The sequence below is a fragment of the Apteryx mantelli genome, chromosome 30 (assembly GCF_036417845.1).
Source record: "Apteryx mantelli isolate bAptMan1 chromosome 30, bAptMan1.hap1, whole genome shotgun sequence".
Classification (NCBI taxonomy): Eukaryota; Metazoa; Chordata; class Aves; order Apterygiformes; family Apterygidae; genus Apteryx; species Apteryx mantelli.
Genome location: NC_090007.1, coordinates 6,300,074 through 6,419,476, shown reverse-complemented (window position 1 = coordinate 6,419,476; position 119,403 = coordinate 6,300,074). Strand labels below are relative to the sequence as shown.

The 119,403-nt window shown below is 48.2% G+C and overlaps 4 protein-coding genes and 1 long non-coding RNA gene across 8 annotated transcripts; 2 read left to right on the top strand and 3 right to left on the bottom strand.

The window, feature by feature from the left end:
- Nucleotides 1-28,849: 28,849 nt before the first annotated feature.
- On the bottom strand, nt 28,850-33,281 carry LOC106500053 (uncharacterized). Of its 2 annotated transcripts, none has more exons than XR_001295311.2 (4): nt 33,052-33,281; nt 31,814-31,920; nt 30,961-31,032; nt 28,850-28,991 (listed from the first exon to the last, which is right to left on the bottom strand). It is a non-coding gene; the product is annotated as an uncharacterized lncRNA (long non-coding RNA). The 2 variants fall into 2 exon arrangements; XR_010886603.1 differs by lacking the exon at nt 33,052-33,281 and adding an exon at nt 32,926-33,004.
- A 351-nt stretch (nt 33,282-33,632) lies between these two features.
- DUS3L (dihydrouridine synthase 3 like) lies at nt 33,633-42,219 on the top strand. The gene is made up of 13 exons (XM_067312875.1): nt 33,633-33,676; nt 34,582-34,888; nt 35,561-36,145; nt 36,849-36,890; nt 37,020-37,172; nt 37,267-37,383; nt 37,720-37,785; nt 37,874-37,984; nt 38,629-38,725; nt 39,597-39,672; nt 39,983-40,171; nt 40,268-40,396; nt 42,030-42,219. The coding sequence occupies exons 1-13, from the start codon at nt 33,633-33,635 to the stop codon at nt 42,100-42,102; spliced, it is 1,989 nt and encodes a 662-aa protein (XP_067168976.1). The 3' UTR covers nt 42,103-42,219.
- Nucleotides 42,220-44,814: 2,595 nt separating this feature from the next.
- Nucleotides 44,815-46,238, top strand: PRR22 (proline rich 22). Its single transcript, XM_067313094.1, has 2 exons — nt 44,815-44,884; nt 45,226-46,238. Exon 2 carries the CDS (start codon nt 45,234-45,236, stop codon nt 46,236-46,238), a length of 1,005 nt encoding a protein of 334 aa, XP_067169195.1. The 5' UTR covers nt 44,815-44,884; nt 45,226-45,233.
- A 1,649-nt stretch (nt 46,239-47,887) lies between these two features.
- On the bottom strand, nt 47,888-50,471 carry LOC106491135 (la-related protein 6-like). The gene is made up of 3 exons (XM_067312942.1): nt 50,157-50,471; nt 49,639-49,849; nt 47,888-49,032 (listed from the first exon to the last, which is right to left on the bottom strand). Exons 1-3 carry the CDS (start codon nt 50,321-50,323, stop codon nt 47,977-47,979), a joined length of 1,434 nt encoding a protein of 477 aa, XP_067169043.1. The 5' UTR covers nt 50,324-50,471; the 3' UTR covers nt 47,888-47,976.
- A 1,961-nt stretch (nt 50,472-52,432) lies between these two features.
- Nucleotides 52,433-118,213, bottom strand: RFX2 (regulatory factor X2). Of its 3 annotated transcripts, XM_067312850.1 has the most exons (19): nt 118,188-118,213; nt 86,088-86,197; nt 83,200-83,289; nt 82,131-82,210; nt 79,970-80,234; nt 75,156-75,230; nt 67,820-68,001; nt 64,557-64,676; nt 63,129-63,244; nt 62,108-62,226; nt 61,664-61,776; nt 59,404-59,555; nt 58,389-58,486; nt 57,540-57,689; nt 56,903-57,111; nt 56,232-56,385; nt 54,759-54,801; nt 54,441-54,598; nt 52,433-54,075 (listed from the first exon to the last, which is right to left on the bottom strand). In XM_067312850.1, the coding sequence occupies exons 2-18, from the start codon at nt 86,190-86,192 to the stop codon at nt 54,489-54,491; spliced, it is 2,181 nt and encodes a 726-aa protein (XP_067168951.1). In that variant the 5' UTR covers nt 86,193-86,197; nt 118,188-118,213; the 3' UTR covers nt 52,433-54,075; nt 54,441-54,488. The 3 variants fall into 3 exon arrangements, with proteins under 3 accessions (XP_067168951.1, XP_067168949.1, XP_067168950.1); XM_067312848.1 differs by lacking the exons at nt 86,088-86,197; nt 118,188-118,213 and adding an exon at nt 84,796-84,909; XM_067312849.1 differs by lacking the exons at nt 86,088-86,197; nt 118,188-118,213 and adding an exon at nt 84,796-84,909 and having other exon boundaries at nt 52,433-52,701.
- Nucleotides 118,214-119,403: the final 1,190 nt, after the last annotated feature.

Below are 119,403 nucleotides of genomic sequence, written 5' to 3'. Positions count from 1 at the left end.
GGGCTGCACGGCGCCACGGGACGAGCCGCCTCCTCCCCTGGTGACAGGCAAAAAAGGGTGCGTTCGGGTAAACTGAAACTTTGGCTTTTATGGAGCGTCTCAGTCACATTGGTCAAAGCTAAAAATTCCAGAAGTGCATCACATTCCCCCCCAAGATTTTTATTAAATGCCAGTTTAAGAGAAAAACAAATGCTTTTCATGTGCAAAGTGTTTTATTTTGAAGCCGTGTCATCCTATCTATTCCCAAAGGGTTATTTTCTTTTGCAACGTCTCAATTCGCAGAAAAGCAGGGAACAGTTTGGAGCAGCCCAAAGCTGAGGGGGCTTTTCAGCATCTGCACCCAAACACCCCTGTCGCTCGCCCTGGTTGTGCGAGGCTCAAAGGCTGGGGGACGGGGAAGGACCAAGGTGACGGACGTCCCAGCTACATCTTGCCCCCCAGACCCGGCTGCGGCGATGCTCTAACATGGCAAAGACGCGCTGTCGGGAGAAGTTATTTCTAATAATAAATAAATCCAGGTCAATTATGTAAAGACCGATGTTAAGGAATGTAAATCCTACAAGAGACAACTTGTAATTCCCTCTGGTTTACAAAAAGAAGTAGGAAGCATCGCTGCTTCTCCTTCTTCTGGGCTTGGTTAGAAATGAGACAATTATTGCTGCTGTTTTTGCCCTGACATCATTACTCTTCAGAGTTAACAGCCAGCTGGTAAGTACAGACAGCACCCACTTCTCTGGGCTTTCATTGCAGCCCCTCTACAAACTCAGGCCGATGCTGCAGCACCAGATTTAGAGCTGGGTGAAGCTTTCCAGTGGGATTTCCAGCGGGAAGCCGGCAATATCCAAAAGGAGACCGCCAAAAAGTTGCTCGGCTCAGTGCTTTTTTCCATCGTACAAAAACGTTTCGCTTCAATATTCCCCTTCTCCACCCCCCGACTTGAAAACTCGGGAAGGGAAATCACCTTGGTGCAGCTGTTTAGGGAAAAGCCCGAGGGACAAAAACGAAGAGCAAAGCTAATTCGTCCACACGCGGCGCGAGGCTCTTGCTGCGAGCCCAAGCGGGTCTTGGGCACCGGTGCGGGACCGGCCATGGGTCCGACTGTCGCGTGCGGCTGGCTGGGGGGCTCAACAGCTGGAGCAGTGCCCAGATGTGTCCGCTTTCATCCAGCTGTGTGGCTCCAGGACCCCTCTGGCAGGACTGGGGCTTGAAGGTGGTTGCGTTCCTCCTTGATGTACCATCTCCCACGCCGATTTGCAAGAATGAGCGCTTCCCAGGAACGGTCCGGGGAGCCCACGGGTGCCACCGGCCGTGGGGACGGGTGAAAGCGTGACCGCTGGCGCGACAAAACCGGCGGGCCGCCCCTCCGGCCCCTGCGGCGCCGCAGCCAGCACAAGGCACCAGCTGCACAAGCACTTTCACACCAGGGAGCCCGCGGGAGCGATGCCAGGAGGTTGTCGCATGTGACCCAGCCCACAGCGCCGCCGGGGCCGAGACACCGAGGAGCAACGCGCGGGAGCAGTCGCCGGAGACCTTGGGAGCTCCCTGCCCGTCTCCGTGTTTTGCAGCCACCAGGATGCCAGGCGGCAGGGCTGAGCCAGCGCTGCGGGCAGGGCGCCGAGCCCTGTGCCCGTCCCGGCAGGGTTACGCAGAGCGTTAAATCCTGCCCTGGGTGGGCAGTGATGGCCGGGAGCAAAAAATCGAAAATGGCCAAAAAAATACCTGCTCCATAATGTCGCCCTCGAAACCTGCTACGAACCAGCGTCCGTAAACGCTGAGGGGGAGAAATGGGAGCGATTAAATCATTTTGAAACATCCACTAGCCCCCAGACCCTGCATTTGGGCGTGAGCAAAACCACAGACGTGAAAAATTCCTGAAAACTAGCGACAGGATGATGATTAATATCTCCCTGTTCCAGGGCAATCGCATTATATACACACAAAGGAGTCATAAAAATTCCAGGATGACGGAACCAAATCCTCACGGAGCGCCACGGATAAAATGCAACCGTCCCCGAAGGAGCAGGAGCGGGAGCAGGCCGGGCCAGGAGTGCGCCTCGGGCCGGCTCCAACGGACCCAGGGGATGCAGGATCACATCCGGCATGGCCCCCCCGTGCCAGAGGCGTCGAGGCCGTGCGAGGGGACGCAGGGCGGCGTCCCGGCTCACGGGGCCCCGTTGCTGCCCCTTGAAGCTCCCGGGATGCCAGAGCCGAGCGCTTGGGAATGTACAAAAATGACGGGATCGAATCAAATCCTTTCAATCCAAGAGGGGGGCTCTCGCTTCCTTTAAGAAAAAGGATATTCCAAAGCCAAACCGCAGGGAAAATATCATTAAAAGAGGCCGCGGCTCGGGCTGGTGGCTGCTCGCTGCCTTTTTGCGGGATGCTTTTCATCAAGAGCAGCTGTGGCGTCTGCAGGACGGATTAAGGAGGGTGCGGAGTGGTGCCGGGGTGCCGGAGCTGCCCGGCCACTGAGGACATCCTTCCCAGATCCTCACGGGCCATGAAGCTTCGGATGCCCAGAAAAAAAAGCCGGGGCTTGTGGCAAAAATGGGGGGAATGTCGGCAGAGAGGGGCGGAAGAGGCGCCTGGGGACGCCTGTGCCCCGGCGGGTCCCCGGGAGCAGCCGTGTCCCTGCATCCCCCGGGTGCTCCCCGCTTTCCGGGCTGGGTGAGAGCCATGGCAAGCCCTACACAAAGCTCCAACAAAATTAGCAAAATAACGACTTTCTCCTCAAATCCCCCGGGGAGGGAAAAAGGCTTGGGGCCAGATCTGCCTGCTGCGAACCAGGCTGAAAGTTTTCCGCGGGTGCCGGGCGAGGGAGAGCCCTGGCGGGGAGGCATGGGGCCGCCCTGTGCTCCCAGCCCTCCTTTTTCTTTAAAAAAAAAAGGAAAAATTCAGCTAAATGCATTTTTCCAAAAGGGGGTGTGACTCCCCCAGCCCTGCTCCTTCCCCACCTTCCCGGCAAGTGAGGGCCTTTTTTTTGGCAGGATGCTTCAGATTATTACCGGCTGATAAACTCCCGTGGGTGTAAACCAAGTGCCCAAAAGCTGCCGTGAGCCAAATTTCTCCCTCCTGGCGCCCGGCTGAGCTGCAGCATGTGGCCCCCAGTGACACCTGGGGGGGAAATAGTGCCATGGAGTGATAATTAGCCCCGGAAAAGCATCCCACGTGCTGCCGACCGCCGGTTTTGCACCTCCTGCGGCGCGACGGCCGCAGCCCAGATGTTGCCTGTCAGCCGTCCTGTCCTCTGATGTCTTGCGCCGAATTTAAGCCCAGAGGCATCTTCCAAAGGGGTCACAGGCAGCCGGAGCTGCGTGGATTGGGAAACAGGCACAGAGAGGCTGGGATGCTGAACCAGAGGCTGTCAGGTACCGCGAGCAAACTCATTTCACCCCCAACCCTGGCAGCGCAGGGACAGTCGTGGGGTGCCGAACTGCGGCGGCAGGGAGCTGGGAAGCACCGGCTTCTTCCGTGGAGGCTCCAAATTGCCCTGGCTGCACTCGGACTCCAGCAGCGAAAGCTCCTATTTGCTCTGTCTTCACGCTAGATGGAAAGGAGGGATTTCAGACCAGGCCTTCCTTGGCCCCCAAGCTGGCACAAGGAGCCGGGCCGCTCTCGTCGCCTCCCTCTCCGCAGCCTGCAAACCCCCCTCCTGCATTAAACACCGCACGTCTCCGTTAATTCAACAGGAACGACATCCGCGGCCCCCTCAGCAATTAGAGAAGTGGCCAAGCAATTAGATGGGATGTTAATTTAATTTCCAGGAGGGGGGAAAAAGGGGGGGAAATCAAAAGGAGGTGAAGGAGGAGGAGGAGGAGCAAACGGGATTACATTTGACAAGAGGGGAATTAAAAGCCGCTTAATCACAGAGCAATTAACGTTTCCCAAACTGGGTAGCTAGAAACCCCCCCAGAAGGCCAGGACCACCAGCAGGTCTTGCAGATGATGAGCCGGGCTCAGCCTCCCGTGGCCTCCTGCTGATAAAAGCGGGCGCTGTTGCGTTTAATTAGAGCTGGCACGGCCGAGGGCTGACGGGCGGATTAATTACTCCGCTTGCTGCCGGCACGCGGAGACGGCGCCTCGGCGCTGCCCAGTGAAACAGGGCTAACGCAGCCCCGGGCAGAGCGAATCTCTTGCAAAAGCCAAGACTTGAGCTATGGAGCTGAAAGGCTGAAACGTTCCACCGCAAAACTGCTCAGGGCGACCGTAGTGGGGAAAACAGGGAGTTTGCACCCAAGCAGACCTTTGGGAAGGAGATTCTTTGCTCACGCTAAAAGTCCGATTCTTATTACCAAAGCAGAGCGGAAACCCGTGCAAACTGCCTGGGCACGGCCAGTGAGGAGCCCGCCAGGCTGCAGACGCCAGGGCAAATCCGAGGACCTACAGCTCACTAGCTTTTAATTACGTTGTGGCACCTTCACAGCAATCCAAGAGGGGGCAAAAATCTATATATTTTCCGCCAGCCAAGCAGCCGCATCTGAAACGTTACTCTCAGGCTGGAAGCAACAACAGCGGGCAGCGAAGGGAGGTTTAGCAGAGGCTGGGAGCACTCCTGGTCCCGCCGGCGTGTCCTGGGCAGAGGATCCCTGCTCTTATGCGACACCATGGGGACAGCTGATTTCCGCGTCCGGCCGCTGGCAGGGAGGGTGGGCAGCACGGTGGGTACGGGCTTGCTTGGCAGGGAGGACAGGAGGAGGGTTGGGGTTTAGCCCACGTGGAGGCTCTTGGCCATGAGCTATGGTCATTGTGCTGCAAAAAAAAAGAGCTGAAACTGGGACGGATGAAGAGGGACTAGGAAGCAAAGGGATGGGAGAGCCCACCTCGCACACAAGGACCCCAAGAGGTGGCTTTTTTAGCTCGTGAGACAGGAGAGAGGAGGTAGGAGGGTGGGCTGCAAGCATCTTTGCAGGTAGGGGAGACTCCAGGGATAGAGGGGAGCTAATTAGACTAAAAACTAACATTTGCACCAGCACAAATGGGCACATACAGGCTGTGTATACATCTCATTTCAGACACAGGGCCTTCGTCGGGGCGGGTGCGAGGCCGGCACTGAGGCTTGGCCGGGCGCCAGGCTGGGCCATTCCTGCGCTGGGCTGCGTGCTGGGGTCGCATCCCTCGGCGCTGCGGGAAGGAGGAACCTGTGGTTTAATCAACTAAATGTGGTTAAAACAACTAAAAAGAAAGCCCAGTGGTTAATTATTAGCTCTTCTCCTTCCTCTTCCTCTTCTCCTTCCTCTCTTCTTCTTCTCCTTCCTCTTCTTCTCCTTCTTCTCCTTCCTCCTCTTCTCCTTCTTCTCTTTCCTCTTCTTCTTCTTCTTCTTCCTCTTCTTCTTCTTCTTCTTCTTCTTCCTCTTCTTCTTCTTCCAAAGTTGCCTTTTTGACCACTTGCAGCATCTCAAGGCCATCAGCTAACAACAGGTTAAAACAAGCCCAGAGGCACAAGCTCATCCTGGGTTTTCTCCCATCCCTGCGGTGGGCTGACTTGGCTTTCAGAGGCTGAGAAATTAAAGAAAAGCCCATAGACATTGGGCTGATCTTCCCATACGAGCTTTTAAATGAGGCCAGGGGTTTCAAGCAGCGAGCTGAGTGCGCGGGCTGCCGAAGGTACCTGCGAGGGAAACCAGTTCCCACACAAAGTGCAGGGAAAAGTTTGCATTTTCTTCCTGTGCTTTTGCAAAAAAAAAAAAAAAAAAAAAAAAGTGCATTTCCATTTGGGGAAGCAGCTTCTTTGCACTGCTCGAGAAAAAAAGCTATAAATCACCCGGAGGCAGGCGGCGCGCGGTCCAGGCAGCCCCAGCGGGCAGACGAGGTGCCTGCGGACAAGGCGTGGAAAGCAACTGCCTCGCTGGAGGAGCGACGCCAACGTTTAGGTTTCACCGATGACATTTCGGGCTCAAGGAAAGGGGCGTTTGGGAAACACGGTGCCCAGCTCGGCGCTCCGGCGAGCCCCAGCTACCAAACGTGGTCAACGGCGGTGGCGGCGGCGGCAACGCAGCTGGTTTAGGGAAGGGAGAGAGGAAGGCAAGGCTAGAAAGCGAGGACGCCTGCCTCCAAAGCCCGGATCCACCGCCGCCGTTCTTTCCTCCCTCCCTCGCTCCTTTGGGCTCGGAGCCAGGCTCAAAGCTCGTCTCCGGAGGATACAGTTTTTGACAGTTTACAGAATCTGGCTTCCTGCTTTTAAACATCTTGGGTTTCTTTTGTTTCCCGGCACCTGAAAAGCAGGTGTGAGAAAAGCCTGTGTCCCCAAGTGACGCCGCGTGTGACCTTGCCATGTCCTTGAGGCAGGAGACGGGCTGTCGCCAGGGTCTGGGAAGGAGCCAGGAGCAAAGAGTCCCGAAGGCACGTCCGGGTGCCGAGCAAGTCGCGTGGGAGCCACCAGCACCACGAGTCCGGGGCCCAGCCCCTGCCACAAGGAGAGCAGCAAGAGCTGCTCTTTGGGGACACGAAGACGTGACCCCCCAAGTGGCCTTGGCTCCGTCTCCCAGAAGATGACGTCCCCTCCGCTGGTCTCCTCAGCTCTGCCTTCCCCAGCTCCTGAGACGCAAACCCTTCCCTGCATGGTCCATACACACATCTCACCTCTCCATCCCCATGTTTTTCCCGTTTTTTTTCTGCCTTCCCTCCTTTTGGGCGACCTCCTGGCTCCGCAGGAGACCTCAGGGAACCCAGATGGTGCAGGAGGGCCAGCGCGACAGACCCCAGCATATTGCTGCCGCCTTGCCGCTCGCCAGGCAAGCCCGGGCCGGGCGCGACACAAAGCGTGCTCTGTCTAGCACATCCTCTTGGCGCCGGGCACGCGCTGGCACAGCACCCGCCACCGGGGGCTCTCGGCCGGGGGATTTCGCCAGAGCCAAGCTTCCCTTCACGGCTGCCGGCTTGGAGAAGCGTTTGGAGATGCCACCGTCCCTGGAGCACCTTATTCATTCCTTTCTCCTGACCTGCGGCGAATGGTTTTCCTGCAGGCAATTTCACATCAAATGGAGTTTGCTGGAGCAGACAAAAACACATGTTTGGGGTTTTTTGTGTTTTTTTTTTAACATAGAAACTGTGCAAGGCTCTGGAAAGCTGTGTGCGTTCTCCCAGTAGACCCAACTCTGAGCTTGGAAAGCCACCGCAGGCCAGCGAACAGTCCCATGGCTGGTGACAGCTGCCCTGGGGACGTTCCTCCCCGCGGTGGGGCGGTGGGGATTTCTAGGAGCAACTTGAGCAAGGAGGAGAAGGCACCTGAGGCCACGCTGGAGCAGCAATCGGGGCAGATGCTTTTTTATTTATTATTTTTTTCTTTGTAGACACCCAAGTAAGACGTCGCACTTCAACCGCGAGCTCCACGGCAGCTCCCACGCCGGAAAGGACGAAGCGAGGAACAACCCCAAGGGTGACGCTCTCGCGCTCGGGGAGCGATGGCGTTCAGGAGTTCGGCTCGAGGGCCGTGGCGGCCGCATCCTGACTTTTTGCTCCGGCGAGGGAGCAGACGGGTGGGTGCCAACCGCGAGAGCTCGTGCCGGTGCCTGCTTCCTGCCTTGGCACGCAACGGGGCCCGGCGCCTCTGGCCAACTCTCGCTCACATAAACAACCCAAGTAATGAAGATGAACGAGCGGGGCGGCGCGGCCGAGGAGGGCGGCAGGGCGGCTGGCCCTGCAGCATCCCCCCTCGGCGCTTCGCCAAGCGCCTTGCATCGGCTCCCCCAAATCACTGAGCACAGGCAGCGCGTTTAATGCAGCTAACAAGACCGGCAAAAAACCCAGAGAAACACATCACTGCATAAAATGACTCCACCGCAGCTGAGAAGAAAAAGAAAAAAGCGTCACCCAGGTTGCTGGCATTTCTCAGGCGGTTCACGGGGCCAAATCCAGGCGCGCGGGCTCGTGGCTGCGGTGGGATTTCCTGCAGCTCAGGCAGGAGATGATTGGAAACCTGTTTTCATCAGGCAGCAGGCTCCTGTTACCCACTGGGCGCTCGCAGCGCGGGGCTGAGGCCCGGGTGGCTCGGTCCATGTCCGAGTGCTGCTGTCACCTCCGCAGCACTCAGCCAGGATGGCCGCAACCGTGGGCAGGGGATCGTGGAGTGAGCTGACCCCCCTGGCGATGCCCAAGCTTCCCACAGGTGGGTTTGCTGCCCTGGTTCCGGGGTTTGTGCCCGAGCTGTGCTTTCCAAAGGGATTCAAGAGGTTAATATAAAAATAAAAACCGCCTCAAGTCTCACTAGTGCCGCAGCAGAGCGGAGCACCCCTGCCAAGAAGCTTATCTGAGGCTCTTTTGTGAACAAAGTGAACCCTGGAAGGTGGCGAGGCTCAGTGACAGGCAGCGGGGACACAAGCCAAGACCGCTGCTTCTGGCCGCAGGAGAAGTTTCCATCTTAGAGAGGAGCCACCCCGTTTTGATAACCCCTGCCGCTCCCTCCGGCTCTCCTCGCCCCTGCCACGGTGAGAGGCAAGCCGTGCAGGGCTGCACGGGAGCCGGGGGTCCTTTGCCCCGGGAGCTGGCAGCGCAACCCAGCTGCTTCCCCGCAGCATCTCCTGGCTATCACAGCACGGATGGGTTCTAGCTCCCAGAGGCGGTGTCCACCCGCTGCCTGGAGGCAGAGGGCAGGATGGAGTGCAGGAATCCAATCATTCTCACTTAAACTTTGCTCTAGGGCAGGGCCAGGAATTGGGCACCTCGATACAACGCATCCCTAAGAGGCAGCGTCTTGCAAACCCAGCACAGGGCAAGCGCCCTGCCTCGCACTGCAATGAGGTCCCTCCATTTAGCTCAACGACAGCGTATCTAGACCTCGGCTGAACTTCTGCTGTTTTCTCTGGTTTGGGATGGAAAATGGGAGGGTGGCAGAGCCCCCTCGCCCAGCAATAAGCCCTGCAGTAGCACAGTGGTTAGCGTTCATCTGCTTCACATGCAGCACATCGTAGGTTCGAGGCTCCTGCAGAAACTGGATATTGCAGCAGATGGACACAATGAGCCTTTGAGCCCTTAAAACCTCTGGAAATAAACTTGAATGCACTGTATGCCTAATGAACGGGTGGGAAAATCTCTGAGCAGCCAGAATTCCACAGAGGCCCTGACTCGAACTTTCAGCTTCCCAAATCCTCCCGAGGCAGCATGGATTGGGAATGGAAAGAGAGTGACTTCAGCCGAATGCTCTTTCCCTCCCGACACCCAGCCGGGGTCGATAAAAATCAGCTGTGACCGAGCAGAGCCCGCCTATAATTGTGTGTTTATTTTTAATCGGGTGAATTGGTGGCTCAAAACTGAGTTGGGCCCCGCCAATTCCTGGAAACTTAATCCACAGATCACTTCTCTGGAGCTACCGTGCAGCAGCTAAGTGACTGTGGACTCGGAGCCTTCTCCATGCAGCTGGAGGCAGCCTCGCTCGGGCTGTGATTTACTGCGCTTTGCAATTCAAAAACCCAGTGCAGCCTCAGTCAAACTCTGCAGGCAAAACATAAGGGAAGCCCTCTGCTCTTGTAGCTGGGGAATTGCAGGGAAAACCACCTGGGGTAGAAACGCAGCTGCTCTGCCCCAGCAGAGAGACCACCACGATGAGCTGAAGATGTGAAGGTCACTGTATCCTGCTCCTTTGCATGCAGCCAACTGAGTTTTCTCAAGCCCTCGGAAAGATGCAAATGGTGTGATGGCCCTTCCATGACCTCCACGTGGACACTGAGCTGCTCCCAAAGTCGTCTTCTTTACAGGTGACTGCAACTCACTGTCCCAGTTTTTCTTTCCATTCTTAAATCAGCGCAAGAGACTCGTAAAATGTTTATTCCTCCCCAGAGCGCCGGAGGAAGAACAGGTCTGTCCACTCTTGAGAGATGCCAACAGATAGGAGCTAGTGTGGAAAGATCCTGATTAGACTTGGCAGGCAGCATGAACGAAACTTCCTCTTATCCTCATGTGCCCCGCTGCCAGCAGAGCTCTCCAACTGATCCGCTGGAGTGGCAGCAGGGTTTAATCTCCATGGAGATGGGCCTAATACAAGTCCATGATCCAGCCCAGGCAGTGAATTGGCTATTTACAGTGTCTGATGAGCCAGAGTACCTTTTTACTTCTGTTCTCCATCTCTTCCGGCAGCCACCTTGGAGCGTGGCAGTCCGGATGCCTGGATGAGCTGGATGTAGCAGGGCTTGGGGAGCACATCCACTTTCGGAGCTGCTGCGGTCTGTGCAGACAGCGAGGGCAGAAGCGAAGCCCCTGGTGCAGCTGGAGGAAGCCCGCAGAGCGGATAGGACCTGGCTGCTTGCACATCTGCAGCGGCCAGTATTTGGCCAGCTCAGAGACGCCATGTGTGGGCAGGATGTGGTAAGGCGCAGGGTGCTCCAGAGCTGGCCACTGAGAGCCGTACAGACACTGCCAGCATCTCACTGCCAGTGCAGCTCCTGGAGTGCTGTTTGGCTTTCTCAAAGGATTCACCATTAGTAGTAGATTTATCTTGCTTTTTACTTTCCTTCCTTTGCAAAAACAGTCTTTGGATGATGAACAGCAACATCCTTGCTCAGTGCAGATGGGGATTAAAGTGAGCAGACGCTTGTTTGCTTGCGCTAGCTGAAGAATTGGACCTAAAACATTCAACAGAGTAAGTTTGTCTTTTCCCAGCTGGAGACTTCCCTCTGCATGTTTTGAAGCTGGATTCGGTGTTATCTGTAGCTCAGCAGGCCTCTGTCACACCCTCCAGAGCTCCCCAATGTGTGGTCCATCGAGTATCGGTGGCCCGCGTGACTGCAGAAAGGCATCTGTGCATGGGACAGGGCCCTTATACAAGGAGACGTGATGAGGCTGCGTTCCACCCAGCTGCAGCTGGCACATCACCCTACAAGCAAAAGGCATCCTCTGGCATGTGATAAACCTTGCTGGAGGGAGCAACGCAGCACAGAATATAAATTTTGGAACTGCTGATGGATAGGGAAGTGACAGCACACCAGGGGTTAGGAGGTTCGGGTCTGAACCATTTTGATGCCTGCAAGATAAGCTGCTCTTCCCATTAGCTGCAGTTGTTTCTTTGCCAAAGCGAGCTGTTATATACGGACTCAGGGCAGAGGGGCTGGTCTTGGCATGCTCAAAATCAGTTGCACTGGCAAAAAACTCTCAAGAACCCAATCTTACCATGCTGTTTGCTGGCTGGCACCCACACGTTGCTGCTTTCTGAAGCCAGCAAAGGGCGGAGAAGGGAGCCAGCAGGCAGGAGGGCCTTCTGCTGGTGACGTTTCCCTCTCTTTCATTCCTGTGGAGCCAACAGGAGAGACCAGGATTGCTGAAGACATTTGCTAAAGGAAAAAAACATAAATAAATAATGAGGAGGTGCTCTAAAGGATGGACTCTAATTTAGATTCTCAGAGAGGCCCCTTGTTTCTGGGATTATTCCCTCTCCTCTGAGAATCAAGGGAGCTGAACATCTCAGCACTGCTTCTCAAGGTGATGTTGGATTATCTGGCTTTTTTGCTCATTACAAGATCTCACTCCAAGGATTGACCGAGCTGTTGCTCTCTCGGACCTGTACCAGAAGACATGGCTTTCCAGAATGCCTGGGCACAAGGACACAGAAACCAGTCCCTTTCCTGGGGTCTCTAAAGCAGGACTTCTGCGTTGAGCTGAGTGCTGCAATGCAGGATCTCCAGAACTGCCTCATTCAGCCAAAGATTTTGAATGTGCTTAGCTGTAGATCCTGCTCACACCTACTATGTTGCCGGAGCAGTGTAAATACACCGTGGCATACCTGGGAATCAAGCACGAGAGAGGAATATTAATGCCACAACAGTGGGAATAACGACATCCAGCACCAAGAAAAACCCAGCAGGCTGCAGATGGTACGCCAGCTGCGGGAGGTCCGGGATCCCCTTCACCCCACACCTCGCAGGTACCAATGCGCCAAATCAGCTCGACCAGAATCGGTGCCGTTGGGAAGCTGGCTGCTGTCCCTCGTGGCCAAACATGAATCACGGCAGACAAATGGGACCTGGGGATGGCCCTGTGCGGGACAGACCTCTCCCATCCCACTCACAGCAGGGAGAGGCCAAGGCTCAGCCTTCATCCTCCACAACACATCCGTGTCTCAAAACAAGCAGCCACATCTTCTTTTGCCTCCTGCGGAGCTCAGATGAGAAAGAGATTTTGCTTTCCTGCCCCCAGCCCTGCCACACCTGGCTCCAGGACAGTGCACAGGGGTACGTGGCCTTTGCAGCCCTTACGGCGCAGCACGGCGGCTTGGCAAAGCCCCGCTGGTTGTGCCTAACCTGCCGCCGTCCAAGCTTTCTCTGGCTGAATCCCACTTGCAGGAAGCACTGACGGGATAATGGTCGTGTCTGAACATATTAACCAAATTACTTGCTGCGCTGTTTTCCTAGCGCCCCGGCCAGACCCCAAGACTATTTATCTTGGCTTTGAACCCTCTGCCCCTCGCTGCACAGCATGAACACATAACCGCAGAGATTTGTTAATAGAAACCAAAGCAGAAATCACTGCCGAGGCTTGCAGGCAAGGGGTCTGTCCTGTTACGACAGCTCAGAGCCCTGCTAATCTGTGTCACAAACTGCATCTGCTGGGGTTTCCGGACCTGCTTTCGCCTTGGGCTGCTGCTCAGAAGAAGCAGATGGGGGCTGCAGGGTCAGTCACGCAACCCGGTGTCAGTGCATTGCCACATTCAGCCCCTGGGCTCTTTCCCCAGTCCCGCCTCGCGGCCCTGAGGCGATGGGCTTGTGGCCAGCACTACATCCTGGAGACCTCTTTGTCCATGTCCAGCCTGGCAGGGTGGGCTGCCCCAGTCCTGTCCTGTCCTGCCCTGCATGGATCACTGATTCCTGTAGTCTCCAAACAGCAGCCCCTACCCCTCTCTTTTGGGCTGATTTACTGTCATTTTCCACAGAAGCAAGGACAAGTCCTACCCAGGGACTCTCTCGCACTCTGCTTCGTGACAAATTTTACACTGCTTTTCCCCAACCAGCTGGATTTCAACACAGCTAAGACTATCTGGTGCTGATGGCTGTGCAGACTCCTGTTTTGGTTGAAACAAAATCTGAGGTTTTCTCAGCCTCAGCCATAGAGATTGTACCAGTTTAAATAATTCACCAAGATTAGTGTTAGATTCCATGGTGAGCTCCAAGTATTTATCCAAGGCAGCCTCTGCAGGGCCCGTGTTAGTCGTGAACCCCTGGGGACACAGAGCAGGCTTCAGGGTGGTTTCCTCTGTTGAGGGTTGGACCTTCATTAACCCGCCAAAATCAGAGGCTACTTGCGCAAGGGGAGCATAAACCGCTCCTTAGCCCTGGGTCCCCTCACCAGTCCTTTGTCCTCTCCCCTCATCCAGAAGCTATTATGAATGCAACATGTCAACATCTCGGCTGGTTTCTGGAGCACATGGCAATCTGGCCAAGGGGCAGAGCTGTTATCTGAACGGTGCAAGAGCAGCCAGGTGACACAGGGCCAGGGTCTCTGTGAAGGTTTGTGCAGCCAGGGCTTACTTCCTAGCAGGAAGGTAATGATCTAGTGTTCATTCCCCAAGAGTGAATAAAATCTGCCTTGAATTTAAATACAATAGTCTCAGCCCAAACCTACGAACCACAATTGAAATTTTGCAGCAAGAGCCAGAGTGTTTTGAATAATACATTGCTCAAGATTTGCCAGTTCATAACACTCCTGAGCCAGTGCAAAATGCTCAGAGGTCCGTGAGAGAGAAATGCTGGGTAAGCTGGAAGTGCTGCTGGGCCTGTTTCTTATTTAAAGCCAGGCAGCAGTCACTGCAGAGCAGGGCTGGAAGGGCTGGATCATTTTTATCATCTCCCAGGACAACAGCACAGATCCTCAGCAGGTGTAAATCACCAGAGCTCAGTTAGTTTTGGTGGAGATGCTCTGATTTATCCTACACTGGGGATCCAGTTTCATTGCTAGGACAGAAATTTCCACCTTAGACCTATCTGTCCAGCTGCAACTGTCCATTCTCAACAGCACAGTGCTGTTACATCCAGGTTATTACTGCAGGACTAATCCCATGTCAAGGGAGGTCCTTTTTGGTTCCAGTCACTCATACCTGTTCCTAAACCAGGGCCACAGGGCTGTCGTCCTAGATCGATGTTTTTGCCCATTTATGCACCGTGTGAGAGATGACTGTCAGCGGCACTGTGACCACAATGTACCGCTCAGTCAATTTCTGGTGACAGCGGGGAGATCTGGGAGCGGAAAGCTTTCTCCTCCTGCCAATCAGAAGGGATAAATCTTTCCTCAAATATTCTTGCAACCCAAGAACTTGTGCCTGGACAGAAACGAATGAAGCGTGTTATATCTCAGGCAGTGGGCAATGAGAATACATGAAGGGAAGCAGACGGCTCTGCGAAGAGCCAAAGGCCTGGGAAGCATTGCACAGCCCGCGCCATAGCCAGACTCAGCCCAGCACCTGGGCAAAAGCATCTGAACAAGCTGAGAACGCAGCTCTCTTCCTCTTTTGGCTTCATTATAGTTCATCAGCCACGAGAAAAGTCCTACTGCTGTGCTGGGGCTTGCCCCATCAACCAAACCACCAGAACAAGGGTGGGAGAGGAAAACTGGTTCAGTCAAAGCATCTCAGCAGGCTGGAGGAGGATGCAAATCCCCGTGTTGGTTTGTACCTGGTGCCTGGTCCAGGGCATCCCTCTGATTCCTGCTGAAAAGCAACATCCAGGAGCTTTGAAGCAACTTCTCCCTGGTTAAACACACCAAAGCTTCCTCTCCTTCAGGAATGCTGAGCTCCTCTGCAAATTCCTTGCAATCCAACCAGGATGGAAACTGGTTTCCTTCACCCTGCGGCTCTCACAAATGAAGTCATTTTATTTCCTCAGCAAGATAGTGGCCAAAGCCCCCCAGCAGCTCACAAACACCAATTTAATTAAAAATTTTATTCCAAATATAATTCACAGCTAATGTCTGGCAAGAAATACTCACCAAAGTGAATTTCCAGATCCCAGCCCTGAGCAACAGAATAGGGGTTGATTTCCTTTTAGTCTATACACACATACTTATAAAATATATAACTATATATATGTTTACACATATATTTATATACGCACAGAGCAAGAGAGAGCTTATGTAAACCTGTTTGGACTCCCTAGATGTACAAAAATCACAAAGCAGCAGGCACTCATTGTAAAATTTCACTTGAGTAATTCTCAGAACCATGAAGCCCTCAAAGAAAAAAGGAAGACGCTAATATTTGCCGGCACTGCTGGAGAGGATGGGATTGCACATCAATCTCCCTTCTCATTAGCCCTGGAAAGAATGTCTAACTGCATTTATGGTGTGGAGCAGCATCTTGCAAGTTACGGATTGTTTGCTTGATAATAAATCCAACATCACGACCGAACGTACCTTGGATGTTTTGCTTTCCTGGGCCGTGTTTAACAGATATTTTGGTAAGGCCAAATTTGGTTAATCCAAACAGATGCGTCTCCGCTGATTTTTCACTTGCTGCAGACAGGGCTGACATCTGTGTTGAATCCAGATCCAATGCAAGATTTGGGGAGCCAGCTTTCAACATCCTAAATTGGGGTAAGAAAGGAGCAAATCAAAACCACAGGGTGGCAAACAGTGTAAATGAGAGGAGAGTTCGCTCTAGAGATAGGGAGGCAGGCATGCGGAGCAAGAGCAGTAAGTCACTAACAGGCTGGAGCCTCCTTCGCTTCGGTGAATTACTCTTGATGGGTAGCAGAGTGACAATGCTGGAGCTGGGACCTGGCGACAGAGGTGACCGTGTAGCCTCATGTGGATACAGGAGTGTTGGATCACAGCACTCTACTGGGTACTTGCTCCAAAAATCCTCTCCCACGCCAGAACAGGGCTGCTTCACACATTACTGGGAGCTGTGCTGGGGCTGGGGCAGCTTTGCTTCCAGCCCTGGGGATAGCTGTTAGCACATTATGCCCCTCAGCTCATTAAGCATATGAAATTTCTGGCTGAAAAAAAAAATTAATAATAATAATCAGGCCTGTTTCTAACCTTGGGTGGCTTTGCTTTCTGCTTTTGCCATTCTCTTCTTAACGACTCCCAGAGCTGAGATGCCAAGAGAAGGATTGATATTCAGACTAGCTCGTTCAGGGGTGTTGCACTGAATTTTTTATTGGAGCCAGGAGTAAAGATTTCTATTTTTCCAAGACCAGGGAAAGCATGTTCAGCCTGATAAATATCTGTCAGCAAAAACCATTAGCTGATTAAGTGAACTACAAGGGGAAAATAAAAGACAAAAAAGCCCTGTCATTCCCAGGGGAACCATTCAATGGCCTTTTCCTTTCTTCCTTGCAGGATTTCTAATACATTTCTTAGAGTGTTTTCTGCAGGTCCACATGTCTTAGTCAATTAATTAAGGGAACAGTTCATCAGAACTTGTCTAAAATGAAAAGCTTCATTCTCAGAAATCATGATTAAGTAGCTGCCCAGCATTACCTTCTCCATTTGGTGCTTCCTAGCACCGAGTATTGGCCCACCTTTGCTACGACCAGCATCCCCACCAGTACGGGTACTGGTCAGGGCAGTGGGACCTCACGGGCCAAGGAACGTCACTCTTCTGTGTCTCAGTTTCCCCTTCGGTAAAATAAAAATAATGGCAATTCTGTCCAAAGTAATCACTCAAGTTCCCTGATGAAAGACCTCCTTTAGCTAATGTCTACTGGTGATAGAAGCCCTTACAAACGTGCTGTAGGTCTCATGATTTTTAGTACATATCTCAAAGCCTCAGTTCCTCGTGATCACACACATCTATAAGTGAAGTTTTTAAACTCTTGTGGTTGTAGAGAAAACCTCAAAAACACCACCCCAAAAGTCCTAGAACTAAGAGGCAATGAAAAAGGACACCTATTATTTTTCCTCTAAGCTGCTCGGTTTTTAACACAATCCAGTAGTTTATGATAGATCAGGGAGAGGTGGTGATTTATCACTTGGAAATAATTGGGGTCAGCAATACCGTAGTCCATGGGAACTGTTGGTCTACACTGCCTCCCCTCTCTGCATAGTCTGAAGCCATGAAAAACATGATTTACTGCAGCAGCAAAGGTTTATATTTAATCCTCTCTGTAATCTCTTACTCTAGGAAGCTTCAGGATACTGCGGGTGGGAAGCAGGCTCAACCTTAATCTCAGGACTTGTCTGAGAGCAACAGGTCACAGCAGGATTGGGCACTGCAGGTCTGATCCTCCACTGCCTCAGGGCTTGGGTGAGATTATTATGCCTGGACCTGGACTCTGTATGGGCACAAGGCACAGAGCAGTGATGAACATCAGGAAGGGAGAAAGAAGGGAGCAAAGCTCTGCACAGCACCTCCTGCCTTCCCTCCCTGCTTCCCAGGATGGGGCTGGAGAACCAGCACTGCTCCAGCATGCCACGTTCAATGAGAAAGGACAGGCATGTAATAAAACAGAAAACTAATTGCCCCCAGATGTCTCATTAAGGCCACAAGAAAATCCTACCCGGTCAGGAAAGTACTTGTGGAAAGTACCGTGAGGACATGCTGCCAAACTTTCCCTTGAGCTAGAAACAAGCCCATGGCTTGGTGATGTCTGAGCACAGAAACAGGTTCCAGTTTCTACGGCACATGCTGGAAGGGCCCAGAAAGCAGGGCCACTCTTCCCAACAACAAAGAAGTAGACCTGCCTGGTTCCTAGCAGGAGTACACTTATTTTGACAGGGAAGATAGGTCACAGACCTTAGGGTGGCTTGGGCTGTCACCCTATGCATTGCTGAAAGTGGCTCAGATATTACAGCATGAGACGTACAAGACCGTCCCCCCCCAAAAAAAAACCAGATTACTGTCCCCATCCCAGCTGCCTGCATTTTTTTAACAGTTTACCAAGGCCATACACCAACGCTCTGCTAAAGCTCCTGTCTCCAAAGCCAGGCTTCTTGCTCCCCACTTCTACTGCTGGGCCAGTTTCACTTCCACCCAATTAGGCCTCCTGCTAAATGAGAGGCCCCCTGGGATAATGGCCTCAAATTGCTGCCAGACAACAGGAAGCTTTGGGTTGACTGAAGTAATGCTGCTTGTCGAGGCTGCTCCATCTGCGATTCATCCTGCGTAAGAAGAGCAGCAGGGAGATAAGGAGTCTCGAAGGTCTTGTGGAAAACTCTGACAAGGAGTCTATTTTGAGCTGGCCTGGCTCGTCTCCCTGCCTGCTGCTGTCCTCGCTTCCCGTGAACAGGACTGGGACAAACGGGACCTTGTGCCTCTTGAGCTCTGCCTCCTGCCAGCCCCAGGTCAGCAGCATATGTTCTCAGGATAAGAAAGCAAAGAGAGATGTCTTGGGCGATGGGAGGAGAGCGCAGGCAGCAGCAGTGGGATTTGATGTCTGTGAGAACCTTTCTACCAAGAAAAAGCAGCCAAGGTTGATCAGAAACGGTGCACTGCTGACTCTGCAGCCTTCACCCATGGGTGCGGTCTTCACTTGTACTGCAGGGTGCTTTGGCAGCCCCAGGTTCATAGCCGAGTGACACTGCTTGACCCAACTGGAAGGACTTCTGACACGGCATCCTCGCCTCTGCACAGCTGGCTGGAGTCGTAGGCCGGGGTCACTCTGCCCACGCTCCCAGCTGGGGGAGAGAGGCTCTAATCTAGATGCCATATAGCTGCCCAGAGCAAGCACAGAGCTGCACTCGCCTTCACAGACCTGCTTGGGTTCCACTGCAGTGCCCTAACCAAGGAGGGCTTCGCTGGGGTGGGCCACCTCTGTGGCTTCTCCCCCTGGCCCCTGCCTTGTTGTTTATAAGCTCAATGCTCCCTGCCCTTTGGCTGGCCTCACTCTTGCTCCACAGTGTAGACTTGGCACATGTTGCATCTCTGGCTTCTTACAGCTCCAGCCATGCTCTGGTTTTGCTCCATCAGGTTAACGGATCAACTTTACTGGCTCCTCCTCTCTGCAAGCCCTGACTTGAGGATGTGGGCCTGTCTCTCTGACACCAGGCTCCATCATTTGCTCCCACTCCATTTCAGACCAAAGCACAGGACTCAGCTGCCCACATCCTGATCCCACTTGTCTCTTCTGCTCACCATACGCATGTTCTCCAAATGCTTCAGTCCCCACCGGCAGACAAACATCAGCTCCTTTGCTTCACTTGTTTGGACAGAGAACGCAACTTGAGGATTTTGTTCACGAATAAACTCCCCCATTCCAGGAGCTCTCTGAGGGAAATGAAGAGCTGGGATGCGGCCAGCACTTGTTCCTCACCACATTCTTGCAAAGATGGGAACCAGGGCATTTGTGCTCTAGAGCAGACCAGCCTATTTCGGGGAGAGACATGGAGAAACCATAACAAAAGCTGATATGGAAAGCTGGATACAAGGCAAGCTGATGACATTTAACATGGTGGCAGGAAGATGAGCCCAGGCCCAGCATGTGCAGCCAGCACCAAGTCAGGCAACAGCTTCCAAAGCTCTCGAGATGCTCCGAGCACCAGACTTGGCTGGGGGAATGCCCACACTGTTTACCCAACCCAAATTGGATATTTCCCGGGCACTGCACAGAAGAGACGGATCTTGTTCAAGGCTTGCTCCAAGCTTGCGAGGCTCAAGGGAGGCTTGCAGAGCTTCACCCTCAACAGCAACCCCTTTAGCCAAGTGAGTGCCACTTATGGGTGAAATGATGATTCTCTGTAACAGTAAAGACCTCTCCAGGCCTCTCTCCTTTCCCAGAGAGCACCCCTGAATCTCCCAGGAACTCCTGGCCCCAATTCCATCTGCAAAGGCCCAATGAAACTTTCAACCAAGCAAAGACCCCAGTGGAAATCAAGAACTATGGGCATCCAGCCCTTCCTCCTGTGGGCTGTGGGAGGCGTGAGGAACGCAAGGAGTAGAAAAAGGCAGCAGCTAAAAAGAGAGACAAAGATGTCTGCTGCTGACTCCAGAGAGAGCAGCTTTTAAGGGATGAGAAAGAGAAGGACCTTCTGACTGAACTTCTTCAGTGTCTGGGAAACGGGTTGCTGGGAACTATGTAGCAGACAGCTGGGGACAGGGACTGTGATTCATCCTGGATACTTTGGAAGCAGAGAAAGGGCACAGGGAGCCAAAGCAGTTAAGTAGGGATATAAGGAGGAGAATAAGCAATGGCCCCAAGGCTTTATAAACTATAAACACTGTGATGGAGGAGCTTTGTATTCAAAACAAGCATAGGCAAATTAAATGAGGGAACAAGGGGAAGGGAAAGACAACAGGGAGGAGAAGAGGTAGCAGAGATCTGCAACCAGCATCAGGTGAAGAGAAAGCCCTTCTCTGGTTTTTGCTGGAGGTGCACAGGAACCAAAATCCTGAGAAAGTATGTAGGGAAATGAGTGAAGGGCAGCAGAGCTGGTGTTGAAAAGAGGGGCCCTCAGGGGAGTCTGGGATGCTTTTTAGAGCTCCCAAGCTGAAGTGAAAGAACTGGTTTGCGGGAAGACAGGCACAATGTCTCTGCTCCAGGAGCCAATTTGAGAAGCTGCTTCTCGACTCGTGGCTGGGTTCGTGTCAAAGCTTGGCTGAAACATGGCACCATCAAGTGAAATTACTCAGTGCCCATGTCCACCACAAAGTCTTTGCCACATTGATCCCAGCAGGCAGGGAATAAGGGCAGAACTGCCCCCTGCCCACCCTCCTACAGGTTAGGAGCCTCACTAATTCCAGGCAAAGCAACAGAGAGAAGCCCTGCAGGGAAAGGACCCTGCAGCCCTCTCCTGGTCATAGAGGACGAGCCACTCTTTGCAGCAGCAGACTTGCTATAACCAACTTATTGAAGCAAAATTCACAAAGGTAGAACACATGCTGATGCGTGGCCCTGTGCTGAACAGGGAGATTTGGTGCTTGCCTCTGTATGAACAGGAAGAAGACAAGGCTGCCTATACCTGACCCCATCATAAGCATATACTCCCCTTCAATCTATGAGAATAAAGAAATGAAAGGATGCAGGAGGAGGCACCAGCTTGCTGAGCCTTCAGGATAAAGGTCATGTTCATGGTCTTGCTCCAGATGCAGAGAAACCTGCTCTCACAAGTCCCATTTTTCATTCCCTTGGCAATCTCAGATGTGTTAGATGGCTTGCAGAAGTTTCCAAATTCTGCATCCTTATCCCCATACCAAACAGCAGTGTAGTCCATTGCCTCTCCTTCCTCCAGACCCTAGCTCCATCCACAGCTCCTCCACAGGCAGTGATTGATATGTTTCAAAAATCAGTCCATCTCTGGGGGGAGAACAGCACAAATAACATAACTGGCTTCTTTACATGCCTATTCTGGAGGCACCAGCAACTCTTTACGGTGCTGTGAAACCTGGGAAAGTTTCACCCAGCCAAGATGCTAATCAGTGCTACAGCAAATCGTTGAGTCAGGAAAAAAGAAGCGCAGGACTGATTTGCAGGAAGCAAAATGCTGGATGCCTGCACATGTGCTCCCGTTTTGTCCAGCCCAAAAGGTTTCATGACTGCTGTGACACATTGCGCTGGCATCCCTGATTTCCTGTGCCAGCCCATGGCAGCCTTGTTCCCTGGGGCTGCAGTCCATTCAATTAGCAAGCCCTGCAAGCTCTCCGCAATTCTTGATGAGGGACCTGTATTGATCTGCCCCGGCTCTTCGGTTTCTATCTCCATTTATCAGGCCTTCACGTCCTTTTAATCCCATCTCAGTCCTCCCCAAAGTAATAAGATAAGAGGCAGTCTGGGAAGGCTGATAAAAGGGAACTGAACAAATCCATTAATGCTGTTTCTGTGCCAGGAATTACAAACCCCAGCCCTTGTTAATCATGCTTGCCAGCCAGAGTCCCAAGACACCAGAGCCAAAGAGGAAAGTCAAGCTTGCTAATAACTTATCCTGAGAAAATGCAACACCTGGAGGATCAGGACTCCTTAGTTCTTATTCCATTTGCGGTACTGATCTGCTTGGTGAGTTTGGGCACAGAGGTAGGTCAAAGCAGGGTGCTTTAACTGGAGCAGCTACAATGTCAGCTCCATGTAAGCCCAAAACAGTGCAACTGTTGGCTGCTGCAGCCCTGCCCTCTTGGCTGCACATTCACCCTGGCCCACGCACTCATCACACCCTGCGCTAAATGACTGCAGCAAGCTAAACTGGCAGAAAACAATTCACTTCAGCTGGGTTAAAAAGAACTTTATTCCAACATGTGCATATTCTGCAGAGCCCACATGGACCTGCTCAATGACAACATAACATGGGCTTTAGGATATGAACCTGGGTCAGAGGGTGATGGTGATGAACTAGAGCCAAAAGATGCAATATCTGAAGCACATGTGGAGAATATGCAAAGGGGCCACCAGCACACAAGCTACCATGTGTCCAGTCAAGAATGGACATAATTCTCACCCTGCAAGATGCTTTTGAGATCTCAAAAAAGGTCCCAAACAAACCCACCAAACCCCAAATCAGCAGAAAAGTCTAAATCAGAACATTATGTCAAAGTACTAAATCAGAGGGTGGAGGACAACATACTAGGTCAACTAGAACATGCTTTAATTGCAGATTAATTGGGGAAAAAATGTCCTTGTATAAATGGGAGATTAATGAACATTTCAAAAGGCAAAGTTGCTTTAGTCTAACCCCTCTCCTCCCCATTTTCCTTGGTACAAGTCCTAATGGACATGTCAACAATGTCAGCACCAACAAAAACTAATAAAATAAATCAAGACACTCATCCAGCCAACGCCCTCTCTGGAACAGCTTCAGATTCTATTTTAATTGATATCTTCTAAAAAACAAATCCTTTCTCGGGAAAAAATAAATCACAGCCACTTCAGAGAAAATGTTATAAAATTTGCCCAGGATCACCCAGTTTAGGGGAGGCAGAGGCAGGAATCCCCATCACTGGTCTGGACCACCACACCGAGCACACTAGCTCAGAAGAGCACAAAGCATAAGTGAAACCCTCATTCCATCCCGATCCAAAAAGCTTTTATCATCTGGGGCTTTTCTCATTTTCAGGTATGCATTTGTGTATCTGATGTTTGTTGTTCCAGCAATCGGGATTCTGCATCCACCCCAGAGACAGTTCCACTACCAAACAGCAGTGTCGTGAAAGAGGTTTTTGGTTCCCCTCTTTCCTGGAAGCAATGCCAGTTGACAAGGCTTTCTGTCTCCCTCTCAGCTCCCACTTGAGCAGTTCTGAGGGCTTGTTAGAAAATAGAGCCAGTTATGTTTGATGGATTGGGTTTGAGGACTATCATTCATCTCCGTGAAGCAGACAGAGCATAAAGTGTACTTCACAGAAGAGTTAAACTGCAACTGCTGTCATTGCACAGCATGTAACGGACCCAGAACCTCCACTGCTCCCAAGGTTTCACATCCTGAGTAAAGGGCCACAAGTGGGGAAGGCAAACTCCCACGGCTTTAGATTATATTAAATGAGTGTCCTGACATCCAAAATGAGATTGGGGCCCTGCTGTGCCAGAACCTGTAGGGCCATACAGTAAAACATGCTTGAAGGCAATCTAGGCTCTGGAGCACTAACAAATTAAATAACCACAAGAGGCAAAAGGCTGCTGCATAGAGGAGGGAAAAACAGAGCTCTGAATAAAACCGAGGACTCCCAATTCCAGTTCCACCAGGAATACCTAGAGAGCCTCCATGGACTCTTCATGCTTGTGATTGTGTTTTGGGGTTTCTAGCTCTTGATGTGTTGCTGGAAGAATGGGCAATGTCCTAACGTTCTTTTCACACTCGAAGGGCAGTCTGATAACTCTTCGCTGGGGTACAACTTTATGTACTTCCCACACTCCCACGGCTACCTGGTGACCAAGGTTGGGGCACTATCAGGGCTAAAAAACCTGTTCCTGTCTAGGGGCAGGTTTCTTTTTCATCTGAACCAGTTCCAGCTCACCATGTAACCTCCAAGCAGTTACTGCCACGCTGGTATGGGCAGTGGCCCGGGGGCAGGAATAGGAAGTTTAAACAAGAACTGCCACAGAAAGAAAGTTCATGGGGCAGGCTGGTTTTTGATCCCATTTGAAGCACTCCCTGGAGACTAGCCCTTGCTTTGAGGTGGTTTTTTGGATGAAAAATCCTTAGGGTCACAATAGCACATAGAGTTTTAGATCAAAGGAAATCACAAAACTGAGTCCAAAATTTTAAATGCAAGAAAGTTAAGTATTTTTCCCCCAAGAAAAGAATAGGGTTTCCTAATTAGTGTCCTTTACTACATTCTCCATCCCACATTCTCTGGTTTTCCCAGGCTGGTATTTGAAAGTCCAAGCCCTTGCTCAAGCAGTAATCTTTGAACATGGGCACGAAGGCTGCAAAACAGTGGAGGAAAGCAACAAAGATTTTAATACAACCTAGGACTCTCAATTCCCATTTTGTATTTGAGCTGAAACAAAACAACTTCTCTAGGCTCTTTCATACATATACCCACCTCAAGAGCAGGGAGATCACCTAGCAGGAGAAATTAGGGCTTTTTACATTATTGCAGAAAAGGAGATACAGCAGGATATTCTAGTATTGTTCAGCAACCACAGTGTTGCAGTTCCACTGGCTGCAGGCAGATTAGCTCAGATCCCAGAATGCCAAATGCTCAAAAAGCACCTGCTAAGTAAATGTTCCTGCCCCAGGAAAAAAAAAAGTTAGGATCAGCCTGATCAGCTCCCCAAACTGGTTCTCTACAATCACACCAACAGTTGCACCATTGCAAAGCAGGGAACAATAGGAGGGCATTGGAGTCACCTCATGGGACAATATGTTTAAGGAAAGTGATGCTTAACCAGACTAAAGAAGGAAGGAAGGCAAACAAAGTATTCCTTATCCTGACTGGACTCAGGGGAATGAGCTGTTTTAACTCTCCACATGCACACACGGTCATCTGGGAGCAAAGCAAGAAAGATCAGACTCCTGCCTGCTGAATGAGCTTCTGTCTCACCACTTGCCTTGCCGCAGGTGCCATAACTCCTGCTAAACACCAGCCCACTTAACCATCCATCTGCACTTATCCGGCCTTGTCATGCATTAATCCACTGTCATCCCGTCCTTCACAGGGAAAATGGGATGAAGCCCCAGCAAGGTCTGCTGAGTAAGATAAAGGCGCCTTCTGCAACTCATCCCCCCGGCTAGGCTGCAAGCCAGGGTGGCCCCAGCCCTGCTAGCCTGGAGCACAAAACGAAGCTTTTCGGGGTAGGTGGACGGTGCTGCTGCGCCCAGCCTACCACTGCTAGGACCTGCCAATGCACCCTGTCCAGAGCTGCAGTACCCTCAGCACCCACTCCTCCTGGGCTCCAGCAGGCTCATAACCCCCTCTCGTGGCAAATACACAGCCCGCTGCTCCCTGACCCCACACAGGGAAGACTTTTCCAGCCCTGGATCCAGCTCCGGATTTCCAGAGCCCTTCGGAGGCTCTGCCGACAAAGCACATGAATATTGATGATTTGCAGAGATGCAGCAGAAAAGGCAGCTGCATGGAGACAGACACTCCGGAGCCAAGTTCAGCAAATGCTGGCTGGTGCAGAACATATCCTGGGGCAGGAGAGAGGGGTGAACCCAGCCCTTCGGAGGGTTGAGCTTTTCAACAGTGCTTAGGGGACCACGTTCCCACCTATAAACAGGAACGGACACCTCAATCCCATAAACTCAAGCTCTGGAAAAAAAATCTTCACCTGTTCTTAAAATTAAATGACTCTATAGCATAGCAGTTTTACAGTTGGACAGCTTCTAAGCCTGACTTGCACTGTTTGAGTGCTTGCACCAGCAATCCTGCCTTGTAGGTTAAAACCTGAGTGAACAGGCTTTGTCTATCCATTTCTGACTCACTTTGGGGTGGCTTTTAGGGATTTATTTTATTTCAAGCAAGGTTATATTCTTAGTGTTTTCATAGAGCTGTTTGCACACTTCAACAGGCAGCCCACCCTCTACTGCTTTGCTGAGCAGCGGCTGTTTTGGGAGTGAGAGAAGCCCTTATACAGCCCCTATCTCTCCTCACACCTCAATAACCTCAGCTCCTTCCCATATGACGGGCTTACAGCCCCTGCACTGCAGTAATGCTAGATCTCCCACACATGCAAACACCTTTCCAACATCTATACTCCCCCCATCTATCCCCTACTCTTCCGCACAGTGCCCCATATCCCCCTGTATCTACTCTCCCTTTCACTACCCTGGAATTGGCATGTGCTGACCAGCCACTAAGTTCACACTCACTGCCTGGCCAGCTGGCAACCGCCTGAGACCTTTAGTGGGGACACAAATTAGGGCACTTTAGCAAACCACCCATTTCTGTGAAACTTTCAGGAATTTAGTACATTTGAGACATCTCCTCTCTGCCAGACGCAGCCGGGATTAGCCAAGGGATTCAAATGTTATTAGCCGGGGAAGGCTGCAGGGGGAGGGAGCGCACATGCTGATACACCGGGATCCAATGTCATGTCATTATTAAGCCAGCCTAGAAAGCAAGTGTATTAATCCCTGCTGAGAAGGAATATGGAGGGGGGGGAAGAGAGAGAAACAAATGGGCAGGAAGTTTTCCAGTTCAGGAAGGGGAGTGTCAAGGCTCATTACAAACATTGCAATCTCCTTACTTCCCCACCAGTACAGTGAGTTCTGGTAGCTCAGCTCACGTTCAGGCTCTAAGACCCCAGCCAAAGCCCATTTGCTTTCTTATGGACTTTTTGCATCCTGGAGCTTGCCAAGGTCTACTCGGAAAAAGCTAATGGCTGCTATTCCTTCACCCTCCAAAAGCACGAGCAGATGTGCCAGCAGCTGTTTGAGTGGAGCAAAAAGCCAGAAGGGATGTCTTGTCCGATATAAGCACCCTAAAGCTAACATATGATATTTATTAGGGCTTCTCAACCAAAGCCGGTTGACTCTCCCCCGTGCTGCAGGAAGGAGGAGTCAAACGACATCCTTCCATCTCAAAAGGAAGATTTTTTTTCTGGAGAAGATACTGCTTGTACACTTGTCTTTTTTCACTCTTTTGCATGGGACTGTCCACAGTACACGGATGCTGTCCCTTTTTCGCAAGAGGGCTGTGCTAGCCTGTAAGCTGCCCTGATCCCCACTAAGCACATCCTCTGCAGCTGAGCTGAATGCAAGCGATCATCTCAGGACCACTGCAGTCACTGCGCTAGCGTGGATCGCTCCGAGGCACCTCTGAGCAGCCTCAAGTGGCACAGCTATGCAGGGCATAGGAATGAAACTGCCTTGCTACAAATCACTTATGACAAAGGGGACTCCCATAAAGCAGGACAAGGTCCTCAATACACAGAGAAGCACCTCTCACTCATGGCAAGGGCTGTGCTGACACATGGGAATTACGAATTCACCATAATAGCCTCCAATACTGATTTTTCAGGGCATGTGGTGAGTCTTCCAGAACAACGGCAGGATGAGAAACCGGCACATCATTATAGTGGGAGATAAGGGGCAAAACTGGGGATGGTTCCGATCTTGCAAAACCTCATCAGTCGCTGCAGCATGATGCTGACTGCAGCACAGGCTGTTCTGAGTTTAGATGACTTTGCAACTGTGGCCCTCTACCTTCTAGTCTGGAAGAGGAAGAAAAAAATACATCTACCTGAGTTTACAAAAAAAATCAGAGGCTAGAAAGGGCTTGGGATTAGCCATACCACTAAGATTTTATTTTTCTGAAACTAAATTAAATTGCATTTTTTTTCTTGTAAATCCTTATTTCCAGGAGGATGCTAAGAGGAGTGAGTGAAGGAAATGGTGCGAGTAACCCAGCCTGCTTAGCTTGGGCGGTACATGCTTGTCCTGTTCTAGGCTCAACTGAATCATACATAGAAGGGAAGGGATCAGGAGAGAGGGATCATGCAGGCAATTCAAAGCCCCCACTTCGTATCAGGAGCCCTTAGGAAAAAAGAAGAACAAAAGGATACATAAGAATGCTAAGGAACAACTCCAAAATTTGATGCAAGGGAGCTCTGAAAACCACTGTGTTTTTAGACACTGCTTCAGAGCCCTCCACCTGAGGCTGAGCAGTGCACAAGCGCAAGAAGAAGGACAAGACCTTGCTACCTCTTCACTATCCCTGAAGTAATACCCATCCCTGAGCAGGACAGTTCCCAGGGCCACCACAAGGACTGAACTGTGATCAAAGCTAGGTAATGTCCAAAATTGATGGATGAACAGAAGAACATGTTTCAGCCTTCTGTATCGTATCCTGGGTAGCCATCTCTGGAAACAACCATGTTTCAGTTGCAGGCCATTCTACCATGATTAACAAGCTAAACAAAACCATGTGTGACCCTAAGAATCAACAGATGTCATTCCTCTGACTCACACAGGCAGAGCAAGCATGAGGACAAACAGGCAGTAGTGAAGACCCCAGCTTATTTGCCTTTCCTCAGTTTGCAAGTTCCCCAGCTCATTTCCAGGACTGCTGCTGAGCAGCAAAGGCAACATGCTCATAACAGCCAGGTTTGGGAGAGAAAAATTGCTCACCTGGAGCAAACGTTGTTGACTGGAAGGGATTAGCACGGATCTGCCACAGGGCGCAACTGCTAGGAGAGCCAGACCGTCCTTCTGAAAAAGGTCCTGCCATCAGCACTGTAGGGCACTGAGGCTTCAGTCACATGTAAGAGACATACATATAAGCAAGAGTCTTAAGACTTTAGAAGCACGTGAGAGCACAATGCACACATCTGTATGTGTGCTTCCACAGCGCTGGGGGTATCAGGGTGTTAAAGAAGGTCCCAGCAGCAAACCTGAAAGAACACATAGGGGTGAATGGGAACACACACTCAGCTGGCAAGCAGGGTAGAGATCAAACTTATTCAATCAATGACGGGAAGAGTCACTAAAATAGAAGTTTTGGAAGGTTCGAAAACTATTTGTGAAGTGGGGCCAAATTTGCCTAATAGCTCCAGCCAGAAGGGGGGAAATAATTAGAAAAACATTGAAACGCATCATTTTGAGTTCTTTTTAATTTTTTTTATTTTTTCCAAGTGAAGCATTTCACTTCAGAAATGACGAAACATTTCAATCGCAGCAGGATTTTGGAGCCTCTGTCCCAGTGAAACAGGCATGTTTATTCGGTTTGTCACTTACTGCCTGAGTTAAATGTCAGGAGGAAATCTGTGTTGCTTTTTCATGTAAAAAAAGAAAAAAGTACAAAAGATTTTATCCAGTGGTACAGGGCATTAGAAGAGGCCAGCTAAAGGGCCTAAAAGGCTGAAGAGAAGTGCCTTTACTGCCTGGATCCTCCGAACTACCCTGAAACCACAACTGAGCCATTTAGGATTAGCCAACTTGCACCGAGAAATGCCAGAGCAGCCACAGGAGACATGAGAGGTCCGAAGACAACGTTCACTCTGCAGAACCTCTCCTGCAACCAAGCCAAGGAGCTGCCCCAGATCAGCCCTGAGAATAGCAGGCTTGAGGGAGGTGATGGCTGGGGAGGGACTGACTAGCCAGCAGAGGGAAGATCAAAACTCGGTGTGAGAAACCCCTCTGGGAGTTCCCAAAATGAGGGAAAAACTGGGTGCCTTCCCCCAGCCCCATGCCCACAAGTGCAGGGGAAAGCCACATCCTGCCTCTTCCATCGCACAGACCAGTCTCTGCCAAGAAATCAGCCTCTCCCATGACTGATCCCCTTGGCTTCTTGTTATTTTAGGGTCTGATAAAAAGGCTTGCAGCCTTCTCCAAGCTTTACTAACAACAGGCTGAGCGCCACAGCCAAGTGACTTGGGATCCCACACTGTTCCCTCCCTTCCACCAGTGAGCTCAGATTTCCTGCAGATTTCCTTCCCTTCTCCTTTAGCAATTTCTGCCTAGACACCTGATAGATTTTGTAAATCCAGGACTCTTCACTATGGCTCATTATTGTAGCTTCCCTCAGGAACTATCACGCTGCTTACCCTTATCATAGGCGGTACCATATCTACAACAGACCCCGAGTGCCAAACCACTTCGAGTGAATTGACTGCCTGGCCTAAAACCACACGGGCCTTGCCCAAATAATGACCTTTAACAATTCTATTCACAGGCCAAAGGCTAGGCCAGTGTTCTAAGTTACTCTCAAACCAGCCAGGAGGGAACTACAGCATGAGATATTTTTCTAAGCTCCATTACACCATTGCCTGCTCAAAGGCTAAGGCCTTGGCTAAGGCATTTAGAACCATTTGACAAGCTCATCCCAAGCCCAAAGCGTCCCACACAGGTCTTCTTGGAGGTGACATGCAACAGTGCCTATAGGGGCCTTGGTGTGGGGTACGGAGCCCCACTGTGCATCCTCCTAAACCGCCAGGCTCTGGGAAGAGACTGCAATCTGGCGATTATGGCAGGAAGGGAATTGGGAGCTGGGGGATGAAACTAGAGAGCGGAAACATTTAAGCTTTAATCTTGGAAACAACTTCCTGATAGTGAGATTTATGAGCGATGGGAACAGTCTCCTTTGCGGAAGGCTGGAAGCTTGGAAGCTCTGTTGCACAGGGCTTTAAAAACAAGACTGGATAAAAGAGTAGACAATATACATGAGGAATGAATCTTGCTTTGACCAAAAGATGGATAGGACCCAACGGCTCATTTCCAGCTCTAACTCCCTGCTTATACACAAGTGGCAAATCTCACACCTGCCTTCTGTGACATTTGCCCATCGAGATGATTAACCGGCACAGGCTGTCAGAACTGTACTGCACTGCTGTGAACAACATCCAAACAAAAGTGACCAATCCAAATTTCTATCCCCATTCTCACCCTACTGCAGCTGGAGAGGTGACTTCTTAGGGCTGCTACAAAATCTCATTTTTCAGCTAACGCCTGGGTGTAGTAGCCAGAACCAGGGGCTTGACACATCCGACTTTTGTGTGGGAGCCTGTGGAAGGTGTATTTTTAATACATGTGTCTTGTTTAACTTGGACATTAAACTAGCTTAACTTTTTCTGACTTGGTTCTCCCTGTATATATATCACACCTTTCTGTAATCAACCTTTCCCTTTTTCCTGACTTGGCCTTTCCCAGCAAGCTAATGGATATCGGCTTTCTTCAGAGCTGCTTTCGCGCTGCTGAATGATGTTGATGTGATAGCTCTGGAGATCTAAGCATTATATTTACCCATGAAAGCAGTTCAGCTCAGGCAGTCATAATGCAGGCTTCACAGCTATCTGCTTCCAGCCTCAGCAGGACCTGGTTAGAGCAAGGGGTGAAACAAAAAGTTAAAGCATCCAGCAAGAGGAGCACATCTCTGTACCAGGCGGAGATCCCTCTGGATTACTTTGCATATGTCCTCTACCCACTCTAGGTGGGCATCAAGCTGCTTGGCTAAGTGTGGCTAAGCCTCTTCTCCGTATCAGCCCCAATCCCACGACGCAGAAATAACCATGCTGCTGCACAACACGCACACAATGCACACAAGCACAGCTGGCTCCAATGTGGGTGCCCAAGGGGCTCCAGCAGAACTGGCAATCCTGGGGGCTTCATATCCCCCTCTCAGACCCTCAGCCAGGGTCTGTCAGGAAATTCACTTGAGGCTTAGCCTCATAAAACCATCAAGCCAGTGCCCCGAGAAGGGATTAAATGTGAAAGTCTGTGACCTCAGCTAAGTACAGCAAGTCAAAAGCATTCTGACTTTGGGCTTACTGCCCCACAAAAACATCAGTGAAATCATTTCATTAATCCCCAAGGCCTCGTTTCCTTCCTTCCTTCTCTCAGCCAAGCTGAAGCTTAAAATAGTATTCTGCATTCTTCATATTTCTCTCCAAAACTAATTAATATCCAATCAGCCAAAAGGTCTTCTCCCAGCAGCCTGACTTGATCATGCAAGCTGCCCACCCTCAGCAAAGGCAAAGGCACCTACCAGCCTCAGATCCTCCCCAAACATATTTCTGATGGAGCATTTGCAGAGAATTGTGTTACAGCCCCAGAAAACAGGAAAACACCAAAGTTTGAGCTCCACATGCAAACTTACCTCTGTCCCACGGGCATACATAGTTCTTGTGTCTGTAAATGAACACACACTACAGCAGTTCTCCAATGCCATGAGAGCAGCTGCTCTCCACCAGCTTCTAGCAGCACCTAAAGGCAAGAAGCACGTGTTACCTTCTCCCTCTCCACATTGGTACCTATATTGAACTGCAAGGATGAAACCCCACATCAGGGCTTGATTTCCAGGGCTCATGGAAATCTAGATGCAACCTTTGACATCGGTAAGGCCCTTGGATTCAGTGCTGAGAGGGGGACAGGGAAGAAGGTGGAGCACAGGTCTTTTCTCCTTCAGACTTCACAGCTACCTCTCTCCTTCTCAGTAGTCCAGGGTACGCATGAGTCAAATGACAAGGATGAGCAGGATGACCAAATATTGCATGTAAAGGAAGGAACCTGAGTGTAACTTGAAGCTGGAGAGGGAATCTCAGCTAGGAAAGCTCTGAACACATCATCCCATTAGACACCAAGTCCCTAGGAAACCTTTCTTGTTGTATGTCTCCACATACCAGGCACAAGCTCAGAGGACCACGGACGAGGCTCTCCCTATCTCTGGTGTGCAGGTATTGCGGAGCAGGAAAGAGGCTGCAACAAATGCAGCAAATGCATGGGAAAAATGTGGCAGCTATGGAGCAGAAGTCACATACATGCAGTCTCAAACTGAATAGCTGACTCCTGACAAGCCTGAACTTATGCCCACAGACCAAACTCAATGACAGAATTTGCGTTTCGGCCGGTCTTACGAGCACTATCCCTCCCTCCATTGCTCAGCAGCACTCACACAAGCATCTCAGGAATGCCTTGCAGCACCTCAGGGCCACGATCAACTTTGCAATGACTCAAGCCCATGTCAGAGACCATCCCCATCCCCAGGGACCAAGGCGTTATCCTCTTAGGGCCTCTCCATTTCTTATGTAACCCAACTCCACCAGAGCCCTTCCCATGAGGGAGACGCTCCGGCTCGCTGCAGGGAGCATGCCAAGCACACCTGACTTCTTCCCACTGGCCACCAGAGAAGGAAACAAGAAGCCTCCCCACTCCTTAGTGGGGCGAGGCTGGAAAACATTTCAAAAACAGTAATACAGAAAATTGCATTGCCTGAGCAGCAGGCAAGGAGATTCCGCCCATGGGAACACTCCAAGGCAGACCGCGTATCCTGTGCAGCTCGAGACAGCTTGGACCTGCAGTTCAAATCAAATGCTTAGCAACTAGTATCACACTTACTATTTCAAATAATATATATATAAAGCGCCCTGCATTTCCACAGGTCTCCATCTCCTCCCAGCTGCAAACACACAAAGAAGAGCCAGACCCGTGCCCCAAAAAACAAGGAACCATCTTAAAGTCATAAGATGATGGACCATCAGTGGGTTTTTTTCTGCCTTTCCAGCCATTAATAGCCACACTTCCTCTCAAAAGCAACACCTCGAGTAGCAGCTTGCTTTTAAGCAGCGGCTCCCATGCTCACAGGGCCAGGCTCCCTCACAGGACACAGCCCAGAAGCCAAAAGGCAGAAAACGACGACACGGGACAGCTGCCTCGCAGCATCCCCACGAGGCTTAGGGCCCTCCGCAGCCCCAGAGAAAGTGGACTCGCCCCTCACGGAGCACGACCAAGCCCCTCGCCCGGGCTCCAGCAGCCATACCCCATTCTACCCCCCCGCTCCACCCGCCGCTGTGAGGCCGCCTTGCCTCAGCCCGTCTTTTTATACCCGCCCCGCCCGCCCCGCGCGGGCCCGCCCGCGGCCACCGTCACGTGGGCCCCGCGCACGCCCCGCGCTCTGCGTCATCGCCGCGTGCGACAGCATGGCGGCGGCGGCGGCGGCGGGGGTGGCGCCGGTCCGCGCCCGGTGAGTGCGGGCCGCCCCCGCCCCGCCCCGCCCGCTGCCTGCCCGGTATCTCCCGCCCCCCCCGGTGGGTGCCCGATCCCTCCTGCCCCCCCCCGGTGGGTGCCCGGATTCTCCTGTCACTCGTGGTGGGTGCCAGGACCCTCCTGCCCTTCCCCCCCGCGGTGGGTGCCTGAACCCTCCTATCCCCCCCGCGGTGGGTGCCCGATCCCTCCCGTTTCCCCCCCGGTGGGTGCCCGGTCCCTCCTGTCCCCCCTCCCCGTGGGAACCCTCCCGTCTCCCCCGGTGGGTGCCCGGTCCCTCCTGTCCCCCCCCACCCCGTGGGTGCCCAGTCCCTCCTGTCCCCCCTCCCTGTGGGAACCCTCCCGTCTCCCCCGGTGGGTGCCAGGACCCTCCTGCCCCCCCCACCCCCTGGTGGGTGCCCGGACCCTCCTGTCACTCGTGGTGGGTGCCAGGACCCTCTTGCCCTTCCTCCCCCCGTGGGTGCTAGATCCATCCTGTGCCCCCCGCGATGGGTGCCCGATCCCTCCTGTCTCCCCCCGGTGGGTGCCAGGACCCTCCTGTCACTTGTGGTGGGTGCCAGGACCCTCCTGCCCTTCCCCCCCGTGGTGCCTGAACCCTCCTGTCCCGCCCGTGATGGGTGCCCGATCTCTCCCATCTCCCCCCGGTGGGTGCCAGGGCCCTCTAGCCCCCCCACCCCGTGGGTGCCCAGTCCCTTGAGCCTCCCCGACATGCCTGACGCTCCCAGGGATGCTGCAGCCCCGACTCCCTGCATTTATGGCCCTTTGCCTCCCTGCCACCTTTTCTTCTTCCGTTACCTGCTGAAAGAGGAGGGGGAGGGTGCTGAGACTTCTGTAGCGCCTGTCTCACCTGCGCTGATATTGAACGCGACCTCTCCCGCTCTGTAGGTATCTCACGTCGAAGGACCGGTTCCACGCGTACCTGAAAGCGCAGGGGGCATCTGGGAATGAGAAAGCCAGTCAGGAGGATGAGGAAGAGGATTCAGTCAGCAATGACCAGACTGAGCCTCCAGCAAAGCGAGTGAGGTTAGATGACCCCGTTAAGGAAGGAGAAAGCCAAGAGGATGCTGAAGAAGCTGGAAGAGAGGAGAAGGAGCCTGTTGAACGGAAAAGAGCCCGAGGGCAGAATAAGAGCAGGCCGTGTATGAAACCAAATCACTATGAGAAGAGCAGGCTGTGCCCATCGGTAACGCAGGTACAGCAGCCCTGCTCAGCTGGGCTCTGGCTTGGAGGAATTCAGGGTTCCCCTGGGCCTTCCCTGCTTGATGGGTTTATGTATTTTTAAGTCTAGAAAACACATCCTGGGATAATTAAAGATGGAGCTGCGCCATTGTAAACTCCTAGCAGAATGGCACTGAGTGGATAGAGCACGGGGCTCATGCTGGCAGAACTTGCTCTGTTGATTTCCTGGGGAAAGGTGTATCAGCGTGAAGCTCAGCAGGACAAATAAAGCATCAGCTTCCCTGAGGCTGTAGAGCTAAAACATCCCCCCAAGTGAATAAGCAACTGCCCCTCTACAGCACGTTCCAGTGATCTGCTTCCTAGTAGCATTTCACGGCAGCATTTTCTCAGCATTGCCACCACCATGGCAGCAATGGCTTCTGGCTCCCCTCTCCCGGTGCGTGTGTGAGAGCCGCTCTCTCTCCCTTCTTGCCAGTCCCAGCAGCTTCTGGCTGCATGCCAGCTGTGGGAGGGGAAGGCCAGCAGCATCCAGGGAGCGATGGGTGCTCAGAACGGTTGTTCTGTCCCCTTTCTGGGGCAGGATGGCTCCAGGCTCACCGCTTGGGTTGCACTAGAAAGTGCAGGCATGGCGAACTGAGTGAGTGGAGGGCAGAGGTTTTAACCTCTTCTCCTTCATTGTTTTAAGGGGTGCGCAGAGAAGTGCTACTTCGGCTCACGGTGCCGCTTCCTTCATGACATCGACGAATACATGGCTGTGAAACCAGCTGATCTGGGGCAAAACTGCGTGCTCTTCGAAACCTTCGGCAAGTGCATTTATGGTGTGACCTGCCGCTTTGCCCAGGCCCACCTTGGGGATGGCTACCAGAACGTCATCAACATGGACCTGGCCAAGCAATGGGAAGGGAAGTCGCTGGTGAGGAACAACCTCTCCAAGGATCTCCAGCACCAGCTGCGCAAGAAGAAGTTCAGCTTTGAGAAGGCTGATGAGTACCTCCGTCGTCTGGCCAAGCCTCATGGCAATGGTGGGAAGGGAAACAAAGCCTCAGGGAACCCCACAGAAGGGCAAGAGGTGCCCAACTGCACAGCACCTGAGGAGGACCCTGGGGATGCCCCAGAACATCCTGTGCTACCGGAGGAGGGAAAAGATCCCAAACCAGCTGCCTTGGAGAGTTCCTGCCTCATGGATGCCTTGGAGGGTTCCCCCATCAAAACAATGGGCCCTGTGACAGATGAAGACATTATAAAGCTGCGGCCATGCGAGAAGAAAAAGGTGAGTGGTGAGAGTTTCTGCCGAGGGCTGCCATCTCTCGGGTACCCATCAAGTGGTTGAGATTGCGCTTTGGAAGATAGAAGAGACATTTTAGCTGGGTGAGAGGTAGGCAGAGGACAGGGCTGCCTTGGGACAACATTACTGTCATGAGAAGGGAAGGATGCAGGAATGTGAGCCTTGGAACTGTGGTGTTAACTTTGGAGGGGAGAAGCTGGCAATCCCTTGCATGTGAAGGAGAGCAGAGGCTGCGCCGTCAGTGAGGATGGAAATGATCTGCTAGGAGAACTGAAGTTGGGCCTGGTTGGTTTATGTGTACTGCATGGTGCTATCCTGAAGTGGGAGACAGTGTTGCCTCCTTCCCCTGCTCCTCATCACCTCTGTTGTTGCATCCATCAGCTAGTCTTGCATCCCTCTATTTCTGTAACTGCTTTGAATTTTCTCCAAGCTGAACAGTGAAAACAGATTGAGCAGTTTAAGTTTCTCATTCTTTTACGCAAGCAATCCCTTGTCAGGGAATATTTGAGCTTCTTAAACAAAACCACTGCTTTCCTAGGACCACAGGAAACAGTGCAAGATCGGTTTCCCACTGAGTTTCATCCAAGGCAGGTGATGAAAATTGCTAACTGGAATCTCCTCCTCCTGTTTGGCCACTGCTTGTTCAGCTCTGCTAACATGTTTTCCCCCATCCCTGGTTGTTTTCCAGTTGGAAATCCAAGGCAAGCTCTATTTGGCTCCACTGACCACAGTAGGTAGATCATTCAGTCCTCCTTTTCTCAAAATTTTTCCTCAGCATGTTTGGAATGGAGCAAATCTCCTGACAAACTGTGCAGATCACAAGCTGCACACGCAGTCAGATGTCTCTTGTCTCTTTCAGTGTGGTAACCTCCCTTTTCGAAGGATATGCAAGCGCTTTGGGGCAGACGTCACCTGCGGAGAAATGGCTGTGTGCACAAACCTGCTTCAGGGCCAGTCCTCTGAGTGGGCTCTCCTCAAACGGCATCACACTGAAGATATTTTTGGGGTGCAGGTGAGTGCAGGTGGTAACCAGCCAAATGATAGCTCACTTCTCCTGAGGAGAAACATTGCCTCTTGAACTCATGCAAACCGTCTCCCTTTTGCAGCTGGAGGGAGCATTTCCAGACACAATGACCAAATGTGCAGAGCTTCTGAACAAGACAATTGAAGTGGACTTTGTGGACATCAATGTTGGGTGTCCAATTGACCTGATCTACAAGAAGGTAAAAAGATGTTCTGCAGCATCTTTCACTTCCTTGAATAGATGATGTCCTTTGCATCATCCCCCACTGCCTGATTGCTCCTGCCAGTCTGATCCAGAGCTCCCAGTTTATTTATGGATGCTAGACTTCAGTGAGGAGGCCCATACCCTGTTCACAGAGCAGAAGTTGGGAGGGACAAGGTGCTGTTTTGAAGAGTCCCCTTTCTTGGCTCAGGATGCTCTGAGTCTTACCTGCACCCCATAAGTAGAGGGCTGCTGTCTGAGCAGCTTTCAGGAGGCTCTTTGCTATGCAAAGAGGCAGAAGAAGGTCTTGACTGTGTCACCTTTCGTCCCACAGGGAGGGGGCTGTGCTCTGATGACTCGGTCCAACAAGTTTGAACAGATCGTCAGAGGGATGAACTTGGTGAGTCAGAGGATCCTGCCAGCAGCAGGAGATGGGCTGGTGGAGCAGGCTCCTGCCTGAGCCCAGCCTCACTCTGCCCTCTCTGCAGGTGCTGGATGTTCCGCTGACTGTGAAGATACGGACTGGGGTGCAAGAAAAGATTAACGTAGCTCATAAAATAATCCCCAAGATCCGGGAGTGGGGAGCATCCATGGTCACGGTACAAGGATACTTGCTGTGACAGCAGATTGTTGGCTGGTATCTGGGAAGCTTTGCTTGCATGTCAGCTTAGAGCGCAATGTGGGGCTGACCTTCCCCTTCCCCACAGCTGAGTAGCTCTTTCAAACACCTTTGACCAGCTGCATGGCGCCTTTTAGTGATTTCTGCTAATAAGAGAAGAAACGCAGATGCTTTTGTATTTAAGGCATTGTCCAAGGTACTCCCAAGTCTAATATCCGTTACAAAAGGGGGTGATTCCTGCAGTGCTTTGAAATAGAGGCTTTAAGCCAAATAAACCTTATTCCAGGGTTGGGGAAAAAAGGTGGAACCATCTCATTTGCAGCAGGGTGGCTAGTCCCTGTCCACAGTGAATATTCCCTTTTACTGTGAATCGTCACTTCTTGCTCTGGATTGTAAATAGCTGAAACATAACGCAGAAAGCATCCAGCACTTTTTTAGCTCTGCTAAGCGCTTTTGCAGCCCTGTCTGTTAGCAGCTAGCTGGGCTGTACATCCAGGAAGATCCTTCTCCTCCAAAGTGATGGTGTTGCCTGTGCTCAAAGCGCATTCCTTTAGTGTTCCCATTCCACTCTGCTTTCTTCAGAGCATTTTTGGTGAGGGTCTCACTGCCACTTTCTTCTCCTAGCTTCACGGCCGATCTAGGGAACAACGATACACAAAGGTTGCCGACTGGGACTACATAGCAGAATGTGCTAAAATAGCAAGCCCCATGCCTCTTTTTGGTAGGTGTTTCTGTTATTTTATCGTGACTGAAATCACATCTCAGTAGACTGAAAGCGCTGCATGTTTGGTTTAAATTGTTTAAGAAGAAAAGTCAGGCCCCTAAGTGCATTCAGTCTGTGGGAAAGGCTGGAGCATCAGTACTGCTGGTGATGACGCCATGGAGCGTTGTCTGAGCATGGAGATGGCCCAGCTGTCCCAGCAGCGACTGCTTGCTTGGCTTTAAGTGCAGCTCTGCTCTGAGAGAAAGGAAGAGCAGATAGATAGACGCCATCGCGAACAGCAGAGCCGCTTCGGAATCAGGTCATTTGTGGCAGGACTTCATTTGGGCAAAAGAACAGTGAGGAGGAATCTGCCTCCCATGTGCACCACACGTGCTGGGTCTGGGCCACCAGCTTTTTTGCGCAAAGCCCCTCTGGGCTCTTCCCAGTCCCTGTGAGCTGGGCACCGTGTGCAACCAGCAGCTCTCATGCAGCCCCATTCTGTCCATGTGCTTGGACCTCCATGGCCAGGTATAACAAACACTGAGCAGGACTAGGAGGAGAAGGGCCAGGTAGGCTATGTAATGCACCTCATTTATAGTGGTTTTTTTCCTCCTTTGGGCATCATAGCACAGACAGTCCCAGCTAAACCTTGAGGGTAGTAGTTGGGATTGTGGTGAGGAGAAGGGAGAGTTCTCCTTTTCCTTGTAAGGGGAATATTAATCAGAAATAGCCCAGGAGTCTCTAAACATGAGTCCCAGAGCCTGTTTGGATGATCTGGCTCTAAGGTCCTACAGCCATTCTAAATTTTATCCCATGCCTGGATTCACTCATTTTGACTTGCCCTGGTGCATCACTTTGACCTCTGGCTTCTCCTTCCCTTCTGGCACAGGAAACGGTGATATTTTATCTTATGAAGATGCTAATCGTGCTGTGCAGATGGGTGTTTCAGGAATTATGATTGCAAGGCAAGTGACTGTATTTCCCCATTCACTTCTATTTCTCTGGGCTCTATTGATGCAGGAGTAAATAAATAAATTTAAACAAGCCTAAACAAACTCAAAACACAGGAAGAGTTTCCTCTTGGAGAAACTACTCTTTGGAACTGGGTGAGGTCAGTTTGTATCTGTGGGAACTTACAGCAGCTTCTTATTGAAACTGAAAGCTTTTAAAGTCACACTGACTGGCAAATAAGAGCTGGAAAGTCTCTTAAATTAGTTGGCATCATCAGAAGCCTACAGTCATGTGAATAACAGTGCCCATTTTGTCTGACTACAGAGGGGCACTCATCAAACCGTGGATTTTCACTGAAATTAAGGAACAGAGACACTGGGATATCTCCTCCAGTGAGAGATTTGATATCCTCAAAGACTTTACCAACTATGGTCTTGAACACTGGGGGTCCGATACTCAGGGAGTTGAGAAAACCAGGAAGTTCCTGCTGGAATGGCTCTCCTTTCTGTGCAGGTAATTCTCCTCAACTGGTAGGATCATTTCCACAGAAGGCCTGTACAGTTTGAGCAATAGCACACAGAGTCATTAGCATTTATATTTGCATTGTAGGTATATTCCAGTTGGCTTATTAGAACACCTACCTCAGAAAATCAATGAGCGACCACCTTACTACATGGGGAGAGACTATGTGGAGACACTAATGGCAAGCCAAAATGTGGACGACTGGATTAAAATAAGGTAACAAATTCTTTTAGGTTGCCAGTAGGGGACATTGCAGGGCCTCACAAAGTTACTGTGCCTGCATGTACCCTCCAAAGTGGGGTGATCTCTGCTTCCCACAAGTTTAAGAGGTTTTAAGAAACCAGAAAGGGTTAACTTGACTTCAGCAAGGTTTTTAACTGAGCTTGGGATCTCTCTCATTCCCGGTATCTGCTTCAGCAGGTCATCAAGTACCCAGCACAAATCTAAACTAGCTGACCTCTCTCATGACACTGTTCAGCCAGGGACAGTCGTAGGAATCAGCGGAGGAGAGCACAGTGATGAGATGTCTGGGACTTTTACAGCATTGGAGCCATTCGTGCTCTGCACAGACCTTGCTCCGCTGGGCCCATACAGATGCTGAGCAGGAAGGCAGTCCCCATCCCCAAGAGCTTTCAGTCGACTTGTGGAATTAGTAAGGAGAACTAGGCATTCTCTCCTTTTTTCATAATCTGATTTCTGAGCTGATGTGACAGAGTACAGGAAACTGCTTTTCCCCCACATCTACGAGTCCTCAGACACTGGCTGGGAAATGGCTCTGCAAGCTCAGAGCCAGCTGAAATGAGAGTTGGAGCGGTGTAGCCAGCTGCTATTTCCCATCTCATGGAAACGGAGATTAGCAAAAATAGAGCATGGCTACAACCTTCTCTGGTTTTGCTAATCCTCATCCATTTTGTTAGTAATGGGAACAGCTGCCTAAAACCGAGTTACAAGTACACAGAGTTTTGATCAGGATTTTTAAAATGCCATTTTTCAAGCAGAACCTGCTGGCTTTTGGGTCCACCAAGCTTTGTAACCTGTGCTCTTTGCAATGCCTTGTAACAGACATTACAAGAACAGTTTTTTAAGTCAGTTTAGGTTTATTCATGAAAGCTCATTTTAAAGGGACACTAACCAGAAGCAGGATTCTCTAAGCACACACTGTTCTGCTTTTGTGTCATAGATTTACAAACTTTTGTTATGCAATTGTATGCCCTGCTGGGATTGTCTCTGCTGACATGTCTTATGGAAAGTTTTAGTGATGCTATATTGAACCAGCATCCAGGAAACATGTTAAGCCTCCTTGACTATAAAGAAAATTAATCTGCACTGAAAACGCAGTGTGGGTTCCAAAGTGTGAAATAGTTGAAGTCTTAAGCTAGGATAAATCTGATCGCAATAGAACTGGCTTACATCATTTTAGGATCTGCTCTTAATATTTTTGGCACCAGCAGGGTTTTGGCTCTGCACAAGCACAGCGAGAGGTGGGGAGGAGCTTTTCAAAGGCTCGTGATGATTTTAGGCACATCATTTCCAGCAGTGAGACTGGTATTCAGGTCGCTAAACTTAGGAACCCACCTTGGCATTGATTCTAGGTGACGCCCTATAGACTGAGGGCAGGGCAGTGCCCATCTCTGGAGGCTACGTCCCTCCAGCAGGGTTAAAGCTTGGAACCTTTGGAGGGGGTTGTGTGCAGCAACCCTTCTCCCAGATTTTCGGGGGGGGCAAAAGCTTCGTCTGATACTTCTGACTACACTTACCATTGCTGCAGAGCCCAGGGGCTGTGTGACAGCTGGGTATTGGTGGCCCTGCTGCTTGTGGTGAACTGAACAAATCTCTTCTTTTGTTGCAGTGAGCTGCTTCTGGGACCCGTACCTACCAGCTTCACCTTCCTGCCCAAGCACAAGGCAAACTCCTACAGATAGGACCGATGGGGCCTTTCTTACAGCATCGAGTCGAGAGGAAGCTTTGGGATGGTGTGTGTTGAGGAGCGGGTTGCTCAGCTGCCCTTGGGAATTAAATAAATTTCCATGTTTTTAGAAGTGTGGTTGCCTTCAGGCCCCCAAGTGTCAGTCCCTGCCACAAGTTAAGCAGCAGATGGCCTGACTGCAAGATTGTGCAAGCGCAAGAGGTGCCTCATTAAGAGAGCAATCTGTTTAATTAACAGGATACAGGCCAGGAGAGATCTTTGGCCTCCAGTTCACAGCTGGAATTGTCCTGACTACCCACACCACGTCATTCACGTAGCTGGAGCGAGAGGCCTCTGTTCCTACCAGGACATCCTTGGTAGTGCCAAATCCTCCAAGTACGAGGGGGGAAAACGTACTAATCCAATCCCTGCGGTCCTGTAGAGCACAAACAGCTGCGGCGTCCCAGAGTTTGATATTCTGCAGAATCCAGTCCCTTTTTGGGAGTGCGCAGGGCAGGTACCCTTTCCTCCTGGATGTCACGCACCCGGGGGAAGCTAGGCCCCTCATAGGGGCTTAGCTTTTTCCCCCACCAAGAACCTAAAACAGTTCACAGCTCCGCTCAAACAAGGACTGGATGAAAGCAGGCCCTTGAGTGACCCTATGTGACCTTTCCTTCCTCCCTTGGGGTCTTTTTCCTTTCTATGTCTGTATCATTTAAATAAATGCAGCATGAGAGAGCTGCCAAACACAGGCCATAGTCACAGATGCAGTTGCTACGTGGCACTAGGACTGAGTGCGTGTCCACGGCTCAGCTCAGCCAAATCGACTTGTTTGGCAGCTCCGTAGGCAACACCTTCCTCCCCAACCCCCCCCAAAAGTTCCACTTGGAGCAAAAGGCATTTGTAGCCACAGCAACTCATGCAAGGTACAGATGTGCACCACAGCAACAGGTGTTTTTTCATGCTCAGAGTGCAGTAGCTTGAATGAACTTGCTGGGCGAGCAGCGCAGAGTGGTTTTCTTGGTGGAAAGGAGCAGTGTTCGTGTGCTGCCGGGCATTTCTTCACCGCCAGGTCGGATGGCAGGTTTGTGGTTCGCAGGATGCAGGAGGGCGCGCAGGGAGGAATATGCGGGTGCCAGACACGTCCCAGGGCTGCAGAGCAGCATCAGTGCTTCAGCTTGTCCCAGCTGCTCTTCTGTACACGTATGGCCTTGGCTGGAGAGGAGGAAAGAGCAAAACCACGATTCCTAACTAGATGCTTTGGTTGGGAAGATGGGATTTCCATCTTCCTCCTTTTAAAGTAGCGTCCCTTGGTTTTAATAGAGCCAGTTTTTCTTCTACTTCAAAAGCAGGAACTTTAAAACAAGAAAAATACCCTGAAAAAGCAAACAGCATCTTCCATCACAACTGTTCTGTCCTCTCCACCAAGGAAAAAGCCAGTTCTCTGGCAGCGAACACTGAAACACCTACAATGGAGGACAGATCGGTTCAAATGCGTCGGGCGGCCCCACAGCAGTCCGCAGCCTCCCCTCCCAGGACCGGCTCCAAACTGCCCGCGGACCTGGGGGAGGTCAGTGCCAATCCCTCCCGGGCAGCGGAGCCCAGCCCCAAAGGAGCAACCTGGGCTGAGACCGGGAGGAGTCATGACAGCAGTGACCATCTCTAAGCAGGTTTCAGTGCGGCAGACAAAACCCCGCCACGCCAGCCGAAGAGCATCTCGGCAAGCCCCAGCACATGGCACCCCCCCCCCCCCCCCCGCGGTGCTTTCACTGTTGCGGCACCCAGGGGACCCTCCCGGGGCCGGGAGCACCCTTGGGACACCCCGGAGTTGCACAGGGAAGCAGCAAAAAAAAAAAAAAAAAAAAGCAAAAGCAGGGGAGTGGAAAAAGGCCTGTTTCTTCACAGCCCAAAAGACTCATCACTGCTCATTCACATCCTGTCTACTAGTAGCAGCTACCGCGAGCCAACATTACAGATTTTTTTCTTTTTTTTAAGCATTTTCCTCTCCCACCTTCCAGGCACGCCGATGGATTTAAGCACACGGAGTCACAGCTCTGCCCTTGCTATCCAAAATAAATAAGCAAGTGAAGCAAGGGGTCACTTAACCCGAGCACTTGGCTCCCGGGAGGGATTCGGCTGCCGCTGGCAGGGCGAATGCACCATCTCCCGGCGCTTGTGCCGCATTGCACGTCCCTGCGTCCCCTCAGGGGCGAGGATGTGGCCAGCGGCGCCCCTGCTTTGCCCGGGCATCCAGCACCATCCTGCCAGAGCAACCCAGCCTGCAACCTTGCACACAGCCAAAACCACCACTGGGCGACTTCCCTGGTGGCCCGGCCTGGGCACCCATCTGCTGTCATGGCCGGGTGGAAAAGCTCAGTGCAAAGCCAAGGGAAGGCCGAAACACCCGCCAGAAGCTGCCGGGGCAGCCGCCGGGGCAACAGGATGGCGCTGGAACTCCGGCCACCCCCGCATTCCTTCCCCAAACAGAACGGGCCGGGCACGGCAACGCCACAGCCGGCTCCGGCGTCTGTCTGTCCTGGCGCCCTGAGCCCCCGGCCATGGCGCAGCCCCTGCTGTGTGCTGCTCCCAGCCCCCACGTGCCTCCCCGGCCCTTCGGCCTGCCCGAAATCCTCTCCGCCGGAGGTGGGAGCCGGCCGCCTGGCACGGGGAGGGGGGTGCGGCCCCCAACGGACCTTTTTCCCCATGGGAATTTTCCCCTCTCTGGCTTTTCACAGGTTCGCTCAACCTCTACCAACCGCCCGGCCACGAGACAGAGACGTTGGCGGCACCACCAGCAGGTAGGAGCAGGGCAGGCAGCGCGGCCGGGCGGCTGGGGCTGGGGCACCCCACGCCTGGGCCGGGCTCAGCCGGCGCCTGCCATTCCCATTTAATTTGCTTATCATTTGGAGCTCGCTCGCGTGGTTCCCATCTTCCTTACTCCCAAACTCCCCTTTTCCACAGTGTTTCACCCTGTCCCGCCATGCACCGGCATTAACCCCGCCGCGGGCAAGCCGAGCGCTTTTGCAAGCTCCTCACTTGCTTTGCGCCGCGCCGGGCGGCCCTGGGGGAGCCCCGCGGGTGCTGGGGACATCCTTCGGCACCGGGGCCCCCGAGGCTGAGCGGGGCTTTCGCTCCCCAGGTCTGCAGATGGCTCCCTGCGGGTGTTTCTTCGACCCCCGGATCTACCACATCGAATGGGCCGCCACCAATTTCCCACAGTCGCCCGTCTATAAGCTCGGCGGCGGCGGCGGCGGCGCCGCGGCAACTCCACCTGGTGCCCTCCTCCTGGATGCCCAGCGATACATCCACGCTGCCGGCCAGCCAGACCCATTCGCCCCTTACCAGCAGCTCCCTGGCGGCCCCCAGTATGTGGCCCCCTATGTGCCAACGGAGGACGGGGTGGGCATGGCAGCGGCAGCGTTCCCGGGGGCGCCCGCGCTCAGCGGGGATGGCCACGCTGCCCCGCTGCTGCTGGCACTGCCGGCGCTGGGCCTCAGCGAGCTGCCGCTCTGTGGCTACAGCCACATCGAAGGGCAGCTCAAGCCTGTGGCCAACTCGGCAGCAGCCCCGGCGCCCGCCGACATCACCGGCCACCATGCCACCGCCACCGGTCAGCCCCTGCAGCCCCTGGCGTGGAGCGGCGGCGCAAGCCCAGGGCTGGCAGGTTGCAGCCCAGTGGGTCAGCAGCCTGCCGACCTCCCTGAGAAGGTGCTGCTGGAGGACGCCATGAAGCTCTTTGACTGCTCGCTGGCTGCTGAGCTGGGCCGGGAGGAGCCGAGCGGCCGCCCGAGGCTCGGGGAGCGCCCGGGCACCGACAGCTTCTTCCTCCGCGAGGAGGCGGCCGGCGACACCGGCTCGCTCTGGCTGCCCGAGGAGCTGCTCTCCTCCGACTACAGCGTGCCGGAGATCCTCAATGCCATCCTCAGCATGGATTATTTCTACGCCGTCAAGGCGGCCCCCGAGGAGCCAGGCTGGGATGCGGGGCCGGAGCCGCAGCTGCCCCCGGACGGCGCGGCCCAGCCTGACAGCGGGCAAGAGAGGTGGCAGGGAATGGAGGGAAATGACTCGTTGCCGAAAGCAGACAGCCAGCTCGGCAGCGGGTACGTAGCCACATCCACCCTGTGTGGCGGCGGGCTGGGAGAGCAGGATTAGCCCCAGTGCAGAGACAAGGCAGGAGCCGGAGGAGCTGTGGCAGTTCCTGAGGGAGAATGGTGTTTCCATCCCTTTTTCTATTAAAAGCAATTTGTGCAGAAACAGCCTCTGTGCCTGCATCCAAGGGGGGCTGGGAGCGTGGCTCCGGGGCACCGAGCCTGAAAGCAGGGCTGTTGTGTCCCACTGGGCAGCAAGGGGCCCCCCGTCCCCTGGAAACAAGGCATGGGACCCTTTGCAGTGGGATCTCACAGAAAAAAAAACAGTGGGAAATTCCCTTGTTTCATCTTGCTGAAAAACATCCTGGGGCAAAGCAGCCCTTTCCCTGGTATTATTTGGGGCTTTCCTCCAGCTGCCCCCTCACGGCATCACCAGCCCCCGGTACCCGCCAGGCCCCGAAACGCAGCCCTGACTTAAAGCACCGGCCGAGAGCGTGGGCTGCCAGCGCCGGTCCTGGACAGGGATGGGAGGGAGGGAGCAGAGCAGTGGCAGCCCCGGGAGCATCCTCAGATGCAGAGGCCAGAGAGGGAGAGCTGAGCTGGAAAAAAAAATAAAATAAGGGAAGAGACGATGGGATTTGGGAAAGGGGTGGTGGTGGTGCTTTCCAAGAAGCTCTCCGTGGAGCCAGCATCTGCTCCCAGAGAGCTTTCATCAAACACCGAAGCATTTAAGAGGGGAAGGAGCCCGGCACCCTCCAGGCCGCACACCGTGCCCGGAGCAGCCTCACCCTTCAGCAGAGGAGACAGTGCCAGATTCGCAGGAACCAGAGTCACCTGTCAGGCACGGACCCCCTCCCCCCCCCCACCCGGGACAAGGGCTGCAGCACCTCCGCATTGAGCATTAGGGACTTCACCTCCGACGTGGGCACAGACAGAGGTGCAAAGCCCTGCTTGAAAGCCTCTGGGAAATAAATCCCTTATTTGCCACCAGGCACTGTTCCGTAGCCCCATCACCCATCCTTTTCCTCACTTCTCCAGCAAAATAAGCCTCATACCCCCAGGGACAGAGCCACTCGGAAGGAAGAGATCTTCCACCCAGCCTGCTTGGCTGGGGCTCTCAGTGTCCTCAAAACTGGGGAGGGAAAAAAGAAGCAATAGAACAAAAAAATCACTGCAATGGGCCAGAAAGTGCCTGGAATACTTCATCTCTCTTTATTGACTACTTTGCCTTGGAGCTCCACAGCTCTGCGCCAACGCGGCCGAGGCACCTCGCGGCAGCCCACGCCGCGCTCCCCTGCCGCAGCCCACGCGCCCGTGGCACCGGCGGCGCACCAGCCCCTGGGCGATGGATGGCCTGAGCTTGGAGGCCACGGCATGGGCCAGGAAGAGGAAGAGCCATTCGGGTCTTGCTCGCAGCAGGTGCAGGTTGAGCTATGCACATTGTTATCAGGAACCTGTCGCTCAGGGAGTTATAAGGGAATCGGCCCCTTCGTTAGGGTAGTCCCAGCTAGTGAGCTCGGATGGCTTGGCGACAGTCCGGATCTAGGCAGAAGCGGTCGCAGCGGGGCAAGCGCAGCACATCATGGCTCTTCCGCTTCCTCAGCATCTCACCTTGCAAGCCGACCCGCCTCGAGCACCCTCCTCACCCCCAAGCTCTCCCGAGCCCCGACCGGCTGGGCTTGTGCCCTTCGCAGATAGCCGAGGGGCCACAAAGAGAATTACACTGCTTGAGAGAGGAAGGAAAACAAAACAAAAAACAAAACCAAAAAAAAATCCCCCCAAAAACTCAACGTAAAGGAGCCCTAGTGCCCAAGGACAAGTTTCCCTCTCCCGATGCTGTTGTAGAAGCCCTTGGTGCCATCCGGCCCGTGCGGCAGGCGGATCACCCCAGCTCGGAGGCCAAAGGAGTCGGGCACCTTTTTCCCCGCTGGAGAATCGCAGGGCAGAGGTTTGGGGTCCAGAGAAGGGCTGGAGGTCAGGCCACATCGCCAAGGGGCCCACGCGCTGCCCGGAGCCATTCCACTCTCCCAGCCGTAGTCAGCAAACCTCTGCGTCTCCGGGCTGGAGCTCAGGCCATAGGAGCATCCGTTTCCCAGCTCGGCAGTGAGGGAAGGGAAGATTTTACTGGACAGGAGGGAGCCGGAGTAGGGGCTCGAGTAGGAGCAGGGTTTGAAGCTGGAGCTACTGGGCCAGCCCGGAGTGGAGAGGAGCTTGTGCATGAGCAGTGGTGGGGACGCTGGCGTGCTGTCTGACTCCGAAGAGCTGTAGAGGAGGGACTCGCTGAGGCTGTACGGAAACTTCTCAGGTACCGCAGCCACCTGCTGCTTCCAGCCCAGCTTGTCTGCCAGCTCCATGTCCTCCGTTGCCTCCCTCTCAGCCCCGCTTTTCTTCTTGGAGCCCTTACCGGAAAGACGGACCACCTTGATGCTCTCCCTCCCCGGGGAGCCCTGGGTCTGGTGGTTCAGATCTTCAAAGGCTTTCCTGGCGCTCTCCAGGCTTTCGTACTCCACCAGGGCACAGCACTTGGTCAGGAGCTCTGGGTAGCGGGATGTGTACTTCCTCACATCCGAGGGCAGCTTCCTCCCGGGCCGCAGGATGCGGATGGAGGCGATGGCACCAAATGGGCTGAACATCCTCGTGATGGTCTCGATGAAGTTCTTCTGGAGCGGCGGCAACACACTCTGCTCCTGGGGCAAGAGGTCCCAAGCCAAGAGCAGCTTGCTGGGCGGGATGCTCAGAAGCGATTCGGGGATAGGGATTCTCCGTCTCACCTTGGTCCCTTCCTCATTCACCTCCAGCAGCTCCGAGAACTGCAGGGCGTAGAGCGTAAGCCGCCAGTCTCGTGTAAGGTATTTCACCTGCAAGAGAGTGGTGGCCTTTACATCCCTTTGAGACTTCTCAGACAAGGACCACCCCAAAGCTACAGTCTAGGCAGGCTGCAACACCCTCAAGCTTCAGTCACAGCAGGACAACACCCCCCCCCTTCACCCAAGCATCCTTAGCATGCCTGCATGAGAAGTTCCCCAGGCCTCCACAGGCTGTGGCTTCTTCTGGCAACAAGCCACAACTTCCATTTGCTTCACACAGCCAGGATTTTCCTGCGGCTTTTTCATTCCAAGGCTGGGTGCATAAGGGAAATTCTCAGAGATCAGCCTGGAAGGGGCATTAGCAGAGGGTTGGATTCAGCACTGGTGGGGTTTGAAGACCGAGTCTTCACTGCTTCCCTTGGTCACCCTCCTTGGCTGCCCAGGCTTGCTTAGACCTGGAGAAATGTTGCAGCACATCTAAGCCAGAGATCAGCCCCCGGCACTGCATCTCCAGCCCTAGAGATGTTCCTTCACCTGGACAACAGCCCAAGTGGGTCCAGACCTCCCAGCAGGTCGCACCAGAGAGAGCCAGAGCATAGCTGAACAACCAGAAAGCCTCCATGCACAGCCCACATCTAGCTCCCACACACTGCCTACCTTCTTGAAGGATGTCAGCAACTTGATGCTGACAAAGCCCATTTTGTTCTTCTGGACGTGTTTCAAAAGGAAGGCATCCTTGGCCAGGTTTTCATCTGAGAGATAAAACTCCACCTGGGACACGATTCTCCTGACCAGCTGTGGGTCAGGGGTGGAGTAGCCGCAGTCAAACAGATCAGCCCCCAAAGCATCGTTCACATCACAGAAGCTCCTGAGAGGAGAGCAGCAGAGACATGGGCATGAGCTAGCAGCCTTCAGGGTGTCCAGCACTGCCAGGTCCCAGCCACAACAGTGCAGTCAGCAGTGATGCTAGGGGCACCACAGGCCACAGAGAAGCGATATCAGCCCATATCTTGCAAGGTGCTGGGATTCCCAGCTCTAGACCATGAACCCAAACCCACCCTAGCTAAGAGGCAGGTGTTAAGTGCTTTCATTTGGGGACACATGCAAAGCAAGTCGGGAGGAGCTCAGGTCCCCTCCCCATGCATCTCAGCACTGCCATGGCATCAACCACCTACCCATCAAAGCTCTCGAAGAAGTCCTCCTGGCCAAGCAGGGCAAGCGAGCGGCTCCGGGGTGGGAGGAGGTGCAGCTCAGGGAGGGAACTCCTTTGCACTGGCAGAGGGGTGCCACAGCTGGGCTGGGAGCCAAGCCCCAGGGCCACCACAGAGCTACGCGATGACATGGTCCTTCATCTGGGATGCCACACAGGAGAAGGACAGAGCTGGGACACCTCCTGGCTTCAGTAGCAGCCCCCAAACCCCAGCCCAGGGACAGGAGAGCTGAGCTGGTTGCTGCCCCTTTACCTGCTGGGCAGGGCTGAGGACACAGCAGAAGCTCCTACCACTACATCCTAGAGACCTGCAGGCAGCAGGCACCAACCCTCCCACCTCCAGGCTAAAGCTCCTAAAAGACAGAGGGAAAAAAAAGAAAGAAAAAGCCCCTGGGACTGTCAGGCTGCTGGTTTATAAGAGCAGCCCAAACCCCACAGAAAGGGCCCCCACAGGAGTTTAGAGAACTGCCCCAGAGGAGCTCCCCGGCAGCCAGGTGAAATGTGTCTGCAGGTTAAGCAGTCACAGGTGAGCCTCATGAGCCATGGGGCTGGCAGGGCCGGCATGGAGGCAATGGGGCCCAGCCAGGCAGTGAGCCACTGCTCTGAGTCGTCTCGGTCTGTGCCTCAGTTTCCCTGGCTTGGGCAAGGACAGTAGCATCACCCAGAGGTGGAGGGAGGGTTTGGTCCCAGGCAGAGCTGCCATCCGGAGGACTTGATCCCAGCAGCCCATCCACCCATGCAGGTTTAGTTGAGCTTTCCTTGTGCCTCGAGACCGTGGGCTCTTTGCACCTCTGCCCTGAGCTCTTGAAACCGCATTTCCAACCTGGGTCGGCCACAGTCTGTGCTGAAACGCCTTGGCCCTGAGACGTGGGGCTGCTCCGTATAGAGCCCGGGCTGTGCAGCCTGAGGAGGGGAGCCTGGCAGAGGGCTCCCGGCCCTCCAGCGTGACACCAGCAGTGTCACACTGCTTCTGGGACCTCGCGCTTGCACCTTGTTTTCTTGGGTGTCATCCCCCCGCTGGTTTTGAACCGCCCGATGATGATATGGTGGGTGGAGGAGAAAGTCCTAGGAGCAGAGAAGCGGCCAAGGGCCTGACAGAGGAGCTGGGAGCAGCCACCCAGCATCCTTGGTCACAGAGGTGGCACTTGGTGGTAGGCCAGACCAAGGACCCACCTCAGCTGAGTTTGCAGTGGGATGCTACAAAATGCTACAGGGCTTAATCCAAAACACTCTATGGAGGAATCCAGCCCCTCTGCCCACGTTGCTCCGTGACAGCCTACCCTGAGCCACGTGCACGTCTTCCCCCAGCTGTGACCCTGCACCACCATAACCACAGCTCGCCCAAATGGTCTCCCAGCCAGCCTGGGCTCCCCCATCCAGCACAGGGTCCTGTTGCCCTCACCCAGCACCTCCCCAGCCCTGTCCCAGCCCGCAGAGGCTTTGCACCAAAATCCCTCCAGGGATTTGACCACCAACAAGGAGGGGCGATGGAGCCAGCGGCAAGCCAAAGCTGGGCTCCGTGCACGTTTTGACCAGGAGCATTCGGAGCTGCGCTTTGCTTTCCCCTTGCAGCCAGCTGTGCTCAGGGGCAGCGGATGCTGCCCAACGTTGACAGCACTGGGATCGCACAGCCCTAGGGAGCGAGGGGGACACAACCCTGGACAGACTGGTCTGTTCTAGCCTCCTGAGGCTCAGCATCGGGAAGGAAGGGGCACAGGCTGATCCAGTCCTCCTCCTTACAAAGTTGGGCTTTAAAAAGGCTTTGCAAGACTTGGCATAAACCAGAGGGAGAGGGAAGTGAGCAAGAAGGATGCACGGGGAGAGTGGCTAAACTGTGCCCTTCTCAGAGGGATTTGAGGAGAGATCTGGCACTGGTGGCATCCAGGCCTCGCTCTCCCTTTCCTCCACAGCGAGGCCGGCAGCTGTGGTTAGAAAATGCCTCCTACGGTCCTGCGCTCAGCCACGGCCTGACCTTTCAGCCTGTTCTCTTCGCTGTGAAACCCAGCATAATGGGCATGTCACCCCTGCAAACCAGTCACTGTTTCATGGTGAAGCTGCCTCTCTGGCTGTCTGCTTGCAGTTCAGCAGGTCCTGCAGACACCAGACCCATGGCCAAAATTGCTTTAATGAGATGGCACTGGAGCAGCAGTTGCTGCCATCGCCTTGGAGTGATTGAAGCAGAAACGGGACCACGACAATTAGTTATAGTACAGGCCTGAGCATTTGATATATGTTTATTGCTATTCAGGTTTAGCTGGGGGGGGCTGTGCATACGGGGCTGAGGTGGGTATCCAGACTCCTTGCACTGTGCTGCACAGCTCCAGAGCACCTCGTTTGCACGTCCATGGCAAGCAGGAGGTGGTTGGGTTCGGTCGGTCGCGGCTGCAAAGAAGAGCCAATGCACCAGCTGAAGTTAATGTCACACTGCAGGAGCGGGGGGAGTTTATGACTTGGTTGCTCAGTTGGTTTTAGACCATCTTATCTCATCAGCAGGATCTGAAGTGCGAATTCTGGACCAGGGAGTATTCACTGTTATTATTTACAAAATAAACCCAGCTTTCTCATTTCTCTCCTGCTACTTTGATAGGAGACATTTACAGACAAACATCACCCTGACAGACAACAGCACAGGACAGTAAGAGGGAAAGATGTGCCACTATACACACTTTCTTTTTACTTTCCATTAGCAATTTTTTTTTTGTTTTTTTGTTTTTTTAAGTGTCACAGCTACCTTAGTACCATTTTGAATGAGTAAATATTATATTTGGATAGAATATACTCTGATATGCAAATGTACACGAGGCCCCTGGAAAAGCTCACATCAAATACTGGTATAAAACATCATTAGAAATAATAATAATAAAAGCTATTTATGACACGGCATTTATTCACAGAAAGATTTGCACTGGGGTTTTGCGTTTGCTGTTGCGGTTTGGCTTGGTGATGGATTTCCACTCTCCTTCTGCCCTGTTGTCCATGATACTGGGCAAACCCACAGGGCATGGAAAGGGTGAATAAACCACAGCCGAGGCCCCCCCAGCTCAGAGACCCCCGCGGGGAGCTGCCACCACAACGACAAGGCAGGAGAAGGCAAAGCGATACAGCAAAGGGAAACGCCGCTGTAGTGTGGAGCGTACCGCCAGCCACCGGGCCCCGTGGAGAGTCCCTCCCTGCTACATGGGACACGGCTGCTGTGTTTTGACCTCGGTCTGAGCAACACACCGCTGCGCGGGCTCACCCACAGCGGCGGGGAAAGCAGGCAAGCAGCCCACCCTAAGGCACTGCACTCTCACACCTTGTCCATGCTCCAGCCACGGGCCCGTGTGCGGGGCCAGCTGCGCCCTACGTTCAGTATTTTAGCTGGACGTCAAGCATGAAAACCTCGCCGGGAGCCCAGGATACAGGATTAATTCCCCTCTGCATGGATGCCTTGGTGAGGATGGGACCCGCCGTGACTGTGGGCATCAGGGCACAAGGAACAAGCTTGGTGACCAGCTGCCATGTCCTGAGTCCTTTGGTATCTGGAGTTGGCCTGACAGAGTCCCGGGATCATTCGCAGATCACCCACAAAAAGCGCAGCCGGCAGGACACAGGAGCGCTGGTAGGAATGCTGTGTCCTTGAGTCCCAAAGTGTGTTTGTGCACCATGCTGCAGGCATTGGGGCGGTGAACGGCCTGGAGCCTGCTCCCCAGGCGGTACAGGAGAACATTGTGCTCTGCTGTTCTCCCCCAGCACGAACGAATTGGCAAAGTCAGAGCCAGGACAGCTTGTCTTGCAAGACTGTAGGAGAAAGGTCAGGTATTTTTCCTTCTTGGGCACTGATTGGTTCAAGTTTGTATCACAGTGAAGTCTGAGAAGTGGGGAAGAAACCCAAACCACTTTCCCTGAAAGAGAAAGCCTCATTTGCCCACCTCACTCACGCTGCTCCAAAGAGGCCTGACTGGTTGAGCACAGCCTCTCCTAACCAGGCACATCCGATCCATTGCTAAATATGGAGGCGTTGTTCTCTTTTTAGCAGACTTTGGACCTTCACCCTCCACCCAGCAATTGTGCTGCTTCTACCAGCAGAGAGATGGAGGACAGCAGGTGTCCTGCATGTTCTTCCTGCATGGACAGTCTGCAGTCCCTTCCCACCACCCACCCGGGCTCACCACCAGGAACCCTTCCTCAAACAGAAGTAAACATAAAGAGAAACTAAGAGGCACTAATAATGCAGATATGGGGAGACTCAGGCTTGAGGCTGTCAAACCTGGCTCCGGAAGTCTTCGTCCAGCTGGAGAAAAGCCAAGTCCCCATTTTAGATCTCCTGCAGCGAGTGTCCCGGGTCGCTGCGCTCTCGCTTCACAAGCGGCTCCCCCATGCTCCGGGAATCTGTGTCCACCTCACTCCCCAGGTCACTAATGTCATCTGCAAAGGACAGGTCTTACCATCAGGGTCGTCAGTGGACTGGGAGAGGTCATTTCTCCCAACAGAGCAGAGCGGAAGAGCCAGCACAGGGTTCCCCCTCCCACATTGATTCAGGCTCAACCCAGACCCAAGAGGACTTCCCTCAGGGGAGAGGAGGTACCTTTGTCCAGCAGTGTTGGGGACAAGGATGTGAGGTCACCAAACTGAAAGAGAAAGGAGTTACAGGGTGAGTGAGGATTACGGCATCCCAAGGCGCCAGACCTGCAAGTCGTAATCTATTTAAGGTGCTCGTTAGAACGGCTTGGAAGCCCTTAGGAGAAACCACAAGCACCAGCAGTGCTGGCAGTGAAGAGTCGAGCGCGAAACCAAAACCATGTTTTGGGGCAAGTCTGTGGCTCCCATTTAAACGATTGGGCAAACACTGTGCACAAAAATCCGGGGCAGAATCTAGCTCTGGAACAAGGAGAAATTTTTCTGCCTCCCAGGTCGTGACCAAGCCAGTTCTGCCACAGAGCCCTAACCAGGACACAGCACTATGGATAGTGTCTCTTGTCCAGCCCTCTGCATCTGTCAGGCAACTGCTCAGACATGCCAGCTATTCACCTCTTCTGGGACTCCACCATCACTCCAGCTCTGCAGAGCTCCATGCAAAGGGTTTTCATTCATTTCAGAAAAGTCCTTTGGCTTGCAAGGCCACAGTGCCAAGTGTAACCAGAGAGCTAGTGATATATATGGTTCTGGAGGTCTGTTGTCTCCCTCTGTGATGAGGTCTGAAACGCTAAATTACTCTAACAATAATGCTGCATACTCATGCAAAATGGGGCAGCAGCAGAACTGAAGACAGTAGGAGTAATAAAGCACTACAAGCAATGGAAATGCAAGGACATGATTCATTCTCTTCTGCTCTGAAGAATCAGCCGCCGCCTGGAGCACGGAAATATTACAAGAGTCTAATGAAAAAGGCAAAGCCTGAAGGATGAAAGCTTCCCAGTCAGGTTTTGCTGGAAGCCACACTCTACCATTCGTGTTTCTTTAATATCAATAAAGACAGAGGTTTTGTGGAGAATAGTGTGAATTTGAGGCATGGCTGACTCAATGCAACAGTGTGGAGCTAATGGGAGAGGAAGAGAAAGCAAAACGCATGTAATTGATTTGTCTAGCTCCCCTACATGAGCTACCTAGAAGGAAGAAAACAGCAAGGAGGAAGGAAGCAAGACAGAAGAAAACAGCAAGGAGGAAATGAGATCAGTTTTAATCTAATGGTGGTTTCTATATTGCTTTCACAGGTTGACTATAGTCTTTTAAGTCTAGGCACTTCAGAAAGGCAGGACGGGGCCTGCTTACAAGCCAAGTGCCAGATTTACTGCAGGAAGGTCCATTTCCTCCCCCAGACCTCTGGAGCCCAGGTGATGCTCAGCTGCCTCAAAAACCATCAGCTCCAGTATCAGTGAGCCAGGAAGGACAAGGTACAAGGAGTTAGGCCCTTGCACCAGGCACTTAAAACAACTCAGTAAATCCTTCAGCAAAGATGGTTATAAAACACATTCAGGGCATAGTGCGGTTTGTGAATCAATGATGCCTCTTTAAACACAGCTTAGTTTGGGTCTGTTACTAGGGAATAAACAATTCTCACCTCTCCCATTACAGCAATCGGAGTCTCCCCTGTTGCCTGGGCAACACGATGCTCTACCAGATAAAACATGTATTCATCATAAAGGAGGCGAATTAGGTGGAAGGAACCAAAGCTGGCAGCACTGCGCAAGGTGAGGTCACGGATCACCATGGAGCTGCAAAATGGTCAGGAAACAAAACATTTGGGATGTGTTTTACATTTGCATCATGGCTGATGTGAATTATTGACCCTGAAGGTGTCATGGCGCATGGCACTCTGTTTCTACCTCTCACCTAAGAGTCTCAAAGCACTTTAAGAAATTAGTTAGTGGAGCATCCTACCCCCCACCCCATGAAGGTACAGGGCACACAACACTTTCAGAATCACAGAATGGTTGAGGTTGGAAAGGACCTCGGGAGATCATCTAAATCCAACCCCCCTGCTCAAGCAGGGTCACCTAGAGCACGTCGCACAGGATCATGTCCAGGCAGGTTTTGAACATCTCCAGAGAAGGAGACTCCACAACCTCTCTGGGCAACCTGTTCCAGTGCTCTGTCTGTCTTCTGTACCAGGAGAGAACAATTTAGACAATTAACTGGAGGTGCACGGGTGTAAAGAACTTTGCCAAGGGAGTTATCTACATGCCCTAAGCCATATGCAGAAATATCTCCCCCAAAAGAAAGAAAATGTACCTGTAGAAAGACCACTTCAACAGGAACTGCCTGGCTGCTTTGGGGAAGCTGGGACTGCCCTCATGATGCTTTAAGACTTGGGTGACGACATTATCCAGCCAACTAGCCCACTGGTCCAGAGAGCTCTGCTGCTGCAGTGTGAGCTTGAAATCCTGCTCCAGCTTCTGGACCATGCCTTCCTCGCACTGGCACACCCACGAGGCTTGCTCCTGCTCAGAAGAAGGACTCATGGTTACATGTGCAAAGCCTGCCATTTCACAGCTTTTGGTGCATCCCATCCCAGGAACTGAACTTCACGTCTAGTGGGCAAGGACTCCAACCAGCTCTGAATCAGGGCTTCTCCAATTTGTCCAGACCACAGAATATTACTACTATAACTACATTATTATTGGTAGCAGTACTTCTTATATAAGTTCCTTAGTACTTTCTCTGCTATTCAGAATGAAATAGCATTCTTTGAACACATATCTGGAAAAGTAACACTTAAAACTTACGTGTAAATTGTTCATTTAACTGTTTTTTAGTTTTGGAAATAAGATGCTGGCTACTAGCAAACTGTCCCGTTAAGAGTCCCTGTTCTAGACAACACAGCTTCCAAAAAGATACTGTAAGTCACAGAAAAGATAGTATAAGTCACCTGCACGTTGGCAAAGTCGACCCGATTGAGATCGCTGAGCATCTGGTTTATCTGGGAGGTGTTCTGGAGCACCGCACGAGCTGCCTGAGCCAGGTGGTTCAGGGACGTGTATCTCCGTAACGTCTGTGCAAAGGCACTCACCACCCCAACCTGTAACAGAGCATGGTGGACACCAGGAACAGGGATCATGGAGCCCAACGGCAGACTTTTCGCAACACCAGACTCAATCATGCAGTCCACATCAGCTGTGGCATCCTGCACAGTTGTGCTCATGCTGCTGCCTAAAACACATCTCAGCACTCTGGAGCAGCATTTTGTGTCATCTCTTGCATCCCACAGACCAGGCTATGCATTTCTTTTCTTTAAACTAACAACAGGTTTTTGCACTTTGCTTCCTGGACCAGGAGGGTGGGAACAGGCTGCAAGAACCTGCAGGTTTAGGCAGGGGGGAGTAGGAGCCTTAGATCAAATCTAAAAATCAATAGCAGGACTGGCTAAGAAGTGATGCTTGATTCAATTTATGCAATGCCATTCAGTTTATGGGGTGTCCTCCACAGACAGTGGAAGAGTTTCATTCCAGTGCAGAGATCTTCTTGCAGAAAGTTTTATCTGCAATTTCAACACATGGGACCAGCTCAGCGTACAGAGCATTATCAGCTTCTGGTACAAAGAAGCTGCTCTCCTTGTCCCCATCCTTCTTGCTAATTTTGGCTCAGAACTATCCATTACACCATGCCAGTCTGGAGTACATGTAGCCAGCAGTGTCTTTCCAACCACTGTGGAAAACTGCAACACACACACACCCTGTCAGCTCCTATGCCTGACCTGCAACACGCTCCCATAGCTTACCTTTGTCTGGACAATCTGCGGAGGGAAATCACTCATTGCGTTCATCAGCCACCCTTCCAAACTCTTGGCAAAATTACGAATCGCCTGTGTCAGAGTGCCTGCAAAGAAGTTTGCAGAGTTAGCAAGGCCTTTCCAAATTGTCTTTAAACACCAGCTTTCTAGCTTAGGGCTCCTGCGGGAATCACATCCCCTGATCTGGTAGCTGAGATCTGTTTAGTGTCATGGGAGTCAGCTGGGGCCCATAATGCTCCTTTTCTTATTCATGGCCCATCTCAGCATTTCCTGACTGTTAGGGTCTGTTCTTTAAGAAACACATATAACCCAGCCAAGGACCCAGCCTCCAAGTCCCCAAAACCCAGGTATAACTCCTTGGGCTTTCTGCTCAACAGCATCTTCACAGACAACAGCAGCTCAGAGGGACATGACTTTACAGCACTGCTCAGCCCAGTCTATGGCTGAGATGTATCCTTGGGGAGACTGGCGCATGCACTTAAGTGAGGAGCTAAATCAGAGAGAAAATCTTCTATATTCCATCACTAAACTCCCAAACGAAAGTTGACCCCAAATTTCCAGGAGGTGCAGTAAGGGACACAGCGGTCCTACATAAACAAAGTTACTATCTCCAAGGAAATATCTCAATGCTTACTACAGCTTGTGCATTAAGCCTATGCTTTTACCTTGACTCATAGCCACTCATGAGATGTGATATGCCATGAACCAAATTTTAAAAGGCATTGGAATTTCCAGGAGCCACAAATTACAGTCTAAGCAGAGCAGTGCTGGAGAAGGGAGATTGCTGTTGCCATAATACATAAGTTCGTATTCAAAACAACATCATCTAAAATGGCTTTTAGAATGGAAACCCTCGTGGCAAGTGGTAGCCAGCCAGAGTGAGTCACAGGTCTGTTCATCACACGCAGCATCCTGTGACTCAGGAGCAACATGGCAAAGAGCAGGAGCTGAGCAGGGGTCAGGACCACCTGCGGCCTCCTGACTGTGGCTGCAGCATACTCACTGGGCACTGGCCTGAGCACATCAGGGATGAGAATCTCCACCAGGGCCTGGTACAAGATATGATCACAGCTTCTCATCCATTTGAGGATAGGTTCATATTTACACAGAGTGATCAGCTTATCTTTTGGGAGGGTCCCTTCATGTTCTTCTTCACTGCAGGAGGAAGCAGGAGGCAGCATCAGAACCAGGTTTTCATTCAGTGCATTTACACTTCCTCTGTATTTCTAACCTCAGTTTTCAGTGGAAAAAGCGACTCATGTCTCTCTTCAGAAGGGGATGCCTGATCATTTGTGCAGGGCTTTCTCTGAATCTGCAAGCTCCTCTGTCCACAGGGTCAGAGCTGTGACCACAGTTTTACCTCAAACCTACATCTTCCTGTGCTTGGCCAGACTTCCTTTGCTTCTTCCTTCTTTAGCCCAGGTTGCCTCTCACACACACACAGGCACGCACACTCATGCATATATGGGAACTGTACTTCAGCACGGTCATCTCGGCAAGCAAAAGCCTAGTTGGTTCCTCTGGACAGAGCCAAAACCTTCCAAACCCTTCACATCTCTCTCCTCTGCTACAGCCTTCCTCGACTGTGACAGTGGTGACAAATTTTTGGAGCAAATGCTGTTTGAGCAGATGAACCAGTATTGACAGATACTATAAACAGTTGTGAGGCGTCTGGCACATTTAAACACTGAATGGTTTCGTAAGGAAAAAGCTAATTGGTGTCGTGATGAGAACAGAGCATATCGTCTCCAACTGAATGAGGTCAACCAAGCCCACATTAATTTCACTTTATAGACATATGGAAACTTTTTTTTTGGCGTGATTAAGGCATAAAACATTTGGTTAAACAGCAAGCAGAGAAAACCACAACCTTAACGCACTGCCATAGCATCAAATCAGAACTATTATGACACTACGCTGGAAATTGGGAGGTAGCAGGTGACTTTCCCCATGCATTACATCAAAACCATTAGAGCCAAGATATTTGACTTACAATAAAGAGGTATTTATATTATTTCTTCCCTGTCTGAGCTGTTTCAGTAAGTGTACTCTACTGGCATAATCTTAAAACACTCATATGTAAAACTTAGCCATCAAGTACCTCAATCCTGTTTTAAATAGAATCATATTCTGCATTTTCTAATGCTTTCAAGTAGTTTGACACTCTGACAATACTTTGTTTTTATATTTGTATATATAAAAGGGAGAGGAAAGTTTTATTTAACCTATCTTGATTATTAGCAGGACTATGGAGAGGTGCTAGAGCACACACCCTTAAAGGCAAGATAAGTTAGTCTAGACAGAGCGCTGCAGAAATGCTGCCTCCAGTATCCGAGTGAGTCTATTCATATCTAGCCCAGCTCTCTCCATCCTGTTGCAATATGCCTTGTAGATATACTCTTAAGTAAAAGAGGTTTTGAAACCAAACACAGCTACAGTGTTTCTTTGCAGCAAAATAACCATTGGATAATATCTGTGGAGGACAACAGGGCCATATTCTACAGATTATTATGGGGTATGTCCTTATTATCCAAACTTTTAGTGTTTTTCTTCTGAATACAAAACAGCAGTATCTGAAGCCCCTGTATGATCAGTGGAAATGGACAATATAGACTTTCAATACAAATTTTTTTTTAACAAGAAGCCTTTGCCTTTTCCATTTTTTCTATTTTCATTTATTTCCATTCCCCTGTCTCCTGGCAGCAGACTACCAAGGCATAAAGGAGGAAGAATAGGCAATAACAATGAGCCAGACAAGACTACAAAAGCTGGGATCAGAGCAGCTTAGTTTGTCATTATCTTCCTCAAGACACGCGGCACTTAAAAACTTTGATAGTGACCCAAATAAGAGAGCGAGTCCAGATGTCACTAAAAACCTTAACTTTGGAGATGTCATTCTATATACGGCACGAATTGTAACTTGCCGTTCCTCTTGGTCATTTACAAAAGTAGCAACCCATTCTCATTCATCCAAACGCTCTCTGCAGTTTGGATTAATATTTTCTACAGCAGATAACAGGCATGTCACATAGACAAATAATAAAACCATCTGAGCAGATGCTTTCCTCTGAGGTCTGCACTTTGTGCGGTCATTACAATATTTGACCTGAAACTCCTTATAATGATTCTGCAGGGAAGTAAATATTCCCAAGTCCTATAAAGCAGTTAAAATGGCTAATGAAGCTGAAACCGGTTCATTTTTTGAAAGATAAAATACCACTAAAAATGGATCATTCAGAAACAATCAAAGCACAACGGTGTACCTGGATGGCAGGGTAGTAGAGCCATCACTAGATGGTGTTTTAGGACTCCAGAAGGATTGCCACAGTTTCTCTATATAATGAAACTGAAGGTTCATTACAACATCCAAAGTCGCCTGATGATAAAGAACACAACTCATTAGCTGCTGTTAGTGTGTTGTCACACAGTCTGAGCATAAATTTCATGCTCTGCCATTAAGGTTAAATAATTTACAAGAAAACACAACTGAAAGTGCGTTGTTCTAATAATCAGCATAATATAAAAAAGGTCGTACAATAATAATAATAAATAAAAAAAAAACAAACAGTGCAATACTTGTAACAGGTAACAAATCAAACATTCCCATTTATACCCTAGCGGCTCCTGGGAGCAGGATGTGGGAGAAGGCACCTGACTTATGCCCCATATCAGTTAATGAATTGACTGAACATATTCAAAATAATCACCTCACAGTGTCGTCTGTAAAGAAGCTGCAGGGTTTTGACATCATTCATGGTGACCCCTTCTTGCAAGAGGACATTACCTAGATCAGGGGCTGGGAACTCCGGAAAGACATGGGTTACATCTAGGGAAAAGAAAGATGGGGAAAGACGGTGAAAGTTAGGAACATCCAGTTACACAGGCCTATAAATAAGTAGAAGATGTTGCAGTGGCTGCTGGCTATATTTCACATTTCAAATAACCGGTGATGAAACAGGTGAAATGAGACTGATAATCCAGCACCTCTCTGATTCATCCTGTTATACTGGGCAAGAGGTGAACAACCGGGGCCCATTTACTCCATGTGGCAAGAAGAATGCTTCCTTTCTCTTTGCAAGAAAAGAAACAAGAATACATTGTCCTTGTCTAATGTGCTGCCCATTAGGTTTTCTCCAAAGCCTGAATAACATCCCTTTGGTATTTTGAGAGTACAATGCAGAAATTAATTGGCTAGCAGACATATCAGGAGCAATTGTGTTTCAGAGACTGCTCAGAGCTGGCCAGGTTTTTGTGTCACTATTAGAGACTCTGGAAACAAGCGGGTCCATGACCAGCGAAACTGGAGAATTTATCTCACAAGCTATGGGCTCATATGGATCTCCTGAAGTGTAATAAACCTTGCAGCCGTTTCTCCTGTAGGCACAACGAACTGTCACTCTCCTCTCTCAGGCTGCCTATTTTAACAACACTCTTCAGGACTCTGAGGCTTTGAGACCTCTACTCCATCCATCCAATTTGGTAAAAATTGGCCTGATTAGAAACAGACTTAGAAGGAACTGAAGGACGATGGCACAAGGAAAAAAGACTTTTAAAAGCTTGCTGAAATGCTCTCCAAATACTTGTAAAGGTAATTGATAAATGACTGCTCCTGCTGTGTGTCCCAGGCTTGTGTTTCTCCTTGGTCCTTGGGAGTCACTGGAGAGAGCCTTCCTCTTAAATCAGAAGCCTCAAAGTGAGATATCTAATACATTAAAACAGTTTCCTCACCTATGAATTGCTGATGATGTTGACTTTGAGCAGCGACTGACTGTTCGGGAGTAGTGTGCAGGCTACTGTTGGATCCACTCTCTGCCATGCCATCCATCTTCTGTGCTGGTCTATACCTGTATTTAGAGCACAGCTTGGTAGCTATACACAGACCCGAGCAGACACACACACACACACAACCTGCAACACAGTCACACTGTGAACACCAGGGACACCTAAAAAGTCACTGTGCTGTATAGCGCTTCTTATTTAAGAAGTTATATGCACTGACCACGTAATATATGACGTTATATTGCTCATTTATACATAGTTTGAAAATATTTACAGCTGCTTAAATAAATGCTTAATCAGTTGTTACTATGCAATACACCAGACTGTCTAAAGAAGACAGTTTTCAAACTTTAAGGCTTTCAGCACTTATGCTTCAACACATGCTGCTCACAACTAACATGCTTATAAAACAGAATCCACCAATTAATTTTTGTAGTTCTATATTTTAGTATTAAAGTTTGGCCAGCTTTGCTATCTCAAGTGGTCAAAAGATTTGAAGCGGCATTATTGAGCGTGCTCTCATAGTAAGCAAGGCAAACCCACACTGGGCTACACCAAGGGTGGTTTGAAACTTTAATGCAAAACTAACTTCTGCTAAATAACTGCTAAGGTCTGGAAAACAAAACTTTCAGGGATTAGCAAGTGTTGAGGCAAACTCAAGGCCAGCATTTTGAGGGCTGGCCGTTTATATTACCTATTTAGGTGCAAATGAGAGTCTCCTTTTGAAAAAGCATTCCCTGAGATGGGATTAAAGGGGTTAAAAAATTTGCCTGAGGGGACACCAAAGGGAAAAAAAAAAAAGAGAGAGAGAGAGAGAAGCAGAGCTGGAGTGGAAGTCAGAGTGTGAACCCAGTCTCCTATTGACTCTGGAGCCTACTTTCATGCTTGCTTTCTGTTTGGGAACTGAAGAAATATATCCTTCCACTCCTTCTCCACTCCGGCGAGAACCAGAAGCATCAACGCTTCCAAGAAACAATTCCAAATTCCTTTGCTCGGTGTGTTTTTACTCAAAATTACCCAGATACAAGACTAACCGTGCCACAGTTTAACTTACACCATTGCATGAAAAAAAAAAACCCAAACCAACGCAAGCACACAAGTCCCTTACCCTGATCAGGCACAAATAACTCCACAGCTGAGGTCCTAAAACTGTTGAGACACACGGATGCAGGAAAGGGACTTGGACTAACCAGTACCTTGCAATCCTGTTCTTTTACAGCACAGCTACGTGCTTCAGCCCTTGAGTGTCACTTGGGTTTGAACAGTCCCAATGGGCTCCCTTTGCTCCCAAGCAAAGCTAAGTCCCAAGCCCCCACCTGGCTTTTTGGGGGCAAGGACCCGGTCCTGCAGCAGCTCCGAGGAGCTGGGAGCACCTACCTCTGTTTCTGGTGGATGGGCTGCTGCCGCATTGCCATGTACTGGGTGTCCTCCTGCAAGCGGTTCAGTGGAGACTCTGGCTTTAGACGGATCCCGTAATAATGATATTTGGAGTTGCCCCTGGAAGCATCAGTGGTGAAATTGCTCAGTGGCAGCTACTCAGTGGAAGTGACATCACAGCCCTGCGATTTATTCTTAGGCTTCTTTTGACAATACACATTACTTTTTACAGCACATGGTTCTTTGCTGCCAAGAGCTATTTGAATGGCTGGACTAATGAATGCCATCATCCCCCATAAAACTTAAAACCGCATGTCGCAAAGTTAAGTGACATCCACATTTAAATCTGGCAAGGTTTCTTCCAACTAACCAATGGTAATTGGAGAAGAAGAGACAAGTGTTACAATACATAGTGGTACTGAACAAAAGGACAAAAAGACCTCTAGGGACACTTTGCCCTTTGATTGGAGTTTAAGGATTCATTTTATATAACAACAAAACTTCCATCCTTACCTAGAATTGGATAAAACAAGCCTGACTGAATAGACAGCCAGGATAAGAAAAATGTCTCTGTGCTTTCTGCACCTACACAGCCATGGCAAGAGGCTCTGACCTAGCTCTGTGTTTGGAGTCACTCATTTTCAGTTTTCATAAAAAACGAAAGTCTTTTGCAATAGCAAAAGAGGCTGGAATTCTTTTTCCGTTGCCAGTCAGGAAAGCTGCTGTGATGTTGTTTAGGAAAACAGCCTTTCCATCACATCAGACAGATGTGTCAATTCCGGGTTAATGGGAAACCTTGAATTTTTCAACGATTGCTTTTGGGAGCGAGAAGGACAATCATGCAGCCACGGATGCACGAGGACAGTCGGCCCAATTTGGATTTAGACAATTTGTAGCTAACAAAGCTACGAATTTGAGCTAAGTTGTCAGGGGCAGAGGAGACAGGCCGGGGAGCGAGCGGCAGGGCCTCTGGAGCGCTCTTATCAGCGTGGTTTAGAATTACAGTTTGCTGATTCCGTGTCTTCGCAGCGTATGGCAAAGTCTGAAGGCACATTACATCTCATGGTGATTCCCATAGCAAAACTATACACCGGAGAAATTTAAGAAAGGAATATTTGTCTGGGAATTAGCCCTCCTTTCTTCTTTGTTGCAGGAATTCTCTTTTTTCTGATTTTTTTAAAGGGGAAATTGTTGAATTGTTTAGTCTGTATCACTGTAACGAAGGGTTTTACACACACTGGTGAATGCTCAGGTATGACCTGTGCTGCAACAGCCAGGTCTTGCCTGATTTTAAGTGACTGCAAATTAAAAACTATTGGCATGTATTTACTTATTCGTTCATTTAGATGATAATGGTGGATAGCTATTTCCATATTTATTGAGGTCTGTTGTATCCTTCCAAGCCTGCAAATTTTAAGTGTTTTTTCTTAATGACAAAGTTTTCAAAGTCACCCAAACCTGGTTAGTGATGGTCTTCAAGACCCTTTGGCCCAAAATTTTAGGGAAGTTTAATATTTGGTAAACACCCAACATTTATATTACAGGACATGGATATAAAAATATATTATTTCAGGAATATAATCCACATATTTAAAAGTTTCAGCACTAAACATCAATTGCCTCATTTTTACAAAGAAAAATAAATGCTGTTAGATATTTCACTACTTAATAAAGAATGACAACAGCATGTGACATTACCAAAAGCTGAACTAAAACATTCTGGAATTGCCACTAAAGGATTCTTTTATTCCATTTTTTTTTACTCTAGCTTCCAGTGAAAACAAATTCTGAAATGCCAGAATGTTGCCATAGACCAGAAACTCCACTTGCGGGCCATTTCTGTTTTCAAGTCTGACCATCTTTGAAGTCACAAAACAAGAAATTACAGGAGTCAACGGCAGCTGTTAGGACTTAACATTTTTCCTCCCTTAATAGGATTAAAGAACTTCTTTCCTCTGAAGAAATTATTTCAGAGTGCTTACACTTTAACCGATCTGCAGAAATCCAAACTCTCCCCCGCTCTCCTGATGACTCTTGCTTGCACATTCCAGCTGCGGAATGCTCCAGACACATCTGGTTTTGTTCTCATCTAGAAGCCCAAATATCTAGCTTAAATTTTATTATAAAAAGTTATATAATCAGAGCAATCTCTGCTTCTCTAGCGTATTACCTACTTTTTAAAATTAAAAGCTGAAATGAAACGCAAACTCGGCTGTACAAGCTGTGCATATATTTTGGTTGTTTCCTAGGACGACACACATGAAATGATGTCAAGCATCCTTTTACTTTTCCTGTAACATCATATGGGTCTTTGATGTTTTAAAAGAAACGTTTCTGTCACCAGATTCAGCCAGCTGCTTTGGCAGTTTCTGAAATAAGCCACCTCCTTGTGCACAGCTCATCTAAATCGCAGATTTGGGCACCGGCTCTGCTCTCGTTCATAACTGAATGACTTTACCAAACCCCAAAGGAGTAATCACTTAACTGCACCGAGTTTTCAGACTCTGCAGCTGACAGTGGCAATCTTGATGAAGTGGGACTTCACCTTTTTGAGATGATCAAAGAATGAGGAGCCCAGATTAAAATAAAATATTCTTAGATTGCTTAAGAAACGGGCTTCGATCACATTTGACTGTGTGACTGCACAAGATATTGTCACCAAGGACCCAGAACGTGTCCGAAATGAACTTTCTTGTCAAATGTCTTGTGCTGCTGATTCACGTTCGGAAAGGAGCTTTGCCTCATGACATGCTGGAATTACTTACATGCTTTTGAATAGCAATTTTTTTTCCTTACAGGATAATGCCTGGTTGTTTCTGCAGATCTTAAAATAAAAACCTCAGCCTGCTAAATTATGCTTGGGAGATTTTCAGCACCCATGAGAGAAGTTGCAAGAGCTTTTTTTTTTTTTTTTAATATAGATCACGTGAGAGCCGTGCAACAATTTTCCTTGCTGCAAAGCATAAGGCCTTCTTGAGAACAAAGTGCAGCCCCTGAAATTGGTGCCTATAACAGACGCTTGGTTTTAATTAATTCCTTCTATAGGAATCTTCTGAGAAGTTTCATGAATGCCCCCAAAGCCGTACACCGCTCTCCAAGGCAGCCACTGAGCAGTGGGTAAGGCGAGATGAGAAATACAGCATTTAACTGAACCAGGGCTCTCCCAGAGCAACGCTCCTTCCCTGCTCCTTTGGAGCCATGGGATGGGGAAGGGAGTGAGATGCTTCTCCCACCACCCCTGTCTCAAGCCGTCTCATACCAACCTGGTTCCCAAGCGGCGAGTCCGCAGCCCCATGAACACCGAGCGGATCAGTTTTCCGAAGGAAGCGGCGTTCACTGGATCCAGTTTGTGCTCCTGGCAGTGCCGCAGGTAATGGTTATACAGAGAGCTCCTGGGAAGGCTCACGCCTTCCGCTGTCTCGTAGTTGTCCAACAACCACTGGAGCTTTATGCACGGAAAACATAAATGAATAAAATACATGTGAAAGTCTAAAGAGGGCTGGAGCAGGTGACGTAAGACAGTGTCAACACTTAAATGTCAGGAGAACCTATCTGACGTTAAGAATTCAAGAGAGCTTAACGCTGGGTAGTTAATTCATATAAGTGATATTTAGGCCAGTCGCATTTTCAAAAGGAAAATGACCCCCAGCCCAAAGCTAATAAAACAAAAGCGCTGTTGGATTCGGCAACAGCATAAAGCAGACTCTGCCTCCCATCTCACTGTCCATCCCGCGCTTGGACAATTTCCTGCAGAGCCAAAATAAAGCTGTTAGGACTCACGTTTTCTAAGAATAAAGATACTAAGATACTTTCAAGGATGAAAAAAAATGCCAGGGGAACCAAAACGTCCTGCTAAGTCTTTTTTAATTTGAAGACTGGCATGTTTGCAACAGTTCCGTTAACAACAAAATTAATGGTTACCAAACCAACTTTAAAAATCTGAAGGGTTACCACCTATTTTTCGAAACTTACTGCCTGAACTTTACTTCTCTTGACATTTATGTTGATTAAAGTTTGCGATTACATATAAATTATTTATAACCAGCTAGTCTGAAAGGGCAGGTGAAGCATACAACTGCAGCACAGGAATTAAAATGCAAATGGACAAAACCCCCAGTCACCTTTAATTGGCCAAATGCCAAATTCAGTATCACTAAAATAAGTACTATATTAAGTGAATTCTTTGAAGGAACTAGATATACAAAGGGATTAAAAATCAACAGCTTTGGTAAGAGACTTTTTGTTGTCATTAGGGACATTTGGGATTAACGTTTTCACAACTTCCCTCTACATCCAGACATCTATATGCAGGCGTATAGTATAGGAGGCACAGCTCCACCAAAGTGGTTGCACTTGCATCAGATTCATGACGAAACAGACTCAGGTTGCAGACGCCAAAATATTGGCCACATCATCTCCTTGAAGCAAATAATTCAAGCACATATTGTACCCAAGCAAAAACTTAGTCTTGACATCAGTGGGATTTAACCATGTACGTGGATGTACAAGTTGGCCTGTGCTTAAACCCCTCCCACTGCTACTCCAACATCCAGCTCTTTTCTACTGTTGTCACTTGGTGAAACTTTAGGGTCCCAGTTCATCACTGTATTACTTGAGTTTTGTATCAGTGACTGTGAAAATCCAACCTGAAACGTTCAATGAAAACTCTGATATGCAACTCAATTGAGTTATTTTCAGTTTACGTATTTCACATCCAATTTTGCTCTCGTACAAATACTTTTCAGCCCAGAACAAGCTATCTGCACCTATGAACATATGTTTTGTGGTTATCACTCAGTATCCAAATTTAAACTTTTGCTGCATAGGAGGAGCTGAATCCAAAGCTGTACAGTTAAAGCTTGATTTCATTTCATTAGCTGGGTTTGATCCAAAGCAGCAGCAGCAGTTCATATGACTGTTTCTATCAGTTCTGGTGGGCTTTGGAGCAGACCAGGGACTACCACGGCTGGAAGAACCACCACCACTTGGTCATTTGCCTCTCTGTCCTGCTTTTCAAAGAGCTGCTTGTTACCTTCCCATCTTCCTCCAGTCACACACCATCTAAGATGCTGTTTGATGTGTATTTCACAAATAAAGGACTTTTTGAACTCCAAACCATACAGTCCTTAAAGGCTGTGGTTACTGATGATCTGCAGCCCTTCAGGCTTTTATCTGCAGGTGGAGACATTGCTGTGAATCCCCGGAGGGTCATTCTGCAGCCCTGAGGTTACCGCTCAACCTGTTGATTAAGCTATCTCTAACAAAATTGGACCCCAGGGTTTTTGACATAACAGACCAGCAGGAGCTCTGTTTCAGATCGTCCACAGCTATACTAATTTTAGCCCATCCCTAGTATTTAAAAGATTAATGATTAAGAAGGTTCACTTTTCTAACCATTTATTTTATTTGGCCTTTGGAAAATACTGCACGCTGATCAGTTATTTCTGACCTTCTAAACCTCTTCTAATTCCACTCCTTAAAAATAAATAAATAAATGTGTCATACTACTAGATCAAGAAAAATTCAGATAAGGTAAAACCTTCTCATTTAAATTTCATCCTGGACACTTTTAGTCTAATCCCAGATATTTCTAGAATTTTTCCTTCATCTCTCAGTATTCCTTTTCTGCAAGTGTCTTTTTATATTCCTTCATGCATTACAGAGTTTCACAATACGAACTCCCACTATTGAATTAGAATTTTATTATGGAACACACAAAAGAGCTTAAAAAGGAAATCTGTCAGAGTATAAATCATTTTTCAAAAGCTGGTTTTCGCTCTCCCTGCATTAGTAATAACATATTGGACACTTAAAATGAGACCATTAAAGATTCTTTCTATTTGTATTCCTTATTTTGCTTACTTTTTGAATTTTCCTTGGTTGGAACAATGAGAAGATATTCTACAGTTTCATTTCTGTTTATGTTACGATCAAGCCCCAATAAAATCACTATGCAGCTGTACACTGCTTTGTTTGTGCTAGAAGCATTGCAGGGGACCATTTCCATTTCATTTGTACTTTAACCTAATTTCTATCGACTTTTTGTTAAGATTTAAAGATCTTTAACAAAAAAATAGACCGAGTTTGATTCAAGGATGGCTTTTTAAGGATGGAGAAAGTGATACACAGGACTGACTGGGAAAAGATAAAAACCATTTTTCTGAGCGTCCAGGTTTGGAGAGGCTTTCTTTGTGCACTGAAACAGAGCCCATACGGATGCTTTCATGAAAAATAAACAAATCAATAAATACGTTCATTTGTGGTGCATATTTAAGGTGTCTTCTCTGAGACTAAGGGGTGCAAATTCATAAGTCCCCACTTGGTCCAGTTGGGAGTTAGAACTGGAGCCAGGCTCATCTCCTCACACGCCAAGCGTGGGCTTTCCAGCCACCGTGGCATAAACGTTTCCCTCTCACCAAGACTCCCCTACTCAGCCCCATCAATATTTGCAGTTAAAGTTCCATCAAAACCTATGACTTTTCACTAAAAGTTTTAGTCTTGCAAAATGTCATTTCTGAAAAAAGGCCCCTTTAACTCTAGTGAGTAATTTTTTTTTAATTAAATTACGCAGCATAACAGTCACTCTTAACTTTAAGCCCAAAAGCCATCCATCATACGTAAGCACGAGCTTCAGGGCTTGCCTGCCTTTCTCCACCAAACAGGCGAGTCATCCTTCATTAGGTCATTACATTCCTCCCCTGCCCAGGGACAATTATTCCTTCTAATAGTTTTTATACTCCTTTGTTCAGGATCATTTTAAGTGTTCCAAAGGTTTTAAATTTGGTGACAAAATTCCCTCACTGTTTCCCACATAAGAGCCATTCACCAACAGGAAAAAAAAAAAATCACTCGGCTTTTATTCTTTTAAACAAGTAGCAAGAAAAAATTTCTTCCACAATTCCTACAAATGCTGTGAATATCTAGGAGCTGCAGGGCCTCAGGCAGGCAGGCAGGTTAAGGCATCCAACTACTTTAGGTGCGTAGCCTTAGGCACTCAAATATGAAAATTGTAGCCGTCTTCCTCAAATTTCTTTTTGCATCATCTGCAAGCTCCTAATTGGCAAAGAACAATCCTCTGACCCAGCAATTCTGGAGGACACTTGTGAGCGGAGCTTTTTCAGTAACAGTAATAAATTGACATAATTTCATTAGAGACATCATGTGTCACTGGGGTTTTAGCATTAGCTTCTAAATTTGGTACTTCAAGTACACTTGAATAACTACTCAAGAGTTTTTGAGGCTAAATTAAAAATTATTGAAGGTGGTTCCTTTTCACATGGACTTTGCATGAACAGCATTTGTAAAAAATTCTCTCGTCACTGAGACATATTTAGTTTTCCTTTAAAAAAAAAATCTGACATGAAACAGTTGCTAATGACAACAAAACAAAACCTTATTCTAGGAATTTACAGATTTCTGAAAGGCAAAGTTTGAAGCAAGGGACAAAATGCCTAATGAAAGCTTCTGCAACCTTCTATGCTCTTAGTAATTTTTGCACATAAGACTAGAGGTAATTAAGCCACAATTAATAGTGTAATTATCACCCTAGCTTTTGGCAGTAGAGTGACGTACATCATCAAGTCAAGAGACTGTATTTTGTTACCACCTCTGCTTGCGATGCTAATAACACGTGGAACTGTTAGCTCCGTTTTGAATTCTGTCACCTATGCCAAGCTCATGTTTTCCTCTGAGCCTTGACAAATCACAGTCACCTTCTATTTCACTTTCTGGTTCTCATGTGCAAGCCTGACAACATTGTGTTTCAGTCATGCAAGCATTTGAGATACGTAATCATCTGTCTGTCTGTCTCTCTCTCTTTATTTATTTTTTTTAAATGTAAAGAGAGGGAAACTGAAACATCCCAGATAACAGAAAATCTGCATAGCATTGCACACTCCAGGGAACTAAACCACCCCCAGACCCGGAGCTGCCCAGGGCAGCACACTGTTGTGCCTGGACCGACGTCCTCGGCAGGGACAGCTGGGGAGCTGATGGCTATGCACACGCTCATGAAGTTGTTTATTTGCTTTAGAATTTGTTACAGAACTTAAGCCTGACGCCAAACTACGAACAGTGACCTGAGAAGAGAGACGTTATGTTCTTCTACCCTGCAAGATGAGGGTGGGGAAGATCTAATTGCAGGCTCAGTCTGGATCAAACTCCATCCTGCACAGCCTGTGGATGGATGAAATCCCCTTGCTATCTTCATCTTCTTTCCTCTGCCCTTTCCCTGCTTTTTTCAAACCTTCTTCAATACCATGCCACTACCCATCCATCATCATCCGGCTCCACTCAGTCCCTCTCTGCAGTCCCTTCCTAGAGGGCATCAGAGAAGCGCTGGAAGCAACCGAGGAAGGGGCAGCTGTCTGGCTGTGTTGAAAGAGGGTTAAATAAAGGAGCTGTGGAGAAAGGACCCAGAATACGGGCTGTGGCATGAGTTGAGCTCTTCCTTCTCAAGGATGCATCAGTATGCAGCCTGACAACGTTGTAAAGTCCTATTCGGCCCCCATGATGGAAGTGTTTCCCCCTACGCTTGCTGTGAAACCATTCCACTTCACGTAGTAATTCCCTCTGGGGCAGTCAACTAAAGGAAGAAACCGTTAAATGAAAGCAAGCGGAACCCAAGAGTTATTTGAGCTACTGACCGTGAGCTTAGGGCACGATGAGCTTGCAGAGAAGTAACTGAGGTTTGCTGGCTCAGATTTTTTTATGTTCAAACCACAGATTTACTGTAATGAACTTGCAAACAGCCACTAGCCATAACAGGACTAAGGTCCTTTCTGCTTCACTGATTTCTGTTTGCCTAGATCGCTCTGCAGAGTCTAACTATGATACTGCTGGACTTTAGAAAACTCCCAGAGTCCTAGGCAAGGCTCAGTGCTGACAGCTCTGCTGATCTGACTACATGTTTTTAATATCTTTAAGTCCCCGTTCCTGGGGTCACAGGATTAAAAGGAAATCTCATCTTTTTGAAACCGGAAAAGAAGTTTCAAATCTTCCAGTTTGCAGAGAAAAGCTTGAAAATGTAGCCACAACCTCAGAAATACCAAACCCTTCAAACAGGCCCTGCAAATTGTTTATATCACTTCCAATTCTAGAGAAACCAACTCATGACTCTCAAACACTGGAAAAAGTAACACTGATTCCCTCTTTATAAAACAACAAATTAGCAGCACAGTGATTCAAATATACTTGGAAAAAAACTAGCAAGTTTTCTTACTGCCTGTGCCAAGTTCATTACAGTGCAAAAAAAGAAATGGAGTTGGTCCGAAGTCCTGCTCACAATGTGCTCCACTTGCAGAAAGTGTTAATGTAAAAACTTGCTTAAAACTGCAACAAACGTGGACGCTACATATTCCGTATCAACTACTTTCCATTTATAAGTGTCTTTTCTTACCATCAGCCCCAAAATCCAGCCTAGAATTTAGAAGATCCTGCTGGTTTATTTCTGGCTTATGCACTGTGATGAACAAGAAAAAATCTGCAGAGCAAGAATTGCAATTTGCCAAATCTGGGCCCAGGGGCATGGCCCAGGTGCACAAGCACGACTACAGCCTGGAGCAGGAAGGCTGCACACAGATGCTCAGAACAAGAACTACAAGCCTAATTCCGTGGTTTCGTCTTTCGCCACCCAGAACAAAGAACTTTCAATTCCTAGAATATGAAATCGGAATCGAGCTCACGCAGGAACCCTGGGTGGCAGTTCTGGATCAGCTCAGGAGAGTCAGATCCTCAGGTTCAAAGTTCCTGTCATTCTCCCAGGCTACTTCACCTGGGTGAAAAGAGGTAAAGATACTTTTGCAGGACCCAAGAATGACAACAGATCTGCCCACAAATACAAAGCAAGAGGAAATCTGGTAAAATAAAGAAGTACCATTTGCGCACTGTGATTTATCAGAGCAGAACCACGCTTCAGCCTAATCCAAAACGCACTGAAGTCAATGCAAGTCTAGTGACTTCAACAGGACTTGAATTAGACCCTTCAAATCTCACACAAGCGTGTGCTCACTGTTAAGCATTACTGCATGGGAGCCAGAAATCGTGACGCAGAAGACCCTGAGTAAGCTCAGTAGAATAGTGGGAACTTCACACAAAGCAGGGAAATTGTTGGCATAGTGAGAACAGAGAGGTCTAGCAAATGGATTTAGCATAGCACTGTAACATTAATGGTCTTCCTGTGCCACAAAGAGGCAATAAAAGCATACACAGGAGTAGGCTTTTGGTACACAATATCTACGGATAGCTGTCGTGATTCACTTCGAGTTATTGTGAATTATTTTCCAGCAATCTTTCAGTTCCAGTGAAAGGAAAGAACTTCCTCAAATGTGTTTTTCTAATTGCCAGCAGTTTCCATTGCAAGGCAAGCGAAATAAATAAATACAGGGTAGAGGCAGTTAACAGAATCCAGAACATCTCAAGCAAACATTAGCGTCTCGGCAGTTTTTGCAAATTATCGTTTCTGGGGAGCGGACTGTTCTGGGCAGCACAGCTGAATCCCGGGCTGCTTTGAGTGGCTCGTGCTAGTGAGTATACCAAATGGCTACACATAACGCTCCTACCAAAGCGGGGAAGAGGTTGTAAAATCCGATTGCAACTTACATGGCTGTTGAGCAAAGTGCTTTTGTGTGATGTAATCCCTTCATTTTTTTGTAGGTTTTCAATCGCCATTTCAAGCTAAAGAAAATGTGCACAGGAGAGAGAAAAAAAAAAAAGGGGAAAAAAGAAAAAAGAAAGGAAATCAGATAGTTAGCAACAGCCAGGATTTTATCTTTATTATTTGAATGATTAATGCTTTATATCAACAGGCTTGTGAAAAAGAGGCAAGTAGATGAGGCGCAGTCCTTATGGGATGAAGCTGCAAAGACGTTATTGTACTGCATGCAAACTAACCACACAGCAAGAACCCCTGTTAGGGTGAAAGGGTGACACTAGGGGACTTTCAACCTTCTACTCAGTATTGCCCATTACAAAAAAAAGCAATTTTTCTTCTCCTTTCCCCTCTATGCCTAGACCAAAGCACTGCCATACAGTTATGCTATAGCAGGTTGAAGGAGATTTGCCACAGAGGCGCATTTGCCCCATCCCTTTCAAGGAAACCTGAAAGGAAAGTTATTATTGCTTCTTAAAATTTTGACAAAACCTAACAGCAGCTAAATAAAAAGGGGGACACAGGAGAGTTGATGCACAGAATGTATAAACTGGAGGGGACAACAGATCTTCACTGGTAACTACACGGGGACTCCCAAGGCAAACACGTGTTTCAGTTAATTGATCTTCCCACCAAGAGAGGCTGACACATCTTGATTCTACTTGTGCTCATTTCCACTGTCTCAGAGCTTCTGCAACCAGAGGCATAGCGGGACATTTTGTCCCCTAAAGAGCACCCATGTTTTGCTCTGCCCTCACCTAGCTTCTCTCCTATATTCAGCCTAGCTGTTGCTGCTGCCTGGTGCTCCAACCCTCGCCTTCCTGTCCTGTCCTTTCTGATACAGGGGCTCCCACAGCAACCTCTCAGAGGGCTGCTGGTGTCTCTTTTGCTCCTCAGCACTAACTTTTTGCTGTTGAGGAAGGAAAAAAAGAAACTCCAAAAACACAGGCTGAGGGACTGGCAGGGGCAGAACCTGCCATTTTTCTCCAGTAAATGTTCTCAAAACCCTGATATCTGTGATCTGTTAGCGAAGGCAGGATGAGAAGGTGCACATCAGCCTGTAAAACTTGCAATCAGCAACTATCTTTGCAAAGTTATGATCTGCCATCATTTAACATGCAGGGTCGTGCAGTTATCTGTAGGCACATGCACAAAGCATCACATCTGCAGAGATCTACCTGCTTATGGCCTCCTTTACCTACTAGCTAGCTCCCTCTACTCCAGTTTGCAGCCTGACTCATAGCATGGCAAAGATAAAAGTAGAAATAAAAACCGCCTTTTACAAAATCAAGCTCTACCAGAAAGGTGAGAGAACAGAATAAGTCAGATCTAACTTCTGAAGTAACACTCAACAACCAAAGACAGTTTGCACCACATCAATGTCTGAATGCGATACACCGTCCAAGCACCTCCAAAATAAATTCCTTCGTTTCTATTCAAAAGTGACATCTTTGTGGCACTTCTTAGCTTAGCAAGTTGCCACTGAATTCAAAAAAGGCTATGACTATGTTTCAGTGGTTTTCAAGAAAACTGTCTAGGACGCCATGATGCACCATGAGGAACCAAAACTCATCAGCCCAGATTGATTGCTGATGCAGCCTTGAGGAAATGAGTCAGAGCATTAGAGGGAGACACCATTTCCTTCCTCTGTTTGAGAGTGCTGAGCAGGGCAGCGCTCGCTGAGCAACGCCTCTTACGCAAGTGCAAAAACACTACTTGTCTTGTTGGCATTTTGGTAAGCGTCCAACAACAGACCCCTTACATCTGGAGAAAAAAAAAGATTACAGGAGAAAGACTGAAAAAGCATCACAACAGGTCTTAAACAGTCCTGCATGAAGGTGAGCATTTTGACAAAAGAACATTTCAGTGGTTACTTTACTGGAAAAGATGCTAAGTCTCTTGACCGTGTGATTACTGAATCTTGTATCAGTCAAAAGCACCATGCACCCTGACGAAATATTGTCCAGCGAAGCTCAGAAAGAAGAGCTACTTAAAGTTTTCTCCCTCCCCATTCTAGGGCACAGGAAAGGACTGCAGTTGTGAGGCTGCCTAGGGTGATCCCAAAGGTGCAGGACCAGTCAATTTAAAGATTGCTCATTTGTTTTCCAGCCACAGCTGGACATGTTGGCAACAACTCTCAGCTACTGCTCACTAACTGCTGGGCAAGCAAAAAAACCTGCCTGAGAATAATGGGACTCGAGTGCATTGCACTAAAAATCAAGTTATCGAGACTCAGAAGGACCAAAAGGAAGACAGTTGTGAGGACCTACTCATAGGAAGTCTCAAGGATTTCCTCTCTTGGCATCGCTTAGTTTAAATGAAGATTAATGGTCCTCTGTTACTACCACCACTGAACGGGACTGTTTCAGGTTCTGCTTCAGCCCATTTGATGGAGCAGAATATTGTTATTCCAGCAGAGATGAAGGAAGGGCTTACAAATATTTGAAGACTTTATTTTGGTTTACAACTAATTTTTAACACACACCCCTCACTATCCTGAGGCAGCTCTGATGCCATTGCTAACTCTGCAGGGCTGCCTTGCGCCCAGTCTCTCTTCTGAAGATGCTCTCCTTGCTCTCCCCTTCGAGGTCTTGGCGTCAGCTCCGTCTCAAGTATTCGCCACCCTCCTAAGCCCTCTTACTTCCCCAGTCCTCACAGCTGCGTCTCCATTGCTAGGCCCTTGCGTTGTTGGCCACTTTGACATCCCACCCCCTTGCGCTACACACCCAAGGCCCCATGAAAACACTACAGCTTCCTCATCTACGTCTGCATGAGCTGTACTTTTCTTGCTCTCCGCAGGCAAATCTCTTAATCCTGTCCCTAAACACATTTCACCAGGACTAAAGCCTTTCTGGACCCTAACACTAGCCATGCATCTGCGTCTGTTTAAGCAAGACGCTGCAACTAAAAGTTATGTTCCTACCCGTTGATTTGATCTAGTCATTGCTGTCCTTAAGCCTTCCACTATCTTCCCAGCTGTTATTATGTGAAATTCAAAGTAGTTATCACGGCTCTGAAAGTTCTTGGGAGCTCTGCTGTCTCTCCCCTATGTCAGAAGAACTGAAACCACACAGACACATCCCTATACTGTCTTCTAGATGAGCATCTATGCACTGCTCAACCCCCCTGAGACCTTCCACAAGAACCGCCACCATTTCTTGTTAAAAACCTCCTGAAAGCTTATCCCTCTGTGCAAGAGAGTGATCTTATTTCAGATGTCACTTTTTTTTCCTAAACAGCTTGTCCCATGTGATAGCTAGCTACAGAATAGATCTGTTCATGGGACGTTTCTATTGACACACATTCTGCTCAGGCTTTTGACATCACACCCATCACCATGGAAATCCAAAAAAAAAAGAGTAATGTTGTGTAGCTTTGCAAAATGCAGTCCCACGCAGGTGGCAAGATCAGCAGCTACTTCCTTCAAAATAACAAGCTTGAGCAAAGTAAGAGGAAGATCCAATGTTAGTTTTTAACTACAACTAATTAAACTATACAGACACAATTCTCACACAAGAAATGAATCTCAGCTAATCCAGAGGCACCTGCCTTTTATTCCTACCACTTGTTTTCTTTTCCACCCAGAGCTAAGGGCTTTTCCCCACTACTACTATTGCTATTTCTGCCTAAGACAGACCGGATTCACTCCAGGATGAAAGGCAACCCTTCGAGGCATGAGCAGTCAAAAACTTTAAAGTCTGTATTTTAAAACTCTGCGAGATGAGAAAGTGGAGCCTAACTGGCCAGATTTTCAAGAGTGCTCAGTAGCAAACAGCTCCTATTTTTCTCACTGGGCGGTGCTGTTCACATTTTAAAATCTGGCCACACACATTCAATTACATCTACATTTGTAATTACATCTACATACAAATGTATGAATACACACATAAGTCCTGCTGATGGGAAAGGTGACCACTGTCCCAGAAGTGCTCCAAGCCATCCGTGGTGGCAATTGCTCCTAAGACTTGGTAGATTCTGACATAAAAGCCCTGGTAGCTTCTAGATGCAGAAAGGCATTTTAGGTTAATAGTTTTATCCCTCTGAGTCCCATACAGCTGCACAACTGAGCTTCTAACAACCTGGCACCTCCGCTGATAGTTGGATGGACACGATTAAAAAAATTAGAATTTTAAAACATTTCTATTGGAGCAGTATTATGCCTAAAATACATTTTCTGTAACATATGGCACAGACAGAATACACAATGGTGTAGGAGATATATAAAGGCTTTTTATCAGTGTGCATTTGGGATGATCAGCATGACACACTTTATGTGCTAATTATCTACTGTGTTAATAACAGACTTCTTCAGGTCTCTTCATAATCAAAAATATTTTTAGATATTTCTTTAGCTTGGGCAAGCCAAGCCTTGTGTTCAGATGGCGTACTCATTAGAAAATGTGAATGCAGACAACTCTTGAGTTGGAAAGTGAAACACTTTGTTTTGGAAAAAAAACAAACAAATCCAAACTCCCAAGAATTTGTCTTATCTCCAACTGCATAATTTCAGCGAGTGAACAAGCTACTCAAAAAGTTTGAGAAGCTGCTGCCCACCAGACACATCCCAAATTCCTGCTGGCAAGAAAAAAAAAATATATATATATATGTAGTACACCAGTGTCTATTCTCTCGCTTCCCTTTGCATAACACGTTATACAGACATATATACAGCGATAACGATAGGAAGCTTTATTTTCTGAAGGCTTTTCAGTTCCCTGGGAATAATTCCGGGCCCCGGAGCTGCAACATCTGCAGGGCTACATACCGTTGCTGGAGAGGAGCGTGAAGTATGTGACAGAGAATGTCTAGTGTTTTCCATCCCCCCATGAATGAGATAGGCTCCCGAGCCGGAGAGGATCGGACTTCCCCCAATGTCCATGGTGATGCCCACCATGTTGTGAGAGGGAATGGCCGTAGGAGAGGATGCCGCTGTAGTCACCTGAGCTCCACCTCCCTGCGGTTCGAAATAGGAAGCAGTGCTGCTGGGGGCGTAAATCTGAGCTTCGGTGTTGTAGGAGTAGGCGGCTCGTCTGTCAAAGGAACAACAGGGTTAGGACAGGGAGCAGGCACCGGCGGAGAGGCGCGCGCCGATCTCATCGCGCACCCGGCGGCTTCCGTGAGCTCCACCAAGTTTTGAAAAAGGCCTCGTCTCCACTGTCAACGGGATTTGCTCTATTGAAATTGAGCCCGGCTATAAAAGTCGATTCTGACAGCATTAATCTGTCCTGTGACAGCCCCAAAGCAAAGGTCGGAAGCCATGGCTGGTCCGAGCGGTGGAACGGACTGTGTGAGAGCATGCAGAGCCCAGGAAGGTTTATTTGCAGGAGCCTAACCTGTAAATAAAGCCTGCAAAATGTGCCTACTTCTCATTTACTTTAAAAGTCCTGAGGTCTAGCCTCTAGCAGAACTTGCCAGTTCAGCCCTACCAACAGCTTGCCTTGCACAGTTAATACTGGATAAAATAAACTATTCCCTTAAAAGCACAATTTTGCTAGTGCAGCAGTGGCTAGGCAAGAGACCTTGTTCGTAAACAGTATCATAAAAAAGCCACACCTGAAAGTCTAAAGCTTTTTATGCAACTGTTGAAAATGCCGCTTGGGCACCTAGGTAAACTTTTCCAAGTGTTAAGATGTGTTAAGTGCTCTAGAAGTAGTACGGAGAGCTAATTGACACCAACAGTTTTCCCCTTAAAAGAGAAAGAAAAAAAAAAGACAAGCTGGAAGGTCACTCTACACATACAGACTAGAAGGTGGCATTAATTAAAAGTAAACCACACATTTCCTAGGAAAACTTAGGCTTTCTGATTCTATTTCATTTTTTGTTACAGAAAAGGAAATTGGCCTTGTCTGGCATTTTCACCTATGGCATTTTCAATTTTCAGTATAGGAGATGATAAACTTCACTGCAACCCCCTTGTGAAAAAGCTGGTGGGCGGGTGGCATTTTGCTGTGACGTTGGCATGGGATGTGGCTGCACAATGCTACAGTTCAGGAGCTGCAGTGGCAGCACCGGGGAGCCCACCTGAACTTTTTCCTCACTTCAGGACAAGCAGTGAAAGGCTGAAGTCCTTCTTTGCAGCCCTTTGATTCCCTCCTCTCCTGGGGGACAGTTTTCCCATGACTTAGAACTAAATACCCCAGGAACTGGAGTCCTCCAGCAGTCAGCATCCAAACCACAGATCAGAAAAAATAGGCATGTCACACTCTCAAAAACCTGGACAAAAGCATTGTCAGAGCCTCTATGAAACAACCAAGTTGCAATGAAACAGCACACGTTGTTGAAAATAATCTAACCAGCTCTGCAAAGGAACTGTGCCATCCTGAGTAGAGGCAAGATGGGAAGAAAACCCACACCTCACTGCAGAGCTGCACTCGCTCAGTGTCTCCTACACGCTGGTTGGAGCAGCACCCTAACGTGGCAGCGTGAAGGCACAGTGGGGAACATGCCTAAGAAAACATAAAGAAATTGAGCACGAGGATAGGAGATGGGCGTCTCTTAAGAAGAGAAGGTCATTTTGTTATCATCGTACTGGAACAAAGCTGAGAGCATCCCAGAAGGCAGCAGGGGCATCAGAACATTTACTAAACCCCTTGCTTCTGAAAAGAGCTACGCTTTGGTTCCTAACGGCACACCTCCTTGCTGCACACAAAGGGCTAGGGAAAAGAAAACACTGGGCCCTGTCACATAAAAGAGAGCAGGAGAACTGCCTCTTCCATGGAGTACAATGCCTCCTCCAAGGCTGCAGTCTGGCTGAAGCTACACCCATGCATACAGTGTAGCCTGTAAAACGGTTCCTCCTCTTCCTCCTTTTAATGGTGGGCAGTGCCAGCAGCAACTCTGTCGTGGAAGGAGCCTGGAAGGACCAAACGGCTCCAACCCAGCTGGGTGAAATGAAGGATGTGCTACTGCGAACGAGAGAGTCTTACATGGTTCCATTGGTATAAACAGCTTCTCCTCCTTCCACATACTGGACCTGGGATGGATATACGTGCTGCACGGATTGCACCTGAAATAAGCAGCATAAATGTGAGTTATAGCTGTATTATTGCCTAGCAACAGCAGGAGAAATTACATTTTACATCCTTAAACAGCTTTCAACCTTACCTTGATATTTGGGCTTTTTTTTTTTTTTAAATGAGCTTAGGAATCCCAGAGTATGTATTTATTTTAAAAGGTCAAATTAAAACAAATAAATAAATAGTTGCTCCATGAGCAGTGGAAACAATGGAGCTGGGTTTCCTCTGCATGCCGTCCCAGGGCTGGTTCTCTGCTGACTAATAAGGGTGAGATCATGCTGCAGCCTTTCCCTCAGAGAGGAGGTTGGCAGTGTCCATCTGCACCCCAGCCCGCTTTTTCATTAGCCTGGGAGGCACGTGGTTACCCTCTGTCAAGTTTGTCTGAAACTGAGCAACCAAATAAAAAATTGCTGGGAGAGAAAGTCAAGAGAGTTGGACTCACTGTCCACATGACGCAGCACTATATATGCCTGGTTTCTTTGGAAACAAGGACTGAAAAGGCAGAGTTTAGATAAATAAAAACACTTGCAAGTCTCTCAGTCATCTAACCTTTCTATGAAGCTACACGTGGTCAATACGCTGATTGGTGTAATTAAAAAAATCCCAAACAGTTTGACTCTAAAAAAATATAAAATCTTTACAGAAGAGGACTGCTTTTTAAATGGCAATTAGAAACAGCCATCAAATCTTCAAACATATGCAAGGCATCTGATAAAGAAGGTTCTTTCTAAACTTTAAATACCTTGAGAGTTTCTTTCATCATCAGTCTAACTGAGAAAGAAAGACAGAGAGGGAGAAAGCTGCTCTCCCAGTAATCACCAGTTCTCTAATTGCACTCAACTCATTAATTAATGGCATGGATTTTTCTAAATAGGTATCTGACACAGTTTCAAATATCGCATGGGACAGGAGAGATAGGGAGAGCCTGCAGGTCCTATTTATGCTGGGTCACCATGGTGTCTCACCCCTCTGACATTACCTGTTGTGGAACCTGTTGAACTCTGGGAACAGAGATTTGCTGCATCTGCGCTCCTTTGGGAGCGGAGCCTGCTGCTTGGACCAAAACCCTCTGAAAGAAGAAGACACAATAGCATATGCTTACATTCAGTTTGCTGTTAGTCTATAATGGACATAAGTTAGGTATTTGCTTTCACAGGAAACTTGCCTCCAAATCCAGAGGCAGCAGTACCCCTTGTCACTGCCTCATTCTCCCCTGTGGGTCCCCTATCCTCCTTCCAAGGAGATACTGGGCGCTAGCCTGAACCTTCAACACGGGAAAAGCAAAGAGCTGAATCCACGTTTTCAGATATGGCCCATCTTTCAAACACCACTCAAGGGAATATTAGCAAATGCCCGATTAATAGAAGCAGTTCAACAAAAGGTTTGGTCACACAACTAAATGAAGAGGAATCATTCCTCCCATATTCGCATTTTTCTACTGTGGCTACAAAGTTTCTTCTTTTATGGCTGCTACACCGTATCACACTCTGCTTCCTGCTATATATATATTAAAAAAAAAAAACAACATCACACTCTGCAAGGCGCCGCAGCCCTCATGGTTTCTGCCGGCAACAAATCTAAGTTGGTTCTGCATCTCCTTCCAAGTGCCAGGGAGAGCACAGGAATGCTTTGAGTAGTGCTGTGGTGGTTACCCCGAGACACTGTCCTCTACCCCTCCTCATCACTTCCATTTCCCCCCTGCCCTTTGTGTTATGCTCGATGTCCGGTTTGAGGCTGGACACGTCTCATAGAGCACGAAACACCTTGCAGTAAAACAAATGTGGGGACATGATGGATGGAAAGAAATGATTCAGCGAGGCCCGTGGGAACGGAGCCTAGCATACTGGCATGCAAGTAAGAAAGGAAACATTCAAGCCAAATATCAGTATGGCATTTTAAACTGATGAGGACCTTCTCCAAGGATACAGTCATCCTCGGTGGCTTGAGGCTTTAAAAATACCCAGCAGACTGGGCCAACAGAATAACAGCTGTCCCAAGCAAAACGGTCCTGCACTGGTCCTAGAAGAGAGCTTGACAATTGCTGGCTACCTTACATATATATGTATTTTTGGATTTTCCCCTCTGACATCCTCTCAACATGCCCTTTGTTACCAGCCAGAAATTCTATTCTGGCAGAATTACAGGAGTTTGACAGTTGCCTAGATTTCTAGGCAGTCTCAACATCACCAGTCCCCAGGTTGACCTTCAGTGGGTGAGTCCGGATACATTTGAGATCCTGCAGCTGAGTTAGCGATAAGGACAACCCTGGTGTACGCTCCTACCAGCTATTCCTTTGCCCATTTTCCTTCCAAAAGAGGCTATAATCAGGGCATGACTGGAATGTTAAAAGCCATTTTTCAAGCCAGACCTTGGTAATGTCAACTGCATCAAAGCCTCAATGAGAACTGTTCCTTTCTCCTACTTTTTACCTATTCGCTTCCATTGCTTTTTACCAAATGACACATCTCTTCTCCTTCTTTGGCATAGCAGCCCAGCTCAACTACTTTTGTAATTTATCACCACCTGCCTGGTTGCTCCTACTAGTTTCCAACCAAGAAAATTAATCATCCCCAACCTGTAAGATGAGGCCATCCTGTTCATACAGCCTTCTCTCACACTGAAAGGTGGACCAGCAATCAGCAAAATCAAAAGCTTCAGCCTCACACCAGTCATGCTGCCAGTAGTTCATTTCTAGTATTTTCTTTTGGCTGATGGTGAGAAGAGAAGGCTCTCTAGATGTTCCTCCTCTTCATCTCTCTTCCAAGACCACCAAGGTCTCCCACAATCCGTGGAGTTCCACTTGATATGCCATGTCTTTACACCAGCACCGGGAATAGTTGGCCAGATAATTTCATAATCCAAAGCCGATGAGTTTTCTGTATTTCTTTAATGTGCTGTCACAGACAAATTCAAGCTAATGACTGCTGATTCCTAAGATACTTTATGCCACTGATCAGCAGTTTTCACATTATTACAGGGTGAATGAGAAATGTTACCCAGAGAAATCACCACTGCGAGGGCTGAAAGATGGCAGTGAGCTGGCCAAACATACACTGAATCACCCAATGCCAGTGTCCTGCTCCTATCAGTTCACAACTTTTAATTGTTCCTTTTCATCAAGACCCAATGGCAGCTACTTCTGCTCAGCTGGGAGTCAGAGAGAAGGGTGTAGCTGTTATACACACCCATCCTCTTATCCCTCCAGCTTCCTTAACAGCTACAGAAAGCTCTTTTGATAGTTCCCGAAATGGCATAAAAAGGAACCAATTTTATTTAACACTTCCCTTTTTGCATTAGGTAGTTTTCATTCATGGGTTGAAGCTATCATTTTTTCTCATATCATAAGACTTTCCAAGTGCATTGTATTCATGCAAATGACCCCCCTCCATTTAATTTAAAACATCAGGATCCACCTACCAAAGGGAAAGAAGAAACTAGCATGTGGGTCCTCCACCCACACCTGCACTAGCACTCCCACCCTCTCTGTTCTGGTGAGCTTGATGCTTCAGCCGCTAGAGATGCCTTCAAGGACAGCTTAATTCTCTGCTGCCTTTATTGACACATCAAATAATGCCAACAGGATATTACAGTGAAGCAAACACCGAACTAGCATGAAGTGATCTCCTTAGGTAGCTAAGTTAAAATCTAAATTCCACGTTTTAAAGCTCGCATGTTTGTAGGGCTAACACATGCAAGTGTTTATGGCCTTTATCAAGGCTGTCTCCACGAACAGTCTCCCACCACTATCTCAACACAAACTACTCAACAATCCCCTCCCCCAGATAAAAGCCCTGGATTCAAACTCATCTACCAGTAAAACAGGTCTCTTCTCCATGGAAACAGCATTACCAGCTGTGCGTACGTTACCTGCTGAGATGCTGGCACGGGCTGCACTACCGGAGCTTGGGCTGAGGCAGAAGTATGAAGAGCCACAGAAGCTGCTGAGTCTGATCCACCCTCTGAACTCTGCATGCTCACTGTTGAAGAGAGCACAGGGGAGATGAGCCGGAGAAAGCACAGCTTCGCTCGCCGATCACGGCCAAGGAGCCCAAGGAACCCGCGGCTACCGGGAACAAAATCCCAGTGGAAGGTCTAGGGGAAGTGCTAGAAAGGAAGGTAGCTACCTTCCTACACAGAGGACTCGTTTTAGTCTTGGATCTAATTTTAATGCGGTATTATATTAAGAAAAAAAGAAAGTTGCACAATTGTTCCACAGAAAGGAGAGGGAAGGAACAGAAAACGCACTTCTAAATATAACAAAAAAAGTAGCACTGGAAAATTATTGTGTCATAGTGAGGAGTAACTACAGATCTGTAAGAATAAGAACATATTTTTAAACCAGCTTTTTCCTCCCCCTCTGCCTAATCATGTTTAACTACCGCAAAATTTTTATCAAAGTGAAGTACGTGCCTGGAGGTTAGCTAATACATTCATTTTGAAAGTGGGATTGTCAGTTTGAACTTAGAGTCACAACCAATAGGGAAACACGAATGGTAAAACAACAATTCACTCAAGTATTAACACCTCCCAGACCCATCCATGCTAAGCAACACCTCCCTTGTCACATCCCTGCCTTCTCCCAAATCCACACCAGCCTCCCTGAGGTCCCCAAACGGACGGACGCATGCCATCGCCCTCCCGTCCTGCTCACGCACCGCCAACCCCACGGGAACCCACAAGCGTTCCGTGCCCCTCCATCCCCAGCACTCACCCGGCATCGCTTGGCCACGCCAGGGGGATGTGGGCAGCGTCCCCAGGGCTGCGCGGGAACGGCCTGGGGATGGAGAGCCCGTGCTAGAGCAGCGCACGCTCTCCAGATCCCCGGGCTTCCTTGCTGCCTTTCGGCATTTTCCACGCACCCCATGTCCATCCCCTCTACACCACGGCCTGTTACGGCTGAGCTGCCCGGCAGAAAGCAAGGGCTGCAGCCCTGGTGCTTCCCAAGAGCAGCCAATGTCATTCTGGGTTGTTTTTTTGATGTAATACGGTGGGGGGTGGAAGCCTTTTTCCTCAGTTTTTTGTGAAAGTTCCTGTTTAAACCTATTTTAAGACCGTTTCTGCTGTGGTTTCCAAAGCAAAGATTCAGAAGTATCCAGATTTTGAGCAGTGTCATTTCTCCTTTCGCAGTCTTGCTGCAGAGTGTAACAGCCTCCAAACTCTAAGGGTGTGAAATCTTTTCCATTTTATTTCTCTTCTCCTTCTGATACTTAAACTTTTTCCTTAATTTGTGCAAGTTAAGAGGCAAAAAGGAGAAAGAAAAACCGAGGGGCACTTTGGACACACTTAGGACCTTGCTCATTTGACAGCTCTCTGTGGCAAAGAGGCAAAGACGGGAGGTGAAGTTACAAAAATGCCTATGTTCTCTTTCCACCATTGACAAAAAAAACCCCATTCTTCACAAAACGGGTTTGTAGATGTTTTCAGTCAGTGCTGACCCAGCCAGCCAGGCTGAACATTAGGAAATTACACCTGCTCACCCAAACCCCACCATTCGCAAGTAGCTTTCTCTTTCCTACCTCTTTTCTGCGCCCAAGAGAAAGAGTAGATACAGAACGCACATACGTAGCCACTGCTCCAAATACAGCCACCAGATTAATTTAACAATCCAGAAACAAGATAAAGAAATTTAGTCGCTATTTAGCACCGTTCATATCCCTTCCTAGCCCTCGAGTCATATGCACGGTGCGTCCTTAGCAGACATGCACAACTATTTCATGCAACTCCCCTATATAAAGGCAGCACCTGCTTCTTCCCATCGCTGCCTGAACGTATTTTTGAAATGGTATCCCAGCTCCTTTGTGTAAAGATATTAGTGGCAACAGTGCTGCGTATTTCAAAAAAAAAAAAAACAATTCTCTCTGTAAATTTAAGAAAAGAGCCTTCCACCTGTTCCAGTCCTACCAGCATTATTTGCAAGTAAACAGCTGGCCAGCACTGTGCTGTTGGCAAAGGAGGCGAGTTTATATAGCTCATATAAACACTCTGGGGCAGAATAGAGGGATAACTTTTAGGATACATATTCTCATAACTTTTGCAAGAGCGTTTTATTGCCTATCATTCATGCTCAGGGCTCCGGTTCACAGCATTCTAGGTTTTTGCGAGAGGAAAAACATAACATGGTTAAGTTATAAAAGAAAATTGGATAAGTTGCCAAATACATTTTAATGATCTATTTGAGAGCTTTAGTACACATATGCACAAGAAAAACAAGCTGCGAAAAGAGGTTTAATAATATCAACGATTTGGATGAGACTAGAGCTTAGCTTAGAATATTTTAAATTTGTCAAAAGTCACTCTGAACTTTTGGTTTTTTCACGTGTCCTGAGCTTGGAAAGGTAAGCCCTGGACTCTGAAAGAACTTAAGTACTGTTGACGTTGATGCAATTTCCTCATCTGCTCAAGAACATTACTGAACAGGGCTCTCTGATATTTAGAAATCAAGGATAACACAGAGAGGGATTTTTCACCTATCAGCATTCAATGCAACCAATTGTCGGGCATCAGCAACTCATGGAGAAGCCTTACAGAGCTGCATCCTAAATAAATGCAGCTGATTACATTAATCAAAGGCCAACAGCTCCCTGAGGTTAAGATTTAGGCACAAAATTCTGGTTTTAGGAACAGCATCGAGATGCCGAGGAGGAGGGAGAGCCAAGCAACGCAGAAGCCCTAGAGGCCACACAACTTTTAGGATCAGGTGGTACTCTGTATTTCTCTTAGAAAGTCACACTTGAAACTCTGTGTAAGCATTTGAGGACTGGCAGGGTCAGACCTCGACATTTCAGGTCTACAGTAAGGTCTCTTTTCAAGTGTAGTTATAATCAGCAGAGGACATGCAGAAGCGATGCTATCTCAAAAGCATCACTTGCTCATCTTTGCTGATAATATTTTGTTCTTCTGCTTCCCCTCAGTGACCAAAAGACCTAGAGAGGCAGACAGGGTGGAAGATGAGTTGTCTGCTGCCAAAATAAATCATCAACATTATTTTCAGATTTGTTACAAAACACAGGCTCTGTCACCGATGATGATGATGATGATGAAGCCAGACACAAAGAAGCCAATGAAATCTGCAGTTGGTACTTCCAGGCAAGGTAGACAGACACAGAAGTCCTGGACCCCAAAGCACATTTGCAAGAATTATTATTATTTTATTAATGGAACATCCTGGATAAAAGATAACTCATTTCCCACCAAAGCCATCCTGTGCTTCCTGAGAATTGGAGAGACAGATACATGCATGCCATCTGCCAACACTAATTTGCGCTGCTGAAAAGTGTACGACGTAAACTGAATTCCTGCACTCCGAGACACCATTGTAAGGCGCACCATGACTTTGCCTGCATCCTGAGAAGACAGCTACTATGTGAGCACGTGCGTGAGCCAGTACTCCAGAGGATGAACAAACTGCTCAGCATCAGTTTTCAAAGAGGTGAGGACACGAGGCCTCGGAAGCCTCGCTCTTCCCCCTCCTTGCGGGCTGCGCATTGCAAAGCAAAGAGCGCCCTTGCAGGCGCTTAACGAACATCAGCTGCTGGATCTCAGCTGTTCCCTCGTGCAGCTCTTTGGCACTTCAGCCACATCGCTAAAGCGAATGCCCATGAAAGGACTCGCTGCTAGCCTTTGATCTCATTTTTCACTTCCTGGAGGAGAGGAAGCTTTACAACGTTCTCAATCCTCTGCTCCTAGCACTCAGTGGCTCAAATGTAAGCTCTGCTGTTCCCTAGAGATACAAGATTTGCTGCTTTTCTGTTAGGTCAGGCCTAAGAGAGAGGAGTTCGCCCTAGGCACACCTGCTCCTTGCTAAGGGACCGAGTCACAGCTTTCCCTTAGCAGAAGGGACGGACAGAAGCTATTAAAAGGTGTCTCACAGCTTCTGATAGCCAATTAAACAGGGTGACAGCTGGGCAGCCCTGGCGGTGCTGGGGAGCATGCACAAACGAAGCAACTGTAATTAGTAGTAAACAAAGCCACGGATGAGTCAGGGAGGAACAGAAGCCAGAGCTGACTTACGCAGCTTCAAGGCTCCTTACAGGGTTTAGGCGAGCAAAAAAGGCAAGTTGGTTATTTCTGTAGACAGGCTCCTGACCACGCACAAGGAACAAAACCGCAGTGAGAGCAGCCTGGTTCAAACCCGTGCGTTTTCAGGTGGAGACAAGTTCAACCAACCCCCCCCCCTCCGCCCCCCGCTTGCTCAATCGGGCCGGCAATGCCACGTGGAGCCGCGCTGCACGGGGCTGAGGACGCCTTTGCAGAGCCCCAGCTCCAGGTTGCATCATCGCTGGATGAAGCTGGCAGATAAGGAGGCTGCTGCGCGCTGGAAACCTTCTGTTTACACACAGCTATCGCCGTATCCAGGCAAACAGCAGGGACAGGAAAGGAAATACAGAAAAAGCTAATAACTTCTGGGTGCTATTTCTGGTTTGGCCACCAGCTTGCTCTGTGACCTTGAACAGGATGCTTCCCCTTTCCTACGCTTCAATTTTCCCACTCCTAAAAAAAGTGGTAATGCTCCCCTACTCAAGGTAATTCTCAAGCGCTGGTCGCAGAGGGCTGTCAGCATCTGAATGCATTTGAGACAGGCAAGGAGTAGTATTACAAGCCTTGACATTTGATAAAAAACTCCCAATTGTTACTATTCCATTCATGAACCACATCGCCTTCATGTAAATAGCTTTGCCTGTGTTAATTGCACTGCCTAAAGCAGCTCCAAAACGCTGGGGAAACAGATAACAGGAGCGTTGCAAAATATTTTTCACGTTCAACTTTGCAGCAAGGGGCAGTGGGGGAGGAATTCGACTCAGGGCATTGGAGTAAGTATCATAGGTTTCTCCTGCATGCCATCTTCAAGCAAAGAGAAGGGAAACCACCTTCTTTAGCTGTTCCCAAGCTCCTGGAAAAAAAAAAAAATCGCCGGATTGGGGCTGAAACGACAGCACGCAGCAGCCTTGGGGACACCTCTGGGGCACGCGGCTTCGGGCCAGAGTCCACAAGCGCTGCAGCCTGGAGCCACGCAAAACGTGAGAGGCGAAGGGAAACTGCAAGTATTTTTCCACCGAACGTTTTCATATAAACGATCAGCTCCCAAATGCTCAAACAAAAAAGTTTCAAAGCTAAACGTTGTGACCTTAAACGTCTAATAACCGCTGCTGATTAGAACCAGAGCAGGGAAGCTGCCCCAGAGAAAATATTTGGTTTATTTTTCTTTAGTGCTCCGGTCCTCATTGAGCGGGACATGTCAGCACATGGAGAGCGGAGCCCAGGTAGCCGAGGATTTCGGTTCATGCCTTCCTCGGGTTGGTTTTGGTTTAGTTCTGCGCCTATCTACTTGGTATTTTTGGACTAAAAGAGAATGTCACCATTTGAAGCAAACTTTTTTTTAAGCAGTCTTACATAAATCAGGAAGTTCCTGATGGGTGGGACTGGCACGCTGCTTTGGCTCTCACGGGTGCAAGCAGATTTGTGAAAAGATACCCATATGGTATTTAGCTAAAGTATTTACATATCCTTAAATTTCTAAGGTGAAAACGTAAAAAGTATGAGCTACCCTAAGCCAGCAACCAGTGAATGGCTTTTTCTAATCCAGAATAATCATACAGTCATAGGAGTGTTGCTTTCAAAATACTAAAATTGTTATTGTTTCAGTGAATTACTTGCTCATTTGAGGACAAAACCATACTATGAACTATTTTATGAAGGGGAAAATTGTAATTTGCTTTTCAAAGCTTCCTTGGTCACTGGACCTTATTTAAACTTTATAAATTCCTTTATTACATTTTTTTTCTCCTGGCAAAACTTTTGAAATAAAATATAACACTGGGACACAAATGAGGGAAAGGAAAAACGTCTTGGACGAGATTTTTTTTTTTCTTTAAGAAGGAAGCAAGTGTCAGCTGCACTAGCTCTCCAGCTAAAATGAGGTATCCTGAATTTTTATCATCACCTGTACACATTGTCAGACACATCCTATAGCGTGAAAGGAGGACAGAAACTGAAGCTAGAATATATACAGTCCTACGGAAAGGCATGAGCATAGTTACATCAAGATATATAGCTAAAAAGGGAATACAGGTACAGGCACCAGCATGGCAGGAAACCTTGAGAGTTGGATGTGCTTGTTAATGGCATTTTATAGCAAACTTCCCTCTGAATTAATGCAGTAGGTAACCTTTACATATCTTTAATATTACTGTGAGTTAATGAGATCTAATATACCCAACAGCCAGGATGCTCAGCTGTGCACAGTTTGTGCTCCAAGTTTTCTTTCTGTTCAGGGGATTTCAGCCTGACCAGGGGGTAAAATAACCACTGAATCACACAGTCCAATTTCCGTACCCAAGGTTATGATACAGCTATGAATTTTTAAATTGAGATTTCATGATATCTGGCATTTTATTGAAAATCCCAGCCCTCCTAAGCAAGTGGTAATGGGAGGGTTTTAGTGTAATTAGAAAAATTGAACTACTTCTCATCCATAGCATTGACTGCTAGGATCAAAATTCAAAGCCAAGTTTTTTCCCCTTTTTTTGTCTACTTTTGTGCATTTTTTGCATACTTTAAAAGGAAGGTTTACATTTAAAAATAGTTATTTGGTTTCTGGAACTTTTATTCGGGTTTAATTGGCTTGGAGCTTAGATAAATAGGAAAAACAGAACAGTAATAACTGAACTCAGAAAAAAATAAAAGTGCTATTTAACCACCATGTTCTATACAAGCCCCAAAAGGTAGTTTATTCCCTGTGCATATTTCTAAACCTGACTATATAAAAAGGAACTAAGATTTCCTTGTTCAATAGATTTGCTACTGAGAACCCTCAATACTATCCAAAGTAATAGAAAATAATAAAAGGAATGCAGGGAACAGCAGATTTTGACTTCCTTTCCTAACACCATCCATCAGCTTTATCTACCATACTCTCTGCCGCTTTTATTTTACTAGAGGAAACCTTAAATATTTTCCATTCCATTCAACATTACTGGCTTAGTCTCTATTTAATAATTTGCCCTGAAAAGGCATTGGTTGTGTTTTAACTGAAGCAAATAAAGGAAGCATTCCTTTGCTTGTAAAAACTTTGTTTTATATGAATGAAAATGTGATCAGGTCAATTATACCACCTTAGAGGAGAACTAAGACGAACCATACTTGCATGAAAACCAGCTTGCTTCCTGCCTCCACATTCATCTTTTTTTCCCCTACGCATATCTCCAGAGCATGATATCTCCCAGAAATGCCAGGAGTTTCCCTGAAATTACAATCAAGATTTATTTATTTTTTTTCCATAGCCCATAAAACTCAGAAGCCGGAGGAGCGTATTAGGAGGCACTTGCAGGCTGCCAGCAAGCGACTCTGACCCAAGACCAAGGGCCAAGGGTGCTCCCATGTCTACACCCAATAACCCGCTTGGGGAAAAACACGGGTCCAGCTCACCCATGTGTGAAACCAAAGAAACTCATTGCCAAGCAGAACATGTCCAACCAGTGGGTTTAGGGGTTAAAGTTATCTTTTCTTTTAGACAATATAACGGATGCTGGTAGAAAACAAAGCTCTGAACACAGTAACAGGCACATCCTAAAACATTTGGAAGTTTGGCTGCTCAGCACCTGAACTGAATCCTCCTCCAAAATGTTATATATCCGGCACTCATGATACCAGCTTGACTTAGAAGATCTGCAGTATTTCCTGGTTTTTAAAACGCTCTAAAAGCCCTAAAAGCCTGCTACTTTGGCTTTCAGATGGAGCCAGGAAATGCAAAAGCAGGTTAAGAACGTCTTGGCTTGTCAAAACCTTGGCCTCCACACCAAAACTCATCCCTCCGTGCTGCGGACGCCGAGCAACGCTGGCAGCACCCGCCGCCTGCGTCAGCCGCAGGCCACTGAGCCACCCCACAGAGCTGGGGCTATTGCAGGAGGGCCCCCGGCATCCCCGCTCGCGGTGGCGAGTGCTCGCGTACCGTTCGCATCCCAAAAGCCGCTGCAGCAGCCACCTTTCGCCACCGGATCAAAACAGCCCTTCCTAAACCAGCACCCTGATTCAGCAGAGGACGGGGATGAAGGTTTAGGCCACCTCTGTCCCTTTGAGCCATCTGACCGTGCTCTCACGACCATCGCAGTTAAAATTTGCTATTCTAAAACTAACACGAGTTGGCACTTGAGCCAGCTCATCCCAGGAGTGTCCTGAACTGCATGTCATAACCTTTAGCCTTTCAATAAGCAGTGGTAAATGGAGGGGATGGGGAAAGGGGAAAGCAAACATGACAAGGAACTTGATAATAAGCTGATTCTGGAGAGGCTGCTTATTAAATTGCTTCAAAATGTTATAAACAGAGAAGGCACCAGAGCCTTCCACTGATTAGGTTAAATTAATTTAAAACAGAGGCGCACGCTGCTTGTCTAAGAGCTCTAGTTACCTGGAAACACAGATAAACCCAAAACACGGGTTTCAAGGACAGCAGGCAGTATGGCTGTTTTTTTCAGAAACACGGTCCTCATGGAAAAATACAAATTTGGAAGTGGCTTTTATTAGCAATAGTTAATAATATACTGGAGTACAAATATATACTTAGTCTTTAATTGGATTTCATGGAACTGAGTCATGTAATATATATATATACACACACACATATACAATGGTTGTGTAACAGTAGTTCACTAATCTTTGCTGTTTCTTTAAAAGTAACTTTCACAGAGGCAGAAGAGAGCTAGGAATGTATCTGCACTGGCTGTTTAAACGGAGTTTCCTTAAGAGCCAGTTGAGACGGAATAGCAGAAGCAGCGATGGGTTAGTGTTGCTGGCAGCCAGCTGTCGACGAGTCCCATGTGCATGAATCTCGGACCTGGACATGGGCAAAGTAACTTTGTGAACTTCCCTCCCATACAGAAACCTGTCCCATTTTCTTGTTAGCTTAATACTATGAATGCGCTCCAAGTGTCAAAAGCAGGACTGGATTCCTGCAGATCTGAACGCATCCCTCCCGGTGCTTAGAAATTGCATTCAGGCCAGCAGACGGCTATTTACTGCCCTGCTGCATTTCATCCTCAGTCTGCTAATAGTTTAACCTGCAAGAGTCCCAGCTGCTTGTTTTTAGGAAAAACCTCGAACCGTTTCCAGATTTTTAGGCTAGCACAACCCTGTTAATAAATGCTTGAAACTACCTGTGTCTTTCCTATGAACTTCCTAAACCTTGACTTTGGGAAGAAGTTTTGCTAGAGCCATGGCAGATACGCTGCCCAAGAAACACAACTTCTTGAGATCTGCTGAATGGCAAGGCAGCTTCCACACATGGAAAGAAGAAAAGAGTCACACTAAACTCTGCTCCATATCCAGGCCTTTCAGATACCAGCTGCAACACAAGTTGTGGGCTTATATTAATCATTTCCCCCCACTTTTAAAAAGCAACTCATTTGTGCACTGCTGAGTTTCCCAGGGCTGTGATTCAACAGGGGAAATATGAGGAAATGTGGTATGCCAAGGAAAAAACCTGGCACAAAAGCATTTCAAAGGTTCCCTTCTAGGACAAATCTTAAAATTTCAGTTGACAAATAAATGGGAAGATCTGGTCCCTCACGCCAGAGTCTGTAGCTCTGAGCCTGCATGCTCCCAGGACAACCCCAGGTACCTGCATACATCTAGTCCTCCTCAGGTTGGACTAAGCTCCTTTGAAGATGAGGAATTACAAAGTGACATTGGCTACTCAACTGAGCTTCTGCAAGACTGTTTTTTACAGCCTGTCCTATGGCAGAGAAGTACGGAATATCTCACTTACTTTAAATTCACTCTAACAGGACAGCTTAATCTAAACCTATATGTTTATCTGCCCTCACTTTTTACTTGTGTAGACTAGACAGTCCTCTGAATGGTCTTAAAGCTAGCCAGCCCTTTGACAATTTAAATGTGAAGTAGGCGACTTGCTGCAGTATTTCATTTACATGTGGGGCGGCAGCAGCAGCTGTTTCCGTCATGCCTATCTGCTGAACAGCAAATACAGAAGTAACTGCTGCCAACACAGTTCAATATATCGTTATTTATTTACATAGCACCATTCACAAGTATTGTGGTGCTTCACAAAGTTAAGCAGAACAAGCCACAGACATAAATTGTGGCCATTCAGAGAAAAAGGGAAGACTTCAAATTAGATTTTGAAGAAGCGGCTGAGCCGCTGGAGCTGGAGATCTCTGGGGAAGGGATCCACCATGGGGTGGACTGGCATTTGTGAGTGTGTTCATCAGAATCACAGGTGGGCATGGGGGGGGGGAAATCCCAAAGCTACAAGTCACAGTCGCTAAGCGATTCCATTACAGTACTCAGCACATCTTTCTGCAAGTAACACGACAGAAGGGGTTGCTTTCCAGACCAGTGAAAAGGAAGAATTACCTGTTTTTATCCACAGAAATTTAAGGCTCTTACAGTTATTGATAATTGGTACTTGCAGAGCCCAGGATTAAAACAAGACCCCAGACAGAAAAAGCAAGATGCAGTTCTTCCGGGAAAGGCTAAGGAATGGGAAGGCTGGTTTGGATTCACTGAAAATGCAGGTTTGAAAAAGATATTTGGATATTCTGCGCTTAGAGAAGGGCACTGCTGTATTTTTGGCGAGGACAGTAACAGCACAGGCTGCATTTGAGAGGAACGGGAGGAGAGAAAGGCTTGCGACAAATATACACCGGTCTAATAGTTCCCACTTTGCAGCTATCGTGACTACAAAGAAAAAAAAATCAACTGTTCCTGAGCTAGGACTAACCACGTTGTATCTTTTATCCAGCCAAAAAATTCCTGGGGGCAGGATTTTTGGCCTGGAGACCTGCGTGGGCACCTTACCAACAGACATCTCGACCCACTCAACTTTCTGGCTCTGAGCTGGTGGGAGAGGGGTTCAGCTAACACCCCAGAGCCCTCCTTTAGCTCAGGCGTGACACGACAACGCAAAGCAGAAGTTTTAACAGCAGATCAGGATCGCGCTCGCGGGCCGTCAAGCTGAGATTTAAGTCATTTGGGGGAAGATTTAAGTCATTTTGAAACAACCAAGCACCTTGGTGGGGGGGGGGGGAGCGAGAGTGTTATCTTTAGTCATCATTCTGAGAATATTTTTAGGCGTTACGGGGGGAGGCAGTGACCCCTTCTCCACTTCAACAAAAGTCCTAACGCGAGCAAGCTAAGCCGGCGCGCGGTCGCAGATAAACCAGCCGGCAGCCGTGCCCGGCAAACCGAGCTCAAACACCCGTTTAACCGGCGCGGGGGGGAGGGGGGGGACGGGACACCACACGCAGATGGGCGAGTCAAGAGCCGGAGCGCGCGCTGCCGGCGCGGGCCCGCGTTGTTTGTCAAGTAACAGGGGTTGCTAGGGGCGACACAGTCCACTCCGGTCGCCAGGGCGCGTTGCCGGGCGACGGCGGGAACACTTCCCAAACCAAACAATGCCAGCCCCCCGCCGCCCCCTCCCCCCCGGCCCGCAGCCGCCGGGCGAAAACGCACTAAATATGTCAGCGATTATTTTCAGAAGCCCTGGGAGGACCGGCAAATAATTTCTTCGCTATAGTAACTGAGGGGGTGGCGGGGAGCGCTTTTTTCTTCTTTTTTTTTTTTAAATGATTATTTCAGAATAAATAGACTAACAGGCTGGACTCTGTTCTTGGAGGCAGATGCCCAGGAGAGGCACTTTTGAAAAAGGCGTTATTTCGAAAAACATGAAGGCGTTCGCCTCTTTGGGAGATGGTGGTACCTAGCGGTTGCGCACGCTGCTGCGCCCCCAGCTCGCTGCCCCGGGAGCTGCCGCGCCGGCACCGCCAGAGCTCCCTGCAAGTACTTTCCCACCCTCCAGTTGTAGATCCCAGCAAATTTCCTAGCAGGTTTTAGTTTAGGGGCAACAGGTTGGCTTTTCCAAGTTGTGCGTGAAGGTCCCGGGAAAGGTAGCGTGGGCTAAGAGCACTTCAGTTGGGAAATAAGCATCCAGGAGGAGGCGGGTGGGTTTTGCGGGTCTTCTCATTTAATAATGAGGAGAAACTCCCCAGAAAGGTATTTTTTTTCTGATTCTGTCCACATGTGAAACTAATTTAAATTCTCCCTTTTGCATTTTTTTTTAAACATTAAAATTTGAGGCTAAAATTTACATTCAGAGGATTTGAAGTGAGCGCTCAGGCACTCTATAAAAATAAAGCATAGAGTTTTTTTGTTGTTCGTTGGGCTGCTGGAAACAGATCATTGGCCTGGACATGGTGGTATGATCTAAAACATAAAAGTTCTGCTTTGCTTGCTAATCATCACTAAGGCCACACGCTGCTGTCACACGCTCTCAGATCAATAGGAGCAGAATTGGGGCAGAACTTGTCCCTCAAACTTTTAAATTTAAGCTCCGGCGCTGGCTTATCACCAAAAGCTGCCGATTTCGAAGCGTGGGGTGGTTTAAGTGTTTCTCGAGCACGTAGCAAGTTCGCCCCAGGCATTTATCTACTAATAGCATAGTCTTCCAGGGTGCTGCAGCACAACTACAGCAGGGCATTCACTTCTGGGTGGCAAATGTCATAAAAAGCAGAAATCACTCATCTATCAGATAAAAAAAGCCCATAGTACTGGGCACTTTAAATAAGGCCTTTCAAAAATTGCTTGCTTTATTTAATTGAGGATTTGGTTTTCGAACTATTGCTGACCCAAACCACCAAGGTGCTCCTCAGCCTGCTAGCATTCGATTGCATTTATCTCCTTCCTGCCTTTTGCCTGCAGGAATGGTAGACCCTGGGATGTTTTAAAGGAGGCACGTGACCTTCTCCTGGTGATGTGCGGAGCAGCGTTTAACAGAGACCAGACCCTCACGCCAGGAGCTCAGCATAGCTTGGCACCTTAGAAGTGACAGCTGAAAACCAAGAGATGCCAGAAGTTAAAGCGCAGGGAGAAAATACGTAGCACTTGCAGCACTTTGTAGCGATTTGGTACCATTCGCACTTGTTCCACAGAAAAAGTAAATGCAAAATAAGCTCCTTAACTTAATATTATCCTTGCCTAGCCTATATATTGCCTTGTGGTACACTTTAGTACTGAAACATCTCTGAGCTGTAGCAAATGTGAGGCCGGCCAAAACTTGCTGTCTAGACCCAGCCAGGCTTTGGTCCTTGCACCAAAGTTACCAGAGTGATATCTTTGCTGGCATTAATCCAAGGCCCATCAACTCATTTCAAAGAGTACAAGAGGCTGGTTGCCATGAAAGAGCCACTGTTCTTATTCCGTATTGAGATGGGCAAATCAAACCCAAGACTTTTCTCATTCCACTCCTTTCTGTTAAGTGCCCTCATTCCTGCCTTTAATATGCTAAGAAGTTACCACTGGGACAAGGCAAATGCATTAAAATTGAGACTTGACACCTCTCTTATTGCAAGCGTGGATATTAGTGGGGAGGTTTAAGAGTTCCAGTTTCTGGAGTCCTGTTACTACCCCAACTATGCCTTTAAAAAAAAAAAAAAAAAAAAAAAAAAAAAGAGTTTCAAGCTTTCTAACTTTTTCAGTAAGAGTAAAAATAAGGCCCCCAATTTCAGAAAGTCAATATTTAAACAAACAGCTTTCCTTATTTTTATCTCCTAGGGTTTTTGAATTCAGTCTTTTCTGGTCTACTTGGCAGGAAGGGGGCAGGTTATGTACAATCATATGCCATCTCAAATACCACCCCATCCTTAGCAAAACAAACAAACAAACAAAAAAACAAAAAACACCTTGAAGTATCTTTCACTTTGCAGAAAACAAAACATGCATCTACTTTTTGCAAGAATAAGGGTGATCTTAGAAGAGTTAAGTATGACTACAGGAGCTATTTCCAGTCTATACACCATTTACTGCATGTGCTCAGCAGTATATTGAAAAAAAGAAAAAAAACCATGAAATGCTAATGATCTCCAGACTGCTAAAGATACAGTCCTAAATTTAAGGAAAAACTAGCTTTGAGTTTTGTTGGTTTTTTTTTACCCCCTTCCATCTCTAGAAACCATACAAAACTTTAACACCTCCCTTTGGCTAAAGCTTTCCAAGTTACACTTGGGGAAAAAAAAAAAAAAAAACACGGAAAAGGAAAAACAGATGGGGGTGGGGGAGTGGATAGTGATGAGCCGACAGAGCTAAAATATCCATTAGTGGTAAATTCCACCATCTCCTCCCCCTCCCAAAAAAACACTCCAACTGCATGGGTCAGATTCCACCCGCAAACCGAAAAACCAGCTCCAACCACATTCACTCAGCCGGACCTTTTTATTCTCCTGCTTGTCTAGCTGGCTGCTAGGCAACTGCAGCAGCATTGTTGCTCATATGCATTAAGTATTAACTATTATTTCATTCCTTCCCCTCTTTCTCCGAAAAGGACAAGCTCAATTCACTGCAGACGGTTCTCTCCTAAAAGCCAACGCTGCGCTAAACGAAGCTGGAAACGGAGCTAAAGCTCTGCAGGGTTGAAAATACCCAGGTCGCTCGGCCCCACAGGATGCTCTCGATGCAGATGCTTTGGGACACGAGGGATTTCCAGCCCCAGAGCCTACCCTCAGTGCCCTCGCTAGGGGCTCAAGCCCTCAGCATTGGTGCGCGGGAAGATGCAGCAATCCTGAGCCACCCTCCGGAGGTACCTGCCTCGCTCCGCTGCCTCCGCAGGGTGTCCAAAATCCTGGTTGAAGTTTAGTGCCTAAACTGAAGCAGTGCAAACATCCCCACTGCTCCTGCTGCAGGGAAACACCGCGCAAGAGAAGATCCAGGCCTCTGATGGTGAGAGATGTCCTTTCAGGGGTTTGATCTTCTTGTGTGATAATAAAGCCCTAATTCTGCCAAGATGGGATGCAGAACCGGGGGGAGACCGACAACACAGTTCCCCTGCCCAAGGGCAAGCTAAGGTACAAGTGAAGGGACTACACAGCAAAGGTGCAAGACTTTCTGCTCCCCTCCCTCCAGCGAGCCAGTTTTGCTACCATTTGGCAAGTAGCATCCCCATCTCTGCCAGAGGCAACTCTTCCAGTGATTTCAGTAGACATTGTGTTTGAAGGGGGGGAAAAACAAACAAACACACAACCCCCCCCCCCAAAAAAAAAAAAAAAAAACAGAATTGGGACAGACCAGAAGAAACCAGAAGTTGCTAGCATTTAGAAATGACAGGAATACTTCGGGTCCACAAAGAAATTCAGCAATAAATTCCTACAGTTTCACCACGCAGCTTCATAGTAAGCGTAAACCATAGACAGATGCAAAGAAGATAACTGCCCTTAGATGACACAATGATAACATGGGAATTGGGCTCCAAATTACTTGGCAATTTAGATATAAATGGGTCATATCTGAAAAGCAGTAAACTATGATTGAACAACATTATTACCAGAAAATATTCTTGCAATAAGTGAGCTATTAAAAATCAAGCAATGGTAGGATAAAAATTCTCGTCTTCATTGAAGTTTCCTTCATCCCTCTCTAGCATTTTTCCTGGCTCCATATAGGCTTGCAAGGTCTTGCTTCTATCCATGATATAACTAGTCCAACACCTCTTTTTCTTCCCAAAAAGCATGCGTGTGTGTGTGTGCATATGTGTGTGCACATGTGAGAGAAATGTGGTAGTTAGGAAATCTGAACACTGCAACTCCTGAACCAAAGAAATGTTATTTTGGTTGTTTTTCCCCCAGGCATGCTAGGTATTTTAAGTACTCCAAGGGTATGGCTAGCTTAGACATTGGTGTAATAAGAGGATCTAAAAGGTTGCCATTTGAACAGAGGCTTGTCACACCAAAGACTGACAAGCATCAGACACTACCAAGGGATTAAACCCCTCTGACGGACTGTCCTTTTCCTATACATGCCAAGATTGACATGTCAGCTCCACTTGAGAGCTTGTTCCCAAAATTCAATGATGCATGACATGTGAAGCAATTACAAGAATGACCTTTCATAATAGAAGAGGAAGGTGCTACCAACAACAAATTCTCACGAAAAACAGTTGCCAGCAGATTTTTCACCTGCAGAAAGTCTGCAAAGCAACCAGAAAGAACCAACTGAGCGCCGCTGCCCTGGAATGAAAGGTTGCCGATAGGCCAGAGCCCATCGCTCTGCAGGCTCGGTGACATTTTTGAGTAATTACAAAACCTTAAGATCCATTATAATGTTAATTTGCTGGCTAGTTGTTGTGGAGAAGTGCAATTAGATGCTGTGTAGCTACGATACCCACTGGAAGGCATGCTAAGAATGCCTCTGCTTACAAACTGAGCAACTGCCCGGAGACCACGAGCAGGAGCATGCATTGGATGGTGCAGAGAGAGCATCCTCACACCTCTGGAGAGCCTGGAAAGAACTCCAATTACGGAGCAGGTCCTGTTGATGAGACCCTCTCCACAGGTGCATGGAGACCCCACTGCAATCAAACCTCAAGGCACCAAGCAACAAGAGCATCTGCTTTACTTTACATCTTTACACTCTCCTCCCCCATGCATGCATCATATTGGGGACTACAAGGGTACCACTAGGTATCAACCATCACATTTCCTTATTCCAAACAAAGAAATTAGTATTTGCCTCAATTGAGAGTGACCTATTGATTTACGTCATGATCTTAACGCAAGTTCTCTGGCTAAAGGTTGTCTTTAATAGAGGCCTGCCAGAAAAAATGTTTGTTTTTCAAATTATGAGGCATTTCCTGGGTTGTGGGCTGCACTTGTAAGCAACAATAGCGGGCAACAGCTGAGGACAAAACCTTTTAAAATTAAAGCAAATCTCTTAATACGTGGTGAACACTGGGTATTACTCTGCCCATTTCACAATTAAGAATAGAAGCAATAATTGCATTTTTTACTAATGTCACAGCACGTTTGGAACCAGAATCATTTAATTTCTTAAACATAGCTATTAAGAGGACTGCCAGACCTGATATAAATTTTCCTGCACAAAGTAAGTTGATTAAATGAAAACTAAATCAGAGTCCCTAAAGCTTTGTAACAGTAAACTTCATGGAACAGTTTTGTAATTTGCAGATGGAAATACGGAAGAAGAGTCTATTCACGTGCAGTCAAATGCAAGCACCTAGTTACTCTGCAAAATATTTTTTTAAACTATCAATAGTACCTAAATTATGCAAGGGAGGAAAAACACATCCATCTCCTCTAGAAAGGAAAGCTGTCAGCTGCTGAAAACAAAGTAACTACCCGTGTAGGGATAAATAATCAGCAAAGCAAATACCAGTGGGAAAGTGCAGCAACATTAGCGAAGGCAAGAGTTTGAGGGACATTCTTCCGGTCAAAAGTACTAAGTGAGCCCTTTTTTGCTCCTTTACAGAACACAGAGTGAAAAGCTAAGCGCTACTACCTTGTCCTGGGTGACGGCAGGCGACAGTGGATTACCTTGGCAAACGAAAGTTCCTGACCACAAGACACACTGGTTGTGACAGTTTCTTATTTAATAGATATTTCAAAGGGCAGCAGCCCGTCACCCATGGTCGGTCAGGTGTAAAGGTTGATGGACCCCTAGACGGGGCCGGGGGGCTCTCCTGTGCCACCCACCTCACCGTCACCCACCTGCCTTGCAGCCGCTGGTGGACGCGGCTCTCATGCTCACCTAACTGCAATACTTGCACCTTCTCAGGCCCCTGCCAAGAACAGTAACGGAGACTTTAATTCTTAAAACATACAATTGAAATGGCCATGGAGGGGGAGGCATCAGGCCGCTTCTTTCAGACTCGGGAAGGAAGGTGGAACTCCCCCGGCTGGCCAGATGTTTGCAAATTCACACAAAGAGCCTAATTAACAGTTCAAGGATTAGCAAAACTTGTTACTGTTATAAGCAAGGTCAGCCTCCCTCTCAGTGACACCGACTTAAAAGTTTCGTATCAAAGCTGGAAAAAACAGGAGCAGCTATTTTCTCTTTGGAATGGTTAGGGAGATGCGAGGATGTTGTCCGAGCTGTAGCAGCTGGAGACCAATGCCTTCAGACACACAGGTCAAATACTGCAGTCTTAAGCATCTTCCAGAATTGCCATTCTGTTCCTTTTGCAGAAGTTAAAAAGTCAAGAAATACCTACTTGCTCTGAACTTTCAGCAGGAACTTTTCCCCTTATTCTACTGCAAAGCACAATGAAGATGTGCTGTACGGGGTGTAAAGCTTTCCGCGGATTTTTTTTAAACAGGGGACATTACACTGGCAGCCTGATTAAATCACCTCAAACCAATTGTCACGTCTGAGCTGCACAGTTTAAAATCAGCCAGTATTCATATCTTCCAGTGGTATTGGGGATTGCTATATATTTTTTAAATTATATATTGTTCAGATATTGACCCATTACTACTCTCCCTTGGTTTTCCTTTCATTGAACGAATTACATAAACCAGCTTTTAAATAGAAAGCCAGAAGATATATGCAAACACTAATCTCACCATCCCATAGAGTAAAGCTTTGAATTTGCAGTGTTCATTCCCCAAAATACAAAGAAAAGAAAAAAAAAAAGACACTTACGAAAGTGGAGAGAGGACAGGCTGAGTAGCATTAATTGTGGATATTTTTGGCACTGAGTAACAGAATGAAGTGATTTTTCATTTGACAAAATATTGGACTGGGGTTTCTGCATTATCCATACTTGACCCTTTCCTACTCCCTGACTCATGGGTCTCTCATGGGCCATGATCCAAAGGTATTTACAAGACAAACGTGCTTCAAACAACTTGAGGCATGTTAAAAAACCATCCAGTGCCTCTAGAGAGCCTCAGTTCAGCAGGTAGCTGAAGTCAATTGCACTGCCAATTTTAAAAGAAAAATGATTTGTTTCCTTAGAGAAACAAAAAATTAACCTTTTTCTGGCTCCTTTATGGATTGAGAATAGATTTGGGTGGAGAAGGGAGGAAAGAGTTTCTTTATGGCAGCCAGATGGAACTCCAAATCTAGGCAGTTTAGTCAGTGAGCTAAGGGGAAGATGTCAAAACATGCTTTCCATTAACGTAATAGCTGAAAACAAAACTGATCTAAAATACTATATACAAACAATTACTGTTCAGCTAACAGAACTCATGCCAATATGCATGATTTTATAACCATAGTTAGTTTAAACTAACAGCAACAGTTATAAGTCAGCAACATGGTATTTTATTCTTAAATATTTGCTTGGGATGCTACTTGATATCAGACTTCAGTCAAAATAAACTTTAGTGAGCAATATGTTAAATGATCCCATCTGCCTATTTTAAAGACAAAAAACTAGATTTTGTTCAGCCTCAATTTCCAGGTCAGTCTTCCAAACCAGAAGGGTCAGCTTCTGTTCTTATTTACCATGATGTAAATCTGGAGTGAGTTGATTTACTTTAGTGGTATAGGTCAGAGACGTACATATAATTAAGGCATTAATAGTGTTAAAAAAACCAAACAAAAATACCCCAAACCAAGTACAATACATCCATTTTCTTTAGTGGAGAAGTGTTACTTGGCGCAGATGGGAGACAATACCATCTTCTCTGCATTTTTACTTACATTGTTCAAGCAAAAAGTACTCCCATAGAAATAATGCTTCACTTTGTTCAGCTAAGTACTCACGTAAGATTTTTTTCTCCCAGTATATGCCAAGAAGTCTGCCAGCTGAACCTCCAACATTGACATAAAGCTACAGAGGGATCTTTCACAGATTCAGTTCCAGAAAAGGACTCAAAGGAATACTACCAGCAGTTTATATTAAGTTCACAAAAGACACTGTTGTCTTCTTAGAGACAGTTACGGCAGCGATGCTCGAAGCTATTTGCGAAGAGCAGAAAGATCGGGGCTCTAGCTTTGATCTCCAGTCCTGTGAGTGTGTGCGTGCACATATGCGCCTAAGAGAGAACATTATTCTTCTGCAGTGGGAAAACGCTCACTCTTCCTATGTACTCATAAAACAGGATCAATATAGACATTAATTTACTTTTCAAAATAGGTTTTCAACACTATTGTCTTGTAGGAATAACACAGTCAACCCACTGTACCCAGCTGAGTAGGATTTCTAAGGGTGGGGGGGGAAACTTAAAATGAAAATCCTTTATTACACCATCACACCCTATTATTGTGCACCTTCTTTAATCGGCCCTGGATTTTCCACCCATCAGCACACGCCGCTGCTGACTTGGGGGAAATCATGCTTCCAGGCAAAAGACTGGAAAAGCTAATCTCTAATCTTAATTTTCTGATGCAAGTTGCTAACTTTCATAAATCCAATGGAGAAAAAGGTATAAATTTTATTTCATAAAGGCCACGGGCTACTAGTTCTTACCATCTTCCAAGTCAGTATTAGCCAAGGATGGGTATAAGCCAGAAGTAAAAGGTAGAAATGCATCCACGTATAGCCTACTTTTTTTACCCCACCAACAGAAATATTACATAATGTTCTGGCTACTTATGTAATTCAATCCTTTTATATGAAGAAAGCAGGTAGAAATCAGGAGAGGATTTCAGTGTGAAACATGTTTTGTTGTCCAACATCAGAACGCAAATTGAACCAAGGAGCTGCCAAAACGAAAGCAATGACAAAAATTCCTTAATGATAGGCTAATAAGAGATTCATCACCAAAGTATTTAGTAATTCTTCAGGGAACACGAATAAGGATTACAACGTATGATGTATTAATTCAGTTATTTGGTGGCATTTTGGAAAAAAAGCTTCAGCTTTAGGGACAAGAAGTTAGAATACAGCTGGAAAAATTTAATCCACAGCTTAAACTGTCTCTTGAAATGTGCAATAAGAGGGAGTGTCACTGAAACTATCTTGTGTTTCTCATCAGGTATTGCAAAGAGAGCAGCATGGAACAGCAGAGCGTTGGCTCGTCCATGGTTCATGCTCCCAAATACTTTTTGTTCAAAAGTTCACTTTTTTAAAGCACTCTACAATATATGCGTTTACTTGGATTGTAAGACAGGGTGAAGAATCAATCATGCTACTGGAGTCACAGCAAGAAATCCCTGGGACAATCATTCTCTCCCCCCAAAGCATTTCAAGACCTAAGGTCTTCCCTCTGCAAAATCTTTAGGGTCAAAACGTGGCTCTGAGCACAGTTTCGGCATCTTTCCTAACACCCTAGCACCGGGCAAAATCATCAGCCCTCTGAAGAAAGCCGGTAATTTATACTAGGAGCAAACTGGGGAGCCCAATTCTCCAAGGAGGCGCTTCCCATGGATTACAGTTCCCATGCACATCCAGGGGAGCCAAGAGCAGCGCGAGCCAGCGATCGCAGCAAGCGCTTCTCTCCAGAGGACACACGGCAGCTGCAGCAGAGCTCACACACATCTTGGTTCTCAGTGCGAGTGTGAGATTTTGATCTGTGAATAAAGCAGCAATCGCTTCAGGATTTTAAAGCACTTTACAAATCTTAATCCTTACAAACCTACCCACCTCAACCTCTCTAGCTCCTGGGAAAAGGCAGGTATTGAATTTTTCCCTAATGGAAAAGGGAAATGAAGGCACAGAGCAATTGAAGCAGAGGATAAAAGTGGAGACAGGAGCAGAGAGAGGTGGGAGTTGCTAGATCAGAGATTAATTTATGCCTCAGGGTACAGTCCCCCAGGAGAGCCTAGGGTGGCATATTGCTCCCAAGGGAAACTCCAGCAAGGACCGAGCCTTTAGACAAGGAGGTATATCAGAAACATGGAATAAACATCCTTCAGCATGGTATACCCTTTGGAGCTACAATATATCATAGTGTGTAAATATATATTTATTTTATTTATATATATATATACACACACACACAGATATAGATAGTGCTCCAGGGCCTTAATTAACATATGAAGAGATTTTTTTGTGACAGACGCAGGCTATCAGATGTTCTGAAATTAAAACATCTCCCTTCAGTCCCCATTAAGGAAGGAACCGATGATTAGCGCTTTTTACAAATGAGAAACGAAGCCGGAGCTTGCATGGTGCCTGCGGAGCTGGAGGACAGAGCGCATCTCCCTACAGGGCAACAGCAGCAGTCTGAACAACCCCTGAGCATTACAGCAAGGTGGATCACGTTTTTAGGGGTGACTGGATCCCTGGAGCAGATGCAGGAAAGTACCCAGTCCACCACTGATATTTAAAAGACACTTACCCTGCAATCTACTGCCCAGCTCAGCTGTAATCCACCATGACAAAAGATAACAGAGGAATAAACAGAAAGGCAGCACCTGGCCCATACTTGAGTATGCTGCATCCCTACGGCATATTAAGAATCAGAATAGCAGCTACCCCAAAATCAACTCTAAAATTAGAGCTTGCAGCTTGCTTATTAAGCACCAATACATCTCCCATGCCATACATTTCCTCCGTGAAGGTAAAAGAGCCGGCACTCAGTGAAATTAATCTCTGACACAATTATGCATCTTCACTTGCCTAAAGATACTTTCGTTTCTAGAGGCAGCGCTCGAAGACACATCGCGCTTCTCCCTAGTAACCGAAAGGCTGTTACCCCAGCAAGAAGGGAGATGAAGCAGCAGGCGCTTGATGAGGCGCAACACTGGAACGTCTTGGACGGGAACCGCAGAAGCAGATTTGTGACTGACAAAACACCACCGGCGCAGAAGAATTAACCCTCATCTTTGTCAAAAGATGATTTCTCTCCTCTGCCTGTCCAATAAAACTGTAAACTCTGGTCTCTGCCCTGAAGTCTCTGTTGTATTTCTGTACAGCACTTGGCATAACAGATTATTGGGTTATATTAGGGCTTCTTGGCACTGCGATAATGCAACTGTTAATGGTTTTTAATTGGTATTAGAGAATAAGTTCAAAAGAAGCTTTATTGACTTAGGGCCTCTACCTCAAGCAAGAAAAATACTGGACTAACTCTCAAAAATCTCAGTATCTGGGCAAGCTTCCTGCAACATGTGTTATTAAGTGGTCCAGGAATTCTGACTATACTTGTTTAAAAAATGAGGTGTTTAAGTTCTGAGCAGCATCAAGACTAGGAAGAATGAAAATGCAAAAATGGCAGTGGTTAGAGGCAAAAAGCATTTTTGGTGCTCCACCACAATTTTAAACAGTAATTATATGGCTTAAAACTCTAAACTTACACAATTATCTTTAATGGTTGCAGCATACAAGACACTATTCTGCAATTTAAATAAGTAAATTTATTAGTATAACAAGCAGAAGTTCCAGCCACCTAACCACTTACAGCCTGCCAATAGCTCCTATCTTGTAAATATTATCTGTTCGCAGAGTTGGGAGCAATCATATGGGAAGTAATGAAATTATCGTAGTACATGTTATTCCTCAGTGAAAACACTTGCACCATCAATCTCTAGACCTACGAGTAGGAACAGTCTTTACTTCTACAACACCTGGCTTAAGACAGTGTGTGGCAGGTCAGTGCAACAGACCTGGAGCCTAAAACATGGACGGTGAACTTATATTTACATTTTGGGGGAATGGCAATTAATACAGAAAAATCTGCAGTTTAAGTTCAAACAGTTGTAGAGGGTGGGTAGCCTGCAAGCAAGCCACCGTTTCTTCAAGGGTTTGGGGACTCAGGTGAAGGGAGGGATATTTCACTTCCCTGGCTAGCGCAAGTCTTCTGCACAATGGTGTGCATCTATCATATTAAAAAGAATAAATATTTGCTAGGAAGAAGGAAGCTCTGAAGATTAGCTTGGTGACCAGAAGCCATTATTTCTCTTATTATCTGTACCTATTAAAGAAATACTTCCTCCCATGATTGGTCATTTAAGGTCATGAATATTTGAAAAGATCTGCATTCCATCTGCTGGGGAGAAGGGGAGTGTTAAACAGCACATACAATATTTTGTTTAAATGCAAAGACCGAAAAGAAATTAGACAGCGCTAATCCATGGGCACTCATCCACATTTACCCCCACCCTTCACACCCCAGAAATGGATTTCAAGTTGTGGGGTTTTTTGTCTGTACCTTCCAAGACAGCTCAGGGGTGGCAGAAAGAGGAAGACAGAGGAGAAAGATATATCCTTGCGCAGAAGCGGTGGGGTTGCAATACCTACCAACAGCGTAGCTACCATACAGAGAGGCTGGTCTTATCTCAGAATTCGCTTCCTCCCCGTTTTCGTTAATCTTTGTCTTATCAGAGGCTATGCAGAAGTTCTATTTTCTGTTCAAACAAAAACACAGTCCGGGTAAGAGAAGTTATGAGGTTACAGCCTGCTTGTCAGCCAGGCCCCCAAAACTGGGTGAATCAACAGGACAGAAAAAAAGAAGAAAAAAAAAAAAAAAATCGAATACCCCCAGCTGCAGGGAGAGGGGCCATCTGTCCATCTAATCACACCTCACCAAATGCTTTCCCTTGCATCCCTCATCCAGCTGCAGCCTGGGTTGCATGGGGCTAAAAAGGTTTGGCTGAACACCGAAAAAGAGGCAAACTCCCACAGCTGGAGGCACCGATACACTGCTGCATAAGGACAGGCTGCTTTCTCCACCTTTGTGAGCAGAGCTGTGCTTTGTCCGGGTTGAGACTCAGCCGGTTCTGTCCTTTGGTGTTGGTGAAACCCTCCGCCACAATGGGCTCTGGACAGCAGGGAGACGAATGCCATTTTCTGCAGTTACTGCAGCCCGTGCCCTGCGAACCAGTCCCAGAGCTTCATCTGCACGCCGAGTAGCAGCTCCTTAAGGCTGTAATGCAACTGTCTCGTACCAGCCACCAAAGCCCTCTGAACTCAACCCTGCCACGAGAAGCACTAATCCAACCCACACATCATCAAGCACTGGTTCAGCTCAGGATCAGGTCTTGGAGAAAGCCAAACAGGAGAAAAAGAAAAAAAAGGCCTTTCACATGAGCAGAGCTCCACTATCTCAAAATCCAGTCGTGGGAGCAACAAAATATGAGAAATCCGGTGTGAAAAAACTATCATGAGATACAGCATGTTCAGATCATCTGGCTTGTTCATGCCTTAGAAGACTTTTTTCCAGAAGTTGCCAGTCCAGGAGAGACATGTATCTACCCTCCTCTACAGCCATAAATAACCTATTCAATAAGGTGACTAGAATAACTTCAACCAATGTTATATTCAGACCACCACTTACAGCAGTGTAGAGTTGCTGATTGCCTATATACGATAATAATCAAAATTAAATGCCCAGTGCCCTGGTTCCTCTACTAACGGTAGCACCACTTCAGGGAAAAAAGCTCATTGCAAAGCGCCCCATCATCTCCTGCTCAGCTCCACAAAGGCAGGCCAGTTTAACTCAAAGATTCATAAAACACAGAATATTAGTTGCTTAAGATGGACCAGTAAAACAGGATCTTCGCAGGCCGAGTTGTGTAGGCAGTCATTTTGTGATTTCAGGACAGGCATATTGAGGTCAGAGAGTTACTCAGCCTACTACCCTGACCTTCACGCACACTAAATACTAACAAAGCATACAAAACATGATCCCGTCTACCCGAAGTTTGCTATTTGTGGAATAAAATGCCAGATACGAATTTTCTTCCCAACCTCCTATCCCAGCTAAGGCTCATAAACATGAAGATTTCGATTCCTTCTAAAACGTTGCCATACCTAGCACGCTTGTGAATGTTATCTGTCAGCAGGAGGTTCCTTTTTTAAAAACCTGCTGAACTCCCAGCGTGCCAGATACCCTCCATTAGGGATTAGAAGAAATAGAATAACTAATATAATTCCCCAAACAAATTGAATGTTTGATCAGGTGTATGTGTTGAGCCAGAAATTAGCCAGAATAGTTCTACGGTTGTCATGGTGGCCATAGGATCTTAAGCTAATACTAAAGAATAGTCTAACACCAACTAACCAGGTGGCAGCTAAGGTAATTGCTTATTATGCTTAAGTTGTTTGCTTATCATCATTCCACCCGCGCCTTTTCCCTTTCCTCTTCTTTCCCGATGTCTCTTGTCAGTCAGAGATAATGACATCTCCAGAAGAAGGAACACCCTTAATTACGTGCTCTGTTCAGTGGGGGCCTCTACCTTGCACTGACCATGAAAAAACCATCAAACAAATAATTCCAGTGCTTCACAGAAATTAACTCCTCAATAACTGGCGTATCACAGCATAGACTCAGTATTGATTCTTCTTAGGGCTTCCAAATGAGTTGGGCACTCATAAAACTCAACTTTGGACATGGAATCATCCTTTTTCACAGCCAGATTCACTCACGCCATACGGACTTTACAAGGATTCACTTATTCATAGTAGGTACGCAAAGGAAACGTGTATGTATCTGCAGTAATGGGCGATGCATATGTGCATGTGTTTGGTCCCCACCAGGAAAGCCAAACTGCGTATTTCAAAGCTGTATGGGAGAAAAGTAAATCCAGCTGTGAACCTCTTCTCTAGAAGAGATGGGGAAAATATAATTCCACATAGCAAACGCCTCCACCTGCGTATAATGCCAAAAGCGGCGGCTGCCATTGCCTCATAAGCGCGGAGGCAGCAGGACTGGAGGCATGTCTCCTCCTGCTTGTGCGTGCTCCCTGACCTAAAACCTGGGATTTGCTGCTGCACACCACGTTACAACACAAGTCCATTCCTACGACGGCAGCTGAACAAACTCCGTTTTGGAAATCCTGACCCATACTACGAATTTCTGACAGCAGAACAGCGTCAGTTGGCAAGGGCGCAGAAAGGAAACACACTCCTTCAGCAGCGTGTAGCTATGGTAGCAAAACTCAGGGCAGAGATGCAGCAAACAGAAAAGTGCTCTTGTGAGCTTAGCTGGTGCTGCCCAGAGAGGTCCCCGCACACACCTGGGAGATGGTGGTACCCAGAGGCGTTCCTGCCTCCTGCTTTTGTTCCTGGTTGTGGCTGTCCCACCAGGTCTGATTTCAGAAGATTGTAACTGGGGTTCCTTGCTTCCCACTGAAAGGGGGAAAGGTTTCAGACATGAGCCCTTCCTCCTCCCCCAGTAATTCATTCCAATCTTCCAGTGTTTTCTTTGTAATGAGAAGAGTAGCGTTACCCTAAAGAAATTTGAGTAAGAAGTCACTGAGCCACAGAAGGTAGGGACACATCTCAAACTGTCAGTCTTCATCATGGTGCACACAGCTAGGTGCTGTCAGTTGTCCACATACACAGTCAGACATTCCCACGTATAAAGCCAGAGAAGAACCATCTCAGAAGAAATAATCTGTGAATACTGGACAGTCATAACATCCATCAGTGAATCAAGTGCAGTGGTTAATGCAAGTATGATGCATCAGTGCAGAATATAACTGCAGCCAGCGCAATTACTCCTTCCTTCACTTTCTTGGCCTAGAGATACTGAGGATTTACTTAAGCAAACTATTCATCTGTGACAAGAAAATAGAGAATCTATATTTTTTACATTTGTTTTATATAAAGCCATTACTGGCACCGCATTTTGTGACCCCTCTCTTTGCAACATGCAGTTGTTAGTCTCTTTCAAAGCTTACTTGCTATGACACATTCGTACTATGCTGCGACTTCTTTGGCATTTATTACGTTCAGAAAAAAAAATTCGAGATTAGATTCCTATCAAGTAATAAAGAAAGAAGCATACTTAACTATTGCCTTCAAATTACTCTTCATTTGGCATTTACAGAGTTCTTAAGTCCTGCATAACACCAGATCAACAAAACAAAGCAGTTTATAAAGCTCAGTTAGGAAAGATTCTTACTACTCTTACACTGGAGGGAAAAAATAAATATCGCTCTCTCCCTTTTCTTACCACTACTTCAGAAATTTCCTTGTAAATTTAAGGTTGGATAGATGTTGCCTTTCCCCCTTATGTCATAAGTAAGGATCAATATAAGCGAAAGAAAACTTTTACATTCATTGACATGAAATCACATGTCTACACATAACTAAATACTTTTTTAACAAGTCAGCTGAATTATGCAAATTTAGATTTTTCTAGTTGTTCTATTTATACCAGCTGGGTGAAATGCAAACATAGCAATTTTTCATAAAAACAACATGACCCAAAGCTGAAGGATTTTTTTCCTAACTGGAAATACAGTTTGTGGACTGATGTGCGCTGAAATAGGTCTCTCCGTGTTTGCTTTGTTATGGTTATCTGTAGCTAGGGCTCTGTACAACAGGATTCCTCTTTGTTTCATGTATTAAGGTGCTGAAGAAGGTTTTTTTTGTTGATGTCTATGTATTTATGACACAATCAGCTCACGTGCTCCTCAGCCCGGGACAGCCTAACAGGAGAAAGCCAGTACATTCTTAGACAAGAAGGTGGATTTGTGACCGTTTGAACACAGGAATAAAGAACTGCCAGCACAAATACGAGAAAATACCTCGTCTCGAAGCACAGATTACAGAAAGAAACCCCGCATGTGTTTCCAATATCAGAAATAGAATCCCGAATCGGAGAGCTGCCTGGCCTGAGGCACGGGGAGGTTAGGCGCTCCTCTCCTAACACCCGCCGCAAGCCCTGGCATGCTGGTCGGGACAGCGCTGTGCTCCAGCTGGCAGGAATCCAGGCGCTAACTGCGCTGGCATTTGTTGCAAGGGAGGGAAAGAGGGGAAAACTGGTTTAAATATATCTCGGCAGCCTCCAGCAGAAACTTTGGCTGAGAAGCTGAGCGGTAAGATAAGCCTGTTGAATCAGCACTGCCCTCCCTATTCGGTGACTCTGCACACCATAGGACGCTTTTAGATTCTGAGTACTGAACAAGGTAAATATGCTAGAATACATTCAGTAAGCTACGTCTCTAAGCCTATATTGAAGTGAAAACATGCTCTGATTAAAACTTAACAGCTGTCAATGCTCTGAGGTGTTACAAGTACGAGACTATTTAAAGAGAATGACTGGAGCCATCTATTTTATTTTGATCGAGCTAGAAAAAGCTACACTTATTAACCACCGACTGAAACATTAAACGTATATCTGCCTTGAAGATGCTTAGTCACAAAAAGGTGCAGGAAGGGTAACAAGTACAGAGGTTACTTTTAGTGGTGGAGAATACTTTCAACCGCAGAATCTTCCCCTAACAGATAGCAAGGACATACAACATCTGCCGATGTCCCTGGAGCCACTGGCTGCTCACGACTTCACCAATTATGGCCTTAAATTACCATTTCAAACTTACGTATGCAAAAGTAAGCAGAAAATGTATTTCACATGCACCTTTGTGTATGTAAACATATGCATATACATAAAAATACATATACACACATACATACACACACACTAGATAGAGAGTAAGTATTTATATATATGCAGTGTGTGTGTATATGCGTATATACATATAAAAATGCATGATTTAACTCTGCCTCTCTGCAGACCTCACTCAACTTGCAGTCTTGACACAGGAGACCCCTTCCCTGCCTCCCACCCTCACAGTGGGTGGCTCAACCGGGGGTGCTCTTTCGCCAAGTCACTTGATGAGGACGGGCCTCCATTTATGTGACAAATATACAAATGCACACCTTCCAAGGGAAGCAGCGCTCTTGGAGAGGGCAGATGATGCGATGAGGGAGAATTTCCTGCACGGGGCTGTAGCCGTGGGCATGTCACCCAGCAAGCTGCCTGCAAACGCTCGATCCTCTTCAGCTGCACGTGCCTGGCTGCGGCGCAGCGTCACGGCTCCCGATGCCGGGCCCTTGCGCGAACAGAGCAACGGGGCTCCAGCACAGAGACTCGGTGCTATGGCAGGAATTACAGAGATGTGAATGCCACAGCAGGGAAAGGCCCTGCATGGGATGTCCATGGGAGCTCTGTGTGAAGCTTCACAGTCCTGGCTCTTCCGTTCCTCTGCAGCACTGCACGCTCCCATCATCACCTAGGAACTCATGGGTACCCTTCCCGTTTGGTAGAAGGCAAGTGGGGACAAAGAAATTTCAGTTCTGTCAGTTCTCACCGTCTTTTCTGTGTGTTCGCACCCTGACAGCCAAGATCCTAGTTACATGCAAATCCCAGCTGCCTTTGGAAAAATTAGTATTTCCAAACCTTGCTAGTACAGAAACAACTTTGAGCGCCTGAATTCCAAAGGCCAAAAACAAAAATAACAGAATACACCCACGTTCGTGTATGCCAAAAGGCAAATTAAAAGCAAGCCTCACCAAATGTAACTAAATCTCATGTCCCTTGGGACAGCAATATTGAGAATTAAAGAAACGTGTTTGTTTTGTTTTTAACATGAACAAAGATTGTGAAAGTGAAACAATGAGCGACACTGGGAGCTACTACACCCAGAGCACTACAGGCCGATCTGATTTCGGGTACCCAGTAGCCACAATTTGGTCTTAAGAGTGTGTTTTTTCTCACCTGACTTTAGCCATCTAGAAGTCAAATGTCCAGTTTTGCTCATTTAAACCTCTCTCAACAGAGATAGAAAGATACCTTCAGAGGCCAATTCACCCCTTCTTCAAACAGACAACCATGATAGGTCCTTCTGAGATGCCTTCCTTTCCATATGGGCCGTAACAGGGATTTATATGCCTGCCCCCCACTAGTCACAAAGCTTGAAAATAGCTAACATGAGATAAGATTGAATTAATCTTAAAGTGACTGAAGCAAACCCATGCAGGAGGACAATTAGGGGAGGTACAGAACATACCCAAGTCTTCAGGGGTTTAAGGCTTATATTTTGAGACTGAACTTCTTTTTTTTTTTTCTCCCTACTAGTAATTCCTGCCTGTTCTTAAATGATTCATGACCACGATAAAGAGTTGAAAGCCTGGACAGAGGCAGATGAAAGTCTTGACTGACAAATGAATCTGAACACGATCAGTTTAAGGATGGATACTCCAAGAGCAAACATAGGAAGTAGATCATCTGTTATTAGTTATTCCACTTTGCTCTTTAAAAAGTAAGATTCGCTTCTTTTAGATGCAAAACCAAAAAAAGAAGTTAGAGTAGTTTAGTATCCAAGTCAAAGAACGGAAAGATTTAATCAGGCTGCAGGAACTCGTGCTCGAAATAGGCACATACACAAAATCCTGCTTTAACAGGAGATGCAACCTATTTCACAACATGCTTTATTCCAAACAAACAGGAGAAACCAAGTCAAAAATAGCCCACGAATGCTTAAAAATAGGTCCTCTTTTAATTTTCACTAATTGCTACAACCAACAGAAAACAAACGCTAGCATTTCAGAGCTCTGCAAAACTAAATGGATAAGTGAGAGTTGAAATCAACCCCGCACCCCTCCAACCCCCCTCCCTCGCCCCCCCCAAAAAAAACCTGTGCAGTTAAGAAGAGTGGTAAGAGTGTCTGAGGCACAGGGGGGAGAAGAGACAAAACAAAAGGTATCCAAGTTTCTTAAAAAGGAGCCAGAGTTGGCTAACGTTCCCCCTCCCGCTTCTTAATTTATACCCACACCATGCATTTACAGCCTTACAGCAAACAGAAAGAAAAGCATCATGAAAGGAGTTTGTTAAGGGTTCTCTAACCAGCAAGATTCGCTCTTGAACGTTTGTTCAGCGCAAAACCTGATGCTCAGACTAGGGAGGGGAAAAAAAAAAAAGCAAGAAGTTAGTTATCAGAGGAGCTGCCGATCCCCGAGAGACGTATCCCGTTCCCCTGCTGCGAGGTAACCGGAGCGCGAAGCAACACAAATCACCAGCCCACGGGAGACGAGAGGATGAGCTTTATTATCGTCTTTAAAAAGGCACAAAACTTCGACGCCCGAAGTTGCCCCGTCCGCGGGGGCTCCCGGGAGAGCCCCGAGCCGCCGCGCAGGAAAGCCGAGCAGGATCGCGGGGGGGACGGAGGGAGGCGGCCGCCTCCCCCGCCGCGCCGGACCCGTAACTTCGCCGGGGCGGCGCCGAGGCTCCGCGCCGGCTCGGCCGGGCTGCGGCGGGAGGCCGGGCCGCGGCGGGGCGTTCCCGGGCCGCCGCCGCCGCGGGCGGGACGGTCCCAGCTCCGGGCACGGCGGCGGCGGGGAGCCCCGCGGCCCCGCATCGCCGCCTCGCCCGCCCCCTCCGCGCGGCTCCGGGCCCCCCTCAGCGGGCGGGACCCCCCCCCCCCCCGGGCCGGGCCCGTCCCGCGGCGCAGCCGCCCCGCTCCCGCGGCCGGACCCGTCCCTCCGAGCACCTCGCGCCGAGCCCCCTGCGCAGGGCGGCCGCGGCCCCGCGCCCCCCCCCCCCCCCCGCTCACCTGCCCTCCCCGCCGGGCTCCGCGGGCTGCGCTGGGCTCCGGCCGCCGGGGCTGCGTGTTGCTCCCGTTGGCAAGTAACAGTCTCCAGGGCTACGGTCACTATGGCGCCTCGCGCCGGGTCTCGAGGCAACTGTTGCTACCCTCTCCCTGTACGTCACGGCTGGGCCCCGCCCGCTCCGCGCCGGGGGGGCGGGGGGCGTGTCCCGCCCAGCGCTGCCGGCGGTTGGCGTGGCGGCTGTCGGTCACTGCAGGGGCGGGACATGCTGGGCCTCGACCAATAGCGCCGGGGAGGGGGCGGCGCCTAGAGTTGGCGCGCGCTTTGGCTCTTCAGCGGGGGGGTGGGAGGGTGCGGGAGCCGTTATGGGCTGGGCCGGGCTCCCCGCGCCGGGCGGGGGGGGGATGTGGGACAAGGGGGAGAGACGGGGCTGAGGGGACTGGAACACCGCGGGGGTGAAGGGGGCTGGCGGAGAGATGGGGCTGAGGGGAGACTGGGGACAAGATGGGGGTAAAGGAGGCTGGTGGAGAGATGGGGCTGAGGTGACAAGGTGAGGATGAAGGAGGCTGGTGGAGAGATGGGGCTGAGGTGACTGGGACAAGATGGGAGTGAAGGAAGCTGGTGGCAAAAAAAGCAAGATGAGGCAGCAAGGGAGTGATGGGACTGATGAAGCAGAAGGGGACTGAGGGAGAGCGAGGCCTGGGAAAGAGCTGGGGAAGAGGGGAGAGATGAGGTGCTGTGTAAAAGGAGAGATGAGGGAGCAGATGAAGTGATGGGCTGTTGGAAAAGGAGGTGAGTTGGGGAGAGAGGGGCACTGGGTGGCTGGTGAAGAAGGGGGAGCGACAAAAAATAGGGACCGATGGGTGTGGGAGGAGGTGAGGGCCAAGGCATCAGCCTGGGGCCATGATCAGAGGACAAGAATGGGTAAAGCCCTCTTCCTGAGAGAGGGCGCTCTGCTGAGAAAGAGGGGCTGAGGGAGGCACTGGTAGCCTGCGAGGGGCAAAGCCAGGCCCATCTCATCTGCTTCAGGACAACAGCACTCACTTTCTGCTTTGGGAAAGGTGTATGGGGATGCATGAGGAAGATAACTGGTGAGGACGTGGATTTCAGCTTTCCCTGTCCAAAAGGCAGGCTGTCATCTGCCCTTCCATTGTTTATCTGTGATATGAAATTCAGCATTGCACTAGAAAATTGGCTTGGAATCTGAAAAAAACATCCATC

What these genes read in the sequence shown, in the direction of transcription:
- DUS3L (XM_067312875.1), top strand. Translation starts at nt 33,633, where the DNA reads ATGGCGGCGGCGGCGGCGGCGGGGGTGGCGCCGGTCCGCGCCCG. An exon ending in AAGATATTTTTGGGGTGCAG is followed by an intron (nt 37,173 to 37,266) that starts GTGAGTGCAGGT and finishes TCCCTTTTGCAG; the next exon opens with CTGGAGGGAGCATTTCCAGA. An exon ending in TCAGGAATTATGATTGCAAG is followed by an intron (nt 39,673 to 39,982) that starts GCAAGTGACTGT and finishes GTCTGACTACAG; the next exon opens with AGGGGCACTCATCAAACCGT.
- PRR22 (XM_067313094.1), top strand. Translation starts at nt 45,234, where the DNA reads ATGGCTCCCTGCGGGTGTTTCTTCGACCCCCGGATCTACCACATCGAA.
- LOC106491135 (XM_067312942.1), bottom strand. Translation starts at nt 50,323, where the DNA reads ATGTCATCGCGTAGCTCTGTGGTGGCCCTGGGGCTTGGCTCCCAGCCC. An exon ending in TTCTTCGAGAGCTTTGATGG is followed by an intron (nt 49,850 to 50,156) that starts GTAGGTGGTTGA and finishes CTCTCCTCTCAG; the next exon opens with GAGCTTCTGTGATGTGAACG. An exon ending in TGCTGACATCCTTCAAGAAG is followed by an intron (nt 49,033 to 49,638) that starts GTAGGCAGTGTG and finishes ACTCTCTTGCAG; the next exon opens with GTGAAATACCTTACACGAGA.
- RFX2 (XM_067312848.1), bottom strand. Translation starts at nt 84,909, where the DNA reads ATGAACTACTGGCAGCATGACTGGTGTGAGGCTGAAGCTTTTGATTTT. An exon ending in CACGCTCCTCTCCAGCAACG is followed by an intron (nt 75,231 to 79,969) that starts GTATGTAGCCCT and finishes CATTTTCTTTAG; the next exon opens with CTTGAAATGGCGATTGAAAA. An exon ending in TCGACTTTGCCAACGTGCAG is followed by an intron (nt 57,112 to 57,539) that starts GTGACTTATACT and finishes TCTTCTGAGCAG; the next exon opens with GAGCAAGCCTCGTGGGTGTG.